The sequence below is a fragment of the Brachypodium distachyon genome, chromosome 1, assembly GCF_000005505.3.
Source record: "Brachypodium distachyon strain Bd21 chromosome 1, Brachypodium_distachyon_v3.0, whole genome shotgun sequence".
NCBI lineage: Eukaryota > Viridiplantae > Streptophyta > Magnoliopsida > Poales > Poaceae > Brachypodium > Brachypodium distachyon.
In genome coordinates this window covers 55672787-55795029 of record NC_016131.3, presented here as the reverse complement: position 1 = coordinate 55795029, position 122243 = coordinate 55672787, and the positions used below count along the sequence as shown (strand labels likewise).

The window sequence follows — 122243 nt, the reverse complement described above, 5'->3', positions numbered from 1 at the left end:
AAGGCCGGCAGCAGGCACTCCCCATTGTCTCTCGCTCCTGCCATTGCCTCCTCCCAAGCTCCCCGCGCCCCAACTCCGACCAAATCACCTCTCCACCTCCGTCGATGTCTTCCAAGGGCCAGAACCGTCCCAAGGGGAGCACCAGCAAAGGGGAAAAGCACGAAAAGGCCGGCAAGAAGGAGCTGTCGGACCGAGCCCGAAAAGATGATGAAATGCGGGCTAAGTTTTCTTTCTTCTTCCCTGGGTACAACGGCGAGGGAGTCGACAAGATGGTCTTGGCGCTCGCCACCAAGCACAATGAGCACGGGCCGACGCGGGTCCTCCCCGTCGGTGTGGAGCACGACGAGCACTACTTCTGGATCTTCGGGAGGTTCATCCTTGCCGGGTTCGTGCAGCCGCACTCCTACTTCCTTTGAGCCATCATGGAGACCTACGGGCTCATCATGGCGCAGCTTCACCCCACGTCATTCTTCACATTGGCTGTTTTCCAACACCTCTGTGAAGCGTTCATGGGGGTGATGCCGTCGGTGGCGCTATTCCGCCACTACTACTACCCGAGGGTGGAGAAGAAGGCTCCCCTGTCCTCGGGAGTAGAGTTCCGATTCCGCAACAGGATCAAGTCGGAATTCATCGAGCCGGAAAAAAAAAGATCGAGCACGAATGGCGCCGCGACTGGTGCTGGGTGCGCACCGATGAGCTCCAGGAGTTCCACGAGGAGCCCCTCGGGCCTCCGAAGGGCTTTGACGACTGGATGCTCCGCGACCAGAAGGATGAGGAGCAGGCCCCAATTTTGCGAAGATCAAGGCGCTCCGTGAGGCTAGGCTCACGGACACGGATGTGGCGCGCCCCTTCATCGGGAGGCGCGTAGCCCCCCTGCAGCGGCGCTCGCATCCGGCGTGGATGTACACCGGGGCTGGCGACCGGACCCGGTGCAGCGCACGGACCTCCTCCCGGAGGAAGTGCAGTTCTGGGTGAAGGGTATCACCGGCGAGGACGAACCTTACCGGCTGCCCCCGCTTGGAGCGCACCCGCTCCACGCTGAGATCCCGAACCCGGGAGCCCGGGATCTCCCACTCTGCGACGAGTGGGGGATCGTGGAGGACCTCTCGGCGCAATCCTCCCCCCCCCCCGTAGCCCAGGCCCCAGAGGGGCAAGCAAGGAGCCGGCTGCCGACTCGGGGAAAGGGGCCAAGGCCAGGCCTCCGCCAAGGCAGAGGGCTCAGACTCCTCCGACTCCTCGTTGGGCGTCGGAGGAGACCTCAGCGACGATGACGGCGACGACGACGCTCCCCCGGCAGCCGGCGGGGTCACGCCAGAGGAGGACGACGAGGAAGACGACGTCCCCCTGGTGAGGCGGTCCGCGGCGGAGCGGGCGGGCAGGCGAGAGGCCAGCCTGCAACTCCAAGAGCCTCACGGCGACGCGGGGGCTGGGGCCTCCGGCGGCAGCAACGCAGCTGCAGCAGCCGTCCCGACCACCCGGTGACTCCGACAGCTCCCCCCGCGCGAAGCGGCCCTCCGGCGAGGAGCATCCTGGCGGACAGGGTGCTCAAGCTCAAACCGGCGGGGTAAGTTCAATGTTTTCCAGAACACATTTGATTTCACAAAATTATTTTGTGCCTGACTAATCTATTTTTGCACTTTCCAGTTCGTCGAGGAAGAGGGGGCAGATCAGCACGTCGCCGACAGCCCCAACCAAGAAGCCTCGCCCGGCATCGGGCGGCGGCGACCAAGATGCCACTGACGCAGCGGTTGTGACGACGGCAGCGGCCGTTGGATTCGAGCTCCCAGGGCACCGGCCCGGTGGCAGGTGTGTGCGAGTTCCAGTGTTTCTTCTATCTATTCCCATTTCCCATGCTTGACGCAGGTGCTCCTCGTGCAGTTGCCGGAGCGGTTCCGGCTGCTCTCGCGCCTACAGAGGTGCGGGCAATCGACCTCACCGGTGAGGCCGATGATGATTCTCCGACGGAAGTTGCCTCCGTCAAAGCCCTTCAGCAATCGGCCACGGCGCCTGCCGGGGCCGTGACCGCTGGCACAGGTGACGCCACGCAGTGGGTGCCATCTGAGGCGTCTGACATGGAGCAGCCTCCGCCAGCCGAGGCAGGCGGCAACGCTCTAGAGAAGCCCCCGAGCCCCCAGCCCACCCCTTCGGATGGGCAAGGAGCAGCGGGGCTTGGCCAAGCCGGGGGCACGTCGCCAAACCCTGACGCACCCTCGGGATTGCAGACAATCGCGGTGGGGTCCTCCTCCTCCGTCGGGGCCGCCATTAGCCCGGGAGCAGGGGAGCTCGCGGGGCGGACTTGGGGTCGGATCACCTTCGACCCCAGCGTGTTCCAATAGGGACACCAAGTGATGGACAACATCCAGCAGCAGCAGCGGATGTTCGTCGATTTCTTCAACGACGCGCAGCAGCACCACGCCCGCGTAGTGGTGGAGCTAGACGCAGCACGACGGGAAGCGGAGGAGCAGCGTAACGAGCTACAGTGGCTCCGGGAGGAGCTCCAGCAGGCGCGGCAAGTCGGGGCGGCGCCTGCTGTGCAACGGGTGCCGGAGGCGGAAGTCCTCTAGCAACTGTGTGATCTCCAGCAAGAGCACCAGCGGGAGCTCGAGCTGGTGAAAGCCACACACGGCAAGAGCGAGGAAGAGCACCAAGCGGCTCTGGAATCATTCCAGGGGCATCTCCAGGAGAAGACGGACTTGCTGTCCGGCTACTCCCTGGAGATCCAGCTTCTCCGCCGTGAGGTCGGGGAGCTGGAGATGGCGGCTGCAACAGCAGCCGAAGCCTCAGCGCGCCGGGAGAAGGAGCTGCAGGACCAGGCTCGCTCCCGGGAGCGCGAGCTTGCGGAGCAGATCAAGGACGCCCAAGATGCCAGCTCGTCCCTTCAGGGCGAGCTCGACATGGTGCAGCAGGAACTTCGGCAAGTCGGCAACGACAACACCAAAAAGGCGTCCGAGATCGGTAGGCTGAAGTCCGAGTGCCGTGAGCACAATCTGCAGGCCCAGGAGGCTCGTGGGGCGTGCACCGAGCTGCGGGCCTGCAGGGCAGGGGAGGTGGCCATGCTGAAGAAGCTGGCCGACTCGGCGGTGGAGGCGTTGTAGGGGTTCGACATCCCTGTGGCTTCCTTCGATGTAGCAGACATGGGGAGCTTCACCTCATTCTTCCCAGACTTCATTGGCCGGCTGAGCGGCCTGGAGAGCTGTGTGACGGCCTTCGGGGAACGGCAAGTCGGCCTTGCGGCCGAGCAGGTCGCCAGGCAAATTCTCACCCGGGTCCACTCCTCCCACCCTGACTTCCCGTCCGAGTCGGTCTTCGACGCCTGATCGGACAAATCAGAAGCCAAGACCCACTGGGAAGCAGTGCAGGGCATCGTGGACGAGATGGTGGCGCGGATGCAGGGCAAGGTCGATGAAGACGAAGCCGCTGCTGAGGAGGTTGCCGGAGAAGCCCCTGATGCTGAGGATGCACCTGTCACCGACGCAGCCGCCCCGGGAGCACCTCCCGCATAGTTTCCTCTCTCTTTTTTTTATTTTCCTGCAAGTGGTAAGTGGCGCCTTAGAACTTTTTTATGTTAGCTTTCCCTTGTCATTACCAGTATTACTCGTTAACTCGTTTTGCTCAAGCTTCAATATATATCCAATGCTAGTTTTACTTGCTTCTTTGCCTAAGACTAGCTTGCCGGGGAGGGGCTTTGTCCTTCTCGTGTTTTAGCCTTGCGTACCCAGGGACTCGCCAACCACGTGCTTGGCCAGACTAGGGACCCAGGACGGACCCGCGGTGCCGACCTAGGACTAAACAGCAGCGGCTAGTCACTCCCCGCCTGCGGGTTAACTACCCCAATGCGCACGCCTCCGGGACGGACCCGCGAGCCACGTGTGGGGCGTCCTCACCCCGCAAGCGTCCTTCCTACACTCCGGCAACATAGGGACCGAGCTTACCCCAGCAAACCAGTGTTACTAAAGGGAAAAACCAAGGACCCAAAATGAGATACTTAGCTTCCCGTTCATTTTGGACTTGTTGCACCTTGTTGAGAGCCGTGGCAAGGACGCGGTGGCAGTGCACCCTCCAACAACACCCTCGGAGCTGCGGAGGAATGCACCACCACCACGTTTTTACGACGCCTCTCGCTTGTCTCATTGCTGTCTCTGGTGTCATTTCGTAAGAGATGTGGCAGGGCCGTGATGGTGGGAACCCCCTCAGCGACAAGCGTAGAGGGATGCACCACCATCGCCTCTCTGCGACATCTCTTGCCTTCTTGCTCGTTGCTGGTGTTGCACTTGCCTTGGTCTCCTTAGATAGCCAAAGCGCTGCTCTTGCCTCCACACGCCAGGGACCACCAGTCGTCGCGTGGAGGCACTGGCCCTGTCTCAATTTCCTGCATCAAGCCTCGGAGTAATTGCCATATATTTACAACTTACTCGCAAGACGACGACACCCGTGACCACCCCACGAGTGTCACAGTGTGCCTTGCCTCATCTTTACCGTGCATGTCAAATTTCTGTAGTGCCCAAGGTGCATAGCAAAAGAAATTCGAAATGCACGAAAAACAGTATAAATTGGGTAACCTCTTGCCTCCCAGCACCCGGGCACATAAGAGTCGACCTCAGACCTAGTTGTGAGCATCTTTACATTTCCATGGTGCCTCGCTAGCACGTAGCACGTTGCGACGGGTCCGGGAACTGCTAGGCCTCATTCCGGGGCGCCCGACAACGAGCTTGTTTTCGGGGTTCCGGCAGCCCCCTGCTCACAGCCAAGGATGAGGAGACAATTCTGTGCACCTAGGGCAGGAGACAGAAGCATTCATAAATAGCAAAGCACAATATTCACCAAAGCAACACTTATCTTTATTTAACTTTGTGCTAGCGGATTACAATCGGGCCTTGCCCGGCTACACTAGCTTAAAGAGGCACACTGCTGCAGCGTCACCCGTGGGTAAGGCGCCACCGTTTCAAGGGTAGAACTTGCGTAGGTGCTCAATGTTCCAACTATTGGGCACCGGCAAGCCTTCTTCGGTTTCCAGCCGGACAGCCCCCGGTCTGGTCACCTGCACTACCCGGAAAGGGCCTTCCCAGATTGGAGTCAACTTGTTCCCGGCCTTCGTTCCTTATATCAGGCGCAGGATGAGGTCTACAACCTCGAGCCCCCGGGTACGGACTCTCCTATCGTGATAACGACGGAGTACCTGCTGGTAGCTTGCAGCTCGTACAGCAGCCCGGCATCAAATCTCCTCAATGAAGGTAAGGTCATCAATCCTCTGCGTGTGTTAGCTCTTGTCGCTGTACGCGCGTACCCAAGGTGACCCATACTTGAGCTCGAGGGGCAGCACAGCTTCTGCCCCGTAGACGAGGGAAACGGAGTTTGACCCGTCGCCCGACTTGGTGTGGTCCGCAATGACCACAGTACGGGCTGGAGTTCTTCAACCCAGTGTTTCCCGTGGCCCTTGAGCTTGTCAAAGGTTCTCGTCTTCAGCCCCTGCAGCACTTCTGCGTTGGCTCGATCAACTTGCCCATTGCTCCTCGGATGAGCAACAGAGGCAAAGTGAATCTTCATGAATCGCATGTCGTTGTCGGTGATGGTGCCGTTAGGCACACCAAACCGGCACACAATGCCTTTGAAGAACTTGATGGATGCCTGCACCGTGACGGCTCGGACAGGCTCTACCTCTATCCACTTCGAGAACTTGTCGATGGCCACGAGCAAGTACTCGTAGCCGCCAACTGCTCTCGGCAGCTTGCCGACGATGTCCATCCCCCAGACCGCGAACGGCCACGAGGACGGGATGACTTGCAAGGCTTGCGCTGGTTGGTTGCCCTTCTTGGCGTGAAACTGGCATGCTTCATGGGTCTTGACTAATTGTTCGGCATCGACTAGTGCTGTCGGCCAGTAGAAGGCGTGCCGGAACGCTTTCCCAGCTAGTGCCCTGGAGGCGACATGGTGTGAGCATGTGCCTCGATGTATATCTTCCAGCAACGCGCGCCCTTCCTCCTGGGGCACGTAGAGGAGCATGACTCCGCTAGGACGCCTCCGGTAGAGTTCTCTGTCCACCAGGGCGTACATCTTAGCTTGGCGGGCTACTCGCTCCATGGCAACGTCTTCCTCTGGGAGGGTCCCGTCCCTGAGGGAGTGAATGATATCCGTCCCCCAGGGTGGTGGCTCCCGGTTAGTATATGCCACCAAATTGGCGGCATAGTCCCCTGCAGTTGCAGGGTCACCTTGAGTTGCCGGAGGGGCTTCCCCAGCAACTGTCTTGGGGTCGACAGAGGGCTTTGACTGCCTTTGCACGAACACCCCAGGAGTTGGGAGTCTCCGCGAACAACCAAGCGCTTGATGTCGAGGGCGATTGCCGCGTGCAGCCCGGCAAGTAGTCCCTCGTACTCTGCCGTGTTGTAAGTCAAGATGTATCATGAACTTGAGCTGGTCTCCAGTGGGCGACTCGATCACCACTTCGGCACCGGCACCCTGCAAGCAAAAGGCGCCGTCGAAGTACATGACCCAGTACCCTTCGTCCAATGTGCCGGGAAGGCTCGCTTTCGGCTCTTCTTCCTCTAGGCCCGTCGACATCCACTCTGCGACGAAGTCAGTGAGAGCGGTGCTCTTGATGCTCTTGGTGTATGCGAAATGCAGCCCGAACTCCACCAGCTCCATCCTCCACTCGGCCACCCTCCCGGTGGCTTCACGGTTGGTGAGGGCCCTCTCTAAGCAGAACCCCAACACCAACGTGATGTTGTGCGCCTGAAAATAATGGCGCAGCTTCCTTGAAGCGAGCAGGATCCCAAGCAGAAGCTTCTGGACTTGCAGGTACCATACCCGAGCATCGCGCAGCACTGTGCTAACGAAGTACACGGGATGCTGCACTAGCCGCTTGCGGGGGGCAGCCTACGTGGGCTGCCCCTCAGATCCAGGGGCAGAGGAGGTAGCCGGGGGTTCCTTAGGCTCGCCGGGAGCCCCCGGCCCTTCCGTCTTAGAACCCGAGACTTGCTCTTCCCTCTCGTTAACGAGCACGGAGCTCACTACCTGGTCCGTCGCTGCTAGGTACAGCAGCAACGGCTCGCCCGGCTTGGGGGCGACGAGGACCGGCGCCGACTTCAGGTACCTCTTCAAGTCCTGGAATGCCGCTTCCGCCTCGGGGGTCCAACTGATTGGACCCTTCTTCTTCATCACCTTGAAGAAAGGCAGGGCTCGCTCGCCTAGCCTTGAGATGAAATGCCCAAGCGCCACAACGCACCCGTTGAGGCACTGGATGTCTCTAACCTTGTGGGGTGCCTCCATCTTTTCGATCACTTCTATCTTCTGTGGATTGGCTTCAATTCCCCTGTGACAAACCAAGAAGCCCAGCAAGTGTCCCGAGTCCAAACCGAACGTGCACTTCTCGGGGTTTAGCTTGAGCTTGATCCTGCGGAGGTTGTCAAACGTCTCCTGCAGGTCGCAGACGAGCGAGTCCCTACACCGCGACTTGATGACGATATCGTCCATGTAGGACTCGATGTTCCGGCCTAGCTGGGGCCCCAAACACTCGCGCAGGGCGCGCTGAAATGTCGAGCCCGCGTTGTTCAACCCGAAAGGCATCCACGTGTAACAGTAGCAGCCAACCGGGGTGATAAACGTTGTTTTCTCCTCGTCTTCGACTGCCATCTTGATCTCATGGTAGCCGGAGAAGGCATCTAAAAAACACAAAGACTCACAACCTGTTGTAGAATCTACTGTTTGATCGATACGGGGTACATGGAAGGGGTCCTTAGGACATGCGCGGTTAAGATCAGTAAAATCTACACACATGCGCAATTTATTTTCAGCTTTAGGGACTACAACAGGGTTTGCCAACCAAGTAGGGTACAACACTTCCCTGATCGCCCCGGCGTTCTTGAGCTTCTCCACTTCCTGCTGGATGAAGTCCTTGCGTTCTTGTGCTTGCCGGCGAACCATCTGTTTGACGGGCCGCGCGTCTGGCCGCACCGCAAGCCGATGCTCGATCACCTCCCTAGGGACTCCGGGAAGATCTGACGGCTCCCAGGAGAACACGTTAGAGTTCTCTCAGAGGAAGGCGACGAGGGCGCTTTCCTATTTGTCTCCGAGGCTCGCACCGATGGAGACGGTGCATGCCTCGTTGCCGGCATGCAGGGGCACCTTCTTGACCTTGGTGCCCTCCTCCTTCAGCTTCGCGCCCTAGAGCGGGCTAGAGCTGGAGCTGGAGCTGCCCCCGGCATCCTGTCCGGGAGCGGCTCGCGCCTTCTTCTGTGCGGGTTCTTCACCCGCAAGTGGATCCTCGTTCCCGGCAACGTCGTAGTCGTCGGGATCCGCCACTGCGGAGGTCTTCACGACCTCACCCACGCACCAAGAAGCGTCCTTCAGGTCGCACTTGATGGAGAGAATGCCGTATGTTGACGGCATCTTCATCACGTCGTAGGCGCAATGGGTAGAAGGAAAAGGGGGGTGGCGGCGGCTTCGGACCTTTTGGTCACCGGCGGCGAGCGAATCTCGGCGGCGGCAGTGGCTATGGGTGGCGGCTCGGGCAGCCTGGGGGAGAATCGAGTGGGAGAGGAGGGGGAAAAAGAAGAGGAACTCGGGGCGTATAAAGTGACGCGCTCGGTTTCGGTAAAGGGGGTCGTGGCGCAGAGAAATCGGGGAGGTGGCCGTGGCGTGCGCGCTCGGTTCGTGACCGGAAGAATCGGCTTGGCGGTTGGAGGTTGAAGGCGAAGCTGACGGGCGGGCCTGCATGGCAGCGGTTCGGGCGGCTCGGGCGGCGCGTGCTGGGCTGTGGCCTGGCTCGGCACGAAGTGAACAGGTCGGTTCAGCCCATTTGGCCGGTCCGGCCATTTCTTCTCTTTTTTTTCTCTTTTCTATTTTTCTGTCTTTTGAATATAACTCTTGATTTAAAGCTTCAAATTGAGTCAAATAAAATGCAACGAAATTTGTAAAATCATATCTTCATATGATTCAACTATTGGGACAAGAATTCCCTCAAAATATAATATTTTAAAAAAATACTTTTGCCTGTAAACTAGCCTTTAGGGCTTTATAGTTAATAAAATATTTTAGCGATTCAAATCCAAAATCGAACACCAAATTATGGGGTAGCACCTTTACTGCATTAAACCCCTTTTTATGTCAACACCCTCATGGGTTAAAATGCAATTAACAAAAGAAGGGTAAGAAGGCCAAATTCAAATAAACACTTTTGTTGATGAGTTTCTCTGAGTTAAACTTCATGGTTTTAAATGTGATTAAATGCAACGGTGACATGATGCTTATGAAATGCAATGCATATGGAGGTTTTGAAAATTGGGATGTTACAACAGCGTGACACGTTTCCCGAACGCGTGTCACGGCTACACGAGATACACTTTGGTTGATCTGCGCATGACGCCATGCAGCGCCCTGTCTACTGTACACAGTAGAAAAAACGGTTCATAGGGTAGTCGCCCTAGCCTTGCTCAGCAAGCTAGGCCCGCCGATAAGACTTGTCGGTGCATTAAATGCACTGCGCCCGCCGTCTTGTCCTGTCTTCACGGTTCTGCGGGTCCTGCCTGCATGCCCGAGCGCGGGTTGTTGGGGTGCACCTTCCTGGCTAGCGCACCTGCTAGTTGCCAGGAGGCGTTCCTTCAGCTTCCCGGGACCGGGGTTCCCGACAACATCTTGTACTCGGCCCTTAGCTTTAGCTTCACTAGGGGTCGTCTCCTCGAGGCGGGCTTCCCGAATTCATCGCTTCCCGGGAGGTCTTCCTGACTGGGCTTCATCACTGGCGACCCACGCGTCCCATATCAGTCGGACCCCGTGGGCCACTGGTACGACACTTTCTTTGAAGGAGAAAGGAGAAGCAATTCTTCCGGAGTCGAAGGAGTCGGACACGGTAATCGAAGGATACCGGATTGGACGTCGAACTCGCCGAATATGAGGTCCAAGCGGGCATCAAGCTTGTCCAAGACTGCGGGGTTGGACTGAAGGCGAGCGGCAGAAGACTCGAGGATCATCGACTCCGCCTGAGTTGATGATGGTTCTGCTGGATCTGGAACTGCCGGGGTCGTGTTTTGAAGACACGTTCTTCCCATAGACTGCGCCAATGACAAAGATGTAACTTCGACAATGTCCGTATTGATGGACTTGTATCAAGGAAAGATGAGTGTGTGTTGGCGAACTCGTCAGCTAACAAGGACACAACGGACACAATTTACCCAGGTTCAGGGCCCTCGATGAGGTATGTAACATCCCAAAATTTCAAACTTTTACATGTGCATTGCATCCATGAGCATCATGCCACAATTGCATATTTGAATTCAAATTTTGAATCTCAAAAGGGCTCTAAAAGACTTTGTTTACACCCATTTAAGCTTTGGATTTTCAAACCAATAGGGTTTATGTATAAAAGGGGTTTAATGCATATATAAGCTATCCCATAATTTTTGGTTAATTATTTGGAGTTGAAAAAGTATTTGATTCAAATAGATATATGGCCCTAAAGGCATTTATAGGGCAAATGTATTTTTACATATTTTATTTTGAAGAGAAACTACTTCCAAAAGTTGTATCTTGGTAGAACATGATTTTACAAATTTTCTGGAATTTATTTGGACCAATTTGGAGTTCAAACTCAAAAGATATCAAAGAAATGAGAAAAACAGAAAAAGAAAAGGTCTAAAAGAAAAAAAAAAAGGTAAACCGGACCGGCCCGGCCACTTTGGGCCGAACCAGCCCAGTCCGACCGCGCCCGCACCCGCTGACAGGTGGGGCCCAACTGTCAGGGGCTTCTTCCCCGGAAGGAAACCCTCGCGCCGCCGCCGCGATTTCCGGCCGCCGTCCCCGCGCGCCCGCCGCCGCAATCTCCTCCTCCGGCCTTCCATTTTCACATCCGAGCACGTCTTTATAATCCTCGCGGCCCCCTCTCCTTTCCCCCCCCCCCCCGTTTGCCCTCGCTCGCACGCCGCCAGGCCGCTGGAATCCTTCGCCGGAGCCGTGCCCGCGCCGCCGCCCGTCTTCGTCCTAGGCGCCGACCGTGCCGTCCCCAAGCGCCGCCGACCGCGCCCCCGTCTCCGCCGTGCCGCGCCGTGCCTCCCCGTGACTTCCTCGAGCCGCCCGCGACGCCGGAGTACCCCGCGCCGCCCCGCCCGTGCCCGCACCGCCGTCTCCTCCAACTCCGGCAGCCCGCGCCGCCCGGTAAAACCCTAGAACTCCCCTCGTCCGTCCTATCTAGATCGATGGTTAGGATTAGATCACTTATAAAACGAACCGGTACGCACTGTGGAGCGTCCGATCTTTATAAGTTAGATCTAACGGCTCGGATTTATTTATAAACCGAACCGGTACCATCCAATAATAATGCGCCACGTGGCACCCGGTTTTATAAAATAGAAATGTAATTTTTATCCCCCGGAATTAATAAAAGGCACTTTTGCAGATAGACCCCTATAACTTCAAATGATCATAACTTTAAATCTATTTGGCAGAATTTAGTGATCCACACCTTTTTGGAATCCTTAGGAAATTTAGAATCTTTTGGCACTGTCCAATTTCAATTTTGAATATTTGAATCACATTCAAATTACAGATTAGGGTTTTATGCCATTTAAATCATAACTAATTATTTAGAAGTCCTTTTTGAATGAAACCAGTGCCCAAAATTTTGTTTTAATGTCCTCTGTCCAATGGGACAGAGAAATAAATGCTTTGAATTAATCTATTTGGCTGATGCTAATAAAACCTCATTTTAGGGTTTAAACCCTAACTTTTGCAATTTATTTAAAAGCCCTAATTGCATGTGCTTAATTATCAATGCCTTGGATCAGTAGATCACCCAAATAAAATGAATCAAACTCATGTCACATGTTTTGCATTGCATCATGACATACATATTCTTTTGCTTGTATGGTGTGTTTATGTATGTGTATGTTTGCTTGATTGTATAGTTTTATCGGAGAGCGAACAGTGTGATTGCGAAGAGTGTTTCAATACCAACTACTATCGAGGCAAGTTCACTTTGATCATTTACCCATTATTTTATTATGCACTAGATTTTTTATTAGTTGCATTGTTAGGATTATTATTGTATCTATGCTAGCTATGATCTCTCCTAGTAGTATAGGACACCTTTGCCATTTCCTCACCACCAATTGCCATCGTAGTAGTAAAATGCTATGCTATGATAATAAACGAGGGTGGTATTATTACAATGTGTTACTATTGAATTACAAATACAGTTTTCCTAGTGTATGGCTAAACAAGTAATACAATGAACCGTCCTGGGTGGGCTGCTTTGAGGAAGTGGAGATGTATGCGGCGTCAGGTCCATTTCTATGGGTCCATTTCTATGAGTCGTCTCGCCATTTCTATGTGAGCGCCTGCGTTGCAACCGAGGAATGCCACCCGGGGTAACCAGAGACTGGACTAGTTTCCTGTTTAGTAGCTTCCAGTACAACCACATGGTATTATGGGCTCTGCCAGGATGGATGTAAGAAGTATGAACCCGGATCCGAGGTGACATCGGTATGTAGCAGTGTAGGTGGGGGCGCGTCCCTCAGGTGGTCTCGGGGATTATGTTCTGAAAATTCCTGTTGTCGATGCCGTTGCTACTCTACCCTGAGGACAGCAAGGGATTAACACGTCGATTTCTTGTGGGTAAAGTGTACCACCTCTCGAGAGTGTCAAACTAAGTACTTAGCTGTGTCCCCGGTTACGGACAATTATGAGCAACTAGATATTGGAGCTGTAAGGAAAGTCTCACTCATTCGAATTTCCTAATAAAATGAATGGTTTGAACTGGGTAGGAGCATTGATTTTTCTACTCAATGTGCCTAGGTTAATAGGAGCATGGGTGCTTCTACCCCGTGTACAATAGAATTCAAAACTATTTGTTTAAAAATGATAGGATTGAACAATGATACTTTTATGCAAATAGTCAAACCCCACCTAGCCAAATACTACATATACTTGATAGGATCTGTTATATCTCTGGTGAACTTGCCAATACATTCAAATGTATTGACCACGTAGTGGCTGCAATTAACAATGCAGGTGAAACTGACGAAGAGTGAGGTTCGTCGATATTTCTTTGGGTCATGTGCTTACATTCCAACATGCTCTCTCCTCTGGGAGTAGATGAGGCCCTTTTACTCTACTTTTCCGCTGCAGCTTCATGATACATTGTTATCATGGTTTTGAACTTTTTTTTTGTTTATGCTGGCCTAGGAGGTTATGCAAGTTTGTAAGTACAATTTAAGTTCTGGATGATACGATATAATAAAGTACTTTTGACCTTTGTATCTTGGTATTACATCTTGAACTGTGTGTGCTAGTGGTCGATCCAGGGACTAGCACAAGTAAGCACAGAGATCGAACCCTTGGTGAAGGAGGGATCGTTTCAAGGTAATACCCCTATGTCCTGCTTGTCGGATCTATATTGATGAGTCGATTACAATGGGGTGCCACAGAGTCTAGATGCACCGAGTCGTCGAGTGCGTCTAGGCGACTTGTATCTAAGTTGGAGGGTATCCACTTGGCTCCTCCTCCTGGTCCTTTATATATGCAGGAACTCAGGTCTCAGGTAGAGTCCAAATCGGTTACAATGAGGAGATACACTCTAATTAACCTTCCTTGTCTTGAATCGCAAGATTTGGCATGTAAACTCCTGAAGTCGTAGTAGGCTTCCTTGTGGGCCCCAAGCTGGGCTGTACCGGTATCCTCGAGTCGAGTACGTGGTTAGTCATAACCACGTCAGAGGGGTGAATAGGTGACTAACAAATTTTACTTTTTGTTTTTCTTTTCTTGAAAGATACAAAGCACTTAATACTAGGATTTGCTAGATTCTCTAAAGTGAATGCAACCCTAAAATGAAATGCAATAGCCAAAGCAATAGCCGAAGCAACAATAGATAGCAAGAAAGTAAAGGGCAAAATGATAGCACACGCGGAGACGAAGATTTCACCGGAGTTCCACCTATTAGGGTCGGTGTACGTCTCTGTTTGGAGGAGTGCTCCACCACAAAGGTAGAGACGCCACAAAGGTTCACTCTATTTTCCAACTCACCACACCACAAAGGTGGAATGAGCTCTCACAACACCACAAAGGTGAGGTGAGTTCCACTAGTGGCTTCCTTGGGGGCGAAGTCCAAACCCTTACAAACTTGACCGGGGCTAGCTCCACAAACCAATTGGAGGCTCCCAATCCAATCCCCGAGCTTCTCACACCAAGGGAGAGCTCAAGGCAACCGCTTCCGTCTAGGGCTCCCAAAAGCCCAAGAGAAACAAGGGGAATACTCTTTGTGACTTGGTGAAACCCTAGATCTAACTCTTCTCCTCCAATTCTAAAAAAATCAACAAGGGGAAAGCTCTATGGAAGAAGATCTAGTAGATTGAAGCTTTTGGTGTTCTTGGGTGAGAGTGGGCTGTTCTTAGCTTTGTGCTCGGGCAGAATACCAGTTGGGGATGAAGGGTTATTTATATGGACTTCCCAAAATCTAACCGTTATGCACTGCGAGTTTCAGGGGCGGAACATCCGCTTGACACCGGAGATTCCAGGTGACCGGAAGTTCCGGCCCAGTTCTGGCTCAACCTCCGGAAATCCATATAGGATTCCAGCAGCATCACGGAGCTGGTCCGGAGGTTGGGTGGAAGTTCCGGTCGCCCGGAACTCCACCGGAACTTCCGGACCTGGGCAAACACAGGCACAACCGCTAGATTAAGAAAAATGTTCTCTCACTTTTTGGTAGGCTTTATCTGGGTGCAATATGTATGTTTGTGTACGTGAAAAGCGATTCACCCATTACCTTCCCATGTGGACTCCCTCTTAATAGTACGAAGTTCCTACAACTCAATAAATGAAAACGCCACTAAACTCCACTATGCTTCTTTTCCAATCTTGAGGGCATCAAATCGTTTTGCGCCATTTGATATCAAATCTGAAAAACTTAACGCACGATTAGTCCACACAACGCGTTATCATCACCACCAAACCCACTTAGGAGAGAAATGCCCTTTCAATCTCCCCCTTTTTGGTGATTGATGACAACACAAAGATTAGCATAAAGATATGCAATTAAACTAGATGCAAAAGGAATACAAAATATAGACGGGCTCCCCCTAGGTGTATGCACCAAATAATTTTGCTTGATATGCAAAGTGCACATATACCCTAGGATCAACACTCCCCCTAGATTTTGTAAACCAATACCTCAATTACAAAGGATTAAAGATACAACTATAAGTTCTTTCAAGAGTAAGAGGATTCATTCATTCAAAGATTAGAGCAATACCTCACAAGGCATATCAACATTGAATGAAACCTACAACGACTTATCCAACAAGATATCGAGCAATGCTTCCAAGAAGAATAATGGGTTAGATAAGTCAAAACAATTGAAATTATACCTTTTGCAATGAGATCACGTGATGGAGCATAAGCTACAAGGGCACAAACACAAACTTCTCCACACATGATTAGTAAGACAAGATGTATATCAAAATAAGCAAACTACCATAGCAAGTCAAGGTGCAAATAGGCATGAAGCACAAATCCATAAGACTAGCTATTACATCACTTCACTCCAAATAGTTATCAAGTCTTACTCAAACCACGATAAAGTAGCTCACAACATAGTTCCACACACATAAACTAATTAAGTTCACAAGCGCATAAGACCAAAGACAACAATAAAGAAACAAGCTTGTGACTTCAAACACTTCCCATGCAAATCCAATGCTCCTAAGACTCTCCCTCTCACTACACTCTCCCCCTCTGGCATCAAGACACCAAAAAGGGAGGAACGTCCCAAGAGAGAAAACCAAACAAATCACTCGGAGTCTTCTTCTTCCTCTTCTTCTTGTTCTATTTCTTCTTCTTCTTCAGATGCTTCATCATCCTCATCACCACTAGCAGCAGGTAACTCATCTTCGACTGGAGAAGAAATGTGGCCATCATCTCGTTCCCAATTTCCATGGGATGACTTCCATGCCACAAATTCCTCATCCTTTGACACGGAGGAGACATCCTCAGCTCCAAGGGTCTTCAAGATGGCATTTTGCTTGCAAAAAATGCGGTGATTGTCCTTGTAGTTCCTGTACACCTTCGGCTCCATGGATTTCTGCATACAAAAGACTTTGCGAATCATAGCAATCCATCCTTCCTTCTTGCGTGGGCGAGAGGTGCTAGAGGAGAGAGCATAATCAGAATCCATGGGGTCTTCCTCGTCATCATCGGTGTCAACTGTGTCGCCAAACCGCGGTGCAAGGTGCTTCTTCTTCTTCAACTTCTTGATGTGGTGAGGCTCATAAGTCATATCGGCGAGCTTGTGAGCCTTGGCTAGGATTAGCTTCATGATGAATGGGGCATATGGAGGCACTCTCCTAGAGACAATTTCAAAGTTCAACTCATGCCAAATGTAATCCATCACATCCAAAGGTTCTTCACCATGCCTTCTCAAATGGGTTTGGAGTATGAGATCCACCCCATATCCATGAATCTCATCGGAATTCCCTATCTTGCAAGCAATGGTCTCTCGGTAAATGCGTTGCAAATGTCATAGGTAGGCTTCAAGTACTTGGTTGCCCCTAGAATGGCCCTTCCCACAAGATAAAGAGGCTTCAAAACCTTCTTGTCAGACGGTTTGGGAACATCATGAATGCGAAAGCCTGACGGGGTGCAATGTCCAGCATCGGGATTACCAAGGATAGCAGCAAACTGAGCCGATGTGGCACTAACTTGGCAATTAAGAGTCATCCATGTCATCCTTCTCACATTGTCTTCATCATTGTCCTCTAGGTGCACCGTGGCATAGAATTGAGCCATGAGATACTCATTGAACTGTTGATTCACTTGCATGATGGGAAGAAGCTTCAAAGTGTTGCAAATGGCAAGTGCATCTCCAAAATAATACATGTCCTCTTCCATACCCTTCACATTGATGGTGCATTGAGGCACAAACTTGTTGACCGAAGTCATGTAAACTTCCTCAAAGAGACGAATCTGAAATTTGTTGTGGAAGTTGTCATCTTGAATGTTTTCTTCTTGAGGAATGGTGTAAGGATTCCTACGCCTCTCATCTGTAAACACTTGTTGAGGCCATTTCTTGATAGGCATAGGCTTTCCTTGCTTTCCTTGACGGGCGGCTGCCTTTGACCTCGGCACTTTGGGCATTGTGTGTTCCCGCTCAGCATGGATGATCTCCGCCTTGCGCTTATTGGAAAGCCTTGGAGGCGGTGAAGGAACCTTGGCCTTGCCTTTTCCCTTCTTGCTAGAACTAGCTCCTCCTGTGACCAGAATATAGATACGATGGACAAGAGATAAGTGCTCAGGAAAGTGGAAACTTAGAAATCAATCACATAGATGCAAAGTTGTTCAGACAGATTAACCTAGGTCCGGAAGTTCTGGTAAAGAGTGGAAGTTCCGCATGGCTGGAAGTTCCCGCCTCGGGCGGAAGTTCCGATGGTTACTCCGCAGGGGCAAGAAACCCTAACTTCCGAATCTCAACCAATCCACCCAAACAACAACGAATATATGCAACGTATGCCTAACATCCCACCTAGGCAAGTGAATCCTCGACAAATTTTGGACTAAATCTCACCAAATCACTTAAGGGCTTGAAACAAACCCTAGAGAGAGAAGGGAAGACTAGCACCTGATCTGCCCATGGAGGAGAGCAAGGGGAACACGATCCTCGGAGAAGATTTGGAGGAGGCCGGAGGTTCCGGCGGATCCAAGCGGAGCTTGGTGGAGAACTCACCGGGAATAGTGGAGAGCAAGAAAGAGGGGGTCGGGGCCAAGTGGGGAAGAAGATCCCCAACTCAGGTCGGCCCCTCTAACTTAACGGTTCGCTCCAGGGCCGGAAGTTCCGCCGAAGGCCGGAACTTCCGGGCACCCGAAACATCCGCCCACCTTCCGACCCAACCTCCGCAAAACACACCATGATACCAGTAGCATCATGGAGGTGCTACGAAGGTAGGCCGGAAGTTCTGGCTAACCGGAGGTGGGCCGGAAGTTCCACCGTTCCCAGAAAAACTCCAATGTGTCAAAGGATAGGAAATTTTGAGCATAGAATGAAATTGATGTAGATAACATTGGCCTGGGATGGATCAATACACAAAGGGTGATACATATTGATATATACACTCACTCTTGCAAGATGCAAATTGAAATACCAAGATATGATTGCTTTCCAATAATAAGCATATACTGTCATAATTGACCATATAAAAGGATTTGCAAGGAATTAGAAGAAACCAGCCTCACAAGAGTGAGGGTGTAACATCCCAAAATTTCAAACTTTTACATATGCATTGCATCCATGAGCATCATGCCACAATTGCATTTTTGAATTCAAATTTGAATCTCAAAAGGCTTTAAAAGATTTTTATTTCAATTTAAACCCTAGGGTTTACACCCATTTGAGCCTTGGATCTTCAAACCAATAGGGTTTAACTATAAATGGGGTCTATTGCATATATGAGCTATCCCATAATCTTTAAAGTTTTATTTAGAGTTGAAAAAGTATTTTATTTAAATAGTTATATAGCCCTAAAGGCATTTATAGGGAAAATATATTTTATTTTCAGGGGAAATTACTCCCAAAAGTTGTATCATGATAAAACAAGATTTTACAAATTTTCTGGAATTTATTTGGACCAATTTCGAGTTCAAAATCAAAAGATATCAAAGAATTGAGAAAAGGAGAAAAAGAAAAGGCTAAAAGAAAAAAAAAGGGAGAAAACCGGACCGGCCCGACCTAATGGGCCGAACCGGCCCAGTTCCGCGCGCCCGGACCGGACCGAGCCGGCCCAGCACCATGCGCGCTTGCGCCGAGCCACTGACGCGTGCGACCCACGCGTCAGGGTCTTCTTCCCCGTTAGGAAAGCCGGCCACCGAATCCGCGCCGGACACCGCGCCGCCGCAATCTCCGTCCCCGTTGATTCCGACCTTCCCAGAGCAGCCCGAGCGCGTCCCTATAAAGCCTGAGCTCTCCTCTCTTCTACCCCTCTACTCGCCCCCGCTCGCACGCGCCCACGCTGCCGGATTTCGCCACCGAAGAGCTCCACCGCCGCCGCCGTTCTCGCGCCGCGCCCGACCTCGCCGGTGAACCATTCCGCCCGCAACTTCAAATTTCTGGAGCGTCTTCTCCGTGTGCTTCTTTTGACGCGCCCCGTTTCTTTTTTCGTGCACCGTAGCGCCGCCCCCATCATCGCCGAAGCTCGCCGGCGTCCGCCACCCGCGCCGCCGCGCTCGTCTCCGTCCTAGGCGAGGCATCCGCCGTCCCCGAGAGCCGCCGACCGCGTCCCCAACCCCGCCAGACCAAACCGCACCCGACGCGCACCTCCCCGTCGCGTCCCCGTCGCCGGAATCGCCCGCCGCCGCTCCTCGCTGCTCGCCGGAGCTCCTCACCAAAACCCTAGCGCCGGTGAGCCTCCATCTTCGATCCCGACCGTCCATCCCTAATCAACGGCTAAGATTAGATCCCGGTTAATTCACTTAAACAAAACGGTATCGACCAATCAGGAGATGACACGTGGCGCTTTAAATAAAAATGAAAAATTTAATTTTAATTCCCCGGTTTAATGAAATGGCACTTTTGCAGAAAAGCCCCTGTAACTTCAAATGATCATATCTTTTAATCTGTTTGGCCAAATTTAATTATCCACACCTTTTTGGAATCCTAGGAAATTTAGAATCTTTTGGCACTGTCCAATTTCAAATTTGAATATTTGAATCACAATCAATTTACAGAATAGAGTTTAATGCCATTTAAATCATAACTAATTATTTAGAAATCCTTTTTAAATGAAACCAGTGCCCAAAAATTTGTTTTGTTGTCCTCCATCCAATGGAACAGAGAAATAAATATTTTGAATTAATTTATTTGGCTGATGTCAATAAAACCTCATTTTAGGGTTTAAACCCTAGCCTTTGCAATTTGTTTAAAACCCTAATTACATGTGCTTAATTATCAATGCCTTGGACCAGTAGATCACCCGAATAAAATCAACCCACTCATGTCACATGTTTTGCATTGCATCATGGCATACATCTTCTTTTGTTTGTATTGTGTGTTTATGTATGCATTGTTTGTGTTTGATTAGTTTTCTCGGAGAGCGAACTGTGTGATTGCAAAGAGTGTTTGAATATCAACTACTATCAAGGCAAGTTCACTTTGACCATCATCCCATTATTTTATAATGCACTAGATTTTATTAGTTGCATTGTTAGGATTATTATTGTATCTATGCTAGTTATGATTCTCCTAGTAGTATAGGATACCTTTGCCATGATCTTACCACCAATTGCCATCGTAGTAGTAAAATGCTATGCTATGATAACATACGAGGGTGGTATTATTACAATGTGATACTATTGAATTACAGTATGGTTTTTCCTAGAGTATGGCAAAACAAGTAATTCAATGAACCGTCCTGGGTGGGCTGCTTTGAGGAAGTGGAGATGTATGCGACGTCAGGTCCATTTCTATGCGTCCATTTCTATGAGTCGTCTCGCCATTTCTATGGGAGCGCCTGCGTTGCAACCGAGGAATGCCACCCGGGGTAACCAGAGACTGGACTAGTTTCCTGCTTAGTAGCTTCCAGTACAACCACATGGTGTTATGGGCTCTGCCAGGATGGATGTAAGAAATATGAACCCGGATCCGAGGTGACATCGGTATCTAGCAATGTAGGTGGGGGCGCGTCCCTCAGGTGGTCTGGGGGATTATGTTCTGAAAATTTCTGTAGTCGATGCCGTTGCTACTCTACCTTGAGGACAACAAGGGATTAACACGTCAATTTCTTGTGGGTAAAGTGTACCACCTCTAGAGAGTGTCAAACTAAGTACTTAGCCGTGTCCCCGGTTATGGACAATTCTGAGCAACTAGATATTTGGGCTATAAGGAAGGTCTCACTCATTCCAATTTCATAATAAAACGAATGGATTGAACTGGATAGGAGCATTGATGTTTCTATTCAATGTGCCTAGGTTAATAGGAGCATGGGTGTTTCTACCCCGTGTCCAATAGAATTTAAAACTATATGCTTAAAAATGATAGGATTGAACAGTGATGCTTTTATGCAAATAGCCAAACCCCTCCTAACCAAATTATGCATGTACTTGGTAGGTCCTTTATAACTCTGGTGAATTTGCCAATACATTCAAATGTATTGACCACGTAGTGGCTGCAGTTAGCAATGCAGGTGGATCCGACGATGAGTGAGGTTCGTCGTTATATTGTGGGTCATGTGCTTACATTCCAACATGCTCTCACCTTGGAGTAGTTGTGGCCCTTATGTTCTACCCTTTTCTGCTGCAGTAGTTTGAAACATTGTTTTATGATGTTGAAACAGTCTTTGTTTTATGCTGACCCAAGAGGTCATGCGAGGTTGTAAGTACTATTTAAATCCTAGATGATGCGATCTAATAAAGTACTTTTGACCTTTGTTTCTGTATATTTCATCATGAAACTGTGTGTGCTCGTGAGTCGATCCAGGGACTAGCACAGTAAGCACAGAGATCGAACCCTGTAAGGGGGAGGATCGCTTCAGAGGGCGGTGGCCTAGGCCACCATATTTGAGTATGTATGAACTTGACACCGCAAATATAGATTCTTGGGCTCAAGACTCAAAACTCACATTGAAGCTCAATGTATAAAATTAATGTTAGCAAAGTAAGAGTAGCATTTTCCCATGAATTGAGCTATGCTCTCCCTACATCCATGCACACATCCAAACTAGACAAATGTTAACCGTGGGTATGGGTGCAAGTTTATCAAACCACAACACTAGAATTTAGGATATTTAGCTCGTGCCTTAAATCCCGAAATCTTGCTTCATCAAGTGGCTTCATGAAGATATCCGCTAGTTGTTTACCGGTGGCAACATAAGAGAGATCAATATCACCACGGGCCACGTGCTCTCGAATAAAATGATGACGAATCTCAATATGCTTCGTCTTACTATGTTGCACGGGGTTGTGGGCTATCTTGATTGCACACTCGTTGTCACATAAAAGAGGCACACTTTCACAAGTGATTCCATAGTCCAATAATGTTTGCCTCATCCATAACAATTGTGCACATCAACTGGCGGCAGCTATATACTCGGCTTCCGTCGTGAAGAGAGACACACAATTTTGTTTCTTAGAAGACCAACTCACCAAAGACCTACCAAGAAATTGGCAAGTCCCGGAAGTTGACTTCCTATCCACTTTGTCTCCCGCCCAATCCGAAACCGAATATCCCATGAGCTTGAAATTTGATCCTTTAGGATCCCATAAACCAAAGTTTGGGGTATGAACCAAATATCTAAAGATTCTTTTGACCGCCACTAAGTGGCATTCTTTTGGTGCGGATTGATATCTTGCACAAATACCCACACTCAACATAATATCTGGTCTAGATGCACAAAGGTAAAGCAAAGAACCAATCATAGAACAATATACCTTTTGATCCACATCTTTACCATTGGGATCGAGATCAAGAGAACTTGATGTAGGCATTGGGGTCTTGGCACTCTTGGCATCATCCATCTTAAATATCTTTAGCATGTCTTGGGTGTATTTGGCTTGATTAATACAGATTCCTCCTCTCAATTCCTTGATTTCAAATCCAAGGAAGAACTCCAATTTACCACTCATAGACATCTCAAACTTTTCGGACATTAGCTTAGCAAATTGATCATTGAACACACCATTAGTAGACCCAAAAATGATGTCATCAACATATAGTTGGCATATAAACAAATTACCACCAACCATCTTAGTAAAAAGAGTGGGGTCAATTACCCCAATTTCAAAGCCACGATCCACTAGTATCTCCTTTAGTTGCTCATACCAAGCTCGAGGTGCTTGTTTGAGACCATAAAGGGCTTTATCAAGCTTGTACACGTGGTTAGGAAATTAAGGGTTCTCAAACCCCGGTGGTTGTTTAACATACACCAACTCATTTAGTGGACCATTTAGAAATGTACTTTTCACATCCATTTGTTGCAAAGTAATGTTACGATGCAATGCATATGCAAGCAAGATATGAATAGATTCAAGGCGAGCAACATGAGCGAAAGTTTCACCGTAGTCAATACCCTCGACTTGGGAGAAACCTTGAGCCACCAATCTTGCCTTGTTTCTTGTCACTTGCCCAAGGGCATCTTTCTTGTTTTTGAAGATCCATTTGGTCCCAATGACATTCTTGCAATCTTTTGGTCTTTCCACCAATGACCATACTCTATTGCGCCCGAAGTTATTCAATTCTTCATGCATGGCATTAAGCCAATCCGGATCCTTGAGTGCTTCTTGTACCTTTTGGGGCTCAACACAAGAAACAAAAGCATGATGTTCACAAAAGTTAGCTAATTGTCTACGAGTTGTTACCCCTTTCCTCACACTTCCTAGGACATTGTCCAAGGTATGTTCTTGATGTTGAAGTCGTGAGGCAATCTTCATGGCACGACGTTCCATAGCTTCTTGAGATGAATCTTGAGGCTCAATGGAAACTTGAACATCTTGAAGATCTTGATCTTGGGCATCATTTGGTGAAGGATCATCAACATCAACATTTGCTTGATCTTGCGCTTGATCAACTTGTTCATCCACATGAGGGACTAGTTCTTGTTCTTGGCTAGCTTGTGGATCTTGTGAAGACGAGGACTCCACTTGAGTAGAGCATTGTCCTTCTCCTTCTTCCATACGGGGATCCTCAACGGGCATAATTTGACCTATGCCCATTCTTCGTATGGCTTGGGGAGGAATTTCATCATCTACATGCACAACATCAACTTGCCCCACATGGGAGCCATTATTCTCATCAAACTCCACATTACAAGATTCTTCAACACATCCGGTGGATTTGTTGTAGACTCTATAAGCGTGGGAGTTAGATGCATAGCCAACAAATATGCCCTCATAAGTTTTAGACTCAAATTTAGATAAACGAACACCTTTCTTAAGCACGAAACACTTAGAACCGAATACCCGAAAGTACTTAAGGTTGGGCTTGCGTCCCGTGAGAATCTCATAAGGTGTCTTGTTCAATATCTTGCGAAGATAGAGGCGATTAGTAGCATGGCATGCGGTGTTGATTGCTTCGGCCCAAAAGTTGTATGGAGACTTAAACTCCGCCAACATTGTCCTTGCCGCATCAATGAGAGTTCTATTCTTTCTCTCTGCTACACCATTTTGTTAAGGGGTATACGCAGCGGAATATTGTCTTTTGATACCCTCATCACTCAAAAACTCAATCAAGGTGTAATTCTTGAACTCGGAACCATTATCACTCCTTATTGCCATAATCTTTGCATTGTATTGGCGTTGGGATTCATTGTCAAGTCGATGATGGTTTGTTGGGTCTCACTCTTGTGCTTGAAAAAATATACCCAAGTGTACCTAGAATAGTCATCAACAATAACCAAACAATATTTCTTACCACCAAGACTATCATATGTAGGAGGACCGAAGAGATCCAAGTGAAGGAGCTCCAAAGGCCATGTTGAAGTGATAATTGTCTTGTGGTGATGTGCCTTCTCATGTAACTTTCCTTCAATACAAGCACTACACACACGGTCGTTATTAAATGAAACATTGGTTAGTCCTATCACATGCTTACCTTTGAAGAGACTTTGCAAAGATCTCATATTGACATGCGCTAGACGGCGATGCCATAGCCAACCCACATCAACTTTAGCCATTAGACATGTTTCTTCTCTAGTGGGTTTGTTACCGAAATCTACATAAAGACCATTTTCCACATATCCAACCAAGGCTGCTTTAAGAGTCTTGCTCCACAAAAGGGTCACACTAGTTGTGCCAAAGAAGGAATAAAAACCCATATGTGCAAGTTGAAGTACCGAAAGTAAATTGTATGAAAGGGACTCAACAAGCATGACATTCTCAATGGATGTATCCGGAGAAATAACAACCTTGCCTAGTCCTAATACTGTTGATTGTGAAGAATCTCCAAATGTAACTTGCTTGGACCTTGATGTACTCATTTTGGTGTCCACAAGCAATTCTTTGCTCCCGGTCATATGATTAGTGCATCCACTATCCATGAAGATCCACCGGAAGCAACCTCCTAGAAGTTTAAGCTTTGGTTTAAGTACCTATCTTTGAATGGATCCTTTAACGTTAGCAACAAGGGTCTTAGAAACCCGAATAGACCAATGAACATATTCATAAAGAGAACCGACAAATTTGGCATCAACATGTCCATCATTAATATGACAAAGAACATATGAGGGATTGAAATCCCCGGCACTATTATCATAAGTGGCCTTGCCACCCTTCTTGTTCTTTGGCATCTTCTTGGCCACCTCCCCTTCCTTCACAAAATACACATTAGTGTGGGGAGGAGCCTTGGCTTTCTTCTTGTTGTTGCTCTTCTCATTGTGGTTATACCCAATTCTCTCCAATCCAAAAGCTTTTCTATGATCATTTAAAAGATAATGGAGGTTCTTCTCCCCTTGAAAACAAGCGGCTAGGTCCTTTTCAAGTTGGGCCTTCAACCTAGCATTCTCCTCAATCATAGATCTATGCTTACAACAAGGGTTAGTTGAAACATCTTTATCATTAGAAATTAATTCTTTAACAAGAGAATATAGAAGATGATCACAAGACTCTTTGAGAGACTTGACTCACTTGTCAAGGACTTGTGATCCTTTCCAAATTTGTCAAAGTCCTCAAGGAGGTTCCTATGACCATGCTCAACTTCACATATCCTAGCATAGTAATCATTAGCAAGGGACATAGCATTATCATAGGAATTTTTAACTTTAGCAAGTTTCCTAGTAAGAGACTCCTCAATTTCTTCCCTATTTGCTTGTTCTTCCTTAAGAGCTTCATTAAGCTCCGCAATCTCATAAGCGGCCACGCACTCAAGTCTTACCTTTTCATACATGAGCTCATCATGTTCTTCAATAGTAGCTTGAGCTTCACCTAATTTTTCCAAGAGGTCCTCAAACCTCTTTTTGGTCTCACCTTCCAAGCTTGCCATGAATATCTCGAACTCATTCATGTTTTGCTCAACAACACTACTCTCCTCCACACAATCAAATAGAGGTTAACTCTTAGGAATGACATGTTTGGTGGGAGGAGGGATTACCGAAGAGGTCTTGGCCATGAGGCACTTGGGTGAGTGGTTCTTGCTCTCATTAGGGGAGTCGAAGAGAGATGGAAGTGAATGAGCAATGGCAATGTTTGCCCTCTCCGTGGACTCTTCCTCATCATCCTCTTCATCACCCGAAGTATATTCCTCTTGAACAAGAAGCATTCTTGGTTGCCTCTTCTTCGTTGGCTTCTTGTTGAAGGAGGGCTTGGTCTTCCCTTTAAGGATGAAACGGCCACCATTCTCCTCGATCTTCTCATAGATACACTCAGCAACGAAATGGTCATTGTTACCACAATTATAACATTTATGAGATCTTTGACCTTTGGGCTTGGAGCTTGAAACTCCCTTGTTGTTGTTGTAGTTGTTGGGGTTGAAGGTGTTGGTCTTGACAAACTTCTTGTTCTTCCAAAAAGCTTAAGCCACAAGAGCCATGTGATCACTAAACTCATAGTTGCAATTTTCTTCCGTGATCTCAACTTCTTCTTGTTGGGGTGCTTCACTTGGTGTTGAAGTGGGAGTCACATTGGCCTTCAATGCAAGGTTTGAGCTTTGACAGAGAAACTTGGCGCGAATAAGGTTGTCCTCGGAGGTCTTCTTGAGAATATCCATAGCCACAAATTCTCCCATCACTTGACTTGGAGTCAAGATATAGTAGTCCGTTCTTTGCCTAATCATTGCGGCATGGACCTCTCGGTGTGGGGAGATGGTTTCTATGAATAGACGCTTGATCCATTCATCATTGATGTCACGACTTCCATGGTCCTTCATCTTGGGTCCAAGAGTGATGACTCTCATATATAGCTCATCCGGAACTTCTCCATCATTCATGAATAAATTCTTACATTCATTGATAACCACTTCAAACTTTGACTTCTTGACACTCTCATTGTTGTCAAAATGATCACCAATGAGCTTCCAAGCATCTCTAGCGGAGTCAACTCCACGGACATAGGTTCTATACTCCAAAGGTAGAGCCTTTAGGAGTATTCCAATTGCATGCTCATTGAGTTGATTGTCCACATACTCTCATGGCGACATGTTCTTGGGATCATAAACAAATAACTTTCTTCAACAATTCTCCACAACTCTGTTGATGTGCTCTTGAAGTGAGTCCTCATGGGATGAAACCAATCAACATAGTTAGTAGAGGTTAGCATTGGGGGGATCACCTTGGTTGTACATAGGTGGAAAATTATGATGGCGAGGATTATAATGAGGTGGTGGAACCACATCACTATACAACCCATAGCCACCCCTACCTTCGGATTTGGTAGCACTCTCTTCGATAGCCTTAGCCTTTTTAAGGGCTTCGGCATCCGAATCTTCCTTAGTCAAATCCACCGCACTTGGTGGCTTGGCACGGACGGACTTGGTAGTAGAAGAAGAGGCCTTGTTAGGTAGGTGCTCACTAATCTTTTTGTCCACATTATCTAGAATCACCTTTTGCATGATATCCAAAAGCAATTTGATGGCTTTAAAAGTTAGTGGAGCATTATCATCTATCACCTCGGTTTCTTGGGGTTTCTCAGTGGGTTCCCCATCATTGTTGGCCATACTCTTAAGAGCAGTAAAGCCCTAATTAAGAGACGAGGCTCTGATACCAATTGAAAGATCGGTACGGTCGACTAGAGGGGGAGTGAATAGGCGACTAACAAATTTTACTTTTTGTTTTTCTTTTCTTGAAAGATACAAAGCACTTAATCATCCTAGGGTTTGCTAGATTCTCTAAAGTGAGTGGAACCCTTAGAATGAAATGCAATAGTTAAAACAACAATAGATAGCAAGAAAGTAAAGGGCAAAATGTACCACACCCGGAGACGAAGATTTCACCGGAGTTCCACCTATTGGGGTCGGTGTACGTCTCCGTTTGGAGGAGTGTTCTACCACAAAGATAGTGATGAGGGCACGGATCCTCAAGTGTTGACATGCGCGAGGGAGGAGAGGGAGGCAGGCACACCACAAGTGAAGATGAAGGATACAAGTTAGAAAAATGACTTGTGTGCAAGGGGCAGCCATAGAGAAAGATGATATGCCCAGATTGCACCACAAGTTGAGTATGAGTACGAGGCGCACTAGGACAGCCTACGATGAGCTCGACACGTCTAAGGGCGCCCGGATTTGCGAGTCCATATTTGAGTCGAATTCTAGTTTAAATCGAATTCTAGTTTGAGTCAGAATCCAGTCTGAGTCTGAGTCTGAGTTTCAGTTTGAGTCTGAGTCTGTAATGTGTTTGGGCTGCCCCTCGCCTATATATACAAGGGGTACGCCTAGGGTTATTTATATGGACTTCCCAAAATCTAACCGTTATGCACTGCGAGTTCCAGGGGCGGAACTTCCACTCGACACCGGAAGTTCCGGATGACCGGAAGTTCCGGCCCAGTTCCGGCTCAACCTCCGGAAATCCATATAGGATTCCAGTAGCATCACGAAGCTGGTCCGGAGGACTTCCGGACCTGGGCAAACACAGGCACAACCGCTAGATTAAGAAAAATGTTCTCTCACTTTTTGGTAGGCTTTATGTGGGTGCAAGACGTATGTTTGTGTACGTGAAAAGCGATTCACTCATTACCTTCCCATGCGGACTCCCTCTTAATAGTACGGAGTTCCTACGACTCAATAAATGAAAAAGCCGCTAAACTTCACTATGCTTCTTTTCCAATCTTGAGGGCATCGAATCGTTTTGCGCCATTTGATATCAAATCTCTTAATGCACGATTAGTCCACACAACGTGTTGTCATCACCACCAAAACCACTTAGGAGAGAAATGCCCTTTCAAAGTCCACCTTGGTCCCTGGGCCGACAAATGACATCCCACTTGGCTAGTCTATATTTACGTTTATGTTCATCGCCAAAAGAACCGCGAGCGGTAAAAATCTAATCGCTTCGCAACTACCTTTGGTACCTCAAAAAAGGACATAAAAAACATGGGCAGACTAGTGATAACATAATTAATCAAGGTCAGTCTGCCACTCTAGAGAGGAGCTTTCCTTTCCAGCTACTAAGATTTTTCCCAAAACGATCCACGACACATCTCCACTCTTTATTTAACAACTTACGGTAGTGAATCGTGATCCCAAGATATCGAAATGGGAAGGACCCAAACCCCACACCCAAACAGTTGCATATAGTGAGCCTCAAAAATTTTAGCTTGCCAAAAACAAAAAAATTCGCTCTCCTGGAAATTGATCTCCAACCCAAACAGTTGCTCGAACACACACAGGAGCAACTTAAGATATATGGCATGTTCCATGTCATGATCTAAAAGAAGGACAGTATCGTCGGCATACTGAAGAATAGAAACCCCACCATCAACCAAATGGGGAACAACGCCAGTTAACCGACCACTCTCAATGAGGACTGCCAACATGTCAGCAACAATGTTAAACAAAACTAGGGATAAGGGATCCCCATGGCGCAACCCTTTCTTGGTTTGGAAGAAATGCCCAATGTAGTCGTTAACCTTAACACCGACACTGCCGCCCTTCACAACATCATCAATCCAACCACACCACTTATCATCAAAACCTTTCATCCGAAGGACTTGCTGAAGGAATGACCAATTAACTTTGTCATAAACTTTCTCAAAATCAATTTTAAAAATTACTCCATCCAACCTCTTGGAGAGCAACTCATGGACCGTCTCATGTAGAACAACCACACCCTCCAAGATGTGGCGATCAGACATGAAGGCAAATTGGGAGGGCTTAATAATCGAGCTAGTGACCACAATAATATGGTTGGTACACACCTTCGTGAATATCTTAAAACACACATTAAGGAGACACTGTCTAGGACAATTAAAATGCTCGATGGATCTCGACTCTTCACCAGTACGTTGGATCCAGTGATGATCTGCCTACATGTTCAATTCATCTTCAAAACGTGGCCTTGAGGAATGCATATTTTTTATGTACAAGTCTTTTGGTTGAGAGGCATTTTGGTGCCAAATTATCATTTTACATTATCGTATATACAGAATGTTTTGTTAGAGTTAACCGCTCCAAATTAAAGCCTAAATGCAGCGAGTCAAAACTGAAAACCATATAATCCTATGAACGTCTCCTTTGCCCCACTTTTGAGTTGGAGGCAATGCTCCTCCATCCATGCAGCGTCGCTTCATGCCTTTGGTCACCGGATGGAGATAGCTGGGGGGACCGGACGCTCTGCATCCGGCCAATGATTGTCACAGCGGGTGCCGATGGTGACACGGCGCGGTGACGGGCGATGACCTGTCCAGCAGTAGAAGGAGGCTCACGAGCGCCGCCGTCGACAAGCCCAAGGTGAACCTTGGATTCATCAGGAAACATCGTTTGCGTAAAAGCTCAGCTCCATAGCTTCAGAAAACTGGAACTGAAGCGAATTGAACGTAACTCGGGTAGTTGGTTCCTTGTGGTGGAAACAGCTCACACAGGTTCAAGTCTCCCACTTGATATGGGTGCTCGCGTTTCCCTAGATTTATTTCAGGACCTAACCGGCGTTGTGCTTTCAGTGAGAGTGACGTTACCCGTCAACTACGAGGGGCATGTGGTGACTTCATCAATCTCAAGATGATATGCCGGATCAGTCTCTCAGAGGTGCTCATAAGGGTAGGGTGTGCGTGCATGTGTTCATAGGGGTGAGTGTGCGTGCGTGCTTGTGATCGTCTGCGTATGTACTGTGTTAATAAAAAAAACTGGAACTGAAACACACGGAGAGAGCACCTTTTGGGTCAGATCAGAACTCAGAAGAGCCTCTCTGTTTTGCGCGAAACCTGGCTGCAGATAGAGGTGCAACATGATGACCCTCAGGGTATCGTTTGACCACAATTTTGTAGCTCTAGCTGCATGCAGAGCATTTCTTCCTCCTTACGTGCATCATGCCGAAGAACCACTGTTTCAAATGAGATTAAACTAACTTGAGGTTCACGAAAACCAAAATGTGATGAAGTCGATCCAAAATCTCAGAGTTGTGAAGCAGAGTAATATCTGAAAGAGTACCTTACCTTGCAAACAGCAAGCACGGAGAAATTCAATGGTCCTCCAGCAAGGCATACATAATGTAATCTGTATCCCGCAAAGGCCAAAATTAACGTAACACATGACATACACAACTAGATCTTTTTTCACGGGAAGCAATAATGTTCTCAAACAAGAAGATGCACGCATCAAAATTTGCAGTCACTTATTATTATCATTTCTCCCAAGTCCCAACACATGCATGCATACATACATACAAATGGATTTATTTACATGGCCAATTGTAGCAGAAACAAATGTGACAGTCAATTTGTTTTACGCAATGGCCAGCCGTGAAACCCTCGCTCACGCAAGCGTTGTTGCAACGGGTGTTAGGGTTGCCCGAACACGGCCCATGGTACGTGTGGCTTCGTCTTCCTACACACTGCTTGTTCACCAAAGCTACCTGCACTAGTGCTCCGTCTTCTGCAGAAAATAAAGCACATTCAGTTACCTAGAATAACTTAGTACGACAGGCTAGGACAGTACTGTGGTGTTTGACAAGGCTTTTGGTTGATGACTGGCCGGAGACTATGGAAACAGAGGATGGTGGAAGCAACATGTTAAACTAGTATTACTAGATCGATTGAGACAACAAACGCACCCGTTGTCACAAAAATCAGAAGGACGACAAAAAAAATATTCATGGACAGATCTATTTCTTGTGCAAGATTAGGGAGACTACGAGCTGGATAGTAGACAATGCAACTACGAGTGTCGGGAGAGTGAGTTATTGGAGGAGGATGGGTAAGCTTATTATATTACCGTCGCAGCATATCATAAATAGTAAAATCTTAAATGATAAATAAATTTAATAATAAATGTATTAAATAATAAATATTTTGAACAATTCTTAAGATATCAAATTGATAAGAAAGATATATTGCTTTTTTTCTTATTTAAGATACTAAATTAATAAGAACGGATATGCATCATCTTTGCTTTCCTAAGATATTAAATTGATATGCACAAATATGCTTACTCTTTGATTATTTATTATTTAAGATATTAATTCAATTTATTATGGATAAATTTATTAATGAGGAAATAACACCCGAGGTCCATGAAGTTGGTAGGTCGGAACAGTTTGGTCCCTAAACTTGTAAATCGTGCATTTGCCCCCCTTAAACTTGTTAGGCGTGAATACTTTTAGTCCAAATCGTGTTTTGGAGCTCAAATCTGCCCACATAATAGTTGACATGGCCATTGAGGATGTTAAGAGGAGAGCTACGTCAAACTTGTTGGAGTAAAATGCATGTGCGGTCCCTTAACTAGAGGAGCATGTGCAATTTGATCCTCGAACTTAGGTTTGGAGATCAAGAACTAAAGTACGTTAAGTGGTTAATATACGGTCCTTTTATACCTGTAGGCTGGCGCGGTGGTCGCCGCCGTGGAGAGGGACGGCATCGACGCTGGGCGGCTCGAGCAGGCGACAACTCCGGGGCGAGGGCACCGGCGGCTTCGCGACGTCCGTGCGGTCAAGTGTCGGTGGAGAGGGCGCCGGAGGTCGCGGGCGCACATATCAACGCGGGCAGCGTGTTCCGCCGGTTTTGGAGAAGACAAGCACGGGCAGGGGCTTCCACGAGCGTGGAGGAGGAGCAGGGAGGCGGTGCGGTGCGCTCTAGGGCAGGTAGAGAGGGTGGCGGACAAAGATGGGCTCGAGACAGCGCACCGGAGCAGAGCATAGGAGGGGAGGCGCGGAGGAAGAAAATAGTGGAAGACGACCATGACAGGGGGGGCTGTCAAGAGAGAGCAGATCTCAAACGATGGTTCAGATTAGAAGATATCCCTTTGCGTGCGTATACAGGTATAAAATGAGCGTATATTACCCACATAACGTACTTTAGTTCCTAAGCACGCCACAAACCTAAGTTCGAGAACCAAATTGCACACGTTCCTCAGATTAAGGGACTTGCTCGTCTACATATGTCGGAGGCGGCAGATGTGGGTGTGTGGGGCTGGACAAAGAATAAGAAGTTCACAACGAAATTGCTTTATGATAGGATGGCTAACGATGGGGTACCAGACAGGCGCTGCCGTAGGGGTGGGCATCTGGTCATGACCGGAAGTTCGGTCTTTTTTCGATTCTGTATAATACCCGAAATTTACTGAGGAACTTTGCTACCCGAAAATTCGGTTACCCGGAGTTTCGGTCTTTAGTTCGGTCATGACCGAACTTTACAAAGATGGGTGATAACTCCAAAACAAAATGTGATTCGGTACAAATTTTAGCAACGTTTCACTTTATTTCTGATGGAATTTTCATATCAACGTGGGCACTGGGGGTTTGCAAAGTGAAACTGTCGATTGCCTCTGTTGTGCCGTCATTTTTGCATAGGGAGTGGTTGGCGCCTAGGTTGGGTTAGGAGAATGGGTTGTTTTTTATGACGTTCGGTCCTATTCGGTCTTTCGGTCTTTTCTCAATTGACACCCGAATTACTAGAATAAAATTCGGTCTATAAATTTTTCTACCCAAACATCTAATCGGTTTCGGTCTTTTCGGTTTTGGTTTTCGGTCATCGGTGTTTATGCCCACCCCTAGGCGCTGGGAAGATATGTGGAAGCCACGGGTGCCTCTGAAACAACAAATCTTTGTTTGGTTGTGTGGTAAAGGACGGATACAGGTGACTCAGGAACTACTGAACAAGGGATGGCAGGGGGAGCCTGGCTGCCAACTTTGTGGTGAGAAGGAGTCCAGTGATCACTTGCTCTTCTTGTGCCCCATTGCTGTGTTTTTATGGTGCTGCTTGAGAGAATGCTTCGGGTGGACGCAGGCACCTAAAACCTTGCAGGGATACTTTGAGTGTTGTATGGGATGTGGGGGGCTACGATCTAATCAATAATGGCGGAAGGTGCTGGCTGTGGCTCACCCGAAATGACATGGTGTTTAACAAGAAAATTTGTCAAACACTTCATCATTTGCGAGCGTTAGTTTTTTTTTCTGAAAAACATAAGTCGTCGATGGCTGGAATTTTGGAAAGGATTGGTGCCGCTTTTGCTTCACACAATCCGGGCCGGAGAAGCTCGCGTAGGGGTGGGCTAGCTCCACTGTCACTTTGATCGGTGTCTGTTTTTTTTTTTTTTGAAAGGATGATCGGTGTCTGTTAGTAGGACTGCCGTGGTTTGGGACTTTATTGAGAATGTATTTTGGTTTTGTGACACTTCGATGGTGGTATTTTGCTTGTAAACGGTGGCATCCCCAGCCGAACCACGGCCTTTCTAATAAAGTCAGGCTGAAAAAGCATTTTCTCCAAAAATCTTGCTCGTCTGCCTCGTCCTCAGAAGGAACCTGAAATTGCTTTTTAAAAAAAGGAACCCTGAAAATCGATGGACCATTTGAGATGAGGAAATCGATTGATTTTTTTTTTGAGCGAACAGGAAATTGATCGATGGACTGAAGGAAGGAAGGAAGATGCTGGACCGTGGAAGGCCCGTGGAAGATGCTGGACCAGCCGTCCGCAGGCCCAATAAGCATTTTATTTTAGATAGAACCGTAAAATTAAACCTAAACATTCCCTGCCGCTGGCCCTAGGTCATATTTTAACGCGGCGAGAACGGCGGCGGCTGCTGCGGCGGCGGCGGGATGTGTTTCCTCTATCCTCCCGAGGAAGAAGCGCGGCACCGGGAGGTGATAGCGGTGCTGGGCCTGTACGATGCGGGCTGGGCGGTTGGGAAGCTGATGGAGCGGTCGGACGTGGCGCCGGGGCAGAACCGGCTGCTGCTGCCGAGTTGGGCGGTGCGGCGAGGCCCCATCCCCAAGATCTTCCCGGAGCTTGGTGAGCTCCTGGAGGACGGGAAGAACGCCGAGAAGACGGTCAGCGCCACGATGCTCAGCGCGGAGCCGCTGGTCGAGAAGGAGATCGGCCTCGTCTTCCTCAACTGCAACGGCGCCTACCGGATCAAGGGCGCCGGCTGGAAGCAGTTCGTGGCGGAGAGCGGCGTCGCGGCGGGGGATCGCCTCGATCTCTACACGTGCCGGCGTCCCCGCGACGGCCGCCGCTGCCTCTTCGTGTTCCGGAGCAATGGCGGCGGCGGCGGGCTCCGCCTCCGGGGGGGTGCACGTGGCAGCAAGCGGATGAGGTTGCTGATGAGTATGCCGGCACCGCCGCCCGTGGCCGCAAAGCACTGTGCAGCAGCGCAAGATCGTATCCAAGAGATTGCAGCGGTGGGAGAGAACACAAACGTGCAAAAGGAAAAGAAAGCAGCACCACGGCATTTGCTTTGGGATGCGGCTACTGAGTTAGAAAAAAATGCGGCTATTGGACTCTTAATGTTAGCGTGGGGCTACTGAGGATCCATGATTATGGGTAGGACACTCATCAACCGTTTTTTTTTTATCAACAACTTCGTATAGTTGGTCACGATTTTCGTATAGGCGGATTGCTTCATACATGAATAGATAGTTTATAGCGCTAGTTTTTTTTGTGTAAAAGATGACGAGGGAATAGCAATGGGACCGGGACATGCACATCAGTATGGTTAATGTATAAATCCCATCGATATAGCGAATATATTACTTCTTGGAAAAGTCAAAAGTATTATGTTTGTCTCAATTTCGTCCCAACTACCATCCGGATTTTATAGGTATTACCCGCAAAAAAAAAATTATCCGTGTTTTCTTGGTTTTATCATTCTCTGTTGCTAGTTGGTTCAAGGACCTATTTGTAGTTATTGATATTTTTAGGATCTTTGTACTGCTGTTGATGGTTATTGATAGATATATGCACATTTTTCAAAAAAATAATAATAATATATTCAATCAATTTCAAAACTTGAACTAGAATATTCCTCTGTCCAATAAAAGATGTCTCAAGTTTGTCAAAATTTGGATGTATCTAGACATGACTCAGTGTATAAATGCATTCAAATTTGGTTAAAGTTGAGACATCCTTTGTTGGACGGAGGTAAACTTTTCAATTGATTTGAATAGATGTCATATCTGAAAATAAATCTTCATAGAAATGGTCTTATTTGTTTTGGGGATACTGTGGAAAAGAAGCAAATTTATAGTAGCATTTTCACTTGTAAATGTGGGGATCTTCTTCTGACTTACTTGGGGATCCTAGCTGATGCTGTTAGAATAAGGAATAAACACTAGAAGAGGATTGAGAATAGGATTGAAAATAGACTAAGTTGTTGGCAGGGGAGGATCTTATATATGGGGGCTAGAAATGTTCTGATCAATTCTAACTTGAACAGTGGACCTTTATACATGATGATGTCCTTTCATGAGCTACCTATTGGAGTTCATATATGAATTGAATTCTATAGAGCTAAAATGCACTGGTAGGAAGAGGTAGGTATTAAAAATATCACATTGTTGCTTGGAAGAAAGTTTGCCAACTTAAGGAATAGGGGGGCTTGGGGATACTTGATTTAGAGATGATGAATCATGCTCTGTTAGGAAAATGGATATGGAATTTGGTTCATAGTTCTGGTTTGTGGCAAAATTTGCTCAAATCTAGATATATCAAGAACAACTATGTTTTGGTCTAATTTTGTGGCATAGATCTGGGTTGAAACTCTGTAAGTTTAGATTTGCTTAAATCTATGTTTTGGTCTAATTTTGCATAAGGATGATTTTCTAAAACTCTGAAAGCTTAGAATTGGAAACCGGTTGAATACTAGATTTTGGGAGGATTGGTGGATTGGGAGCAAACCCTTGATGTAGCAATACCCTGACCTATATGAAATCTGCTTCAGTATAAATGTATATGTAGCAGTTGTGGTGCAAAAGAAAGGGGCAACTATTTGTTTTAGGCATGCTCTGTGGGGAAGGGGGGGGGGGTTATCTGCTGATTGGGGGAAAATACTTGCTGCTTCTAAAAAGGTAAGGTTAATTGCTTCTGATGAAAAAATTTGGTGGACTCTCTCCCAGAAGGGATAGTTTAATGTTAGTTCTTATTATAGACATTTGATGTGGACTACTGTTGATTTCCCACAGAAATTTCTATGAAAAATTAAAATTCCATTAAAAATTAGGATTGACCAAAGATGTGTTGCATCATAGAGGGTGGAAGGGGGATACTAAGTGTCAGTTTTGTGGGTTGGAGGACGCTATAGATCATTTGTTCTTGTACTATTCTTTAGCTCGTTTTATGTGGAATGTATTGAAGTGTGCTTTTGACCTTCCAAGACTGCCAGACACTGTTGCTGACCTGTGGCAGATCTGGCTTCCTGCTTTCTTTGGAACTGTTAAAAGTTGGTTATGGTTGGGGTGACAGGTCTATTGTGGGTGTTATGAAAAACTCGGAGTAGACTTGCTTTTCTAATATTAGACCCACTTCTCTGTTTGGAATGGTGAAACTCTTGTGTTATAGGCTTAACCTTTGGTCAATTTTGCAGAGAAAGGAGGCAAGTAGAAGTCTTCTTCCGTGGGGGACAAGCATGTGGTTGCTGAAGTTTTGTGAAACTTGAGAAATAGGGTTGATTTTCAACTGCTGAAGAGTGCTGATCTTTGACAATTGGGTGGGGAGATTTTGTATAGTGGAAACTAATTGGAAAATGTGTTGGTGCTGGCGTGTGTTTTTCTTCAAAGTTGACATCTTAGTTTAACTTCTGTTCGTTTTGCTCAGAATTGACTCTATATTGCTTCCTGGACGATAGTCCTATTTTGCTGCACTACATTGCTGTAAGAAAACTCCTGTAGAACTTGTGGTTTCCTTATGAGAAATCGAAGAGAGAACCTTCTCTTTTTTCAAAAAAAAGGAAAGTCACTAATTCGTGCTTGCACCCTGCCTTACTGACAAGGAAAATTAGTCGGTCACGCAATATTTTCTTATCTGCCACGCAAACCACTCCATATGTTTGTCCTATCTCGTGGCCTTCTTGCCACGTGAAAGATCCACTAAGAGTGAGATGTATAGGTGGCCAACGGACCGGGCTTTTTCGCAAAGCCCGAAAGACCGACGGGCTTAGCCCGGATGTGCCTGGCCCGGCACAGAATTAAACGGGCCGGGCTGGCCTGAGGCCCCGGCTGTGCCGAGTCTGCACCTCAACCATAGGCCCCTGGGGCCCGATTACTGAATTTCTTTTTTCTTAATCTAAATAGACTGCGCGGTGGCAATAAAATCCGTGGGCAAAGAGGGTCAAATCCAAGACCTCCCCCTCAGCTTTTCACGTGCTGACCATGCTGGCTTTTGTGATAAGTCACATGGCAAAGGCCTTTTGACCCATTTTCTCTTTGGAACACACAAAAAAGGACCACTGGGCTAGATTGTGCCCACGGGCTTTTTCGAGACCCGTCGGGCTTACCTGGCCCGGCGCGTGCCTCGTGCCGCGCCTGGGCCGAGGGGTGGCCATTTAGGGCCGGCCTGACACCTTTAATCTCGGGCTTGACCGGGCAGTGCCCGGTGCCTGGGCCAGGCCCAATTAACAAGTTCAGGCCAGGCCGATCCACCTATAGTGAGATGGCACGACCTGACAAGTCGGGCCGTTGGATTTTGTGTACACGATAGTCGACAGGAGGCACCAGCATCCATGTGTACAGGGTACTGCATGAGCCCAAGCTCTCACCGCTAAATGCCTAAATGGCCCGACCAGCTCCAGCTCATCTCTTTTCCAATTTCGAAGGCAACTCAAAACTGGTTTAACGCAAAAGCAGAATTGCATGAGCCAAGCTCTCACCAGTCACCACCATCCATGACGTTACCAAATCGCAACTATATCAAGCAATTATCACAATTATTTCCCGATCAATGAACATGTGGACATTGGTACCTCCATTATTTGTCGGGCGATAAATGAGAAGACAACACATTGAGCTCCACGCCACACGGACGACAGTGACGGCTCAACTCATCTGGCCGCCGCCCGTGCCGGACCCGGACCTCGCCACGAACCGCCCGATGACCCGGACCAGCTCGCCGGCGGCCTCGGACATCGGCTTGACCCCGAAGAAGGCGTGCTCCTCACCCTGGAACACGACGAGCTCCACGTTCTCCTCCTTCCCCTTCCCCTTCTCCGCGGCCAACGCCTTGAGCCGCTCCGCGTACTCCACGTTCTTGTCCCTTAGCAGGTCGCCCTCCGCGGCCACGACGAGCATGGCCACGTCCAGCAGCGGGTCCAGGCTCGGGCTCTCCGGCCCCAGCGGGTTCAGCAGCGGGTGGTCCCTGTTGGCGCCGGCGGGGAACGAGAGGCGGCCGTACCGGTCGCACATGTCCCGCGTCAGGAACGCCGTGGCCGGCGAGTCCAGCTCCGACCGCGTCGGCTGCTCCGACATGAACGCCGGCATGAGGAGTATGTACCCGGCGATGTGTGCTACGGGGTCGAGCCCCGAGGCGCCGAAACGGAGGGCCAGGTGGTGCGCGAGGTTGCCGCCGGCCGACTCTCCGGACACGAACACTCTGCGCGGGTCGGCCGCGTCGGCGAGCCACGGGTTGGAGGTGTCAGAGGCGAGCTGGGAGCGGAGCCAGAGGAGGGCAGCGGCGGCGTCCTCGTGGGCGGCGGGGATGCGGTGCTCGGGGGCGAGGCGGTAGTCGAAGGAGAGGACGACGGCGGGGAGGGAGGCGGCGAGGCGGAGGCAGCCGGCGTGGAAGTTGGGCCACGCGTAGGAGCCGATGCAGAAGCCACCACCGTGGAAGTAGACGAGCACGGGGAGCTTCTTCTCGGCCGCGGCGGGCTTGTACATGCGGAGGCCGAGGCCGCGGCCGGCGTCGTACACGGCGTCCTTCCACTCCACGCGGCCGTCGTTGTCCAAGCCGTCGTCGTTGCCGGCGGGGAAGGGCAGCGCCGCAGAGCGCACGACGGTGCCGTCGCTGAGGAGCTGCAGCACGCCGCGGCAGTCCTCCACCACGTACGGTTCTGTGGCTGGATCAGCTGAGGACGCCATTAGAGCTGAGAGCCGTGTCCGTCGCGGTGCCTGCGCGGGTCATATAATGGACATCGTGCACACCGGGTAGTTACGTACGTCACCTAACTTAGCTACTAGCAGAGTAACCCCCCAGCACGTGATCTGAACGAACTGTACTGATGGGTACACTTCCGGAGATGTCGAAACATTGTAGGCAGGGGATAATGCTGGATTGTTTAATGTCTTTCAGTTAATCGAAGGACGAAGGGGAATCAGTGGCGAAACACGCAGCACTGGTGCTCGATGTTTGTTCCAAAGGGTCTCGGCTAGTCGCTGTTCTGAAGCGGACGCTGGGTGACATGATGTCAGTCAAAAATTGGCATGGATGCATGCATTTTTTCTCCTTCGGACCTTTGCTCTGCTTGCACGACGCTAGTCACTCAACTCGACCAAAATTCACGGCGTCAAAGTCTTGGGACGGATCGTGCACATGACTTCCAATCGAGAAAATCGTGGCGATTTATTTACACGAATCGATCCACTGTGCATACAAGCTAGCGATCGATAATCCAGAGCTCCGGACAAGTCGACAAGACGTCCAGCTAGTCGCCGGCGTTCTATTGCAGAGATCAGCTAGCTGCCGGTAAACGTCGCGGCCCCGGCGCCATGCACGAACCGCCGCAGCACGCGGAGCAGCTCGTGATGGAGTGATGGAGTCAATCTGGGCGGACAAATGGATCCCCTGAAGCTTCAGTTTGTTTTCGTGTCAAAAAGAATTTCAGGGCCTTTTTGATTCATAGGATTGGAAAAATAAAAAAATAGAAAAAATATAGGATTGCAATGTTATGTCCACTTGATCCTTATAAGATTTTGTTTGCATCAAAGTTTATTTGATTGGATCAAAAGTTTTCTTCCAAGAGCTTGATCCCTGTAAGATTTTGTTTGCATCAAAATTTGTTTGATTGGACTAAAAAATTTCTTACAAGAGGTAGGAGTCGATGTAAATTTTCCTAAAGAATGTAGTACAAATGAATTCTTAGAAAAATTCCTATAGGATTTAATCATACGAATTAAACGATCAACATAGCAAAAACTTCTAAGAATTTAAAGCCTCTAAAATTTCTATGGAAATCCTTTGAATCAAAGGAGGCCCGAGTCTGTTTCTCCCATCGTCGACATTGCTGAAGCCTGAACTTGCTGTAACGTTGAAAGGAGGCAAGCCTATCAGCAAGACTGCAAACCTAAACAGCAGTCAGATTTGCCATAATAATTGTTTTTGAAACACCAACAGCGTGCTGTCGTCTGTCAATTAAAATATTCTTGGCAGTAAGGCCGTTCATTTACACATGTCCGACAGAGAAAAAGCACAAGGAGCAAGCTGAAATGCCTCTTGTTAGGCAGTAAGTCTAACCAGACTTTCCACGTATGATGTCACAATGAAGAAGAAGGCATCCCGCCCAGCATTACGTTCAAAGCTGCCTGCTCGACGACGCTGGTACCTCAGCTCTTCCAACGCACACACTTCCATCAGCTCATTACCGTCAGGCCGGTAGTGGTAGACAATACAACCTCTTACCAGCAACATCACCCGGCCTTCCGGAAGAAGCGCCAACGGCCGGCAATTGTGCGAGACGTCAATCGAGTAACGCAGCTCCCAACGCGAATTCATCATGCCGTCGTCTCGCACCAAGGCCCACAACAAGGTCAGAGGCTGCGGCCCCGGCCTCGCGCTCGCCGGAGTAGTCATGAACAGCTCCCCGCGCACCGCCTCCAGCAGGAAAGGTTCGTCGAGGTCGGGGTCCATGGCGTCGGGGAACGCCGTGACCCCGAACGTCTCGTGCTGCAGGCTGAAGCGGAGAAGGCAGCGTGGGCGTGGGCTCAGATTGTAAGTATCGATGTTCCAGTAGACATGCCCGTTGAGCGATTTGGCTGTTATCCACTTCAACGGAGGGTACGGAGGATCAGCTACTTCCCTCCAGTTAGCCGTGTCGCCGCCGCCGCCGACGGTGTACACTTGCGTCCCCATGAGGAAGATGTCCGTTTGTGGGTGCCTGGAGCGGAAAAAGGGCCGGACAACTTTGTACCTGCCGCAGCCAGGGTCCAGGCCGAGGCCCACGGGCAGGCAGACCCGGCGTGGCACCGGCATCGTGTTGGGGTTTTCTTGATCGGGCAGCGTGATGGCGTCTCTGGTGGCCGGGTTGAAGAGGTAGACCTTGGTGTTCGTCGGGAGGAGCACCAGGCCGTCGCAGTGGGCGAAGTGGCAGACCGAGCTGAACTCGCCGGAGTAATCTTTGCTGTGGATGAGGCTTGCCTGATCGTCCAAGGCCCGGTCTGGCTCCGGCGGCCATTGGTAGAAGCGGATTCGGGTGGAGAAGGTGGTCGGCGGCCATGGCTGATCACCTTGGGTTTGGGAGACACGGGTAGTAAGGGCGAGAGGGCTGATGAGCAGCGACGGATTCTGCTCCCGTTTTGAGGTCGAGTGGTTGAGGTGCGAGCGGATGAAGAAGGCGCCGGAGATTGTTGTGCGCCAGGCTTTGCTCACGCTCTTGAATCGGAGAAGGGATTTGACGGGGAGACGGAGAAGGATCTCGTGGATTAGTTCCTCTGGTAGCTCTATCGGCGCCGCCTTGCTGATCCTCCTGCGCTTCATCTTGGACTCGATCGACCTGCGGATATCGATCGAACGAGCGACCGACCCGTTAATTTATAGAGGTCCTTTCCGACCTCGCCGTTGTACAAAAGCAGATCGAGGTGGTACTAAAATACCGCCACGTACGTGCTGGTCTGGTTTTCCAAACCAATATGCGGTTGGGCCGACAACGGGTGAATAGCTGAGGTTCGTCCGACCTGTAGGTCTCGTTTCTTTGGGCTTGGCCCGTATGTTTCGGTCTGCCACGCAATTGGATTTTGACGTGCGATTCTCGCCACGCGGCCCCGGGCAGACGGAAGTGTCGCATCGGACGCGTATTGTAAAGACGAACCCGCGTCAAATCTACTCCCATAAATTGTGACTTCGTGCCTAACGTTTGACGTCCCTGAAGCGCTGCGCTAAATTTACTAGCCCGCCCATTGCTACGGGTCAATAAAATCACAAATTATTTATTTTTATTTTCTGTGTAGGCAACTCATGGTGCTGTCGAGGTCGGCATGCGGGTGTGGTGGTCGGTTGTAAGATGGAGTAGGAAAAATCGTGAAAAAAACTGGAGGAAAAAAAAATAACGGGCAGTGACATATTGGTTGTAATTTTAACTGGAAGAAAAGAAAATAATGAGCAGTGGCATATTGGTTGTAATTTTAACGAAGTTAACCTACGGCGACGACCGCGACCGTACCATCACCACCAACTCCAATTTAATAGATATTAATAGATTTTATAACCTGTTATGAAAAAATACATACAAAAGTCAAGAAAAATTGGTGATCCAAACACGAAAATAGTGAAAAACAGATGAGAAAAACGAGATTACGAGAATCCACCGCAATGCCCAAACGCAGCCTAATAGTATCTCTAGCAGTTTTTCTAAAGTGGTTCTTTAAAAGGTTTTAAAGATGGGCACAACCACTATTTAGCAAGTTCTCTATCTCATTCTCAGTTCCCTAAATTAATTTACGGAACCCAGAGCGCATTCCCTAAGACCCAAAAGCGACCGGCGGGTGAAAAATGACCCTCAAACTGACTTTTTTTTTTTGACGAAATGCAGCCAACACTACTTTCATTAATTAAGGTAGAAAAAAGTATAAAGATTGTACCAAGAAAAAGAAAGTACAGAGAACAACTCAAGAGGACATACAACAAACATCGCCACAAGAAAACACACACGTTGCTAGAGGAACGTTCACGACACCATTGAAAGGCATCTCGACACCGAGACATTGCTAAGAGCACAAACAACAACACCCTAGTCAGCAGCCATCACCACGACCACCGGAGCGAGCAGGTCAATGAGTGCCGCCGTCGCCGTCGAAAGACCTCCAACTGCCAAGGCAAAGTCGAAGGGCAATAGGAAGCCGAGACCCGACACCGCGCACGAACCTTGACCGCCAACCCTGCCACAGGACACCCCGAGCACGCTGTGGAGATGCTGGCCATTCACGCCGTCGAAAGGCATCAATAGCCGAGACAAGCCAGGAACACGAAGCTCAGAACAACGCATGGAAAATGATTGACAATGCCTGAAGAAGGAAACCACGAAAGGTCAGAACCCGCTGCCCAGCAGCTGCATCGACCCGCGGGGAAACCACAGCTCCAAGACGGCGTCCCCAAGGAGTCAACGACGCACAGCGCCGCCACCGCCCGGTCCAGAGGACCTAGGGCTTTCACCCGGATTTGAGGGAGGGCCACAACATTGCCTTCAAGAAGTACACGACGCCCTCAGACGTCACCATTGTTGGGACCTGCAACAACTGGCCCAGGCTTTCGCCAAGCCCCACAACAACCCACAGCAGGTCATGGCAAGGAACAGCAGGAAAACGAGCCCGGCGACCGCCGCCGCGCCCACACGGCCAGAGAACTCCAGAGCAAGAGAAGTTTCCATGAAGGCCAAGGAACCGCGAGCCGCTGAACCGAGCGTAGAGCCCCGGATCCAACGACCGAGCAGAGCTGAGACCGCACCAGAACCAGCCCACACCACGTCACCACGCCGCCACCAAACGCCGGCCCCGCTGCAGATCCGGGCGCCGAGCCCTGGATCCGGCGACCTAGCTGGCCGCCGCCGCAGGAGCTCCACATCGCGCCGCCACCGAGCTCCCGCACAGAAACGGCCCTACAGCCCTACCGCGACCTTCGGAGGCGGAAAGGGGGCCGCCGCCACCGCGGCAAGGCCGGCGGCAGCGGTGGCAGAGGGGGACTCGCGGGGGAGGGCCTGGCGGTGGCTAGGGTTTCTCCCCCGGTCGCCTCTCCTGAGACGGACGGGGGTTAGGGTTGTAGCCGAAACATTATTTCTCACCCTGTTTCAAACTGACATTTCACGTCCCCAATCCTCCCTACTTGCATCCTCTAAGACTAAGGCCCATTCAGATGGATAGTCCCAAAAATCTCTAACTAAATAGTATGACGATGAAATTAAAGAGGGGGATGGGGAGTGGTGTTTATTGCAGGAGGCCAGGTGGTGCCGGTGCTGGGTGTGGGGGATGGTTAGTAGTTAAATGCCATGGCAGCATATCTTTAACAACAAAATATCTTAAAATTGAAATTTAATCAATATCTGAAATAATAAATAATAAAGGGCAAGTATATCTGTGTTTACCAGTTTGATATATTAAAAAAGAAAAGATAGTCCATATGTACCCGTCTTATTAATTTAATACATTAAATAAGAAAAGAGCAGCATATCTTTATTATCAATTTAACACCCTAAAAAAGAAAAGAGCAACATATCTTTCTTATCAATGTAATATCTTAAGTAACCAAAAAGCAAGCATATATGTCCTTAGCAATTTAATATTTTAAATAAGAAAATACCAAGCACACTTTTGTTCTTATTAATTTAACATTTTAATTAAGCTATGTGAACATAACAGCGAACACATAGGATGGTCAATCTAGTATTGTCAACAATAGGCAACTTTGCATGTAGCAACCATGGCTTGACCGGCAACCATAGAACAAGCATGGATTGATGGTCGGGCACCACATAGCAACAATGAGAAAATGTGATAGACCATCACATACCAAAAACCATGACCGAGGAAGAAGAGCCCACCACCACCGTGGTTGCTCAGGGCGTGACCGAGCCGGCAACATTGCACGACAGCCGGAGCCGAAGTAATGGTTGAGGAAGAAATTGCCACCTCATGATACAACGAAAACATATCTATCAATTGCTTTTGAAGTTTAATGAGGTATATTTTCTGATGAAATCAATTATTATTTTAGGACTAATATACTAATTTCTACTAGATTCCAACATATTTTCCTTTTTTGTTTGTGTGCATAGAAACTTCAGGAATCAGGAAAATGATCACAAATTAGATATACTCGAGTCAAGACGAAGCTGCGGCAGAAAACGTGACACCTAGAGCATGTCCTAAGGCCTAGGCACCTGATACCCACAAGTGTAGTGGATCGATTGCAGAGTGTCGAACCGATGACCTGAAGGAATTGACGTGTGAAACTGGAGTGGAAACAACTGTGAATGATGCAAAAGAATTTTGAGTAGAAATTACTAGTTTTATAGAAAATTGCAAACGAGCAAGTAACCAAGATTTATGCAAACATTCGGAAGTGACCAATTCTCAAAATTTGATTTTAGACAAGCCAAAGGTTGCAATAAATAAACTCAAACGTTTCCAATGGCATGGGTGTTTTTCCTAGTCATAAGCTTCTACATACATTTCTATGAGAGAGGTGCCTCACTCTTTTCTCATATGGGCGGAGCCAAATGGTAGGTATATAGAAATTCACGACAATATATCTTTTTTTAATTGTGTGTCCAAATACCAGATCCACGAATTAAAAAAATATGTTTAGGCAAGTCTAACCACAACATTAATCCCCATAATTGGGAGCAACCATGTTCACTCATAGGAGAATGCAAGGATCCATCAAATTTTCCAGTCACTTTTTATTCTTATGAGTCCCATAAGCAGCCTGACGGGTATGCCTACGGATTTATTACATGAGACCATGTATGCATGAAGAAAGGAAGGTCATCTAGCACTGCTTGCTGCAGAAACAGCGGAGATAGCCCCCACACTTGCCCCCGGTGAAACCCAGTCTCGCAAACGCTTGCGCAATTGGAGTCACGTACACATGGACCATGAAACTTGTGGCTTGCTGTCTCACAGTCCCTCGCCAAAGCCACCTGCACTAGCCCCATGTTCTCTACACAGAGAAAACAAAGCAATCAACTAGCCTTGATTAATGTCAGTAGACCGAGACAATACATGGTGCCAGGCTGATATGTTGAGACAGGAAACACACCTGTGGTCACAAGAACCAGAAGGACAATCACAAAAACTTTCATGGACAAATCCATTTTGATTCTTGTGAAAGATAAGGAGGACTGCCAGATGAATAGTACGAGAAAGAACTAGATAGATGAAATTTGGAGTGGGTTGTTGGAGGAGGGATGGGGGAGTCTATAGTTTTATACCTCTAGCGGCACCTCTTAGGATAAGCAGTGCACCGATTTTTTTTTAGTATAGCCCCACTACCAACCTCCATATTATTATTTTTCTTTCGAAAAGGAAAACATCCCCGACCAACCTCCATATAGGACAGAAAAGATAGAATCGGTGGCCAGGTCAATGCAGCCACTTCTGATTTTTATGTGCAATATCAGTGAAGTACTAAACAAGAGTACGCCGCACAATTAATTGATCGAACCTGCTAGAATTCCATGACAATTACATGACCGAAGTCAGAGACGGCTGACCGCAAGGCCGGAATTGTTGTGGTCAAGGGTTGGGGTCAGAGCAACGACAACGACGCCCCGGTCGTGATGCATACTGGACGTCGAGGTAGCGGCAATCTCATAGTTAGACGCATCGGCCATGCAATGCACTTCGTGCTTTGGTTGCCTCGTGCCATGAGTTCTTGTTGCTTTAGACGTACGGCTAGTGCAGTTTTAAAACTGTGGTTGTTTTCCATTTACGTTTGGACTAGAATCTGGGTTTTCTTTCGATAGTGAAGCCCCGCTACTGCTGGTCATACGGGGAAAAAAGGTGTCAACATGAGCGATTTTCTGCAATATACGTGACGTGAGGAGACGAAAGGGGAGGATGCGAGTACGTATCAGCGCACCAGTTTTCCTCCATCGCCGCCTCCTTGGCGGCTGATGCTCCTCTTTTGCTCTGTTTCAGGTGCCCTATTCGTCGCTTCGTCGGACTTATGCTCTGTTTCAGGTACTGAAACCACGCAGCCGTACTTCGTATGGCATCCGGCCTGCCAGTTCTTTGGGCCGTATGGGAAGCACGGGCACAAAGATTATTTTGGGGGGCGGGCACGTCCGAGCCACGCCCCCAATACTACAATTTTATTTCAGCTAATTTCATTGAACTAGGCTAAAATTCTTCAAATCAAACGACATTTCATTGAAATTTAAGATAATTTACAAGATGTTTTTTTTAAAAACCTAGTCATCTAGGCAATTGATATAGGAGACGCGGCTGCTGCTGCCTCACTCTTTTCTCATGTGGCAGAGCCAATGGTAGGTACACGCTAATTCACGACAATATAGTTTTTAATTATATTTCCAAATACCAGATCCATGAGTAAAATAATATGCTTAGGCAAGTCTAACCACGACATTAAGATTTGGGTTCCCATAATTCCTCCATGCAGTCAATTCAAGATTTACCCTGGGGAACAACTATGTTCTCTCATAAGAGAATGCAAGAATCCATCAAATTTTCCAGTCACTTTTTATTCTTATAAGTCCCACAGGCAGTCTGAAGGGTATGTCACCTTTTATTCTTATAAGTCCCATAAGCACTCTGAAGGGTATGCATACACATACATGCATAAATACCTACGGATTTATTACATTGGAGCATGTATGCATGAAGAAAGGGAGGTCATCTAGCACTGTTTGGTGCAGTAACAGCGCATAAGAGGGCCCTCACGCTTGTCCCCACTGAAACCCTCGGTCTCGCAAACGCTTGCGCAATTGGAGTCGCGCACACACGCTCCATGAAACTTGTGGCTTGGTGCCTCACAGTCCCTCGCCAGAGCAACCTGCACTAGCCCCATGTTCTCTGCACGGACAAAACAAAGCACAATTAGCTACCCTTGAATAACGTGAGTAGACCGGGACAATAGAGTGGTTCCAGGCTGACAGATTGAGACAAGAAACACGCCTGTGGTCACAAGAACCAGAAGGACAATCACACAAAATTTCACAGACAGATCCATTTTGATTCTTGTGAAAGATAAGGAGGACTGTAGTGAAGCGACGTTCGATCTCAGTGCTTACTGTGCTAGTCTCTGGATCGACTCACTAGCACACACGGTTTCATGATGAAATATACAGAAACAAAGATCAAAAATACTTTATTACATCGCATCATCCAGGATTTAAATAGTACTTACAACCTCGCATGATCCCTCGGATCAGCATAAACAAATACTGTTTCAACATCATAAAATGTTGTTTTCAAAACTGCAGCGGAAAAGGGTAAAACATAAGGGCCACAACTACTCCAAGGTGAGAGCATGTTGGAATGTAAGCACATGACCCACAACATAACGACGAACCTCACTCATCGTCGGATCCACCTGCATTGTTAATTGCAACCACTACGTGGTCAATACATTTGAATGTATTGGCAAATTCACCAGAGTTATAAATGACCTACCAAGTACATGCATAATTTGGTTAGGAGGGGTTTGGCTATTTGCATAAAAGCATCATTGTTCAATTCTATCATTTTTAAACAAATAGTTTTAAATTCTATTGGACACGGGTAGAAACACCCATGCTCCTATTAACCTAGGCACATTGAGTAGGCACATCAATGCTCATACCCAGTTCAAACCATTCATTTTATTAAAAAATTGGAATCAGTGAGACCTTCCTTACAGCCCCCAAATCTAGCTGCTCATAATTGTCCGTAACCGAGGACACGGCTAAGTACTTAGTTTGACACTCTCGAGAGGTGGTACACTTTACCCACAAGAAACCGACGTGTTAATCCCTTGCTGTCCTCAGGGTAGAGTAGCAACGGCATCGATTACAGGAATTTTCAGAACATATTCCCCCAGACCACCTGAGGGACACGTTCCAACCTACACTGCTACATACCGATGTCACCTCGGATCCAGGTTCATATTTCTTATATCCATCCTGACAGAGCCCATAATACTATGTGGTTGTACTGGAAGCTACTAAACAGGAAACTAATCCAGTCTCTAGTTACCTCGGGTGGCATCCCACATTTTGCGACGCAGGCGCTCCCATAGAAATGGCGAGACGACTCATAGAAATGGACCCATAGAAATGGACTTGACGTCACATACATCTCAAATACTCAAAGCAGCCCACCCAGGAAGATTCATTGAATTACTTGTTTTGCCATACACTAGGAAAACCATACTTTAATTCAATAATATCACATTGTAATAATACCACCCTCGTATACTATCATAGTATAGCATTTACTACTACAATGGCAATTGGTGGTAAGGACATGGCAAGGGTATCCTATACTACTAGGAGAAATCATAGCTAGCATAGATACAATAATAATGCTAACAATGCAACTAACAAAAACTAGTGCATAATAAAATAGTAGGATGATGGTCAAAGTGAACTTGCCTTGGTAGCAGTTGGAATTCAAACACTCTTCGCAATCACACAGTTCGCTCTCCGAAAAAACTAAACGAATACAAACAATGCATATATAAACGTACAATACAATCAAAAAGAGATATATGCCATGATGCAATGCAAAGAATTTGACATGATTGGGTTGATTTTATTCGGGTGATCAACTGGTCCTAAGCATTGTACTTAAAACAAATGCATTAGGGTTTTAAACAAAAAGGCAAAAACAATTAATTAAAACCCTAAATTATAGTTTCATTGGCATCAGCCAAATAATTTAATTCAAAATTTTATCTCTCTGTCCCAATGGACAGAGGACAATAAAAAAAATTTGGGCACTGGTTTCAATTAAAAAGGGTTTCTAAATAATTAGTTATGAATTAAATGGCATTAAACACTATTCTGTAAATTGACCGTGGTTCAAAAATTCAAATTTAAATTTAAACAGTGCTAAAAGATTCTACAGGTCAAGAGCTTTCCAGAAAGGTAAAACTTGTCAAATTTGGCCAAAAGGTTTAAAAGTTATAAGTATTTGAAGTTACAGGGGTTTTTCTGCAAAAGTGTCTTTTAATTAAATCCGGGATTAAGTTTTTCATTTTAATAGAGGACACGTGGCGCTCGGTGATTGGCCGGTACCGGTTCAGGAAAAAGATTAAAACGCGACCGTGGGATCTAACTTAAAATGGATCGGACGGTTCTGATTGAAAGATACCGGTTCGATTAAAAAGATCTAATCTCGTCCGTCGGACGAGATCTAACGGTCACGGTCGCTCCCGCGTCTCCGGCAGCTAGGGTTAGGGTTCCGGCGAGTCCTCTCGCCGGCGAACTCCACGGGGACGGCGGCGCGGGCGCTCCGGTGCGCTCGAGACGATCCGGCAAAGGGGAAAACGAAGAGGAGGAAAAACGCGGTCATTCTCGTACCTCTTGGACGGTGGAAGATCAACGGCGGCATGCAGTGGTCTTCGGGTGAGCTCGGCGGCGGCGCGGAGCTTCGGGCGTGCGTCGGTTGTGAGCTACGGCGCCCCAAAAGGAAAATGGCGCATGTCAGAAGATGCGCGCGGGTGTGGGGATCAAGAAAAACGAGTCGAGGTCGGCGATGTCTCACCTTATTGCCCGCGGCGAGCAGAAGACGCGGCGGCTAGGGTTCTTCCGGCGAGCAATTTGGGCAGCGTGGGCGCACAGTTGGGTGGGCAAGGTTGGGGAAAAGGACGAGGGATTCTTGCCCTTTATAGTGACGCGCTCGGGGACCGTGGGGACGACGGAATCGGCAGGTCTCCAGTGATGGCGCGCGGCGCCGGTTCGGGCGCTTGCCCAAGGTAGGGGACGACCCCGACAGGTGGGGCCCGCCTGTCGGTCGCTCCGCGCGGGCGCGCGTGCTCTGGGCCGGCTCGGTTCGGTTCAGGCGCGGGCGAAGCGGGGCCCATTTGGCCGGGCAGGTCCGGTTTTCCTTTTTTCTCTTTTCCTTTTTCCTTTTTCTGATTTCTTTGATATCTTTTGATTTTGAACTCCAAATTGATCCAAATAAATTCCAGAAAATTTGTAAAATCATGTTTTATCATGATTCAACTTTTGGGAGTAATTTCCCCTCAAAATAAAATATATAAAAATACATTTTCCCTATAAATGCCTTTAGAGCTATATAACTATTTAAATAAAATAGTTTTTCAACTCCAAAAAAATATCCAAAAATTATGGGATAGCTTATTTATGCAATAAACCCCATTTATAGATAAACCTATTGGTTTTAAGATCCAAAGCTCAAATGGGTGAAACCCTAGGGTTTAAAAAATGAAATAAAACATTTTTAAAGCCTTTTGAGATTCAAATTTGAATTCAAAAAAAGCAATTGTGGCATGATGCCCATGAATGCAATGCATATGAAAGAGTTTGAATTTTTGGAATGTTAGATGCAGATGGATGGTACAAGAATGGACTATAGGGAGGAAAATTGGAGTGGGTTGTTGGAGGAGGGGTAGGGGAGTCTATAGTTTTATACCCATAGTGGCATAAAGATTTCTTCTAGGATAAGGAGTGCACCGATTTTTTTAGTATAGCCAACTGCCAACTGCCAACCTCCATACTGTTTTTTAGTATAACCAACTGCCAACCTCCATATAAAACAGAAAAGATATAATCGGTGGCCAGGTCGATGCAGCCACTTCTGGTTTTATGTAAAATATCAGAGATGCATTAAACAAGAGTACGCGGCACAATTAATTGTTCGATCCCTGCATGAATTCCATGACAAAATTCAAGTGTTCCATACGCCCGTGGATGGGAAAGCTCCTCGCTGCTTTTCATCAGCGCACCCGTTTTCTTCGATCGACGCCTCCTTGGCGGGCGATGCTCCTCTTTTGCCCTGTTTCGGATACTCGTCAGACTTTTTGCTCTGTTTCAGGTACAGAAACCACATGCAATGCAACAGCAACGCCATTCTTACTCTGCTTTTGAGAGGTTCATCTGCCCGATGAAAATATGGTAACACAACCATAAAATTACAAAATGGCTCTTCTGACGGTCAAAATTATGTCACATCGTTTCTACGTTCCACTATTCTCGTATTCAGAGTAGCCGCTGATTAGCGCAATAAATCTTCAGTGTTTTGTGTTAGTTGACTAGCACTTTGTGCTATGTTCAGCTACAGAAACCACAGCAGAAAACTTGGGCCTGCTTCTTTTGAACCATATATGCATATGGTTAAGCGAAAGAACATTTATTTGTGATCCTGGAGGAAAGGCTCGTTTGCAGAAACAGAACACGGTGACAACTCCTCCGAATATCAAAATTAAGCATGTTTTATTTTTTTCAACCGGAGTCCAGGGGAAGAATAGAGTTGTCCAATTTAACGAAAAACATGACAAAAACCGTCACAAACGCCCAAAGCACCATCATGAAACATGATGGCACCAAAGACCACATTGTTCGACCTGGCCACCCACGCTCACTCAACGAACGCAGCCGAAAGAATATAGTCGTCGAGGTTGCACGCAGAGGTCATCGTCATCACACAAACACTCTTCCTGAGCTGGCGACTCCGACTTCCCCCACAAACGTCCAAGAACGGGATCTCTACCTCAGCAAGCACGCACGAACATAAATTATATATATATATATGGAATATTAATAAATATTTGCTACGTTAATATTCAGATTATTTTGGCTAATATTAGGTTATATGGTAAATTAAATATTTTAATATTATGAATATCTTTTTGCAGGATCTTTTAAGGCTGGTGAGGCCAACGGAACTACCGACGGTTTTCGCAGTGATGTAATAATCCTACTCAGTACTCACCGTATTTATTACTATATTACTTCAGGAGTAGCTAAGTTTATTTCCCTAAGCGTTTTTAGTCAGGTTTATATGGGTGATTTCTTATCGTCTTCCCAGGCAGTTCCACCCGAAAGGAACACTTCTCTACGGTTACAAGGTTCTCATTTCAACGCCATACACACGGCTTAACAGAGAACTACACGCAGAGGTTTCTCCTATAGGATCCCTAGCATAAGCACCCACCCGTATAAACATGCTAAAAAGACCGAGGGAAAAACTAAACTACTTCATTTCACAATATAGCTTACATACGGTTTTCCCTTTCGGGAACCCCCGAAGGTTTCACACAAAGATAAAAAATTACCTTACTACCTTCCCAGTTTTATGTTACAAATGCCTTGATTACACATGCTTTATTACAGTGGGAAGTGGTACTACTACTAGAGAGCAGATAGTTTTCTGGCTAGCTGCCCTGAACTACTTGCTGCTCTGAAGGCTTGTGTTGTGCTCGATGATTGTGTGTCCTCTAATGCTGCAAAGAGCCTCCTTATATAGGCACCATGGCTGGTTCAAATCGTGCTCCCATGCATTATTTACCTCACATTTCTCCATGTCCATGATGCACTTCCTTTATAGGTCCTAGGCTTCTTTTATAACCTTTGGATGCATGCATGCATGGTGATAAGGGGTCTTTTGGCTCCCACTTCACTCTTTGGTTGCATACGAATGTGGCTTCCTTCATCTTGGGAGTAGTCTTGCGCTTTAATGATAGTGTCTACGACACACTGCAGCCTTATTGTCTGCTTCCTTGGCTATTCTTCGTCTGCACATCATAAATCATAAGATCCCATACATTTGTGATCTTGTATGCTGATGATGGGTCTTATATGCCTAATACATGCTAACGATGGCTCTTAAGATTTAATATTTTTCATTATTTTTAATTATTATTCACTTTTTTTTTCAGTTTTCAATCATATTCAAATTATATTCTATAAATTATTCGGGTATATATATAATAGACACACACACACATTTTGAAACACTGAAGTTGCATTTTTTTTCTATGCTACCGATTGGTAGAACAGTTTTCTTCTAAATTACGTTTAATAGTTAATTTATATATTTGTGTCACATCAAAATAAATTTCAAATATTATATTTTTATTATGTTTGTATATACAACTCACGTTATAAAGATTTTTGGTTTCGCCATGCATTACCAATGGCTCAAGTTTTTTTTTTAAGTCAATGGCTCAAGTTTTTTTTTTTTTTGAGGTCGGTCAATGGCTCAAGTTGAACCTCAATTCTGACCGAAGATAACATGTCAAAGCCCAAATCACACAAACACACCAAAACGCCCAAAAGTCTAAAGCAAACCATTGAGGCCAGTTCATCTCGGTAGGCCTTCATCTTGCTGAAGTACTCAGCAGCAGTCATCGAACCTTTCTTCAGGTTCGCCATCGTCATGCGGATATTGACTACCCGCGCCTTGGACTGCGAGGAGAACATGTCCTCGAGAGCTTTCCAGACCTGACGAGAAGTGGTCATGGAAGCGACTTGCGGGAGCACCTCCTTTGAGATGGAATTCAGGAGATATCCCAGAACCTGCTGATCTTGCGCCATCCATAGCGCGTAGGCAGGATTGGGGACCTTCTCGGTCAGGTCTCCCTTCTGAATCTTGAGCTTCTCTGGTGGCGTGGGAGTGGTGCCGTCGAGGTAGCCAAACAGCATCGCCCCGCGGACTGAAGGAAGAGCTTGTGCTTTCCATAGCACATAGTTCTCACGTGTCAATTTCTCAGAGACCTGCTGATTGAGACTTGAAGAGGAAGAAGAGCTAGATGCCATCGGGATTGTGGGAAGAGGATGGTTCTGATACTATGTAAAATTAGGAAGCGTATCTCCTCCCGTAGGAGGCCGCGTGGTATTTATTGATCTCAGGCTAAAAACCCTGGCCGGAGGATTTACATCTGGTTAGTTACAATAACTAGGTTAAGGGATTCGTCCTTATCTACAGACGATCCTTGATTACAACTCGGTTACAACTAAATCTCAACAACTACAAGATCTTCTTGTTTAACAAACAGCAGAATTTTATTAATGGTGTTTAAAACTGCGGAGTACAAATTTGAACTAAAACCACGACAACAATTTAGGAACGGAGGTAGTATTTTTGTCGTGGTTTTAGTTCAAATTTGTACTAAAAACACAACAAGAATTTAGGAACGGAGGAAGTATTTTTCTGGTTCTCATGGTTCAGGCAAGTACATACACCGATACACGGAATGTCGATTAGACAACAATTACAATTAACACAGGTCAGTGCACGTACGCACACTCTTATCCCTCCAGCTAAGCTACGAAAATGATAACTCGTGCAAAAGATAGCCTGTATCCTGTTATAGTACCTGCGTGTAAGACTGGGAATGCGATATACAGACAGAAATGATACAACAAAATACACTGCTTCAACAATCCTAATGCACATGGACGTACGCCTCGTAGTGCCTTTTGGCTTCGCCACGAAAATGTTTGGTAGCACATTGTACCGCTGCTCCATTTCCAGACACTTTTCCCTTGCATGAACAGTTGGTGAAGTTAATTGTTTTGCTAACCACTCCCTCCGTCCCAAAATTCTTATCATCATTTTAGTTCAAATTTGAACTAAAACTACGACATGAATTTAGTAATGGAGGGGGTGCCACCCATCTGGCCCCTCGTCTATAGATCCGGCATGTGAAGATAATTAATCACCCTGGTGCACAGACTTGGCCATGAGAAAAAGAATTTACCACTTGTTTTTTTACCACACTTAGCCATGAGATTACATGAACATAAATCATACACAAAAATAGTTTGTCAAATAAGCCCACAACTGATCTAAACAAATGTTCTCAAGTGAAGAAAAAAAAATCCACTTGCTGGGCTATGGGTTGTGGTAGAGAACAGCAGACGTCAGACAAGTTTTAGACCAAGAATTTCCAAAAAAAATGTACCATCTCTTTCTGGTGTGATTAACCCTCTTAAACCAACCTGTGATGATCACAATTCGCACACATCCCTATGTGCCATAGATTCAGTCCAGATTCTGATCCAATGGTTATCCTGAGGTGGAGCAGTGGCGTCATGGTGCCAAAACATCACTCTCCGCCAATGAATACGTGTACAAATTAAAAACTATACATGTATGCCTCTATGAAATAATCCAATCTACTACTGCTCTGTTGTGCGCTACTCTGAGCCGAACATTTTCCAGAAAAAGTTTTGCCGCAGCAACAAATGTTTGAACATCTTTGACCTGACCGAGTCAGTATTGGTCAAAATTGACTTTCCAATGATAAGGTCTACGTTGAAACAGTTGACTGCAGAAATGAAAGCCGGTTCTTGGTGAGGGAGATCTTCTCCTCTGCCTCCGATGCCTTTTCACGAACTCCACGGACAATGTCTTCAGGAGCCTTCTCTACAAACTGCACCGCAGAAGGTTAGCGTGACCAACGGATATGGAATCTTGTGTTCCAAAAATTAGCTAATATAACAGAAAGGACAATAAATAATTGACATACGCTTGGAGAATTAAGGCGAGCCAACAGAGCATCATATTCTGTCTGCATCTTAGAGAGGCGCTTAGAGAGTCGCTTAACTTCCTCCGACACATCAACCATATCAGCCAAAGGCAGATATGCCTCCAAACCTTCCTCAGCTACGATGTGAACTGACTGGTTCGCATCACCTATAGCAAGTATGAAAGCAGATTGCTTATTGGCAAACTGCATCAATAAAGATTACGTCTGAAGAAGTTCACAAGGTACTCACATGGTAGCGATTCAGTAAATCGTACGTTCTCTGAATCAAGCTTTGAAAGCAAAGCCAGCACCTTTTTCTCTTTCTGTGGCATAAAAGAAACAGGAGACAGTATACGTTAACTTGATTTTTGCTGGGACCAGCGACATAAGGAGACGAGACATTTGCAAAAATAACGGTACGCAAACAAAATCAGGATGCTAATTTGTACTCCCTCTGATCCTAAATTCTTGACTCAAATTTTGCCCAAATATGGATGTATCTATTCTTAAAAAGCGTCTAGATACATGTAATATTTCGACAACAATTTAGGATCGGAGGGAGTAGCTCTAATACCAGTAAGGGTTTTCACAATGTCAAATTACAGGAAAGTTGCAGCTGTCATAGATAGCACCAATCACACTATGTAACTTGAGTTCTTTATTTCGAGGAACGGTGACTATCAGTTCTAACACTGAAGCTTGCCCAGATAAATACTATGTGCATGTATTATTCTTTGGCAACTTTGATTTCAATGATTTGAGTAAGTAATAACACCAGATAATCACCATCCTTCTTGCTGCCAGAACATGCTACACTTATCTAACTGCTGGATCAAAAGGCTCATAATCTCTATCTTTACTCTTAATCTTGTACAGATCTGAGATATAAAGATCTGAGTTCCATTACCTCCTAAGCTACCAAGAAATTACCACAAATGCCATGCATTCTATGTAGTAGTCATGTAACATGATATTTCGATTAACTGGATTTATCGATGTATATTTTGAGATTATGTTCTATTTTGGACAAAGTTAGGGACTGATGCAATGCAAAAAAATTAATACTCCCTCCGATCCAAATATGGATGTATCTATGTTTAAAAAGCGTATAGATACATGTAATATTTCAACAAGTAATATGGATCGGAGGGAGTAGCAATGCAAAAGCATTTAGCTGGTATACATATACATATAATGAATAGTCACAAACAGAATGGGCCTGCAGTGATAAGAAGACACTTACCGATATGTATTCCAGGACATCTGCAGTAGCAACAACAGAAGCTGATATTCGTTTAGCTGGCTCCACAGAATACTCTGCTCGGACATTTCTGATTCCTCTTATCTGTTATTATTGTCAGTCAAACAAACTGATCGCCAGCAGGCTATAACTTTCAAAATAAGCACATACGCTTCAAGTGGAAATTTACCAATGATTGCAAATTCTGAAATCTTTTGATAGACAACAAATTCTTTGGAAGGTCAGTGGTAGGCCAGGGAGCAACTATAAGTGCATGTTTTCTGTACGGCAATGCCTGAAAATAATGATATCCTACTGGTGACGCTGATGAAATTGGTGGTTAATTAATACTGTATGGAATAGTAATTGAAAGTCCAGGTTTCAGTACCTGCCATAATTCCTCAGTGACAAAGGGCATGAATGGATGCAGTAGCTTCAGTATGTTTTCGAACACATACAAGAGAACACTTTGTGTCATATTAGAAGCTGAACCATCACCAGAGTGGTAGAGACGAGTCTTACTAGATTCAATATACCTGAATTGTAATAAAATAAATAAAATATAGATAAATCTGCTACTCCTTCCGTCCAACAAAAGATGTCTTAATTTTGTCAAAATTTGAATGTATCTAGACATGACGTAGTGTATAAATACATTCAAATTTAGTCAAAGTTGAGACATCCTTTGTTGGACGGAGGGAGTATAAAACATGCAACATAATGGATAAGGGTTGAGGGCAGATACGAGTATAGAACCAGGCAACAGCTTGTTATGGAGTATTAGGTAATCCTTCACAAAGTTTAACTTCACATTATCTGGTTTCATATAATCTTACCAGTCAGCAAATTGGCCCCAGAAGAAATCATAGATTTCTCTAGCTGCATCTCCAAAGTAAAACTTGTCATAGCTTGTGCTGACTCTATCGATAAGTTCGTGTAGTCCTGTAACCTGGACAGTAGTTAATACTCCTCATTAACAGACTTCACCAAAGCCAAATAATTGAAAATATTAATGGACCCACCACCCAGCTTTCTGGCAATGGTAGTTTCTCAAGCGACGCTTCTGAGTCAAACTGAAGAAAAGATGTGGAAGTATTAGCGACGGTTCTAGAAAGGAGTATACGAAATTTAGTCAAGGCATTGTTTGGAATTTGAAATTCAGTGAGATGCCTTATTTGCTAATAATAGATCCCATGCAGTGAAATCACTTCTATCAGGCATATTCTGCAACAAGAATTTCCCCGCGTTCCAGAGTTTGTTGGTGAAAGCCTTATTTGACGTCAACCTTTCTGTAGAGAGGTTAATGTCCTGAAATGAAAACATGTATTAACAAAGAAAAGTGAACAAGCTAAATGAATGGAAAATGCAACAGACAGCGGAAGATCAAACCTGGCCGGCAGTGCCCATGCAAAGTGTAAATCTCAATGCATCTGTCCCATACTCTTTCATGGTATCCAAGGGGTCAATGACATTCCCCAGTGACTTTGACATTTTCCGTCCCTAAAATAACTTGCTGATTAGTCTGTGAAACATTGCAATCAGACTTCATAGTGATTAGGCTAGTTCTTAAAAAAATATTTCAGCTATAATATAAGTATATAACCTAGCCTATTGAATCTGGGACGCCCGAAACACGAAACTAGATAGGTAGCTCTACCCACAACTAGAAAAGTCTCGTATATGTCCAGTAAATCTGCAACTCGTTCCTTCCATTATGGAATATCATTTGTAGTTATTTTCCCTCTAAAAAAGGCTTCACCCTCACTTCACTGAACTTTTTGGAAATGCCTAGGACAGAGTTCATTAACGCCCATTCATCTATCTGTTGAACTGGTAAATATCAGATGTTTATCTTCAAGCCATCTGTCAGGAGTGTGTCCTAGCAGTAGATTAGTTTGAGTTTACCAGTATGTACCCGGATTATCTGTGGACTTCAGACTGGGCAGAAGACAATAGTATGTGGCAATTTGCCCAGCTGCTAGAGTCTAGGGAGCATCATGCAGCCCATTAGCAGACAAAAATGGTCTGAAGTAATATCACTTTTATTCAAAAACATTATTTTGAATGCAAACTTTTCTTTGTGGTGGTCCTCAAAGGTGACTTAGGTGAGAACAATGTGGCAAACAAGTGGTGGCCACATCAATTAGCAACTCCTAGTAAATAATAATGTCTACAGCATGTTTCCTGAGATACAGTTGTGTTCTCATAAGAAGCAAATGTGTCACTTAGAAACTACAAGAAGAGGCTACCGTAAAGTACAAAATGTAAACAAGTACTTAAGGTGCACATATCTCTCACCTCTGAGTCTCGGATAAGACCATGGAGATAGACATGAGAAAATGGTACTGTTCCTGTAAACTCAATTCCCATCATGACCATCCGTGCAACCCAGAAGAACAAAATGTCATGGCTGTTTAAAAAATAAGTTAACTATAGTATCACATATGGTAGAATAACAGATACATCACCATGTTCAAAGAAGGAAAAACAAGAAGTTGATGAAGCTAGCATACCCGGTCTCAAGAACAGTTGTAGGATAAAAATTCTTAAAATCCTCCCTGGAGAGATCTGGCCAACCAAGCGTGCTGAAAGGCCATAAAGCACTGCAAGAAAACTTCTAGCAAGTCAAAACTATATGCAGTTCCGTTTGTATTACTTGCAACATTTCTATTAGTAAGTTATTTATACTTCTGGTGTTCATCCACTTTCAATACTTGGAAATAGGGCTCATACAGATAACCCGGTTTCAATTAGTTGATGGAAAATGCAATATGTACTTCGCAACGAATTATAAGCATGGTGAAACTAACAAGTCCAGTAAAGGCTACTGCCTCAATTTAGGGTTTCATTGGAGTCTGGAACCACACAAGGACATTAACCATTAATCTTCTTATTGCAGTCGCATGACGGGCACTACAAGAAGAGTACCAAGAAACAATTTAGAAGCATAAAGGTGACAAATGTTGCTGCTAAATTTCAGGAGGGACTTGGTGGTTTATTTCTTTAGAAACAAAGTTCTGCTCATCAATGTAAGTGGTTCAAAATATTTTGGTGCCATAAGATCTTTGATGTTGACGCGAAAAAGAGAACTTCAGGTCTTCAGGAAATTGACAAGAAAGGCAAATACTCTTTCCTATTAATTTATACTGCTGGGCCTCCCGTGCAGTCATTTTGTAGAAAAAAACACATTACAGAACTTGTGCTCAATGGCGAAATAAAAAGGGACGTGTACTTCCATTAGGTGAATGCCAAATAATGTTCGGACTTAAATAAGGAGGGCTTGCACAATGTTGTTCTGTAAATCTAATGATGGGATGCAAGTGATGAAAAGATACATATTGGTGTAAAACAATTGGGTTCACACAACTTTACAGAGGAAGACAGACCTTGAGAACCAAGTATCGAGAACATCAGGATCCTGATATATTTCAACTGATTTTCCATATTTTTCCTGAGCTTTTGAAAGTGCGTCCTCTGCATTTCTGGCAACAATATAGTCTTCTTCGCATTTCTTTCCAACAATGTACCAGACTGGTATCCGATGACCCCACCACAATTGTCTACTTATACACCAATCTTTTATATTTGTTAACCAATTGTTATATATCTGCAGCAGCACACCAAATAAAAATGGAAGTGAGTAAAATAGTGGCCAAGTCGATTAAAAAATCATTCTGCAGGAGTAATAATTAGCAAGGGGATATTATTTAGATATATGAACACTTCCTTTCGCATATATATTATTTTACTGACTATGAGAGACTTCCTGTCTCTCACAGTTCTGTAAAAATATGTTCAACAGTCAACCTTTTGTGTGTCTTAGTGCTTACTACTGGGCAGCATATAACTACTTCTCCTGAGATTTGAAGTGAAAGATTCATGCATTACCTTTTCAAATCTCTCTGGAAGAATAACTAGTTGACCTTTTTCAACAGCATCAAGGGCCCTTTCAGCTAATGGCTCCATTGTTACAAACCACTGCTTACTAATTAAAGGCTCTATCACCTGTGGGATCAATGAAAGTAGAGTCATCAAGACTATTGAAAACATTCACAGAGTTCAAATATCAGCAAGAACAGGAACAAATATCACACTTCACCACCCCGCTGAGATCTGGGAACTCTAAGCGTATAGGGTTCCTTCTTTACTGCCAGGTTGGTCTCAACAAGCTCAGCCCACAACTTATCTCGTGCCTCAAAACGATCCATACCACTGAAAAAAGAGATAACAAGTTAGGAAAAAGAATATGTTAAATACAGAAGGCCCTACAAGTCTGTAATTCTTTTGCCTAATCTTTTTCGTATGCAGTAGAGGAAGTAGCTGCTCGGATTAATTGTACCAGCAACAAAGCCACAGACTGGGTTCTCAACTCTTTTTTCTTAAAAATTCTACAAAAGTATGCTATGTTAATTATCATGTCATGAACGAGAAGGCAAATTCAAGTCACCTTACAAAGAAAGACATGGTTTTATACTCAGCTAAAATAAAGAGGTTTCTGTACGGTGAAAATGAGTAGAAAGAAGTCGCATATGAAATTGCAATAAAAAAATACACTGCAGAATAAGAGAAGAATCATTTATTTCAAATGCACTCTGGAGAAAAGCATACCTGTATAACCCAGCAACATCGTTTAGTGTACCATCTTTGTTCATAACATTAAGAATGGGAAGCCCAAGCTTTCGAGCAATGTGATAATCATTCTGATCATGTCCAGGACTAATCTTCAGCACCCCTGTTCCAAATTCTGGATCAACATACTGTAAATCAAAACCGATAGTTGTTATTAGCAGGAGTCCCACAAAGTCTATTTAGAACAGAAAAGGACAGTCTCCTTAATAATCTTTCCGTCTTTTACTACATCTTAATGAAAGCTACCGTTAAGCAATCCTTTCAATTGCATCTGATATGGACCATTTTCTGACATGAATTTTTTTTTCAGCCAGGGGAGGAACAGCGTGTGGTCATAATATATTACTGCATTGATGTATTGGGCTAATATTGGCCTTTTCTTTCACTGATCAAGTATATACTTAAACCTTGTTAATTAGGATTTGGTGGGCCCAATTTTTTAGGGGCGCTGTACAGGAGCCCACCTCGCCCCTGGGCCAGCTACGGTCCTGGGGATAACTACTATGCTGAAGATGGCCAGGCAGCATGGCTGCAGAGATTAGATAGTCAGACTAGATAAGAAAATATTTGGGAGACAATAGATTGGTTCTTTCTTGCTTGCTGGCCGGCCAGCCACAACCAAACTGGCACTGCCTTGATGAAATGTACTAACATCCACAATAAATGATGGCATAAATTTTGCAAGTACAGGTGGCATGATGACACAACAAAGATAATGAGAAAACACTCCGACTAGTGAATGTGGTAGTTTTGCTCTACTTTAATTTGATTAATGCCGCAACATCCTTTCTGAAATTGCTACAAACATGCTAAATACTACAGATAACATTAAGATTTGTTCTTACCCGATCAGCTATGATAGGAACATGTCTCCCAAAAGTCAACGGGACAATGGCCAATCTACCAACATATTTTGCATAGCGCTCATCCTGCATTGCCAATTAACATATTGAAAATAAGATTGATTACTAAACTCAATCTCTTCAGGAAATAAAATAACTCAATGCAGTTATAGCATAGAGTTGTAACAGAACACAACAATGGTTCTCCAGCATATACTCTTTAATGCAACACAATGGATAGAGGTCATACCTCTGGGTTAACAGCAATCGCAACATCACCAAATAGAGTCTCCGGTCGTGTTGTCGCAATAGTCATAAAATCGTCCCTGCACCAGAAATTTCAAAGTGTGGAAGCAATTTTCATCATTAGACTGTTAATCATGCTGTTAGATTCTTCATATTAAAAGGCAAAAGATAAAGTGTATATTAGGCAAATTCAATCTCATGAGAATGCTCACGGTTACATCACAAGAGGGGAGAAATTTTTTGCTGGCAAACAGAGTCATGCACTGAGTGTAAACACTATCAGCAATATATATGATGGCATCGTCTATTGCATATTTACATTAAATAACGACGAAATGTCTGACCAACAGGTGAAAATGTAACGAGAACTAGAAGTACCTGGATCCACCAGCAACACGGTACTTGATGAAGTACAAATTACCAGGTTCTTCGGAATACTCAACTTCCTAGTAAGATAAACCATTTCAGGATCAAAATCTTTAGTTGGCCCAATGGCCCATGTATAGCCATGAAGTATTTAACTTTCAGTTCTGTTAGGGGAGGCCCTGATAGTGAAAAAGAAGAAGCAGTCTCTTCACTTACTAAATCGGATACCGCAGTCTGCAGATTAGGAGACCAATTGACCAAATAAGATCCTGTAAATTAAAATACAATAATCAACCAATATTTACCAAAGTTACACAAGGTAAGAGTAGGCCCTTGATGTTCAAGGGAAAAAAATACTTTTCTAATATTATTATTCTTAGAAGTTCAGGAATTCTGATTCTTTTGATTTATTGTACTTTTCTAACATTAAAGAAAAAACAAGAAAAGTACAACAAATCAAATGAATCAGAATAATACCATACACATACACACACACACAATGGTAACACAGGCATGAGATCATCCTCAACAAAGTGTTTGTACCAGGCCTCTCTAGGCCTGTAAATACTCTTCCACCTTTTCAATACAACGAGACGCAATGCTTTTGCATTTTCTCGAAAAAAAAGAGATCATCCTCAACATGTGCTCGCCCAAGAATTAAAAAACGATCCATATTTGGCATATGCTAAAAGAAAACATAGATGTAGTACCAAAATCAAACAGATCTATAGCATATTTAACTAACTAATATGTCGGACGCGACAAATGGTGCCTGCTTCCATTGAGTTGCAATTTGACAGATATACTGCTCTGATCAACAAATGTGATCCTCATTTGATTATGGTTAAACCAAATATGTTGAGAAACATAAAAATGGATGCTTCTTGCTACAATATGCAAACATATATGTATCATCATATTACCACAGAACGATAATTACTTCTATTTTAGGTAAGAAACAGTGACAAAAGTGCAAAAATATAAATTATTTTCTGTAACAAGTACTGTGATGCCTAACGGGCAGTGGCGATGGAAGTTAAAAATTGATATATGATATGTAATTTAGGGGATCATGGGGTCATTCCCAATGCTTCCAAATATTAGTAATGAGAGAACACCTAGTTTTGAATTACGCACCAACAAGGCTCAAAAACTTGCACAATCCACAACTATACGAGATGAATATTTTTCAAGCCCTACTTCATACAAGTATTACATCTACCAGTAAATAGTACTCCCACCGTTCTTAAAAGCAATGCGCATAAACTTCTTCACCAAGACCAAGGCAACGACGGTTCGGATTTTTTTTGACACAACTTGGACCTTTCTACCCTGCAATTTTCTCACCATCTGCACCTTGCAAATCCACCTTAGATCTTCTCGCTCTCCACACGCACGCAAGAAATGGAGTTCTCGGCGTTGCTGGCAAAGCTGGCTGCGGCAACACACAACTTGAGTATGATGGACGCAACAACAAAATTGCTGAGTCACAGGCCGTCGAGTTGGCGGCGCACGAGACGAGGCCAGCAACAAAATAGATCGTTGGGACCACGGGATGCTTCCCCAGCAGGCAGCAGAGGCTAGCGAGCAGCATGCCAGCGAGTAGCAGGCCGTACCCTGCTGGCTTCTCCGCCACGGACTGCTTGAACTCACTAATTTCTACGGCGAGCAGTAGGCCTGCCGCCGCTGATTTCTTCTCCATCGCCACTGATTCCTCTTTGTCCCTCCGATTTCTCCTTCGCGGACCGTCGTCCCCGCCTAACCTCCTCGTCCTGGTGGATCTCCGTCAAGAAACATGTCGTACTTCTAGAGTGGAGAAAAATGGGGATCTTTTTAGGAGGGGTGAGATGCGATAGTACTGATTGATTGAGGTGGGCGCTCAAGGCAGGGGCAATCTGGGGGAGAACAAGGGAGAAAACGATTTGGCACCTTTGGAAATTTCAGGAAAAAAAATTAAGCGCCTTCCTTTTAGGAACGGAGGGAGCATGTTGTATAGTCAATTAAAAACTACAACCAGACAAGATTAGGGTAGTACAACAGAAATACACAAGTGATTGGAAAACAGTAAGCAGGATATCAAACTCAACAAGAGCAACATCACATGAGATATCAAACTCGATATTATGAGCATTCACTTCCTTTCTGAAGTAGAGCATGTAGCTATGTTTATAATACCTTGATATATAAGCCCTTTTTCATGAAGCCTGATGAATGCTTCAACAACTGCACCTGATATTAGAAATGAAAAAAAATGTCAGTTGTAGAGATAACCACTAATTTCGAATCAGCTTGAGGGGGCAACCTAACATCACTATATGGTACTATATCATGTTATCACAACTACATGTACTAATAATGGTTCTTCGACACTTACGACTTAATTGTTCATCCAGGGTGAAACGTTCACGGCTCCAATCACAAGATGCACCCAATCGCTTAATCTGATTAGTGATGGTGCCTCCATACCTGAAAGGAGAAGTGTTTAGAACCAAAACGCATTGCTCTTACAAATAATCCACCATGAAAATTCAGCTTTTAAAAGATTTTCTAAAAAATGCAACCTACGGGAGTAAACTAATCAACCAGAATATACTCTTCCATCACAAGTTCATGATATTTTATTCCAAATTTCTATGGTCGAAAAAAAGCCAAGATCACATTACAGCAAAAGAAACAACGCAAATAATCTTTACTGCATGTGAGCATGCATGCATCAAACACACAGAGGATGAAGTGAGGATGCAGATAAATTATATTAGAAAGAGGGCATCAACCAGGTGCTAAGTTTGAGGAATGTACATGTAGTTAAAAGTAATCCAGGTAATCATTAGCACAGAGACCATGATCAACAGGTGAATAAGAAAACATGTACAAAAACTGGACTAGGCAGAAAAAAGGACGGACTTCTCTTTCCACTCCCAAACTCTCGTGGTGAACTCCTCTCGGGTAAGATCTGTTCTTTTGACACCTTCAGCAGCCAACATCTTCTCCACAACCAACTGAATTGTAAATGAGAAAGATAAAAGAAAACTAGCTATTACTTTGCCAATATTAGTTGAATGCATGACTGAATACATGTCCAACGTGCGGTAAGATTTACAAACCTGAGTTGCAATCCCAGCATGGTCGGTACCAGGTAGCCAAAGAGTAGGCCTCCCTTTCATACGGAAATACCTTATCATTATATCCTGAGTTACTTAATGAAAAGGGGATACTTTTAGTCAGAAAAATAACGCAAGGCCCAAGAATATGATAAGAAACAAAACTGATCTTTACCATAAGATGTGTATACAAATTTACAAACAATCTAAGTATCTTAAAAGTACACTGTTGTGAGAGTTAATTATCTATATGAATCTGGATGACATCAAATGAACTTAAATAAGCTAGTGTTGCTGCAACATGTTATCTCCACACAGATTTTTGTATATCTCATGCTCAATACAGCAGTAGCAAGTAGTGCTGATTCGATCCATGGCACATTTCACTGGTTGCCAGAAAAATATTTGCCAGCACCATGGATATGTGGCTTACATTTAAGATATAGGCTCACCTCATTAGGCAAGCAGTACAAAATTTGGAGGGTGCAATAGATAAATCAATCGTTTGTAGAGTTAAAGCATAAAATCAGCCTACGGTTATCCAACATAACAAAAACTGAAGTCTTGGGAAATTTAACCACCCTACCTCAAGGGTAACAAACATAGCATGGCCCATATGCAGTGATCCAGTAACGTTTGGAGGTGGCATTGGGATGACAAATGGATCTCCTCCACGGTCAACGTTAGGCTTAAAGAATCCTTGAGACTCCCACCTATAAAGCACCCCATTCGTATAAGGAAAAATTTGTGCCAGAAGTAATCATAGCACAATCCATCATGAACTTTTAGGGAAACAGGGACAAGCAAGTGCAAAATGAAATTAGATATATTCAATTCAATATGTTCAGAGGTACAATAGTTGAACCAAATAATAAGACTATATATCTAGCAGTCTTCATCCTAGGTTGCAATGCTAATCCAAATGGGAATTGAGTGCAAATCCTATATAGTAACTAAGTCAAATTTGATTCATGCACATAGCAATATATTACTGGATAAAAAACGAAACAGACAATAAATATATGAAACATAAGAATAATGGCACTAAATACTGTTCCAACAAAAGTGACTAAACTTGACTCCTTATTGTACCCTAAATATCACACTCTGGGATAACCATATCAGTAACACAAACAGACTAACTTCCCATATCTTTGAACTTGCTAACTATGTTTATTCATAGGTTAGTAAGCAAGCAATGCACGGTAACATTATCAGTGCTTAGTTTTAGTTCCTCCTTGGCGACGAAACTATTTAGATATCTAGTCCAATGATTTGCTAGCCAATATTATCAGTGGATTGGGAGGCAAACAATTTGTAAGAACCAGTAGTCGGCTCAGTAACTCTACCTTTCCCGGTGACGCCTCTTCATACATTCCCACATTGACAACTAAAATGCAGCCCCTCAACTTACTCCTCATGGAAGGGTGTTAACGGAAATACAATCATGTCAATCTCTCCAGTGTAATAGACCATACATCAAAAACTTGTATAAACTTGCCGAACTACAGGTCAAACCCTAATCATGCCGATCATGACCACGTTAATGGATTACCAAGCAAGTGAGCAGAGATAAGTCATAGCAGAGACACTATATTACCACTTATATATCCGCTCCTCGCTGGTGAAGTCGAACGACTTGGCGTCCTCCGGGGAGGTGAACACATCCCTCTCGGCCGCAATCGCTGCAACGCGAACCAACACAGTCAATGCATAAACCAAATCTCGCCGAATTTCATACCAACCAATGAAAAACGAACTGAACCGAGCACCGGGGAGCTGGCATCTACCTGCGCAGGACCTGCGGGCGGCGCGGCGAGGGGTCCACGGCGAGTGGCTGTGGGCGGAGAAGAGGGACGGGTTGAGGCGGCGGAGGCAGGCGGAGGAGGAAGACAGGAGGTGGGAAGGGCCCGCGAAAGCCATGGGAGCAGCGTGGGGCGGCTCGCGTGCCTGGTTGGGTGGCAAACGGGGATAAACCCTAGAAGAAGGGGAGCTCGGGACGGGGTTTGGATTTGGGAGAGGATAACGCGGGAGCGTGGTGGTGGAGGTGGCGGAGGGACGATGAGTTCGATGACAAGATGCCTATTGCGACACTATCTGTGGTCTCGTTTCGTATTTGAATTTGCATGGAGTTCTGATTTGAGAATTGTGTGGAGATTTTCCAATCCAGTATATTTTTTTCCCTCAAAAAGGAGGGCAGTCCCCACCCCATATGCTGTTGCGTCTGACCTATTTGTGTTAGAATTCGGTACGCAGAACTTGTGGTATGGCTAAGGGATAAATTAATCTGTATCTGTACCTAATAATAAAAGGAGTAGTGCTTCCGTGGTTAGTTTTCGTCCGTCGGGATATTTTTAGTTTTAGTCCTTCCTTTTTCCAGAAATCAATCCCGCGGTCCCACAGTCCAAGGGCTTTTTTGCAAAATTTCCACACCCCCGTCCTCCCCCATCCCGTCGCACCACATCACCTCACCGCCGCTGCCTCGCAGGGGCCCTGCCGCCGAGTGACGGGGAGAAGAGATGGAGAGATCGGGAGTAAGAAAAAAGGAGTCCCCAACTCGCAGGCCTGCACGACCTCGCTCCCGCGGCCTAACTGCCCCGCCGCCGCATCCTCCCCTTCTCGTCCCGTCCTGGACCTTGGCGAGGCAGCGCGCGTTGGGGGTACGAGCCAGGCGCAGCCCACGTGCGGCGGCGCGCAGAGGGAGCGGGCGGCATGCGGCGGCGCGTGCCGGGCTCAGGCGGCGTGCAGGGGGCAAGCGGCGTGCAGCGGCCCAGGGCGGGCGCGGGCGGGAAGCAGCGGCGTGTGGTGGGCTCGAGATGCGCGCAAATGGCCCTAGCGGCGGAGTCCGCCGGGCGCAGGCAGCAGAGGGCGGCAGGCATAGCCGGCATGGCCGGCAGCGCGCGAGAAGTGTGGCGTGTGGCGGAAGACCTCCTCACGGCGACAGGACGTTGCGGCGGGACTCCCCTTTGCCGGTAACGCCTGGCTCTGCGACCCCTCGCTCCCAATGCCCTGCAACGCAGCTGTCGCGCCCCGCGCCGCTCTCTGTCTCAGCACTGCATGTTGCCAAGCTTGATGCTATCATGCCCGTCAGGGGTTCGATGTTGTGCCCCAACGAGGACAACATTCATCATGGTCATCCACAGCTACGGAGATTGTACACTAAAGTATAGTCCGTGTTGGTGCATGTTTTACAGCGAAACATAGTATAGAGTGTTGGCAGAGATTGTACACTGCAGTATATGTGTTATCTCTATTATAATAATAAAACGTAGAAGGTTTCCGTTGTTGGGCTGGGCATCTTTGTATCTATCCAAAGAATTTAGGATCGGAGGTAGTATTTCACAGCGAATGGAACTACGGATGGTATGTCCCCGAGAGAGGCAGGTCGACGGTGGCGGCGGAGGAGCCGAGGAGGTGTGTGGCAGCGGAGCCGCCGGCAGAGGCCATCGTGGACTGGTAAATTTATTCATTAAGTGGATAGTGCAGATTGCAAAGTCTTCAGTTAACCCGACGAAAAGATCCGCTCAAATTACAAGTGGAATGAATAGGTAGAAACAGTTTTCACAGGTTCAAACAATAGACTAGTACACCGTCTGTCCACGCTTGACTGTATATTTAGGAATTAAATGGCATTTTGATTAATACCATTGCTCGGTTCATTTTGATTGAATCTCAAATTATGACGTTGTCTTTTCTACAAAAGTCATTTTTTGTGTGCATTATATTTCCATGTGAAAGTGAAAAAAAATTAAGAGGCCGCGGCAACGCACGGACACTGTACTAGTCAGTAATTAAGCGTTTTCATATCAACATAAAGTATGGTAAAAAAAACTATACTTAAGTTTTGAGTATATTCATAACCAATTGAATAACTAGGTTAGCATTTCAATAGAACCAAACACATATATACATATGTTACCTTCTAGTTGTTGCCAAGAGATCGATGTTTATACTTTGTCATCGGAGAACACATAGAAAGATAACCAGCTATGTTAATCCCCTATGAAATACTGGATCCTTTTATATTTTGCAGTCACAACTCAAAATATAAGTCCATTTTCTTTCGAAATAGACAAAATTAGTTACATGTAGACTAATCTATGTGTAATTTTGGTTCAGCGGTACATAAAAAGGGAGAGTTGGCAATACATGTTGCATCAATACTTGTCCTAGCATTTAACTAGGTGTTGATTGGTTATTGTAATTTTAGAGATGTGCATGATAGACAGAAAAGTAGTAAACAATGGCATATCACTGTTGCAAACTAGTTTGTTTGTTAGTTGATACCGTTACAACATATCATCGAGTCGTTGACAATGGCCCCACTACATATGGTGACGCATAGGTGACTTTCAACTCCAGCAAACTTCTGTTGTATGTTTACGACAAATTTTGAATAATATTACATTGTGAGTTGTCAAACCTATGTGATGCCACTAAACGTTTAAAGGACATCTCAGGGGCAAAAGGAGGTGCTAGGCAGTTGTTCGGCTTCGCGAGCGCGGTGACCCTAAGGATTATTGATTGAATCAACAAATAAATTCATCTCTTTTATCCATGTGTAATTTACCCCTTGGTCTCCATTCTTGTTACGATTTAGACATTGAAATCCTAACTTGAGTGCTTTTAGTGCTAACGTGGTTGATTTTTCTTGTCTTTTCCTGTCGTTGAGGTGGCGAAACTTCTCAAGCGTGATATAGGCATTGAAATCATACCTTGAGTGGTTTTAGTGCTAACGTGGCTGATTTTTTCTTTTCTTATTTCGTCGTTGAGGTGATAAACTCGTCGAGCAGACGCGTGAAACTTGTGCTGCGGTGCGACTCAGGTCTTATTTTAGCTCAACATAGTTGTTCAATGGTTAACACATGCTCATGCAAGTGTTACAGATCATGATAGGGGGAATGCTACTACTTAGCCGTAACTTTTTTCCCATAAATTTTGAGCATTGTCGTTGTAAAACAAGACCAGTGCCACATGCACTAGCTCTTTTTTTCATGGTCATTCTCTTCGCATGGTTGGATTGATAATCCACGGAGTTCCTCGTATCTTTGCTACTTTTCCTTATCAAAATTACTTGTCGCACCTTCGTCTACAGACACATGCATCCAGACGCATTTCATGGTGTAGGTATATGTGAATTAGACAAAGCTGCGACGATTAATTAGGATCGGAAAGAGTATTAGAAGACGGTCATGCTTTTGACAAGCATTGCATAGACATAAGAAAGAGGTTTCAATCTTTTATAAACTTGTAAGTAAAAATTGTTTAAATTTAACATCGTATATTTACTCAACAGCTTAAATCAAGCTGAATGATTATCCATTTCAATGATGACCAATTGGCAAATACAACAGCTGAAAGAACAAAAGAAATGCAAGCTGAATGATTATCCATTTCAACGATGACCAATTGGCAAATACAACAGCCGAAAGAAATGCAACGTACTAAGATAGTAAGATTAAAAACTGTTCACGACACAAAATGCGTCTGCCGGGAGTCGAACCCGGGTCTATTGCTTGGAAGGCAATTATCCTAACCGTTGGACTACAGACGCTTTGTTGGATTAGGTTTATGCTTCATCATTACAACTCTATTTCAACTGATACAACAAATTTATAGCCCATGCCGCTATCCTCCCGGGCACGCGGTTCAGTGTACTGTCGGGCCACCACCAGACCTCCCACGAGACGACCACGACGGTTCACGGATCACGAGTTCACGACAAACAAGATCGTCTGCTGGTCCAATCTTTTCCACAGAAGACTAGACCAGCCCCACCGGCCACTTCCACCGGGATTTCCCTTCCACTCCCCGGCTCCCCTGCCCTGCCTGCCCCGGTTCGCCATGGCCGCCTCCCTCCTCCGCCTATCTCGCCCCCGCCGCGCGCTCCTCCCCCTCTCCGCCCTCCGCCTCCCGCTCTCCACCCAGCCCCTGCCTCACCCCCGGGACCCCTCCTCCAACTCCAACGGCCGCCTCCCGCCCTTCCTCTCATTCCTCGCCGCAGCGGCTGCCGCCGCCGCAGGCGGAACAGCCGCTACAGTCGCTCTATGTGACTCCGAACGCCGCGACCACCGGTGATTGCCTGCCCGTCCCGACCCAGTCACTCGGTCAACTATTCCGTTACTTCCCGCAGCTAGCTAGCGGGGACGAGCTGAACTGACCCGCGTCTGTTGAATTGGTCCAGGGTCGGCGGGAAGGAGAGCACCGAGCTGGTGGTGCGCGGGGAGCGCAAGAGCGTGCCGCGGGAGTTCGTCGACGAGCTCGCCTCCTTCCTCGGGGTAAGTGAGTTCGTATTCGACTTCGCGCTAGAGCAGCCGCTCGGTGTCTGTTTGATGTTTTGGCTGCTTGGTGACTGACCAAGTGGGTTGCCGTGCATTTTGTAGGAGAAGCTGACGGTGGACTATGATGAGAGGTCCTTCCACGGGACGCCGCAGAACAGCTTCCACAAGGCAGTCAACGTGCCCGACGTGGTCGTGTTCCCGAGGTAATCTCGCCTGACATGATGACATCCATTGATAGTTTGATACCAATGCTGTGATATTCGTCCTGTGAGAGTTCATATTGTACTATCCTAAGCTTGCTCCAGATGGTGTAATGCCTCCCTCATTGATTTGCAGCTCCCAGGATGAAGTACAGCAGATTGTGGTGACTTGTAATAAGTACAAGGTACGGATGTATGAAAATCTTGCTTTGCAGTACTGGTTTCCGTGAAAATCCAGTTTCCATCGTTATGCTAAGCTAGATGAGATTGTAGATCAAAATAGATGTACTCTCTGTTTTAATTTACATGACGTCAGTGATGTGAAAACAAGTACTACCTCCGTTCCATAATTCTTGTCTCAAATTTGTCCAAAAATGGATGTATGTATTCCTAAAAAGCATCTAGATACATGTAATATTTCGACAAGAATTATGGAACGGAGTGAGTACAACATTTGTCATGACTTGCATGATTACCATTTTGGTGTACACTGGTACCACTGTGGCACTGTAGAACTAAGCGGTGTTGGTTTGTTCTTCTCGGGATCAGGTGCCAATTGTACCGTATGGCGGGGCCACATCGATTGAGGGTCACACATTGGCACCTCATGGTGGTGTTTGCATTGACATGTCTTCAATGAAGGTAAATATTACAAGCAATAGAATAAAAACATACAAGTGCAAGTATATTTGGTCTATGATTTTGTAGAGTACTTTGTTATGCCAAGCAAGCAAACACTTCCTTATCAATGAGCTATAGATGCATGATAAAAAAGATATTTGTATGCTAATTTTCATTTGTTTTAACATGTTATAAATTCATCACAGAAAATCAAAGCCCTACATATTAAGGATATGGATGTAGTAGTTGAACCAGGAATTGGATGGATTGAACTGAATGAATACCTGAAACCCTATGGCCTCTTTTTCCCACTTGATCCAGGTATCCTTATTTTCTTTTCCTTTAAACTTTGTTTGGTTGTTAACAAATTTAAAATCTAGATTGACACAACTGAGCACAAAATTATATTCAATTTAACTCGACTGCAGTTGATCAGCTATAGTTTCTGATTGCTTTGTATAGCCAGTTGCTCCATCTGGACATTTAGGTGATATGCACATATTTTGTCCCATGGAGATGAATTCTGCATGCACAGTACTTCATAGCTGGCTAGGTTCTTCAAAGTTTTCCATCTTTGTGGTCTTAAAATGCCAAGAAAAGCTGCATGTTTTTGCACTAGCTTGGTGTTTAAGCGCAAGTGCATTCGTCTGATTTGCAGGGCCTGGGGCCACTATTGGTGGAATGTGCGCCACTCGCTGTTCTGGTTCATTAGCTGTAAGGTAATTCTCCCTAAATTTCAATGCTACTTTCAAGTCTCTAAGGTACAAAAATGTAACTCCCTGTCACCACAAAATGTAATATGACAACTTGCACCTGTTTGTATGTTGGATTTATGACATTACTGCTAAATTGCTTTGATAATTTGCTTATTAGTTTGTAGGTATGGTACTATGCGGGAGAACGTGATCAATCTTCAGGTCCTTTTGCCTATCCTCAAGAAACCGTTTGCATTTTACTTTGAATACAAATTGTGAAATTTTCTTCATACTGTAGGCTGTTCTACCAAACGGCGATGTCATTAAGACCGGTTCCCGGGCTCGAAAGAGTGCAGCTGGGTATACACGATCCCCTCCTGATTCTTAGTAAAAGCTATAGCTATACTTTCTGGAAGTAAATCATATTTGCACAGCTTGCTTTGTTTACAAATGTCTTTTCTCGAACACACATAGAAAGTATGCCATTGTTTATTGTATTAGAATTGTTCATAAATGTCTCAAATACATACGAGCGTATACATTTATTCTTGCCATTATTGTTAGCACCTTTCTTTACCTTACACCTTGTTGAATGTCAGATACGACCTTGCTCGTTTGATCATTGGAAGTGAAGGAACTTTGGGGGTAATTACAGAAGTTACGTTACGACTCCAAAAGCTTCCATCTCATTCAGTGGTAGGTATTTCATTTTGATTTAGGCACAGTTGAAACCTTGAAATATTATTTTGCTTTGTGCTAACCCTGTTTGGCTTGTTTAGAGTGAATGCCAACAACTCAACGTACTGTTCTGTTTAGGATATGTGCCCTCTATTTGTAAAGCAGATTGTTTTGATTACTTGCTGCTATGTCTTTGTGGAGATACACTCTTTTTCATGCTATGGCTTACAACTATTATTTTGCATCTTAGAAACTGGAAGCAACATTTTAAGCTTGTATGAATGAAGTATGTTTCCATCTAATCATCTGTTCTGTGTGCTGCACTAGTGCACTGGATTACTGGACAGTATTGGTGTTTGTTAGCTTAATGTTCTAAGTGCTACAACTTTGACGGTTTGAGTTGACAATTGGGTTTTGAGCAGAAGGTGCCTGTAAAAATGTTATAAAGTAATATTATCATATTATTGAAAGTTTGAAACTATTCTTGATAACAAATATATCTATGTTATGTTCATGTGGCCATCGTTGGTACTTGTACATATGTTAGTGTTTGCTTATACTATATTAGGAACAGAGGGAGCCACTGATTATTGAATTAGCTACAAAAGTCATCTTGTTTATTTGGCTCCATGTACATTTTGAATATCTAAAATTCTGAAAGAGTTACACAAACACATGTATAGGACACTATTTTGTTCATTTAACTATATAAGTCGTTTTGTACTATGTTACTCTGTGTTTAATTTAAATCTTACTGGTTAAGGCATCCCTTCTAAATGCTCTGTTATTCAGGTTGCTATGTGCAATTTTCAAACAATTAAGGATGCTGCTGATGTTGCTATTGCAACAATGCTTTCTGGTATACAGGTTTGTCTTTTTCCTCCTGCATTTATTTCATTACAATGATCATTTCAAGCCAGATACAAAAATAATAATAACTGTTTCCTGTTTCATATGAAATGAATGTGCATGTCTTCATGTCCACGTTTGTGCACATAACATAATTTTAATTGTTTGTAAGTCTAATTCAGATATCTTACAGGACACAGGTCATGCTCTTAGAATTTTTTTTCCTCGATTATTGTAGGTTTTAGTTTGTTTTGGATTGAAATTGTTCAGGTGAACTTATATTTCTGTCCGTATATCAGTGAGCAACTGCAATCCACTAAGGTCAATGCAGGTTACAGATACTATTTTGTTCTTGACTAGGTCTCAAGAGTGGAATTGTTGGATGAGGTTCAGATAAGGGCAATAAACATGGCAAACGGTAAAAGCTTACCTGAAGTACCAACCTTGATGTTTGAATTCATAGGGACAGGTAAATTATTATTTCAAGCAGTTTATAATGCATTACACATGTATGATGGCAGTACAAACTACTGAGTCCTCTAAGGTTATATTGTTTAAATTTATTAATCTGGAATATGAACAAATTCCTTAAATAATATCCGGGCAATGAACAATGTCAGATGGGCACATGTACATGATATGTACAAGCAATTCAGCATGTCTTATGCAACCAGTCAGCAGCAGGAAAGAAAACTAACATGAAGAGGAAAATAGCCATAAAAACACACACACTACATCAGAGGTCCTAGTTCTTTTCTGCAACTAGAAGAGAACTTTATTCCGACGGGGTGGGTGGGGGGGGGGGGTGGGGGGAGGGGGGTATGCAAAATATTGCCTATGTGACGGTGGTCAACCGCCAGGCGTGGAAGTCAAAGCTGATCGGGGCTGCATAGGACCTGTGCTAAACAACTTAAATACTTTTCTGACCCAAATATGCAGATTTGAAGAATTTGGACTAACTTGACACTTCCAAAAAAGAATTATGACGTCCTATGTATTTTACTCAATAATTTGTGTAGGCATGATCTCTAGGCGTCACTTCTTGCCACATTTAACAAGATAACACTAAGAGAAAATTAGGCTTCAAATAGTTTAGTTTATCTGGTCCCAGTCTATAGCTATTTTGATGCCATAAGTGACGAGTTCAATTCAACAGTTAACAGTTCTATATTTATATGTCAGTAATCAGTACATACAGTTTACGAATTTTACCGTTTGTGATTACTGATTAACAATAATGGGTAACTTTTGCAGTATAATTTGTAGTTTACACACAAGACACAACTTCTATATAGATAACGTTCAGAACAGTCAACTGAGTAGGAGTGGATATGTAGTCAGGCTTGGTTTCTTGCAGTGATATCCAAAGCTTGAGCTTGTTTACTGGTGTTCCATATGTTGGGAATGTGATTATCATATTTGCAGTAATCTACTTACTGCCTTTTGTTGGTCCTTCACTTGCCAGGATAATTTCCTTACGTTGTTCTTAGGCAGACTTCTTAAACTGCAAGTTATTCCGACTTACATATCAACAAACTGATTTTTTTTTATTTGTTTATCTTCTTCCATCATAATATCCAGAAGCATATGCACTTGAACAAACCCTGTTGGTTCAAAAGATTGCTGCAGAACACCAAGGGTCCGATTTTGTTTTTGTAGAGGAGGCAGATGCTAAAGAGGAATTGTGGAAGGTCAGACATCTGAACTGCTGCCCATTTCTAGTAGCTAATATATGTATGTTTGTTTGTTTAGATGATCATACACCGTACCGATTTTCTGGATAGCGGTGTTACTTTTGCAATATTTGTTCTTGAAACATATTTGTAACAGCATTTGACTCTTTTCTGTGCAGATCAGGAAGGAGGCACTTTGGGCTGGTTTTGCTATGGAACCTGATCATGAAGCTATGATAACGGTTTGTTTCCTTACTCAAGGCATAATGAGATCATTATCTTGATTTCATCACCAGTTCACCACCTCTTTGGCTGGTTTTGATAGTTAGCCTAATCTAGTGCTATGCAACATATGCCTTTTATGCTTGCTTGTGAATCCTGACAGCATACCCCTACATAATTATCATTCTCTTCATAAATCAGGAAAAAATGTGATCCCAAATTATGTGCTGCATTTAAAATAGAAGATACGTAGCAACTAAACATCCCGTCAATTATGTACGGATGATAAAAACTTCTCTCCTCTCATGTTGTTTGAATCGAGTCTAGCTCCACCCCTCCCTGGCTACTAGCAAGGTGCTAGATGCGGATATTGCCAGTGTCGTGATATTAATCTCATATGCTCAGATAGATCACCCGAAGGTCATCATGATGATGGTCAAGTCTTCTAATACCACCACAAATGTTGTTCCTGCAGGATGTTTGTGTTCCTTTGTCCAGACTAGCAGAATGCATATCTGTATCAAAGCGGCTGCTTGATGCGTCACCATTGACCTGGTACACATTCTCTCTTATGTAAATCTATTGCACCTAGATTCTTGCATGACATTCATAGCCAACACAAGACATGATCACCTCTTTGATCATTGAAAATATAGGAGAGAAACACTGTTTGGAAATTGAAACTCTGCTTAAAGTAGCATTGCAGTATCTTGCTATATCTTCAGTGGAACAGTAAGCCAATAAGCCATCTTTTATATCATCCATGAGGACCTGATTTCTGATTTACATATATTTCCAGTATGGTTATTGCGCATGCTGGTGACGGAAATTTCCACACGATTATCCTATTTGACCCAAGCCAGGAGGACCAACGACGAGAAGCAGAGAGGCTAAACCATTTCATGGTTCATACTGCTCTGTCAATGGAAGGTACAAACGAAAAACTAATCAGAGCAACTAAAATTATTAAACAAGCGATCTGCTAAGACCAAAGGAAAGATTGTAAACTATGCAGTGCATTGGCCCAAAGCCCCAAACAAACAGTGAACATGAACCATAAAGAACTGGCTATATTTTCTTCCAGGCATCACATTTTTTAGATAGCAATCATGGTATATGCCCAAGTTACTTTTTTGCTTACTCCCCTTTCTGACATATCACCGCGTTAACTCTTAACTCCCTGAAAAGATTAACGGTGTCTGTGGTGGTACCAAGCAGGTACGTGTACAGGAGAGCATGGTGTTGGTACGGGGAAAATGAAGGCAAGTGTCCATCACCTTTTGTTCTTTTGCCATATTATCTCCGGCCTTCAAGTTTAAGATAGGAATGCGATGGCATATACAGTACCATCTGGTCGGCCATTCAGATATGTAGTCGGATATGAAGGAAAATTATTGGAACCATCTGTATTATGTTGAAAAGTATATATCCATGGGACCTCTCTTGTTACCTTTAGCTTGTACTTTGTGGACCCATTACCCACTACATTGATGGCTGCTTTTCTTTCCGAATTGGCAGTACCTGGAGAAGGAGCTGGGGATGGAGTCACTGAGGACGATGAAAAGGATAAAAGCCGCGCTGGATCCCAACAACATCATGAATCCAGGGAAGCTGATCCCACCCCACGTCTGCATATGACTCACGTCCCAAACTGGCTGCCCGGCTGCCTGATTCGAAGTGCTTCTCCACAAGGGGGATCGATTTTTTCGAGCTATAGAAGAAGGCATGATGCGGTGCCGCCACCACTGAACGCATCCAAGTTATACAATTACACTACGCGAACAATTGGACATCTATCAGGACTGTCATACAAAAGCCAAACCAAACGGGTTCATGTGTTGGAATAAAATGAGCAAAATATTTGTCATACGTAATACGTTGGTGTTGTTTACACGCGAAATTGTGCATCAATAGAGTTGCCCTGTCCCAGTCGCTGCACTGGGGATGATGCATTCTTGATCTGGTTGTCCTGAACGGCCCAATCATACGCTCCATTCATGAGCGTTGTTCTGTATTGCGGTGGTCATGACTCATGAAACAGCAAAAGGCCTTTTGTTCCCTAGTGCCGGCCGCCGGCCGAACGAGGCCCGACGGTCGTGACGGCCAACCTTGTCGCTTCCCGCCGATGGGAATCGGACGGCCGAGAGCACGCAGCACAAGGCACATCTTGCACGCCACGAACTGCTCCACCTCCACCGAGCACCCAGCCGGCCGAGTCTATATCATCGTCAGTTCGCAGCACCACCTGGCGAGCAGGCGCTTCGATCGCTCCCGTCTCACACTCCGCTATCGATTGAAGGTGGCTGTTAGGCCAATCTGACCGGGGGGAGCCATGGCATCCGAGGACTCCGTGGCGGCGCCGGCGCCGGCGCCCGTGGTGGTGGACGAGTGCCGGGGCGTGCTGTTCGTGTACAGCGACGGGTCCGTGGTGCGGCGGGCCGGGCCGGGCTTCGCGACGCCCGTTCGGGACGACGGCAGCGTGGAGTGGAAGGACGCGGTGTTCGACGCGGCCCACGGGCTGGGCCTCCGCCTGTACAAGCCCCGCGACCGGAAGAACCATGATCTGCTGCCGGTGTTCTTCTACTTCCACGGCGGCGGCTTCTGCATCGGGTCGCGCACCTGGCCCAACTGCCAGAACTACTGCCTCCGCCTCGCCGCCGAGCTCGACGCCGTCGTGGTCGCCCCGGACTACCGCCTCGCCCCCGAGCACCGCCTCCCCGCCGCCCTCGACGACGCCGCCGCCGCCCTCCTCTGGCTCGCCTCCCACGCAGCCCCCGGTGGCGGCGACCCGTGGCTCACGGAAGCCGCCGATTTCGGGAGGATCTTCGTGTCCGGCGATTCCGCGGGGGGAACAATCGCGCACCACCTGGCCGTGCGCTTCGGGTGCCCCACGGCCCGGACCTCGCTCGGCCCCGGCGTCCGCGTTAAAGGATACGTCCAGCTGATGCCCTTCTTCGGCGGGACGGAGCGGACGAGATCGGAGGCGGAGTGCCCCGACGACGCCTTCCTCAACCGCCCACTCAACGACCGCTACTGGCGCCTCTCGCTGCCCGACGGCGCGACGGCGGACCACCCGGCGTCCAACCCGTTCGCGCCGGGGGAGAGCCGCGAGGCGCTGGAGGCGGCGGAGATGGCGCCGACGCTGGTCGTGGTCGGCGGGCGCGACATCCTCCGCGACAGGGCCGTGGACTACGCCGCCAGGCTCAGGGCCATGGGGAAGCCCGTGGAGGTCAGGGAGTTCGAGGGCCAGCAGCATGGGTTCTTCACCATTGATCCCTGGTCCGACGCCTCCGCGGAGCTCATGCGAGCGCTCAAGCGCTTCGTCGACACGGACGGCCGCTTCGACTGATTAAGTGATTAAGCGTCGTGTCGTCGTCTTCCTTCTTCTTGGCTGTGTGCACTGTGCATCGATGGATGTGTTCTCCGTTTACGTTTCCCGTGCTTGGTTGGCGGATTTGCGTACCGTGCTTGGCTGTTACTAGTGTGTTCTGAAGGCCGGAATCAGTTCGGTCGTGTGGTGTTTTTTTTTCTGTGTGGTGGTCAAGAAGAAATTAAAATTGGGCCCGACGAGTGCGTGGGGCTTATTTGGACGGGCTGGACAGGATCAGTTATGGCCCATGGGCTAGTTCCATGATCGTCCTTGGTATTTGCTTCATGGAACCCAAACCGTACGAGACACCAGACAATACAATGATGACAACTCAAACAGTACAGAATTGTCGCGTTTGAAGATCTCGTCCAGAAAAATACTACACATATTGTCAAATCGACCTCTAGATCCAGACAACACATGCAAAGCAGAAAGTTTTGCTGATTTCGTGATTCATGATCCATATCTCTCTCGGATAAGCTCGTGACGTTTCACTTCCTCCTTCCATCTCTCTCCTCCTTGCAAACTCTTAAGTAATTTTCTCTAGAGGCATCCACAGTGACAGAGTCAGTTTTGATTTTCCACGTCATTTAGAGTTAACGATAAAATAATACATACAATGGTTTGTATCTTTGAATTGACTCTACGTAATTTGTTAGCATCAACGTAGCATGCTACCCCTTAAATTAAGAAGCAATTTTTTTGAAAAAGAATTAAGAAGCAAATAAAATGGTCAATTGGATTGAAGACTTAGAAATCATATGTATAGACATGTCTCGAAAGGTATTTTTAGAACATTACAATTATACACATAATACAGTGAAAACTGGATGCCAAAGTTATAGCTTGAAGACCATATCGTGGCCAATAGATCATTTTTTATGGACCGGATGCAGTATAAAGCAAACAGCAAAATTTAGATGCTCATCCAAAGAACGATGTAACCACGTCATTGACACGTAAGTACACATAGACACGTCACCATAACAGCAAGCTATAGTTTCACACGACAAAATAAAAGCTCAAAACACGACGCAGTTCTGAGAAACCCTCTGTAGTGATCTCGACCGTTGACTGTCACCTTGGATCCAACGTGCATATATGCGAGTCGTCGATCGCGCGTACTCGATCGTACGTACATACAACCGGAATACCGAATCAATCAAGCGGCGGTCTTTGGTCCGTCGACGCCGCAGGCGGCATCGCCGTGGACGAAGCGGCGGAGGAGGCGGATGAGCTCTCCGGTGGCGTGGTTCCAGGGGTCGAGCGTGAAGAATCCGTGCGGCTCGGCGGCGAACTCGACGAGCTCCACGGGCTTGCCCATGGCCTTCAGCCGCTCGACATAGTCAACCACGCGGTCGCGCAGCATGTCTTGGCCGGCGGCCACGGCGAGCACCGGCGGGAGCTCCACGGCCTCCAGGCCGGGGCTGTTGGCGCCGAACGGGTTCGCCAGCGGGTGGTCCCTGGTGGCCCCCGCCGGCAGCGCCAGCCGCCAGTACCGGTCCAGCGTGTCTAGGCTCATCAGCGGCGGCGGGAACGTGGTAGGAGACTCCGCCTCCTCCGACGCCGTCCGCTTCTCGCCGCCGAAGAAGGGCATTAGCAGCACGTAGCCCTTGACCGTGACGTCATTGCTGACGAGGGCAGCCTTTTCTTTTTCGCCGGAGCCGAAGCTCACGGCCAGGTGGTGCGCTAGGGTGCCGCCGGCGGAGTCGCCCGTGACGAACACGCGGCGGAAGTCGGCTACCTCCGCGAGGCACCACGTGTCCCCGTCTTCGTCTCCGGCGGATTGCTGCTGTTGTTGAGCGGAGAGCCATGCGAGGACGCCGGCGGCGTCGTGGAGCGCGGCGGGGAGGCGGTGCTCGGGGGCGAGGCGGTAGCCGGCGGAGAGCACGACGGCGCCGGCGTCGGCGGCGAGGCGGAGGCAGAAGCTGTGCGTGTTGGCCCACGTGCAGGAGCCGATGCAGAAGCCCCCGCCGTGGAAATAGACGAGCACGGGGAGCTTCTGTTTCTTCTCCTCGGCCATGGCCATGTCCGCGGCGGGCTTGTAGATGCGGACGCGGAGGTCGTTGGGCTTGTCGTAGACGGCCTCCTTCCACTGCACCGACGGGTGCTCGGTGGGGAACGTCTTGGGGCAGAACGCCGGCGGGTCCGGCGACCGGAGGATGGTGCCGTCGCTGAGAACGCGGAGTAAGCCGAAGACGTCCTCCACTACGTCCTCGCGCGGGCTCTCGCCGGCGGCCGGAATGGTTGGCATGCCCGATCTGCTCTACGTACAACAAGGGAATTGACAAAATTATTTGCTGTAAAAGGCTCTAGGAGGCATGCAAGGAAGGAAATTAAAGGTGTATGTTGATGTGATGAGTTCAATAGCAACCTTGGGCAGTCTTATATAGACATATATACCAGCAGAGATCAACTGAATTTTTTTCAAAATGGTTATGCTAATCCTTTTGGCTGCTTTCAATTTTTAAATCGGTGTGGCTATACCTAAATTGCTTGATTTTTTTAGTTAAAGGATTAAATCTCATTTAATGTGTTAGAACCGTTGGATTATTACTTGGAGGTCATCACATTCTTTCATTTCCATTGTTCGTTCCGAATCTTGAAGCACAAACCATATCCAATGGCTGATGAATCGACTTATCTCAATCAGACGACTTAGATATAACATTAACTACCATCCTTCGTTTCAAATATGGAATTTAGTTTATTAACTGTGCTCAAAATCTGTGTGAATCATGCATGAACTAAAGATTTGCATTTCTATTGCCTCTCGTGTGAATCATGCATTAAATAAAGATTGACAATGCCAGTTCCATCACATTTTAAACTCTACCGTTGGTCAAAACTATATACCATTTAAACTCTACCGCTATCAACTTTAAGAATGAAAATAATTAAATGTTGGTCCTAGAAAAAAATACACGGAGTAAATGTTTGCAAGAATTTTCCTTATTATGGCATTGCTAAATTAAGGGGAGGATACGATGGACTTTGCTCGGCAAAATAAATAAAAAATTAACTAATGACTACCTAGGATTTGTCACATTCACAAGTCTTACCTCAAGACAGACAAATGCATTCTTTTACCAAAGAGATATAAGAAAAAAATCATATATATTGCAAGAGAAGTAGGAAGGAGCGTCGTAATAAAGGAGAGATATTTTGAAAAAAAATCTCGTCATCGCCAGCATGTTGATTGTTCGCTGGATCCAATTCTGACCGAAACAGAGTGTGGGGGAGAAAACGGTGGATCTAGACACAAAATCCTTAGGGTGACATAGACACGTTCTAAAAATGTGCACCTTCAAAATTATCTACCTTTAGGTACAATAGATGAAAAAAAATACTTGTTTAAAAAAAAAGGTGCACTATGTCAAATGGAAAACTATCTTAAAATGGAGTGGGTTTAGTGGAGAGGTTGAGAGCAGAAGAAGACACGGGGAACAAGGGACCGGTAGTTGTGACTGGCGAGAAGGCAAAGGAGGGTGAAAAACAGCTTGAGAGGAGGATTATATAATGCTCTACTTGTGTGATGCATCGCTCACTCGAATTTGTTCGGACAAAAAGTCAAGAGTATTACCGACAAAGCAGAGTACTATTACGCTTAATTTAGAATGCCCGTGGCTCTGTCTGCATGATGTAGGGATCTGTATATAGCAGCCACGGTGAAAGCTTAATTCTATGGGACTGACGCGTAACTTACGAGTGAGTGGACATTCGTTCATTAACAAATTTTTTTGGTACATGCATCATGTCGATCAGCCTGGCCCACACCTTCTTTCACTAGCTAATTAAGCTAGTGTGCACTTACAAACCTTTCGTGGTCATCCATGCACCCATCTTTGTTTTTATCTCCATAATCCAATGGTCTTACATATACATGTATGGTCATAGGTAGCTAGCCGCTATCATCCTTTTGCTTCATCTGGGTTTAATACTTTGTGCGGCGGTGCCTCTTCGTTGGCATTGGCAAGATATCATGCCGTGCTTTGCCTTTGATAGCAACGTTGGCCGGGTTTGCAGAAACAAAAAGGCAAAATACTGATTTGAGTCGACAATTGATCCATGGGAAACTGGCGTGTGATTACTTATTGGCACACTGTTGACTCAGTAATCCAGTTAGTATATGCAAATGGCAGCTTAGTTAGCATATTATGTGCGTTATTGTGTGCCATGAGTCACTGGCCGGATTTATCCATCCAAACTGTGCTTGCTGATGCGATCATGATCCTTTCTGCTATCCTTGTTGGCTCCTCACCTTTTCCCTAATTCTTGGCCGGTGACGTAAATTTTGTAAAGGAGCAAATCAACAATTATTAAGGAGCTAATAATGCCAGCGCAAGATCTGCAAGAGTTCTAATCAAGAACGTGGCACACACGTGATTTCCCTTCAACGTTTCATCTTCAACAATATCCGCAAATCAGCAATTAATTAAGGGATGAGATCCCTCGACTGAAAAGGAAAGGTCGTCAGAGTAATCTCTCGGATAGGCAGAGGTTTCTCTTTCCAGATGACAAATGCCAAATCTCTCAAGAAAATCTGGGTGAACAGATAAGCTGACAGCTACATATCAAGGAGAAAATAGGAGAAATGTTCAAATTACTTCCTCGTTTTAGGGACGGTGAGATATAGAAATCCAAGGCTGGTTTTGTCACCGGAGCAACGAAACGACCCCTGGGACCACATGGTTCCCATGATGACCAACAATTTAGGGAAGGAAAAATATATTATGCATGAGTGCCAAGAAAAATAAATACACACGTCCATGCCCGTGCACTATGTCTGTATGTAGATTAGCATTAACAAAAACATTAATTTACCTGGAAGAAAAGGTCCCACAAGTTTATATATGAGATAAAAGAAATATCTATAACGCAGTCCACATCGACATTGATAGCCGTTAGATCAAGATCTTCTCTTCTCTTTTTTTTTTGGAGTGTTAAATCTGGAGTATAACCTGTGGTGATAGGAGGTATAACTATCCCTGCTAAGCAACGTCTGTTGCTCTTGCTCAAAATTATTTAAACGGAATTGTTAGGGAGCAGTCGCCAGAGATTTTATAATTTCTCAGTCCACGCACATTGACTGTTCATCCGTCCCGGCACGCAGAGATTCGTGTTGTTTCTGGTTTTGGCTTTCGCGTCCGGAGTTGTGTTTTGTGTCACGGGGCTTTGCAGGCTGGTACAGGTCGGGGTTTGGGGCTTTCTTGGGCTTTTGTTGCCCACATCTGTTATTTATGTTTAGGTGAGGGAGATGCGCAGTCAGTTTGCCTCATCGTCTCCCCTGTAGGCATCTCTGAAGCAAGTTCGTCTCGAGGAAGGAAGGGGGTCGGGAATCTCGCCGTCAACGGCTTAGAACTGTTTTCCGCCGGTCCGACGCGCGGCTAGTTGGTATAGTTTGTGCGCCTTCTCCCTTCTTTTTCTTCTCCACCAGTGTTTGTTCCAATTCCTTTTCTAGGGTTTCTGGTCTCCTGTGGCGGCTGGCTGTTTTGCCCGGGGTGGTGGTGGTGGTGGTGTGTGTGTGTGTGGGGGGGGGGGGGGTGGGGGGGGGGGGCTCAATCTAGTGTAGGTTTAGTATGTGATTTTTAGGTGTTGTCTACCCAAAGCGATCACCAGAGCAAGTGATTTTTTTTTTGCAATGGATTGTACTGTTCTTGTTAATAGAGGTTTTGTTTTTATACAGGTTTTCATAGGGATTTTTGTACAATCCTCTTGCACCGAAACCAGCAAAGCATTGGGGTATTCATGGACCACACACCTTTTTTCTTGTAGGGTATTTTGTAAGGGTTTTGTAATCTTAGACCAAATAGCTAAGTTTACTTTCATTTTTTTGCTTGTCATGTACTCATAGGTATGTTTGTTTCACAATTCTTGTCATGTACTCATAGACTAAACTGTAACTCATAGGTATGTTTGTTTCACAATTCTTTTTTCTTTTTTTGCTAATAGAGAGGAATGTGGTCTTTGATTATATTTTTTGCTTGTCATGTACTCATAGACTAAACTGCAACTCATAGGTATGTTTGTTCACAATTCTTTTGTCTTTTTTTGCTAATAGAGAGGAATGTGGTCTTTGATTATATTTGGCTGGTATCTACTTTTCTACTGCAGCTGGAAATTGCAAGCATGGGCTTGCATTATTTATGATTTTTCTTTTTCTCGTTTTGTTATCTAGGTCATGTATCGCCGCTGCAACTCTTGCAACGAGTTTGATGTAGTTTGCAAGCGACCTAATGTTTGCTTGTCATCTTTTACCATCAAGATGGTTGGTGGGTGCGGGGATCGTGCGGTATGTGTTTTTTTTTTCATTTTCTCTTCCGGCAACTGTTTAATTTGACACTGCACACATTGTCAATTTTACAGGCTGTGCCTCAGTACTTCAAGGATCGGCTGGACGACTTTGCTCAGAATTTCCTTGTTTTGAGGGACTACACTGGGTTTAAGTTTGATGTGTACATTGATAGGAGGGATCACATTAGCGTCATGTGTGGTCCCTACTGGAAACTTTTCGCAAAAACACATCATCTGAAACCCGGTGACAGTGTTCGTTTCTTTGCTGTGGAGCACGGCACTGCTTTTCAAGCTGTGGTGGAGGGGCAGGTGGATGTCTTTGGCCAAGATGCAGCCATTTTTGGTCAGTCTTTCTTTTGTTGTATTGTTTCTTCTTTCCTCTTTCCATTTTGCCTGTGTGTATTTACTTTATTTTCCATGCAGGGTTGCCTGAAGTTGGCGACGATGTGCGTCATCTGTTCCACTCCATTGTTTTTACTGACATCGATGCGTTACGTGATGGTGATGTCAGAAAAATTCTTGGTGTTTTGGAAATCTTGCATGCCTATGTTGATTTTCTGCGTGAATTCATGGTGCATAGGATGACTGATGTGGACATGGCGTCTGGAGTTTTTGTGAGTTTTGCCTGATGCAGATGTTTATAAGATTTTTCCGTTTAATTAGCTTTTATTCTAATTGCATGCGGATGTTTCAATTGCATATGTTATATTTTTATAGCAATATTTAATTTTTTTATAGCTTTTAAGTTTTGTTATTTTTCCGTATGGCTGGTTACTATACTTGTCTAAGTTAGCAAATTATTATTTATTTTAAGGAAAAATAGCTAAGCTTGCTTCCATTTTTATCTCTTGTGTAGGAAATTCCTATGCAGATTAGGCATGCACTGAAAATCCCACATTCTGGACATGCTAGTCTAAATTCTCCTACACTAATAAGAGAATCGGTGGCCGTAGAATACAAATCTACACTCAATGGGAGCACTTTTATTATTGATCAATGGGGAGAGTTCTGCACTCGCGTTGGAATCAACAACACAAGTGTTCTTTTGGTTGAGTTGGACACTATGACTGACTACCTGCACCTTCGTTTCTACATCATTCATCCTTGAGGAAGCGGAGGGGAAGTTACTGTATGGAGACTTTCATTTGTAGCTTATTTGGGGTTCTCAGGACATGTAATGTGTGTTTCAGTCATTTATATATGTGTGACCTAGTTTGTGGTGTTGGATGTGAAATAAGGGTTTCTTATATTTGGTTAGCATGTGTTTATGTGTTGGACTTGTTTGTTTTGCCTAGTCAGTGATGTGTGCCTTTTGAAGTAACTAGTTTAAGACCGATGAGTCAGGCTTGATTTTTTTTTGGCCCACAACAACATAGTCAGTGGGTCATTTTTGAGGTAGAGAGTGTGAGGCCTGTAGTTGTCTCTTTTTTTTTGGCGAAACGGTGGTGGGAGGGGTGGGTCGTGCGCTAGGCTTTCTTTGTGATGTCTTGGGCCTCTTTTTGACAAACACCGACGTATGTTGTCGAAGAGGCTTGTGGGGTGTGTGGAGCAGTTCCATGGCCCCCTATCAGTGGCGTGTCTAAGAAACCCGCCACTGATGGCCTGCTATCAGTGGCGTGTTTGCTCAACACGCCACTGATGCCCCCCTATCAGTGGCGTGTTTGCTCCACACGCCATTGATGGCCCCCTATTAGTGGCGTGTCTAAGAAACCCGCCACTAGTGGCTCCTGTAGACCTTTGAAGATCGAAAAATTCATAACTAATTCATAAAAAATCGAACAAATGTGATTCTTTTTGGTAATGTCTTAATTTTTACTTCTTAACATGATGGGACAATAATATAACACGATAACACTTATCAAATGATTCATGTAGTACAAATTTGTAATTTACCAGAGTTCATGTTTGTGGCTTCAAGCTAAATGACCAAACTTTTGTCAATTTTGTTGCCATAGTTTATGATTATTTACCCCTTTTTTGCACAAAGGTGTGTATTGCAATGCCAAAAAATGTTGCCAACATTTCAAAAAACATCCTTCACAAAATGGTCTATCAGGTATAAATGTTTATATATAGCTTTGAAAGCAGATGACCAAAGTAGTATTCATTTCTTTGTTATAGATAACGCACTCATTTTTGCACAAAGGTGTGCATTGCAATGCCAAACAATGTTGCCAAAGAGGTTTACAAGTTTCCTTGTTAAGAAAAAGTTTTTTTTCCCTGTCTTAAAGACAAAAAATAAATTTTAGAACCATCAGTGGCGGTTTACTGATGGGTCTAAACTAGTAAATTTTAGAACCATCAGTGCTTGCATGCTATTGGTGGAGCGGTGCACCCCCGGATCGGGGACATGTCCCTCCCATGACAGTTGATCTCCACCTCTGTTTTCATCTGGACCGTCCCTTCTCTCTCTGCTCCCGTCTCCTCTCCTTATCCATCCCGAGTGGCCAACTCCCCACGATCTCCTCCACCTCCCCTTGACGACAATCTCTCCCTCCACCTCTCCTCCCTCTTCGCGTGGGCGTCGGGCGCCGCCCCTTCTCTTCCCTGCTGGGCGCCGCCCTCTTCCCTCGTCGTGGTGGACGCCGGGCTCCGCCGCGGCTCGCCTCTCCTCCTCGTGGAGCTCCCAGATCTGGCGGACAGGCGCGCGAGGGAGCCGACGGTGTCTCCACCTTCCCTGCTGCTGGAGGAGGCCGGCCTTCTCCCTTCCTCAGGCCGCCCTCCTCTGACGGACGCGCTACGGAAGCCGGGTCGACGTTGGCGTCGAGCTCTCCCTTGGTTGACGGTGACGGAGGAGGGCAGCTGCTGTTGAAGATTGACACGATGGAGCTCGAGTTCTTCCAAGCTCCCTCTGATTCTTATGATTTCCAATCTCCTGTGATTTCTATTCTTACGATTATTTCAATTTCTTCTAACTGTGTTGGTCCTTGACTTGGAAAAGGGAGATCTTAAGTAGACTGCATGATTAAGTGGACTGTATGCACATCAAGTTTAATTTTGTTTTGTTTTTGATTTGGGATTCAACAAAGCCGGTGTTTTTTATTTGGGATTCAACAAAGCTAGATGCTGCATGTAATTTTTGTGCCAATTTGTGTGTATCGCTGATTCATCTGTTAAATGTGATCTAAGAATTGTATATGGAATAAATAGTGGAATGTATGGACTGTGTATGTAAAATAATAATATGTAGTTATTTTTTTATTTCCTAAATACCCAACGGTGTCGTGTGTGTGCACTGAACACGCCACTGTTGGCAGAAGGACATGGGTGGCGGGTGTGCCCTGACCGACAGTGATGGGTCACCCATCAGTGACGGGTTTTGCACACGACACTGATAGCGCGATTATCAATGGCCAGAAGTCAGTGGCGTGTGAGGCACACGCCATTGATAGCCTTTTTTGACCGACACTAATACTGATAGTCTGTTTTGTACTAGTGCTTTTAGTTTAACTTTTATGTTGTCGACGTCGTTTATATTTTGTAGTTTTCAACTCATTTCTTTCCATTTATACTTTTCATCTGTTGATCCAGATTTCCCTGAGGGATTTGTCATTTGTCAACAAGAAAGAGAAACCTCTGCCTATCCGAGAGATTACTCTGACGACCTTTCCTTTTCAGTCCCGGGATTTCATCCGATATTATCAACTCTTTAATAATTGCTGATTTGCAGATCTTGCTGAAATGAAAACGTTGAAGGGAAATCACTTGCAGATCTTGCTGGTATTATTAGCTCCTTAATAATAGTTGATTTGCTCCCAAGAAGATAAGAATAGACCGATTAGGGGATCGACTATGCACAAGCACCTAGCAATAATTAGGGAAGAAGTGAATAGCCAACAAGGATAGCAGAAGGCATCATGATCGCATCAGCAGGCACAGTTTGGATGGATAAATTGGGCCAGTGACTCATGGCACACACACAAACACACATGATATGCTAACCAAGCTCCAGTTTGCATGAGCAGACCATCGGATAAGTAATTCAACAGTTGCTATCAAAGGTAAAGCACGGTATATGATCTGGCCAATGCCAACCAAGAGAAGAGGCACCCCGCACAGGTTGCTTCTAGCTAGCTAGGAGCATATTTAAACCCCAGATAAGCAAAAAAGGTGATAGAGGCTAGCTACCTATGACCATTAGATTATGGAGATTAAAACAAAGATGGGTGAATGACCACGAAAGATTTGTGAGTACACATTAGCTAAGCTGGTGAAAAAAGGTGCGGGCTGGGCCCGGTCTGACATCATGCATGAATGCTCACTCTCACTCGGAACTAATTACGTGAACTAAAACCATGACAAAAATTTAGAGACGGAATGAGTAATTTACGCTGTTTTTGTTACACGTCGGTTCCATACGCTGCAATATTCACATGCCTACATCGTGCAGACAGAGCCACGCACATTCTAAACTGAACGTAATAGTGCTCTGTCTTGTCGGTAATACTCTGTCTTTTGTCAAATTCGAGTGATCGATGCATCACACAAGTCCAGAATTATATTACTCCTCTTCTCAAGCTGTGTTTCACCCTTGTCTTTGCCTCCCAAGTCACAACTCACAACTACCGCTCCCCTGTTCTCCGTGTCTTCTTCTCCTCCAACCTCTCCACTAATCAGTACCCACTCCATCATAAGATAGTTATCCATTTTATTACATAGTGCACGTTTTTATTTAACCAAGTTTTTATGTATCTATTGTACCTAAAGGTAGATAAGTCTTAAGGTGCACATTTTTAGATCGTTTTTTTTTAGAAACATTTTTAGATCGTTTTTTATTTCTGAAACGAGGGCAACTCCTGTGAAAAGTCCACAGACCACAGTAACCACCTGTACTAATTCTACACCCTTTCTTGCCAACTCCGGTCTCACTCCGGCAATCTTGCCATTCTCTCTTTCTTCGGTTCTTCCCCTTCCTCAAAGCCCACCATGGTGCACTACTTGGTATCAATAATCGTTTTGCTTGTATATATAACCCGTCTCTGTCACCCCAAGAATTTTGTGTCTAGATCAACCGCTTCCCCATCCACATTCTATTTCGGTCGGAATAGGAGCGAACAATCAACATGCTGGCGACGACGAGCTTTTTTTTTTTCTTTGATAACGGAAGCTCGAGATCAATACTACCATAAACCATAGAGTATTAGATCTCCGACTTAGTAGATGATGATATATTAGCGGCGTTTAATTTTGCACCGAATCAACATGAAAATTTTGTTGGTTGCGTTAGTTGGCACAAGATTTTATATCAGATTATCTTTTGGATTTTTATTGCATTTAAAATGGAATATATTGCGAACCAGAGAATAATTGTCAGGATTCATTAATTTCTGTAGCACCAGATTTGATATCTGACATCGGTCCATTTAATTCAGGTGGCATTTATGCTCCCTGTTTTTCATAAAAGTTGGCGTATTTGGTTTCGTTAATATGTGATTTATATGATACAGAACGTCGAAACCATCGTTATTAGCAAGAATTTTGAAGAGGATCTATTCATATAGATTTCATGCATGAGAAAATACATATGAATTTAGTAATTTTTAGTCAAAAATTTGTCTTAACGAAACCAAATATGCTAACCTTTGTGAAAAAAAGATATGCTAGTTAGCGTTTTTCTTTTCTGTTCACTGAGAAAATTCAAGCGCCTCCTCCCCTTAATTTAGCAATGCCACAATAACGAAAATCCTTTTTTTCCCGAGACCGACAACATGTATTTCTTTCATGCTTTAGAGTTGATAGCGGTAGAGTTTAAATATGGTGATAGAACTGCCGCGGTAATCTTTACGATCGAGTATTACCACCCACACGAGGCCACGAGAGACAAAATAGAAATGTTAATCTTTAGTTAATGCACAATAGATGGCCGGTTCACAGCGATTTTGAGCACCAATAAGCTAAACTTGTACAGTATGCGTGTGTTTCCACGGACTCTTAAACATAAATGCCCTACACAGAAAAAGAAATTATGAAAACTTCTTGCTACTCCAGCTAATTAGCAGAGAAAAAAAACAATACCGATCCGGAGGCTCGTGGGGGCCACCGGAGGCGCGCGTGCGGATTTGAGGTCAGTCTCACCATCTCGCACGCGTCAGGGACGGACGAAGCGATTTTTTCTTCCCGACTCGTGGTTTCGTGGGTTAGACAGACCGATCCCCCAATTGGGCTGGACCCAGGTCGAAACACTATTTCCTTTATTATTAGGCATAGATTCGGTATATGTATATTTGAAACATGGGTAGTGCTTCCTACTATATTAATCAAAGTTTTTAAAATCTCAGTCACATTCCTATTCCTAAGCCTTTGGCTCAACACGAAGCTCAACATCCACCGATCCTGATCTTCAGGCCGTTCCATTATTTCCGTATATACGTAAAGACTACTCCATACTAAGAATTCCAAGCAGCCAAGGATTAGCAGAGCTAGCCATTTTGAAAAATTCCAGTTGGTCACTGATGGGATGCCTATATAAGACGCAAGTGTCTTTTATAGCGGTGCCGGTATGTACTGGCACGCTATCGCCCGTTCGTTCGCCTCGTGATTCGATCTGCCCGATGGGATTCTCATACGGTCTCCCGTATATGACATGTATTGGTTATTTTCCACGGCTCGGTGGGTTCGTGGGCCCGTGTGTGGGGGTATCCGTATATGGCCCCGAAATATCTCAGTCCCCACCGCCCCTTTGTTGACCCGACCCTTCTTCTCCCCCGTCGTCGGCACACGTGTCCCCAAATCGTTGCCGTCCGCCGGGAAGCCGCGGTTCTCCATTTTACACCAAAAGGATTGATATTCTCTCATTTCTCCTACCATTTCTCCTGCATGCGGGGTACTACATTCCTCCGCGGAAGCGCCTCGGGACCTCGCCTCCCGGCGCGGCCTGGTCGTGCTTATTTCTGGTGAATATCCGCCGCCGCCTGGGCGTTCGTGTATCCGGCGGGACCTCGCGCGCCGTTCTTTTTGTGGTTCATGTGAAGAATCATCGCCGTGTGGTTTACGAGCGGTGTTGGTGGACTGATGCACAAGAACCCTAGGTAATATTTCCCCTTTCTCCGTAATTTTGTACGGAACCGAGGTGTTCTTTCTGCGAATATGGTTGGTCACCTCCTCACTTCCATGCTTCCTCCAGCTCAGATGTTGTTTATGTGTTCCGTCTGAATGGTACATGTTACATGTACCATTCAGTTTTCATTTGTGCGTGCATGAATGGTATTGCGATTTCGGGAAAGATTGGTATTAGACAGTGGCGATTCTAGAACCTCAAATGAGGGTGGGCTCAAAATGACAAAACACTATACTAAATTGACTTCAAAAGAGGGACTATCGTCTAATGTGATTCAGATTCATACATCAATGTGTGATAGTATTGAAAAACACAAAAATACAATTAGATACCTTGCTAAGTTGCTAATATAACGAGAATTAGTCCCCACATAACAGTATGCATCGGCTATCAAGTGACATGCACGTCAAAATAAGCAAAATCAGTGAATACTAGCTAGGCTCCAAATTATATTAAATTCAAAATAATTATGTATATCTCTAAGTTATTACGTTTCTTTCTTTCGGCAAATGTCCTCTGCGATCTTTCATCGATTGGAATCGCTTCGTAATTTTAGCATCATCAATACTTTTGAATATCTCCTGCTCGGTGTAGCACACCATCAAGTCATTGAGCCACCCATCTGATAGCTTGTTTCGCAAATATGTCTTGATGATACTCATTGCTGAAAATATTCGCTCAACAGATGCCGTAGCCACAGGAAGGATCAATGTAAGCTCAATAAGCCGATAAACCAATGGGAATGTTTTATCTTTTTTTGTTTCAACCATCAATTGAGAAAGTTTGGAAATATCAGAACACCCATGGAATTTCTCACTTCTCCCGATATTAAGAATGAAGATTTGTAGCTGACTTCTTAACATTAACCGATCGGAGATGGTGAAATCCGCTTCATAGATCTCAGCAAGTCGAACAAGTTTATCAACATTAAACATAGCGAAGGAGTTGCTTGGATTAAGACAAGACATGCATACCAATAACTCTGAGGAAACTTCATTGAAGCGATGATTTATCTCAGTCATAGTCGCATCAATAGCAACATTGAATATACCGACCTTGTAATAATGGCGTAGAGTCACTTTATTCTTCGACCGAACAGATTCACCCATTGGTACAGTAAGATCATCCATATTTGGCACATTTATGCCATACTCCTCACAAAAACTTTTCACTTGGTCAAGTAATGGTTCCCACCCATTGTCCCTGACATCTTGCAAGCGTGTTTTCACATCTGAGATTAAACCCATAGCTTCAACAATATCTTGATCCTTCCTCTGCAAAGCTTGTGAGAGATCATTTGTGATGGTCAACAGGCCTATTAAAAAGTTCGGGATGAAAACAAAGTCATAACATTCCATCTTCTTTACCAAACCACCAGCTCCAACTACACTAGAGTGTTCACGAGCATCGGTACTTACAATTGTTAGCACATCTACTACCGACTCCCACATCTGATATATACGGAGCAAGGTTTTTAGGTGTGAGCCCCATCGAGTATCTCCAGGTCTTGCTAGGCCAGATTCCTGATGCAGCCCTTTTCCAGATGAGATCTTACCATTTTCTAACTTTTCCAACAAGACATCTTGGTGCTTTGCAATTAGTGTATCTTTTCTCTTGCAAGATGCACTCACTTGAGTAACTATCAATGGAACGTGGTTGAAGAAATCAGAAATACACTTACTGCACTTAGCAACGGTTACAACCACCAGTTGTAATTGATGAGCAAAGCAATGGACATAGAAGGCATGTGGACTATCGTCTCGAATCAGTTTCTGCAAACCATTAAATTCCCCCCCTCATATTTGAAGCTCCGTCATATCCCTGTCCATGTAGCCTAGAAATAGGTAAATCATGTAATGCAAGAAGGTGTAGCAGAGCTTCCTTTAACGCGGCAGATGTACAATCTGAAATATGCTTCATTGCAAGAAACCTTTCCATGACCTTCCCTTGATTGTTCACGAACCTACATGTGCCACAAAATTTAAGTGTTAGGAGAACTCATGGCATAATAATTTTATAAAAGATAGACAAAATATGTGAAGCTAACCTCACAATCACAGCCATTTGCTCTTTTATTGATGAATCTCTAGCCTCGTCAATAAGCACTGCAAAGTTCCTATCTCCAATTTCACTCTTAATTACAGATGTGACTTCTTGAGCGCAACATTTTGCAAGTTGCTTTTGAATATCTGAACAAACCATAAGTGCATTTCCTGGCCCCTTCTCAAATGCTTCCTTCACTTCACTATTCTTATCTTTGTACCACTCTAACAACTCTTTGAAATTTCCCTTGTTGATGGAAGTAGAAGATTCGTCATGTCCACGAAAAGCTTCCCCCTGTGCTATGAGATATCTTGCACAATCTAAAGAAGCCGTCAAACGGATTTTGTACGCTATTTCAGACTCTTTAGAGTAAGTATGTATTTTACTAGACACACTTGATCGTTGATTTATGAAATCTTCACATTTACCCCTTGCAATGTTATGGACACTATTTGGACCACCAACATGTTTTTTAAAAGCAGCAGTAGCGGTCTTCCAACGACTATACCCATCTCTTGAGAACACATCATTTCCAAATGTGTTGGGTTGTGCTGTTTTCTTGAAAAGAAAGCAGTAGAAGCAAAAGGCGGCATTCTCTTTCACACTATATTCCAACCAATCATACTTACCAAGCCATGATCTTTGAAACGATCTCCATACTTTACCATCAAGTGTCTGCTCAAAGACATGCCCATTTGCTTCTGTTCGACCCTTCAATAAATATGCCCTCCTCACTTCATCTCTAATTTCATTAGCATAATCTTCGATGGGTATCCGAAGAGCGGGGTCAGGAATAATGTGATTAGGATCAAATTCCAGTCGAAGCCTCTTAGGTCGATGTGTGCTCTCATCAACTGTGGAATTTGTGCTCACATTGGTTGCAGGATTTGTGCTCTCGCTGATTGGTGGAATTGGACCGCTCTCATTTCTCGGGGGATTTGGAATTGTTCTCTCAGTCTCATCGACGCCATCATCAATTGGTGGAGCACTTGATTTTTTCGTCAAATCCCGACGCAAATCGCCTGTACTGCGATCACCAGATGACACAGAACGTTTCTTCATTTGAAAATCTATTTCAAAAAATAAAAAATATACTACATCATTGATCAAACAAGCTAGTACGAAATAAACTGTAATTACATACACCAGCAGACAGCAGTAGTCGCTAGTTTACTAGCGTTTGCATGCTTTTTGTACCACGACTTTTCCTGGAAGCTGGCCGTCGGCCGCCTCAGCCTTCAACTTCCGTTCAGGCTCACGATCTGACCGGCGAAGTGGCGAATTAGCGATCCTGGCTGGTGTGTGCCGCGGCGGCTGCGTGAGCGAGACCAGAGGAATCGATCGAATCTGTTGTTCGTCTGCGGCTCGTAAATTGGGAATTGATCGATCTGATCACGATTCCTGCCGTAACCCCCCCTCTTGGGCCGCTATAAGGCCTCAAGTTAACCTCCACAAGGCCCAGTTAAGTATATTAGTCGGTATTGTTTTTTTTACGGGAGTTCTCTTCTTCCTTGGCTGATGAACTCCTTTGTTGAAGCGATCCTGCATCCCTGCACCTATATTTGACATTTTTTTTGCAAAAATGGAGGGTAGGCTAGAGCCTGACGAAGCCCACCTGGTGAAATCGCCCCTGTTTAGTACTGTGTGGTCCCCCTTATCGCGGAACATATACTTCTGGACAGCTCATCGGCACTGTTCATCTTCCCTGACCGCCGTAGTGCTACGCCGCCCCGACCGGCAAACAAATCGGAAGCTTTGATACCTGCCGCGACGGGAGGTAGGAGACGAGAGATTCCATAACCAGCGCTCATGCGGTTGCAATGGTTGCAGATCTACCATGCAGAACATCAATCGCAGCCCAAACCTAGCTCCATACGATATCTGGTCCGCCATGGAAGCGGGTGGTACGAATGGGTATTTCATGGAGCTCCTGAACAGCGTTGGACACCAGTATGCCGACCACCTCGGGTATGCTTGCTTCTGATTATTCTTATGAGTTCGAAGTTCCTGACTTGTCAAGTATCTATTCTGCGATGTCCTCCCCCATATGGTTCATGCGAAGAACGGTACTGATTTCGTTGAACTGTACATTTGAGTTTCATTAGTTAGTACTCAGCTATGTGGAGCATTTTAGCCTTTGTGCTTTCCTTTCCCGTAACACCATACACGAGTAGTGAACCAAAAATTGTAGAAACCGAATGTCCGCAAGTCATGTTGCAGGTTTCGTCAGCTAGATGATTCCAATCATCTTCTAGATAATGATACTGGTAATGACATTGCTGATGCTGTTGATACATGTTCGTATGGTCTCGGTGCCATACCGGAATCAGAATGCAGTGTATTTTCTGACAGCACTACGAAAGGATCACGTTGTTACTCATCCTTCAGTAAGTCAGACGTTCAACCGGCTGATGACGATGTCTCATCAGCAGATAGGTATGCGCATTTCAATCAAAGAATGTATGTTGCGCAAATGTAATCCTGAACATAACTCTGTCCATGCTGCAGCATTGTGAAGCGCACCGGCCACATCGAAGATTCTTTGAGGGAATTCTGCCAGGATAGGTCGAAGCAGTTGTTCAAACCTAACATTGGGCTTGAGTTTGAGAGCAGCGACGAAGCGTATCAGTATTACAACATGTATTCTTGGGTAATGGGTTTCAGTATTAGATGCGGTGATAATTTTATTGGGAAGATGGTAAGTGCAGGATGAAAGAGTTTTGCTGCCAACGACAAGTAAGCCATCTCAAACATTGAAGTCAGTACTTCTAACAAATTTTTATTAGTGCCGCACTAACAGTAGCTGAGTCCAACTGCAGGGTTTTCAAAGGAATACAAAGAATGCGACTACAAGGTGTGGTTGCAAAGCCATGATCAGAATATTGCTGAACGAAAAACTGCTGTGGTATGTGAAAGTGTTTGTTGAGGAGCACAACCACCCTCTCGTGGAGAGTTGTGGTGAGAAAAAACACCTTTTCTCACACAAACATATAGATCAGGCAACTAAGGACCTAGTCCGTCATCTGCGTGAAAACAACGTAAGCTTAAGTTGGGTCAATCTTATAATGGGCGGTATATATGGATCTATGGCAAATGTTCCGTTCACCAAGAAGTCGTTGCGTACGATCTGCTCAGAAATTGCTCGCGACTCCCTCGAGGATGACGTTAGGAAGACTTTAGAGAACTTCCATGAAATGATCGCTAGCGACCCAAAATTTGTTTTCACTGCACAAGTAGACTGTGATGACTGTCTTAGATCTCTCATGTGGACAAGTGGTCGTAGTAGAACCCTGTACCAGCACTTCGGTGATGTGGTCACATTTGACACGACCTATGAAACTAATATATACAAGATGCCCTTTGGAATGTTTGTTGGAGTGAACAATCATTTCCAGAGTGATCTATGCTGGCGTGCTGTTGACAAATGAAACGGCTGAAGATTTCAAGTGGGCTTTCGAGGAATTTGTTACTATGATGGGTGGCAAAGCTCCAATTACAATGCTTACTGGTATGTGCAAATTCTTTTTGACATCCTTATGCATGATGTTTTTAAAATAATCTGCCACTTTGTATGCATGTAATCCGGAACATCGTATTAGCGTATTGTGCTGACATTATTGGTATTACGAATCAGTATAAGAATCGTTGTAAAAATGTAGGTTATCATGCTGCTTCATATAACAGTAGAGCAGAGTTATCTGTTTGGCGTATAGCGGGCCTTGTCGATGTTGTGACCTGTGTCCTCGTAACATCAGCAGCAGCACTTGACTTTGGATTTCCTGTTGCAGACCAATGCCTCGCGATGACAATTGCAATACGGGAATCTCTTAAATCTACCCACCACAGATGGTGCAAGTGGCATGTTTTGCGCAAAGCAAAAGAGGTGTTGTCTCATGTCTACAGAGGACACCCGACGTTTGCTGGAGATTTCAACAAGTTGATAAACCATATGCTTACACCAGAGGAGTTTGAAGCTGCCTGGCATTCTCTGGTGCAGAGATATGGTCTGGTGAAGCATCCTTTCATGATTCGAGCCTACGAGTCTAGAGATAAATGGGCTAAGCCATATTTCAATAACATTTTTTGCGCCTGCATGACAAGCACGCAAAGAAGCGAGAGTGCCAATCATGTGTTGAAGATATATGTTCCTGCGAAATCATCGATAAACATGTTTGTGAAGCAGTACAGCAGGCTTATCAAAGATCGAGAATCTGCTGATAATGAAGCTTAGAAGAACATGCATCAGGTATGTTTGAATACGAAGCTGTACCCGGTCTTTCTGTAACATATTTTATGTTATCTATGCCATTGAAATGTGAGACATACTCTGCACTGTCCGTTAACAGAAATCAGTGAAGACAGCTTACGGGTATCCGCTGGAGAAGCATGCCGCAGAAATATATACTCCAGCTGTATATGGCAAGTTCAAAGAAGAGCTTCTGAAGTCAACTCATTACGTGGTTCAGATGAACCGTGATGATTCATCATTTGAAGTAGAACATATAGATGCTGCGGAAAGAGAATCCTGGTCACGAGTACAATTTCTTATTGAAATTGTCAGCCCTGACGGCTATCACAAATGCGATTGTGGATTGTTCGAGCACTTTGGAGTGATATGTTGCCACATAATAACAGTAGATGATTTTGAACCTCTGAATTGACACTGTTTGAATTACTATGCTCGTCTGTTCAGATTCAACGCACATTGGCGCCAGTTGTTGCTCCATTGTGCTTTCTGCTAGTAATCTTCAAATTTCTAAACTCTCCTGTACGGTACTTGACTTGAAATTGCTTTTTTTATTAGGTCATGATACACAAAGGTGTTTGGATGATACCTCCTTGTCATATTGTGAAGAGATGGACGAGGGAAGCAAGAGGGCAGATGGCCGCGGTGGTGCGTAATGGTGCACAGAATACACACATGACGCTGTTGATGATGTGGCAACAAGTTCTGCACTTCGCAACACTTGAGCTAAACAACATGGGCCAATACGATGACAACACATTTAGTATGGCGATGAAATCGATTGAGAGTATCAAGAATGATATAAGGGCATACAAGAAGACGATTAGCCGGACTTGCCAGGTAGGGTACAAGTCAAATCCGGTTGAGTTGTCCGGGGAAGAGGAAAGTGGGGAATCTTCTTCCATCCCAACTTCTCAGCTCCAGATATTTGATTCCGGTAAGAACATAGGTCTTGTTGTATCATCAATCAAAGCTCCATTGATCAAGAAGATGAACGGAAGACCTACGAACAAGAGATTCATGTCACACTTCGACGCGACGATAAGGAAGGGCAAAAAACCAAGGCAGATGAATGGGCCGATATCTGCCCCCGGAGGTCGATCTGGTGTCAAGCAAACAAGGTTTTGCAGTGTCTGCCACTACGAAGAACATGACAGGCGCAAGTGCCCATCGAAAGATCTGTGCTAGACCTGATGCTTGTGAACTCTTGTAGTGCCCTATTTTGCAATGTTTGCCATGGCCCAAACTGTTACCTTGATGTGTAGACTATTTGGCCACTGAGCTATGTAGTAGTCGATAAGTAAAACTTGTGTCCTGTACTTTGGTACTGTAATGAACATGTACGTGTTGATGCTCAGGCCGGGAAATAGTTCGTTGCCACTTCACATCCTACTTTTTATGTACACAATGCGCACGGAATGCACGATGTTGTACACATGCTCAGCATGAGAACGGCTGCAGTTGTAGCTGCCACATGACGTTTCAGTTAACAATCAAACATTTTAGAGATGTACAGAGGATTGTACCACTCCATGACGATGCAGAACCAAAGCAGCAGGTCACCTGGCACGGTAAAAACTGATAATCACAGGACAGAAAATTTAGAAGGTGCAAAATACTTCATATAGGTAGCGGTACAAGACATGTTGCAGCATGCAGAGCAACATTCTAACATAGATGATTACAGAGGTTAACGAAGACATGAACAAAAGGAACCCTGCAATTCTAATACTAACCTAACCCAGTTCTTCAGTTATGGACTACAGGTATCTAATGTTCCCAAAATGTATGCCTGCCAGATTGTCCTACATATTTGACGCTCCTATCTCTCCTGCCATGCTAGTACATGTGCAGAGCAGCAAACACAGTAACTGCGATGAGAAGCATTGCGAACAGTGTGGTAAGAAGCAGACGCATCTCCTTTGACTTTGTCGTGCTCTCTAATGCGGAGCTTGTCATTCAAGTTCATCTCGATCTCATAGACCCTGTTGTCACTAAGAACACGGTTCCATTCCTTCTCAGCTCTTTTAAGCTCCTTGCTCAATTCTGTACGCTTGTGCCACATGTATCTTATTGTTCTTTCGGCATTGCCCTCCCATTCTGCATCGATCCAATGCACGAATCTGCAAGCATCTTTTTTCTGGGAAGAAATTGAAGCGACAGGAAAAACGTCGGTTAAACAGATATGATTAGTCCTTTGTGATTTCGGAACTTGTTAGCTGATTCGTACAGAAAGATTGATTTTGGGCTTGGTTACCTCATTTGGGCAGGCAAGAAACCGCCTCCCGGTGTTGATGCCTTTGCTGGCCACTCGGCATATCGGCCTCTTGCCGTGCTTGCAAGTGATCTCCGAATCACTTTCTACGCCGTTGAAGGAAGCTTCCTCGTCGTGCACAGGTACACCGTGCACGTCTTCGACATCCTGCTTGATGAAGTGCGAGGACGTGGTTTCACAGTCACAGTACTAATAAACAAGAGAGGAGATGTGGATTACCGAGACGCTGAAATCGTCGTTGGATTCATTGTTAGACCAGTTGTGGGACGTCATCCTGATCGATCGGTGCTGCCTCTGAACTGAGCGTAAGGAAGATGGATTTGTAGATATTAGTGCGTACGTAATTCTGCAGGTCTAGGTTCTGCAGGTTGGTGGGGTTGGTGGGGATAAGAACAAGGAAGTGGAGGCGAAGAGGCGAAGCATTAAGTACAACATACACGTGCGAATTGTGGCGTGGGCTTACCGGTGGAGGCACGTTCGGTATATCCGAATGGTTTATTATTTCGGCATATGATGGTACTGGCATCCAGGCATGGATGCGAGAACTGTAAGATAGGACCAAATGGTAATTGCAAGATGAGATGTTGATGGTAACGGTACATCTGACACCGGGTGCGGAACGTTTTGGTACGTACTGTAGGTATCGTTCGATGGTTATACCATTAGTTCACCATATTATGATGATGGGATTGTTGTATGGAGCACCGCATACCTTTATTGGTGCGGAAGCGTGTTAACATTCCATCTATGCAGCTCCCCTTAGTAAACTATTTCACGGAACATACAAACCGGCAACGATATATATAGACGATTGTATGGACCATTGGGCTCTTACGAACATGGCACGTACGATATGCTATTCATACGTCATATGTGAGAGCTCTCATCGGTAGAAAGTTGTCGCATTCATACCATATGCCGTTAATATACCGTTTGTACCATAGTTTATATGCTGTCCGTACGATGTACCATTCGTATGTGCGGACGCATACCATTGTACCATGTACCAGTATGGACTGCGTGGTTGACTCATACTGTTTTCATGTGATACGAGGTATCTGTATGGCATATGCTATTCAAACAATCTTGCGATGCAAACATATAAGATATGCCATTAATACTATATGTAGACCGTACCACACGACATGTACCACAACAGCATCTGACAGTATGCCATGTGTCCTTCAGTTATACCATTGGCATGTACGGTATGTGGTATATGCCATGTGACTTGTACGATGTGACAAAATATGATTTGGACGTTAGCTTCTGCATGTACCGTACGGTCCGTGCATGTACATGTACCATATGACAATAAACCATGCACCGTTGACTTGTGCATTTTACATATAATACCAGTAATCTGTACTAGTCGCTTGTACCTTGTGCATATCATACTCCCATTGCTACCATAAACATTCCATACCGGATTTTATGTGCTACTCGCAGGACATACCATTGGTACCATATACCGTGTACCCACATCATTGGCATATCATATCTGGTATGCGTATGCGATATGCCCTCCATACCATTAGACGATGTACCACAATGGACTATATGGTTGACATATACCATCTGCATGTGACATGTGGTCTCCGCATGGCATATGCCATTCATACGATGTTGCGACGGGGACATATAAGACGTGCCAATAGTACTACATGGAGTCCGTACCACACGATGGGTACCGTTATAGCATCGTACAATATGCTATGTGTCGTTCGGTTATACCATGGACATGTATTGTATGTGGTAGATACCATGGTACCGTTGACCTAAACCACGTACGATACGCCATTCATACGACATATATGAGAGCACGCATCGGTAGGAAGTTGTCGCATTCATACCATCTACCGTTCATGTACCATTCACACAATAGTTGACGTGTTTCCCATACGATGTACAATTCATATGTGTACCCTTGACCTGAACCATGTACAGTCCGTACCACACGACATGTATCATTACAGCATCTTACGATATGCCATGTGACTTGTACGATTTGACAAAACATGATGTAACGTTGGCTTGTACATGTACCGTACGATCTGTGCAGGTACATGTACCATATGACAATATATCATGCACCGTTGACTTGTGCCTTGTACATATCATACGAGGTATTTGTATTGGTAACCTGTACCATGTGCATATCATAGTACCATTGGTAGCATAGACATTACGTACCGGATTTTACGTGCTACTCGTTCGGCACACCATTGGTACCATACACCGTTCACACATATCATTGCCCTATCATATGTGGTATCCATAAGCCATATGCCCTCCATACCGATATACCATATACCACAATGGACTATACAGTTGACATATACCATTTGCATGTCACACGAGGTCTTCGTATGGCATATGCCATTCATATGATAGAGTCCGTAGCACACGACGGCACCATTACGGCATCTTGCACTATGCCATGTGACGTTCGGTTATACCATTGACATGTGCGGTATGTGATAGATACAGTGGTATGGTGGGGCAACATACCATGTACCGTTGACTTGAACAATGTACATATCATGCCAGTTATCCCTGCTGTACGCTATGTGCATGTACATACATGGCGTACCATTGATAGCATGTACCGTTGACACATAGCATTTCCATACCATGTGCGACAATGGAACATACAAGAGGTGCCATATACCGTCCATACCACACGACCTGTACCATTACAGCATCTGACAATATGCCATGTCTCGTTCAGTTATACCATTGGCATGTACGATACGTGGTACATACCGGGATAAGATAGGGTAATATATCATGGACCTTTGACTTCAACCAAGTACAAATCATAGCAGTTATCCGTACCGTACGCTATGTGCATGTACATGCATGATGTACCATTGACTTGCACGAGGTGACGTTGCCTTCTGCCTTGTACATATCGCCTTCTAAACATATAGCACTGGCATGAACTATTTACATATCAGACTTGGTAATCTCATGGCATATGCCATTCATACCATATGCGATTGCGAACAAATACCGTACAGGAAATACCAATATCCCTTATACGAATAGACGATGTAATAATTTCTGGGAAGGAATGCACACCGTGTTACCTATACCAAAGACGTATACTGTGAAGATATCATGTAGCAATGTACGGGTAACGTATACCATTTACATATCCCTTACACACGTATGATATGGACATCATGTATCATAAACAGATACATTGTAGGAAAGACATTGAAGGGTACATGTACTCTCCTATGTGAATACCCATCGAGATGTCCGAGCGGTTAATGCCATTGAGGTGAACGCATGCGCATGCACATGTTGCATTCGAATGGTACAATGGAACTTCGAACATACGGTACATCCGACTGGAATGGACATCCATCGTGTGACTTGAAGTCAGAAGCCGCACGCGGCATTAATGCAATCGCAAACAGTATAGCATTTACACACTGTTGTTCTTGAACAAAGCAAAAGAACGATACATGGAACTACAGTCCGGAGTGCATGACAAGTTCTGCATTACATATTGCGAAGAAAGTGATTGGAATTGAATGGAACCCTTATCAAGATAACCCAGCCTTGAGATACATACGAACCCGGGCGGCTAATCCAAGACAGATGTTAGCGCGGGTGGTACAAGTCCGGTATTCCCTTCAATCGACATCATCTCGTACAGCAGTTCCTTCCGGCTATCTTCAAAGCATACCTGCGAACACACAAAAATTATGCGTGGGGTCATGTTGTCAGCTTCAGTACTCCTCGATAGTTTCTCATTTCAAGGTATGTAACCTGACAATAGTAACAGGTCACCTCTGAGGATGGTGTAACAAACTTAGTACCGTCGAAGTCCCTTATAGCAAGCAGTGTTGCAAGGCCAGAGTCGACACTGCATGTATGTAAGAGTATATCATCCGATGTACATCACACCACCCTGTAATGTCTATGTTGAAACATAAATAGGCAAGTGGATAATTTTCATAAATACCTCCTGCAACCAGGCACGAAGGGCATCACATAATTGTTCTTGAAAGATGTCCAATCTATCTGCCAACCTTTGAATAATAGCTCAATGCATTTGGACAGATAATTTTGGATCTGCTGGACATTGTGGTCATGTAGTTTCGTCAATTCTGCAGACGCATCTTCATGGTACGTAGGGTCCAAGATATGAACAAGATTTTTTCTCATGTCCCAAAAATAAGACCACCATGTTTGAACCACAAGTCCTGGCAGAACAAGCTGCAATACACGTGATATAAGGTTGTAGGCAAAAAATACTTGGACCAGGCAGTTTTATGGAAAACCAGTGACTAAACCAATCATACCATTTTGCACTCTGAAATTTCATAGTCGCTGCATCTCGATATGAACTTCTCTCGGATGCTGCGCTCACTGATTGGATCTTCATTGGCAAGTGCATACATCTGGAAAGAAGCAGCGTTTAAAAAACAAGAAAAGGACATTTGTGACATCTATTGCAGTAGTAACTCAAGTTACGTACCACGAAATCTGACTCAAAGATATGTCTCCAGCACTTCTTCTGCCCTTCCCCGTACATGTTCCTATCGAGTTGGGTAAACCGTCGAATTGCAATATCAAATGCGTCATAGCTAAATGTTTGATTTCTCACGAAAATGTTCTTCAGATGGAGTCCAGAGATATCCACGACACGGGGATGTGCATGAATAATCCACCGACTGCAATACAAGGGGTGTTTGTTAGGAAAACAGCTGGCAAATTTATTATAACCTATCTTGCTTGGAGCAGTATTACCCTTGCAGAATGTACCATTGAAATGAAGATGTGTCTTTCGCAAGGTAATCAAACATTCCGTCAATGAATTCAGGAGGTCTCGGTTTCACAGCCGCTCCAAATATCCAGGGATTTCTTGCCATCGATACCATTACGCACGTTACCCTCTTGATAGGTGTATCCGCGAAGTCCGAGTCAAGTGCTCTTGCGTCCAATTTTAAGGACTCCTCGGTGTCCAGTAGTCTGGCCAAAAAACCAGACTCTGAGGTCAGGCGAGCCATGGTTGTTGGAGAATATGTAACCAACGGCTTCAGTACGTCAGGTGTCTTGAATGTACTGCTGCCACTATTATCCAGGGGACTAGCTGAATCGGGCTGTACTGGGGTCCTGTCGATGTTCAATGGATATGCAGTCGTCTCAGTTTGCGGCGGGAGATTCGCACGACATGTTGGTGCACCTACAGCAATGCATTAATAAGATTCTGTAGTTGAACGTCTGAACATTTGTTCTCATTTGCCAAGTTCTCTAGAGGAACAGTACCTTTGGCGGGTTCTGCTGCTGGAGCTGTCAGAGGACTGCATGAGTGTTTCATGCCTCCATGTTCAGATTGATGACCTTCAAGACACAACGTAAAGACTTTATGAGAAACAACATATTTGTGTGTGAAGGTGCTACCGTCGCTAACAAAATGGTTACCTGGGGGCCATATCTGCACAATACGACCTACCGAATTATTCTTTCTGGTGGATGTACCTAACATGTTGAAACAAGTTAGATATGGCAACAATGAGCAGGGATTTCATATTTGCAGGCACGGATTAACTTACAGTCGCTACTTGTATCGCCAGCACTTCCTGAATTATTTTGCGACCTTTTGAACAAGTTGTTTACCATAGGTCCTGGCAAGGATCCAGACCTATCAGCAGAGTTCGCATGGTACCGCATCCTTTTAGCAAGGGAAATGTTTTCTTCATCAACTGAGTTTTGTGTGGAAATGCATCCTCTTAGCAAGTGAATGGTTGTCTTGCAAAACCTTGTCGAGCATCTTCTTGAAATATAGTTCCACCTGGTTCTTCCACGGAGTGGTTGATCCTTTGGGCATGGAACAATCTAGAATGAACTATTTCGTGTTGTGCACATGATGGATCATTCTAGCATTGTGCAACTTAAGATCATCTACTTGTTTTAGGTTAAGCTGCAGACAGTTATGAAATAGTTAGATGTTAGTACTTGTGAGACTACAGGAGACAAGCACTTGGAATGATTGAATTAACAGCCCATGACATATGTTAGAACGGTACCTTCTGGTCCACCTTGCCTTGCATGTAGTCATCAAGGTAACTTGTTACAGCTGGCTTCACGCGCGGTGTCCTCATGCCGGTGCTATTTGATGGAGTTGACTCGAACTCTTTAAGCTACAAAATAAAATTTGATTGGTTACGACACTTCAGCTGGCAAAATTCATATCTTCCATGCATTGCCGTCACCTTGTTACAGCCATATGATGCCATGTTATCCTCAGAACATGAGCTAGTACTTGCTTTGTCTGCTTCAATCATCTTGTTCATTGTCTCACAGTCAAATGCTGCTATTCTAGGAAAGATCGCGGCAGGCCTGTTTAGGGCGCCAAAATTGATACTGTCGAGGTAGAAAACCTATAAACATACAATTCAGTCTTGCAGACATAATAATAATAATGTTGAGATAGCAGTTTAATTTCCTCGCCAACAAACCTGCTGGAACAGAGTGCATCCAGATACATTCTTAACTGGCCGGCCAGCTCTGATATCAGCTTGAACCTTTTTCGCAGATTCCATTAATTCATCAATGACCATCGTGCAGAAGTTTAACAGCTTGATATCTTTCGTATTTAGAAGCAAACCCCAATAATCTTGGATTCCATGATTTGTTCTGGATTTTGCTACAAGGAAGTGCCCGACAATAAAGCAGACAAGCGATACCTTGAATTGTTGTTGCTGAGTCTCGGTCATGCCACAAGTGTAATCTCTAGTAATCACTTCTTCAGCAACCTTCAGACTATTGGTCTCCTCTGGATCTGTTGTGATTGATCCAATTGCATGCCTTATGAAATCCATTTTCTCTTCTGGGTCATTTGTGCCTAAACCAATAAGTTGCTTCTGACCGCAGGGGATGTTTAGAACTCTATGCACATCTTGATCGCGCATTGGGAGCACAAAGTTCTTTCCAACCACAATTGCTCTTGCTTGGACATCAACATGGCTGAACAACCACGCTGTCATTTTGCGCGGTACCTTGTTTATCTGAGGCCACTTCAGAACTCCACCGAAGCCGATCTCACACAACAACTTCCTCTTGAAGTTGTCAAATTTGGTGACCACACCGACCACACGTTTGATGGAGCTATGCGAGGTTGCTGCATCACATACATCAATTTCTGTAGCTTTGCGGCTTCCAGTTTCAGAGCTTGATGGGGTCCCAATATCACTGTTTCTTTCATTGGAGGCACTCAGCACTTGCTTCCCCAAAGACATGTTGCTGTGAAAAGGACATTTGGGTACAGATACAAAAGGAGGACGTCTAATTTCACAATGCTGAAAGTACGGCCGTAGTAGTTACGATAGAACATGAATTTCCCCATCCCTAGATGTTCAAGTGCCAGATGAGACATGATGTACCGTTCATGGAAATACAACATTGGTGGACAACCGGGAGCATACGCCATGGAAATGTAACAAATTCACATTTATAAGGAGCACCATTGTGTTGTAGCCATACCGGCATACAGTTGCCGTTTATCAATAGGACTAAAATAAAGTACGGTTGGGAAAATATAGAATCAGTTGCCATACCGACATACCATTGTCATGTGCCATTCGGAAGAAACATACTAGCATTTCGGTAAAGAAATTACCATTGTCGTACCGGCATTCAGACTCATATCTATGCGGGCGCATGATATCCAGACCATTAAAAGAATACACATTCGGTAAAACCCTAATTAATTACCACACTGATCTGGCCGTGGTAGAATCGTCAAGGTATACACAAGCAGGGGCAAGTTATTAGAGATGAAAGCTTCCTGGAATTAGTTAGGCATACAAGTTTGCGGAACACTTTCTTAGATCGATGATGAGAAGTTGATTGAACTAACGCTGGAACAGATAAAGATAGAACAAACACAATAAGGAAACCGGAAAAAATACCTTGCGTACTCAACTTCTGGATCAGCACGGCGGTTCCCACTAACGGCAGAGTCTACATCCTGCGGACCAGTGATGATCAAACTCTGGTCTGCTGGTTTCGTTTGGCGGAGACGAAGGGGCGGAGGTTTCGTGGATTGTATACCAACACCAGGTACCGAAAAGTGGTACACAGCTGCCTGTGCGCATTAAATGCACAACGACGTAGACAGCAAAACAGTGCCATCCGTGAGTGCTCATTCAGGACAGAACGAATCAATATGGCTTCTTCCTCGGGGGCTCCTTCAATTAATTGCAACAGATATTACAGTAGAATGTGGAATTAAGGGCACATCTTGCAGCTCAGATACGCACGTTGCTCTGACAAGAAATTGTGTGCTGGCACACTTCGGGTACTATTATGGGGTTAATGTGTGATAATCTATCTTTGGGTGTCATAATGCTGAGTTTACCAGTCGTGTCAGACACATGTATGCGGTAGTGCGCGAAGATATTTCCATACCAATTCGAATTTGAATCGTTATGGAGGGAAAATCTCGGTGCAAATCTTGTGCTATAAGAACATCGTGTATGCTTCCTATCCATTAGTAGTTACCATTTGACAGTACCCTTCGAAAAACACTCCCTAAAAATACCATGGCCAATCTTGTGGATACCAATACTCAAGGCGAATATGATGCGGTGGATGCATCATCATCACCATCTGGAGCGTTGTTGTCTGAGAGACACAGCTCCGAATTGGGGCAAGAGGTAAGGATTGGAACTTCGTACGAAAGAATTCCAGTGATGCCATTCCCATATATCGTGCTAATTTCTTTCGTTTGTGCACAAAGGTTCGTCCTTCTGGGGATGCACAGTTCAATGCGGCGTCCCCGTCTGGGCAAGATGATGCCGATTCGACCGTGGTCGGCAAATCTTACCAATCATACCTTCCTTACCGCCCGTCGGCGTAAGTACCAGCAGCAATTAATGTTTATTATCCGGAGACGATGTGCGGTTCGTAAATACTGTCTCATATGCAGGACCAGGCGGCAGATGTCAATTCACAGGTTGGCGACAAACATCGAATTCCAGCTCGCAGTCGATGACGTCCTCGAGCAAGACGGAGATGCTGCATTGAGCTCTAACGAAGCCCCGTTCGATGATGGTGGTGAGGAAGTTGGGAGCAATCTGCGTGTGCAACGAGTTGCTCCTGCGGGAAAGTCGTGCAAGAGGAGGAAGCTGACGTCCTGAACGTGCAGGTGCAGGGAGAAGTCAATATAGGGAGAAGTACCTGGTGTCCAGAAGTATATAGTTTTGTTAAATTAGACTGGGGGTTTATGAACCTTTCGTATCATGGTGTGGACAAGTTCTTAGTTCCTCTTAGGCTGGAATGTAGAATCTCGTTGAACTTGCTGTAAGATATTAATATGGAGTACATGAGGACCATGTTTTGTGTTGTGTGTCATCCATGCTGTTTGAATTGTATGGAAGAGAGCGAATGAAACAAATGATGTCGTCCTATGGAATCTTAACGTAGTATGACTCATGAATGCTCTATTCATACGCAGAAGACATAATAGTGCCATGAACCCACTTAACTTATGCCCTTAAATAATAGCAAAGTGAAATGCTTTTCGTTGGCCATATAGAACGCAGTATGGAGAAAACATGAATGAATGTATGCTGCAGAAACGAATAAGTGTCCATGAAGACACCATACCATGTTTCAATCGTCGTAGTTTCATATGCACCATTCGTATGTATCGCTAGAAGAAGACACGGTATGAGTTGTATCCGTACGCACAGACACCATACCATTGTGTTGGTACGTGTTGCTCGCAGTTGAACCGATGGTATGTAAGATGTAAGCCGGCGGGTCAATGGTGCTATGTTGTGGACTGTCTGGACGATATGACCAAGGCTTCGGGAATTCCCTGGAAGGATTATGTGGGAGGCGAAGAGTCTGCATGACAACGGAAGCTCTCCAAGGCACACCCTGAGACACCCAGCATCTCCCTTTTATTAGGTGCCACATCCAATGTCTGTACGGTTGCCTCGATTTTCTCAACTTCGCAATGTGGGACCGTCGATGCATTGAACCCGGAAGTAGTAACATTCTGGTTTGCTAACATGTTCCCACTTCTATAGTTCGGTTCTATGCACAATCAAAGAATGAAGTTGTTCCATTCAAAGTTTGGTACATACCGATCAGATTTTTAGTACCGTCGTATTTGAATCAAAGTTATTTTGTACTCAGTCCTGTCGTTTTTACTTACCCAATTGTGATGCAGATGATATGGGCCGGAGGAGGTAGCAACATTTTGAAATTGATATAACACAGACGAATGGAATATGAAGAACCGCGGGGGTGGTAGAGACCGTGGTATCACGCGTTCAACATTGCACGGTAGTAGCATATGTGAGAGAGGAAGAGTATGGAGCACACCATCTGGTACCGCCCTGACAGAAGCACTATCGGCCTATTCTAAGGGGGTGGTAACCCTAACAGAAGCACTACCGGCGTATTTCAAGTAGCCCCGGAGCTCGGTTTTGTCCCCGTCACTGTGCTAGCTTTGATCCATACCAGGTAGGACAACCGTGCAGAGGAGGAACGATGAAATAGTACTAGTACTACTTCTCGGGTTTGTTCGTCCTGCCATTGAATCCACCAAAATCATTGTAGGGCTGGAAGACCGAAGAACAGGAGGACGAAGCACGAGGAAACACCAATGGAAGACGACGACGAGCGCGCGGCTGCTTCAGAGGTCAGTTTCTCCTTCGACACTGTGCGGAAATGGTACTTGCGACTGCTGAAGTACATGCTTCAATGGTGAAAGAATCTAATGGATGCCTTCCATGATTCCACTGCAGCTTCTGCGGCTGAACCAGGAGAAACCAAGCCATGTAATGGAAGAAGGGAAATCAATTTCTCAGGTAAAAAAGTACGGAAGTGTGTTCGTGAAATGCATTTTATTATGATGTGGCAAAATGGAGGCGGACACTGATTGCAGTGAGACCTGTGTAGTACAGGCAATATCATGAGCACTGAAACCATGACTGTCGACGCGTATACTTGTATTACGTTCGTAAGTTTCATTCCTCAGTGGTATGGTAATGGAATGTCAATATAACATTTCATGAATGGGCTAGGGGCAACATGGCCGTTGGACCCCGGAGAACTATACCGTAGTGTCAGGCGCCTTTTGTTAGCACTTCCAGTGGTGTGTATAGAAACAATCACTTGTTAATGTGGCTTACGTGCGCACACACATAAGGAGACAACATCCTTTCTTGATATCTTTTGTAGTGTTCCAGGGAAGGTAAGTCTGTAAGCTCACCTGTTGGGATTAATGTTTAGATTTCTTAAAAAAATATGAAGGCACCTATCAGACGAAATGATATACATGCTCTGCGGATTCGCAAAATTGTCGCTACATGGGTCCATTTGTGAAATTATTAATTTTTAATTTCGGCAAGATGCAGTCCAATCCGCAACAGGGCAATAGTCTCATGTCAACAAGCATGCCTGACATCCGTACAAGAGGGCAAGGTGAGATCCGATGCATTGTGTCTTCGGTTACTGTCGATTACTATCGATGCTGTTCACCACTCTTGAAGCGACCGCCCCCGTACAGGGTTCGATCTCTGTGCTTAATGTGCTAGTCCCTGGATCGACTCACTAGCATACACAGTTCCAGAATTTAATTGTACTTACAAACTTGCATGACCCCTCGGGTAAGCATAACCAAATACTGTTTCAAAATAATGTTTCAAAACTTGTAGCGGAAAGGTATAGCAAATGGGCCACAACTACTCCCAAAGGAGAGAGCATGTTGGAATGTAAGCACATGACACAAAGAACATCGACGAACCTCACTCTTCGTCAGATTCACCTGCATTATTAATTGCAGCCACTACGTGGTCAATACATTGAATGTATTGGCAAGTTCACCTGGAAGTTATAACAATCCTAACAAGTACATGCAATTGAGGCATAGTGGGGTTCAGGCTTTTTGGCGTGGTAGCAAAACATAATTTATTCCACTACAATTGAATGTTACAATATTGATAACTAATAGACACCGGGTAGAAACACCAATGCTCCTATTAATCTAAGGACATCGAGTAGACACATCAATGCTCCTAGCCCAAGTTCAAACCATTCATTTTATTTAGAAATTGGAATGAGTGAAACCTTCCTTACAGCCCCCAAATCTAGTTGCTAATGATTGTCCATAACTGGGGACACGGCTAAGTACTTAGTTTGTCACTCTCGAGAGGTGGTACACTTTACCCACAAGAAACCGACATGTTGATCCCTTGCTGTCCTCAAGGTAGAGTAGCAACGGCATCGATTACAGGAATTTTCAGAACATAATTCCCCAGACCACCTGAGGGACGCGCTCCCACCTACATGGCTACATACCGATGTCATCCTCGGATCTGGGTTCATATTTCTTACATCCATCCTGGCAGAGCCCATATTACCATGTGGTTGTACTGGAAGCTACTAAACAGGAAAACTAGTCCAGTCTCTGGATGCCCTAGGTGGCATTCCACATTTGCGACGCAAGCGCTCCCCGAATCCACGAGGAGACGTCCATGGACGATCCGCCCCCGAATCCACGGGGACTCGACTTAGAGGGACCCATAGAAATGGACCTGACGTCGCATAATATCTCGAATCCTCAAAACCGTCCACTCAGGATGGTTCATTAGGGTTGTTTTGCCAAGTTTCCAAAATTACTCCACATAATCAGTTTCACAGTGATTGAGATTCCCTCCCACGTATACTAACATAGCATGGCTAAGCAATATCTAATCACGATGGCTATTGGTGGAGGATCCATGGCAAAGGTAACCCTATCGCTAGTAGGTCAAATCATAGCTAGCATAAGTACGAGTAATAATCCATTCAATGCATTCTACAAGCAACACTAATGCGTAAGTATTTTAAAAACAATGATAATAATAGGATAATGATCAAAGTGAACTTGCCTTGATAGCAGTTGGAATTCAAGCACTCTTCGCAATCACACAGTTCGCTCTCCGAGAAAACTAAACGAAACAAACAATGCATACATAAACATACAATACAAGCAAAAATAAAAATATGCCATGATGCAATGCATATCATGTGACATGATTGGGTTGATTTTATTTGAAATAAAACCAGATTATAATTTTGGTCCAAAGCATTAGCAATTAAAATAATTATGCTAGGTTAAAATCAAGATACAAAATCAAGGAATTAAAACACTAAATTAAGGTTCCATTGGTATCAACCAATTAATTTAATTCAAACATTTTATTTCTCTATCCCAATGAACAGAGAATAGTAAAACAAATTTTTGGGCACTGGTTCCAATCAAAAAAAATTTCTAAAATAAAAGATATGATTTAAATGGCATTAATAGCCTTTCTGTAATTTGACTGTGGTTAAGTTATTCAAATTTAAATTTAAACTATGCCAAAAGATTCTACAGGTCAAGAGCTTTCCAGAAAGGTAAAATTTGTCAAATTTGGCCAAAGGGTTTAAAAGTTATAAGCATTTGAAGTTCTAGGGGCTTTTCTGCAAAACTGCCATTTAATTAAAACGGGGATTAAGTTTTTTTCATTTTTAACTGGGACACGTGGCGCTTTCTAATTGGACGATACCGGTTCGGGATGGGATATAATCTCAGCCGTTGGATCTCACTTAACATAACACGTGCGGCCGAGATCTAAGCATACCGGTTCGATTAAAACGATCTAATCACGACCGTTGATCCAGATCGGACGGCAAGATGGAGCATGGGCTTATCGCGGCGGCGCTAGGGTTTTGGCGGGGTTCCGGCAAGCTTAGGGACATGGCGGCGGGCATTTCCGGCGAGGTCTCGGGTCGGGGAAGCCTGGAGAAGACGCGGCTTGACGAGGCGGAGACGCTGCTGGCGTTGGTTTGCTTCGGGGACGCCGGCGTTGACGCCTAGGACGATGCGAAGGCAGCGGGCGGCGGCGGAGCTTCGGGTTCATGTCGGCGAGGTGCTGCGGTGCGCCATAGACCAAAAGGAGCGCGTCAAACGAACCGCGAGGAGGAGAGGAGGAGAGAGAGACGGGTGGCGGTGAGGATGTCTCACTGTGATGTCGGCGGCAAGCGAAGATGCGGCAACGGCAGTGGTGAACGGCGCCGAGAAATCGCGGCAACCTGGGGGCGTAATCGGGCGAGAGTGGAGAGGGGAAAGAGAGAGGAGGGCGCCAGCTTTATAATGACGCGAGCAGCAAGTCGCGGGGAGCACGGAGCTAACGGGGCGGCGGCGATGGCGCGCGCGGGATCGGCGGCGTGACGCGCGGGCACCTTCCCTGCGGGGAAGACGACCCCGACAGGTGGGGCCCACCTGTCGGTGGTTCGCGCAGGCGCGTGCGCTGCCTGGGCTGGTCTGGCTCGGGTGGCTCGAGCGGAACTGGGCCGGTTCGGCCCATTTGGCCGGGCCGGTCCGGTTTTCCCCTTTTTTTTCCTTTTCTTTTTCCTTTTCTGTTTTCTTTGATATCTTTTGATTTTGAACTCCAAATTGATCCAAATAAATTCCAGAAAATTTGTAAAATCATATTATAATATGATTCAACCTTTGGGACTAATTTCCCTTCCAAATAAAATATATAAAAATACATTTGCGCTATAAATGCCTTTAGGGTTTTATAACTATTTAAATAAAATAGTTTTTCAACTCCAAATTAAATACCAAAAATTATGGGATAGCTTATTTATGCAATAAACCCCTTTTATAAATAAACCCTATTGGTTTAAAATCCAAATCTCAAATGGGTGAAATACTAGGGTTTTAAAATGAAATAAAACCTTTTTAAAGCCTTTTGAAATTCAAATTTCTATTCAAACATGCAAATGTGGCATGATGCTCATGAATGCAATGCATATGAAAGAGTTTGAAATTTTGGGATGTTACAACTCTTGACGACAAGGTCTTCCATGGAATGGACAACAGATGGCGACACTTCACTTCTCCAGCATGGGCAGTGAGTTCATTTGGAAATTTGCTTTCTTGACATGTTGATGATCAACAGTTTACACTGTGTTATGGTTCCAATCTGTAGCAAGGAGCAATGAAGGCATCCCTGGATGGTGGCATGGAATATATCCAACACTTCTTCAAGTGTGATTTCTATAAGTACAAGGTCGACCAGTGCCGTTTGGTAATTCCACTTTGTGAACTATAGTACAATGCTGCATGTTAACTTTATAACAGGACAACTAATTTGCATCGCCTCGTTCATGTCGGAACAGTTTGTTGTGCCGCTGGTAATGGAGGACAAGTGGTCCTGTTATTTTTGGGACTTCGTGAGGAGAGAAATAAGCGTTCTGGATCCCCTCATGATGAATGGATCGGTCGAGAAGATTAGTGCTACGCATGGTCAAATTGTCAGTCGTCTCACGGACGCACTGTTTGAATTCATGTATGAGTATTTCATGGAGTTCGATGTTGATTTCTCTGGATGGAAGAGGAACTTCAGGAATGACGTCTCGTCGCGTTGCAAGTGGTAATTCATAACCATCCTCTAACAAGTGATGCATCCTGTTTAAGAAATCTGAATTAAGCTTTTCTGGTTCTAGTATTTTATCAACTTCATATTTGTGCGGTTACAGGGGGAATTCTGGTCTGTACGCCATGCATTACGCATACAATTTCAATGGTGAATCATTGGAGGCGGACTTGACGAATGTAAGATGTAATTTCTTTGTTTTGACCTATAACATATATTCATATGACTGACTTCGTAATTCACAGCTTGACCTAGGAGGGATCCGAGCACAGTTGCTCTGGCACGTGATGGCCATGGAGGATAACATTGGACATATGCCACGTGCTTTCAACTGGATCGACAATAACCAATACCTTGATTTCGCTCATGCACCCACTCTCACAGAATGGTTCAGCTGAAATGGTTATGTCCAGGAAGATGTCCAGTAATATAAATCGCGAAAACAATGGATCATGAATGCTGGTATATTTTGTTACCTGAATTGTGAGGTAGTAGCTGTCAGTTCGCTGCTCTATTTTGTTAGCTTGGCTCTGATGGATGACCTATCACTTGACTAGACTTCAATACGCGGGTAGAAATGTTGCATCAGATGCATCAGTTAGCAGATGTGGTACGATATAACGGTATATGGTGTTTTCTTATTGGTAGAACATGAACGGACCCTTCTTTTGTGGTACACTTTGTGCATGTAATCGAAGCCTCCGTACGGGAATGCCCAATAAATGTGGAACTTCCAATTTCCTCCGCGCACTACATGCATCACGGTTCCATTCAAGAACGTGGTATGGCATTCGTATGGTACATGGTTCTGTAAATGTCAGATCGTTATGTGCTCTATGTTTGTTACCGTGCCTCCTTCGTCAGGTGAAATTAGAAACCATCTGCACTCGTTAACATGAACCGTCCCCTTGTAATCCTTCAACGAGAACGTAGGGAGTACCATTGAACTGCCGCGCGTCCGACGTACCGTTGCCCAGTGTCATTTTGTAGTGGCGTTGGGAGCTGGAATTGCATTCGTGACCAAATGTCTGGGACCGTACGTTCCCTGTTGGAGGAAACAACTATTTCGTTCGGCCTACCCCGAGGCCCAAATCCAGTATCCCTATCCATCTGGTACAAACCAACGCGTGAGGCAGTGAGTCGCCATTGTTCGACCGAAACCCTAGATCTGGCATTCAGAGCGCCGCCGCATAGTGCCACCACTAGATGGGTAGGTACATAAGGAACAGTCGTTCCTTCCCTGAGGAGATACACCGCCGCGGCGAACCGGAGTTCTGTCCTGATACGGCACACATCGTGGTCTCTCGATCCCTTGGGATGGAGGCTAGAGCTAAGTACTTGTTTGGCCGCACCTTGCTCGCTACCATTCATCCAGGAACGAGGAATCCGAGGCCGACCGTGACGACGGGAAACCTGCTGGACGCCACGATCGAGCACTGTGGCCTGGAAGGTGGGATTAATGTTTCGGTGAGTTGTCCCCCCGCCCACTTTATGGTCAAGTTCGATAATGATGAAGAATGTCGGGTGGTGCTCATCCAATCCATGCATCTGAGATGCTGCGGTTGCATTGTCTCGTTCCGCCGGTGGGACAGCTCTTACCGAGGCAAGCAGGAACTCCCGTTCTCCACTGTTCTCAGCCTGGATGGGATCCCGGAGGACGCTTGGGACATGGAATTTGCGAGGAGTGTTGTTAATCAACTAGGGGGTGAGTTTGGAGTTCCTGCCACCAGATGACCTTAGATGCATGAAGTTCAAGGCCTGGATGCGTAATCCGAATTCAATCCCAAAGAGACTGCAGGTTGAACTGCCTGTAGTCATCCGTCCACCTTCACGTTCCAAAGAGGCAGAAATCGAGGAATCAGTGCTGCTTGAACACCCTCCGACATACTGAGACAGCAGGCGCACTCACATCTTTGATGTTATTGTGCATGTGCATGAATTCATTGACAGGTTTCCGCTGCTTATGGATGGATCGGTACTGCTCCTCAGGTGTTCCACTTCAGGATCAGATGAAGATTACACGGACTATGGAGGATCTGAGGGCGAAGGAAATGTGACCCGTCTGCATGATTTCAAGTGTTTCGTCGGGTGTGTGGATGGTGCAATTCCACCTCTGGGGGGTGCTGACACTTGCTGAAGTGGCGTGGTATCCAGGTAAGTCGTCATGGGCATAATGCCGCTGATTAGGTGCTGTGTTTTGTGTGTTGCTGGTGCTGTAGACTAAGTTCTATGTTAGACATGGCAGTAATGTGTGTGCGTGTGTACTTTGTGGCATCATTGTTGATAAATCATGACGTGTTCGTTAGAATCATGGAGCACAGTATGGTACGCTGGGGCTGATTTGTTTTCACATTCCAGCTCTGGAGCTGTCCTTAGTATACCATTTTATACAAGATACAAATCGGGAACCATTTATATGGACGATTGTATGTTCCATTGGTGGTAGGAATATGTATGAACACGCATTGGTAGTAAGATGTGGCATTCATACCATATGCCATTCAAATACGGTTGATGGCATAGGCAATGTGCTGTCCGGACGATATACCATTCTTACGTGAGTAGATATACCATTCATACGTTATGAGAACAACCAGCACATAATGGACGTCCGTACGGTATGTTGTTCGGAGAGACCATACGGATACCATATGAGCTGTCCGCCCGAAACTGCTATATGCCATTCATACGATACCCCATTTACCATGTGCCATTTGTATCGTATGCCATATGCCATTGATACGACGTAAGAGATACCACTGGACGATATGCAATCATGCCATATAGCACTGCCCTGGGAAATTTACATTTCAGGTTTGGTGACCTGATGGCATATGCCATTGATACCATATGCGATGCAGATCAAATAGCATATGGCATGTACGAATATCACATAATCGAATAGACGATAAAATAATTTCCATGAAGTAATGCA

General features: G+C 45.2%; 13 protein-coding genes and 1 non-coding gene across 21 annotated transcripts; 5 read left to right on the top strand and 9 right to left on the bottom strand.

Moving 5' to 3' along the window:
• The first annotated feature begins 34004 nt into the window (after positions 1-34004).
• LOC100833761 lies at positions 34005-35571 on the top strand. The gene has a single exon (XM_014896306.2). It carries the CDS (start codon positions 34626-34628, stop codon positions 35331-35333), a length of 708 nt encoding a protein of 235 aa, XP_014751792.1. The 5' UTR covers positions 34005-34625; the 3' UTR covers positions 35334-35571.
• Positions 35572-38629: 3058 nt separating this feature from the next.
• On the bottom strand, positions 38630-40096 carry LOC100833456 (probable carboxylesterase 15). The gene has a single exon (XM_003561356.4). The coding sequence runs from the start codon at positions 39870-39872 to the stop codon at positions 38835-38837; it is 1038 nt and encodes a 345-aa protein (XP_003561404.1). The 5' UTR covers positions 39873-40096; the 3' UTR covers positions 38630-38834.
• A 1130-nt stretch (positions 40097-41226) lies between these two features.
• On the bottom strand, positions 41227-42483 carry LOC112270651 (putative F-box protein At5g15660). The gene has a single exon (XM_024458570.1). It carries the CDS (start codon positions 42481-42483, stop codon positions 41227-41229), a length of 1257 nt encoding a protein of 418 aa, XP_024314338.1.
• Positions 42484-46309: 3826 nt separating this feature from the next.
• LOC112269966 (defensin Tk-AMP-D5-like) lies at positions 46310-46885 on the bottom strand. Its single transcript, XM_024457536.1, is given in 3 exon segments — positions 46310-46543; positions 46545-46654; positions 46754-46885. Coding segments are annotated over 3 exon segments (225 nt in total). The 5' UTR covers positions 46811-46885; the 3' UTR covers positions 46310-46485.
• Positions 46886-56307: 9422 nt separating this feature from the next.
• LOC100833141 (valine--tRNA ligase, chloroplastic/mitochondrial 2) lies at positions 56308-69553 on the bottom strand. Of its 4 annotated transcripts, XM_010230056.3 has the most exons (27): positions 69149-69526; positions 68959-69043; positions 67945-68071; positions 67362-67445; positions 67162-67256; positions 66632-66723; positions 66433-66486; positions 64474-64526; positions 64270-64337; positions 63896-63971; positions 63649-63732; positions 62783-62931; positions 62269-62386; positions 62063-62179; positions 61561-61781; positions 60688-60777; positions 60473-60584; positions 59564-59674; positions 59345-59482; positions 59197-59247; positions 59011-59123; positions 58563-58710; positions 58365-58469; positions 58178-58279; positions 57185-57257; positions 56935-57101; positions 56308-56838 (listed from the first exon to the last, which is right to left on the bottom strand). In XM_010230056.3, the coding sequence occupies exons 1-27, from the start codon at positions 69279-69281 to the stop codon at positions 56716-56718; spliced, it is 2889 nt and encodes a 962-aa protein (XP_010228358.1). In that variant the 5' UTR covers positions 69282-69526; the 3' UTR covers positions 56308-56715. The 4 variants fall into 4 exon arrangements, 3 of the variants coding, with proteins under 3 accessions (XP_010228358.1, XP_024313553.1, XP_010228359.1); XM_024457785.1 differs by lacking the exons at positions 68959-69043; positions 69149-69526 and adding an exon at positions 68708-68881; XM_010230057.3 differs by lacking the exons at positions 68959-69043; positions 69149-69526 and adding an exon at positions 68708-68878 and having other exon boundaries at positions 67362-67453.
• A 3287-nt stretch (positions 69554-72840) lies between these two features.
• Positions 72841-72912, bottom strand: TRNAG-UCC. Its single transcript has one exon. It is a non-coding gene; the product is annotated as a tRNA-Gly (tRNA).
• A 203-nt stretch (positions 72913-73115) lies between these two features.
• Positions 73116-80477, top strand: LOC100834649 (D-lactate dehydrogenase [cytochrome], mitochondrial). The gene is made up of 18 exons (XM_003557519.4): positions 73116-73432; positions 73543-73636; positions 73742-73842; positions 73976-74024; positions 74389-74481; positions 74667-74781; positions 75119-75179; positions 75341-75377; positions 75454-75515; positions 75755-75851; positions 76626-76700; positions 77043-77151; positions 78264-78373; positions 78535-78597; positions 79053-79132; positions 79377-79507; positions 79796-79839; positions 80096-80477. Exons 1-18 carry the CDS (start codon positions 73203-73205, stop codon positions 80213-80215), a joined length of 1671 nt encoding a protein of 556 aa, XP_003557567.1. The 5' UTR covers positions 73116-73202; the 3' UTR covers positions 80216-80477.
• Positions 80478-80682: 205 nt separating this feature from the next.
• Positions 80683-82212, top strand: LOC100834348 (probable carboxylesterase 15). Its single transcript, XM_003557518.4, has one exon. The coding sequence runs from the start codon at positions 80910-80912 to the stop codon at positions 81924-81926; it is 1017 nt and encodes a 338-aa protein (XP_003557566.1). The 5' UTR covers positions 80683-80909; the 3' UTR covers positions 81927-82212.
• Positions 82213-82697: 485 nt separating this feature from the next.
• LOC100832829 (probable carboxylesterase 15) lies at positions 82698-84373 on the bottom strand. Its single transcript, XM_003561354.4, has one exon. It carries the CDS (start codon positions 84199-84201, stop codon positions 83110-83112), a length of 1092 nt encoding a protein of 363 aa, XP_003561402.1. The 5' UTR covers positions 84202-84373; the 3' UTR covers positions 82698-83109.
• A 2548-nt stretch (positions 84374-86921) lies between these two features.
• On the top strand, positions 86922-89565 carry LOC100834043. Of its 5 annotated transcripts, none has more exons than XM_024457784.1 (6): positions 86922-87138; positions 87241-87341; positions 88126-88239; positions 88314-88584; positions 88665-88855; positions 89098-89565. In XM_024457784.1, the coding sequence occupies exons 3-6, from the start codon at positions 88129-88131 to the stop codon at positions 89347-89349; spliced, it is 825 nt and encodes a 274-aa protein (XP_024313552.1). In that variant the 5' UTR covers positions 86922-87138; positions 87241-87341; positions 88126-88128; the 3' UTR covers positions 89350-89565. The 5 variants fall into 5 exon arrangements, with proteins under 5 accessions (XP_024313552.1, XP_010228360.1, XP_003557565.1 ...); XM_010230058.3 differs by having other exon boundaries at positions 87634-88239; XM_003557517.4 differs by adding an exon at positions 87634-87689 and having other exon boundaries at positions 86922-87341.
• A 6051-nt stretch (positions 89566-95616) lies between these two features.
• LOC100832211 (zinc finger MYM-type protein 1) lies at positions 95617-98403 on the bottom strand. Its single transcript, XM_010231757.2, has 4 exons — positions 97770-98403; positions 97346-97661; positions 97229-97261; positions 95617-96978 (listed from the first exon to the last, which is right to left on the bottom strand). Exons 1-4 carry the CDS (start codon positions 98401-98403, stop codon positions 95778-95780), a joined length of 2184 nt encoding a protein of 727 aa, XP_010230059.1. The 3' UTR covers positions 95617-95777.
• On the top strand, positions 96864-102977 carry LOC106865385. The gene is made up of 2 exons (XM_024457654.1): positions 96864-99309; positions 102146-102977. The coding sequence occupies exons 1-2, from the start codon at positions 99151-99153 to the stop codon at positions 102773-102775; spliced, it is 789 nt and encodes a 262-aa protein (XP_024313422.1). The 5' UTR covers positions 96864-99150; the 3' UTR covers positions 102776-102977.
• LOC104582304 lies at positions 102970-104135 on the bottom strand. Its single transcript, XM_010231756.1, has 5 exons — positions 104082-104135; positions 103845-104009; positions 103460-103727; positions 103114-103165; positions 102970-103054 (listed from the first exon to the last, which is right to left on the bottom strand). The coding sequence occupies exons 1-5, from the start codon at positions 104133-104135 to the stop codon at positions 102970-102972; spliced, it is 624 nt and encodes a 207-aa protein (XP_010230058.1).
• A 3174-nt stretch (positions 104136-107309) lies between these two features.
• Positions 107310-110773, bottom strand: LOC112270010. Its single transcript, XM_024457617.1, has 12 exons — positions 110342-110773; positions 110096-110263; positions 109910-110023; positions 109436-109803; positions 109305-109361; positions 109149-109223; positions 108630-109065; positions 108358-108553; positions 108182-108280; positions 107842-108095; positions 107667-107742; positions 107310-107562 (listed from the first exon to the last, which is right to left on the bottom strand). The coding sequence occupies exons 4-12, from the start codon at positions 109551-109553 to the stop codon at positions 107461-107463; spliced, it is 1413 nt and encodes a 470-aa protein (XP_024313385.1). The 5' UTR covers positions 109554-109803; positions 109910-110023; positions 110096-110263; positions 110342-110773; the 3' UTR covers positions 107310-107460.
• Positions 110774-122243: the final 11470 nt, after the last annotated feature.

What these genes read in the sequence shown, in the direction of transcription:
- LOC100832829 (XM_003561354.4), bottom strand. Translation starts at nt 84,201, where the DNA reads ATGCCAACCATTCCGGCCGCCGGCGAGAGCCCGCGCGAGGACGTAGTG.
- LOC100834348 (XM_003557518.4), top strand. Translation starts at nt 80,910, where the DNA reads ATGGCATCCGAGGACTCCGTGGCGGCGCCGGCGCCGGCGCCCGTGGTG.
- LOC106865385 (XM_024457654.1), top strand. Translation starts at nt 99,151, where the DNA reads ATGCGGTTGCAATGGTTGCAGATCTACCATGCAGAACATCAATCGCAG. An exon ending in CAGTATGCCGACCACCTCGG is followed by an intron (nt 99,310 to 102,145) that starts GTATGCTTGCTT and finishes TTTTTTTATTAG; the next exon opens with GTCATGATACACAAAGGTGT.
- LOC104582304 (XM_010231756.1), bottom strand. Translation starts at nt 104,135, where the DNA reads ATGACGTCCCACAACTGGTCTAACAATGAATCCAACGACGATTTCAGC. An exon ending in ACGACGATTTCAGCGTCTCG is followed by an intron (nt 104,010 to 104,081) that starts GTAATCCACATC and finishes TTCATCAAGCAG; the next exon opens with GATGTCGAAGACGTGCACGG. An exon ending in TCGCAATGCTTCTCATCGCA is followed by an intron (nt 103,166 to 103,459) that starts GTTACTGTGTTT and finishes TGTGATTATCAG; the next exon opens with TTTTTACCGTGCCAGGTGAC.
- LOC100833761 (XM_014896306.2), top strand. Translation starts at nt 34,626, where the DNA reads ATGTGTTTCCTCTATCCTCCCGAGGAAGAAGCGCGGCACCGGGAGGTG.
- LOC112270651 (XM_024458570.1), bottom strand. Translation starts at nt 42,483, where the DNA reads ATGAAGCGCAGGAGGATCAGCAAGGCGGCGCCGATAGAGCTACCAGAG.
- LOC100833456 (XM_003561356.4), bottom strand. Translation starts at nt 39,872, where the DNA reads ATGGCGTCCTCAGCTGATCCAGCCACAGAACCGTACGTGGTGGAGGAC.
- LOC100834043 (XM_024457784.1), top strand. Translation starts at nt 88,129, where the DNA reads ATGTATCGCCGCTGCAACTCTTGCAACGAGTTTGATGTAGTTTGCAAG. An exon ending in GTGGGTGCGGGGATCGTGCG is followed by an intron (nt 88,240 to 88,313) that starts GTATGTGTTTTT and finishes TCAATTTTACAG; the next exon opens with GCTGTGCCTCAGTACTTCAA. An exon ending in ACATGGCGTCTGGAGTTTTT is followed by an intron (nt 88,856 to 89,097) that starts GTGAGTTTTGCC and finishes TCTCTTGTGTAG; the next exon opens with GAAATTCCTATGCAGATTAG.
- LOC100832211 (XM_010231757.2), bottom strand. Translation starts at nt 98,403, where the DNA reads ATGAAGAAACGTTCTGTGTCATCTGGTGATCGCAGTACAGGCGATTTG. An exon ending in TGTCCATAACATTGCAAGGG is followed by an intron (nt 97,662 to 97,769) that starts GTAAATGTGAAG and finishes CGGCTTCTTTAG; the next exon opens with ATTGTGCAAGATATCTCATA. An exon ending in CAAATGGCTGTGATTGTGAG is followed by an intron (nt 97,262 to 97,345) that starts GTTAGCTTCACA and finishes TGGCACATGTAG; the next exon opens with GTTCGTGAACAATCAAGGGA.
- LOC100833141 (XM_010230056.3), bottom strand. Translation starts at nt 69,281, where the DNA reads ATGGCTTTCGCGGGCCCTTCCCACCTCCTGTCTTCCTCCTCCGCCTGC. An exon ending in CGATTGCTGTTAACCCAGAG is followed by an intron (nt 63,733 to 63,895) that starts GTATGACCTCTA and finishes TTGGCAATGCAG; the next exon opens with GATGAGCGCTATGCAAAATA. An exon ending in ACAACTGTTCTTGAGACCGG is followed by an intron (nt 60,585 to 60,687) that starts GTATGCTAGCTT and finishes TTTTTTAAACAG; the next exon opens with CCATGACATTTTGTTCTTCT.
- LOC112270010 (XM_024457617.1), bottom strand. Translation starts at nt 109,553, where the DNA reads ATGCGGTACCATGCGAACTCTGCTGATAGGTCTGGATCCTTGCCAGGA. An exon ending in AGCAGCAGAACCCGCCAAAG is followed by an intron (nt 109,066 to 109,148) that starts GTACTGTTCCTC and finishes GCATTGCTGTAG; the next exon opens with GTGCACCAACATGTCGTGCG. An exon ending in TTGTTACACCATCCTCAGAG is followed by an intron (nt 107,563 to 107,666) that starts GTGACCTGTTAC and finishes GTGTGTTCGCAG; the next exon opens with GTATGCTTTGAAGATAGCCG.
- LOC100834649 (XM_003557519.4), top strand. Translation starts at nt 73,203, where the DNA reads ATGGCCGCCTCCCTCCTCCGCCTATCTCGCCCCCGCCGCGCGCTCCTC. An exon ending in GACGTGGTCGTGTTCCCGAG is followed by an intron (nt 73,843 to 73,975) that starts GTAATCTCGCCT and finishes ATTGATTTGCAG; the next exon opens with CTCCCAGGATGAAGTACAGC. An exon ending in ATCATGAAGCTATGATAACG is followed by an intron (nt 78,598 to 79,052) that starts GTTTGTTTCCTT and finishes TTGTTCCTGCAG; the next exon opens with GATGTTTGTGTTCCTTTGTC.